The sequence below is a fragment of the Eschscholzia californica genome, unplaced genomic scaffold, assembly GCF_041429995.1.
Source record: "Eschscholzia californica isolate CP2 unplaced genomic scaffold, dmEscCali1.0.p SCAF_1, whole genome shotgun sequence".
NCBI classification, from domain to species: domain Eukaryota; kingdom Viridiplantae; phylum Streptophyta; class Magnoliopsida; order Ranunculales; family Papaveraceae; genus Eschscholzia; species Eschscholzia californica.
This window is the reverse complement of record NW_028238198.1, coordinates 44,738,158-44,860,053: the sequence shown is the minus strand read 5'-3', so window position 1 is coordinate 44,860,053 and position 121,896 is coordinate 44,738,158. Positions and strand designations below refer to the sequence as shown.

The following is a 121,896-nucleotide window of genomic DNA, read 5'->3' as shown; positions in this document are numbered from 1 at the left end:
ATTTTATTTTTGTACCGATACAAAATTTGAACGCTATATTATTCGAGTCTTTTATTGCTCATTGTGTTTCTATTCTTTCTAGCTATGGTGAGCAAAGAAGATCAATCAATTTTAAGAGAATCCTTCTTGCAAAATTTTGCAAGGATAAAATTAGTGTATAATTAGAAGAGTTTATCATCTTATAACAAGCTTAATAAATTAAGAATAATTAGGAGAATTTCTAAATTATTATTGTTACATTGGAGATGTTTTGACTCTTTTACATAAGGATTCATGTGGCTATTATTTGGTGCTAATTTGTTTGTACCTTGATGACATGCTTGGAACACTTAGTCTATTCTAGCTTAGTTGGTTAATGATTTTGGTAAGGAGACAACCAACCTAGGTTCAACCTCCACCTAATGCACCTTTTTATTTACATTATATCTTTTCTTACTTCATTTTAGTTGGTACAACTTAGGCGTTATTTGGCAACAAAAAATATATAAATCTTTTACTTATCTAAGTAACGCAAATACTATCGACTTCATTTAGATCAAAATTTTAACTTTCTTTTAAAGTTTTAATAGTTTTGAGGCTAAAGTTTTGTCCTTTTCTACACCACCATCAAACCTGCCTTACCACCATCACCCCCCCCCCCCCCCCCACCCCCCCCCCCCCCCCCCAAACCGCCCCCCCCCCCCCACCCCCCACCCCCCCCCCACCCACCGCCACCATCATCTTACCCCATGAAACATTATCACCATCAGATCACTAAAATGAAAGAAAAAAGAAGGTCGAAAACTTTTGCTCTCTCACTTCATCTTCTTTAAGAATCATCACTTTTTAGTTCTTTTATTTTATAACTTTTGATTTTTTTTTTTTAAGGAAAAATGAAACCAACCAAGTTATTAACGTCACCAAACTCACTGAGTTGCTCACTTGCTCGTGGAACCACTTAATCGAGAATTCAACTAAAGACCGACTAGTACTTTCTCCCAATCTGACTTAATTTTCGAGTCACTCGGTCAGATCGTCCGAACATAAATACATAGTTATGAACAAAAGTTTTATGCTTAACCCCCACATTGGGTGTAAGAAAAATGTAGAATGTTCTGATATAGGAAAAAAAAACTGTGAAACGTATATGGGCCACATTCTTATAAACTCGCTTCGGGCCTCCGAAATCTCAGGACCGGCCCTGTATACACAGACACGATGTATAACCCGTCCATATTGGACACCGACAGTTCTATCAAATGCGCAATTTCAACCTGTAGAAATAGTTTGGGAGGTGTAATCCTAGTCATTGAAGATAAGTTCAACAGGTATAATCTCAATGTTTAGAGATAAGTTTGGAAGGTGTAATGTTAGCCGTGAAGAAAATATAATCCAAAAAATATACCCTCGACCCCTCCCCTTATTAGATAGATAGAGATTGTTTAAGGTGTTTTGTGTTTAAACTTCTCCAGCTGCACATCTCATTTTCTTTAAAAATATTGTCTTCCAAATCGACTACTCCAAGTGAATTTGGCATCCCTGAGTTCGTCAAGGGACTACCAATCGATCCATTATACAATCAAGACTATCCAACACGATTAGTAGTCTCCGACCCGAGGTCGGTAGAGTGTATACTGATCCACAACTTGGCTTCCACTAATAAGCAACCCTAACTCAAAATTCATTGTCGACAAGCACCAAAGAAAATGAAGAGTTTCTTAAACTAAAGAACAAAATCAATTCAATGTGATAGGCCCACATTGCTTAGAGGATCGTGCAGAGCCCGACTAAAATTACTCAAACTTGGTAGGTATCGAAGTTTATTTGGTGGACTCATATAGCGCCATGAACAAGAGATTGTAGTTGTTGACAGGCTTGACCTTAGGAGGCGAAAGCGAAGACAATATCGATAACTGCCTGTGGTTGGGCCATGACAAGGTGTGAGTGTGTGACAAGTAACAAAACAATGCATGCAAAGAGGAAGATATTAAGATAATACAATGGCATTGTAAGTAAAACATTATGATATTTATTATTTAATGTTACGTGGTTCAGATTTAAGGTTGTAATTTTGAGTTTTACAAACATAAACCCCAATCAAATTTAAATCTATTTCTATCTGTTAACTTACAAACCCTTTTAATTAGATGGGTTCATTACAAATTATGGACAGACATGATCTTAACTTACTAAATATCTAATTACACACAACACACAGTAACTACCCAAAATCATGTACAAAAGAAATACCAAATCAACTCTTACATGAATCATTTATAATGCAGACATGAAAGCGTCGTCGTCCAACAGTGCATCAAGATCGATCATTTCATCGCCATAATCAACTACTTCTATTGAACCGTATAAACTTCTATCTTCCATGTCCTGCAAGAAAATTTGTTGAAAGTAGAACTTGTAGAATAGCCATAGCATATTAAACAGTCGAGATGGAACGGTAATACTCGTTCAGAAATACTTGCCAAAAACTGGAAATGTACAAACTATAGAACGAGATAAGGGAAAATTATGCAGTAATTATGTAGGCCTTCTAAATATCTCTGGCTTTTATTGGCCTGCAAGGGTTTAAGAACAAATGCTTTATAGGGAGGCTGGTTATTGGAGCCACTCCGATGGTTAGTCCGCCCAGATCAATTTGATATAGACCCGAAAAAGATGCCCTAATTAAGCCTCCTACAAAGAACCATAGTGGGCTAGTACGGACTACAAGAGCTCCAGCAACGTGTGGTGTTAGCGGTTTCCAATGTTCGGTGAACCAAACCTATTATTCATTGCAAGTATTCATGTTGTATCTATGTGTGGGTATTGTGTTTCTCGAATACTAGAATTTGCGAATTTTATGTACGAGAGTATTCTTGTTATTTCTGCGTGCTGTTAGATTTTCAGAAAATTTGTGAAAACATTTAAGTATACAACAACTTCAGGTGGTGTGTTTATCCTTTGTCCGGATCTGACTCGTTAGAATCTGAGTCCCCTGACTCAAATTAACCTAAAACAGTTCTTCACACCTCGAGTCAGATTTCATATCTGACTTAGAAAAAGAAAAACAATACTGTACTTATCTTATATATTTATGCTTTATTTTGTCGGCCCACTACAAATTAGAGTACTAGATACATTTGAAAAGATAAATTACCTTGGCTTCCCGAAGCTCTGACTCAACATTCCGCAGCCTACGATATTGATCTCTTGCTTCTGGATATTGAACCATAGATTTCACCCTTGCAAGTGCAATCTGGGACCTTTCCTCTGCTTGTTTTCTGCCTATTTTCAGGAAGTCATAATCATCCTGTTTTGAAAGCTGAGTTTGTGTTTCCAACCCCTGAATAAGTGCTGCATTACGAAATTTACGAAATCCACTCCCTTTCCGCCTCCAGCGCAAAATTGCTTTCTCCACAATCCCAACTGACCAAACGATCTTCTTGTATTGTTTCCTTACCTGGTGACCCCTTACATGGGCCTTTTCATTATTGAAGTTGTTGGAAATCATGAGTTTATCCGTGGAAGTGAGGAAAACAATAAGGTAGAAAGAAAACATTCGAATTCTAACAAATTATACGCTTTTGACAGTAGAACAATAACTCGTGATAGACTAATGGTAGTTAAAAATAAAACAACCATACTAGAACATTCGAACTCCAAAACCTTTTGTGAATAGAAAAGCACCTGAATTGTAACAATTCGCTGTCGGGTCAACAGAAATTCTTTTCTTCCCTTCCAACCACGAAACTTGTTCTGTATCCTTATAGCAGCAGTATGTACAGGCTCGTCGTGTTGTCCAAACTTAGACGTCTTGACAGATATTAGTGAAAGCGCACGTTCATTTGACATTCCAATTTTATCATTACCATATTCGATTAATTTCTTTCTCTGGAAAGACTGTACTCTATATACTTGGTGAATTCTGCCAGCAGCTTGAATAGCATTACGGACAGCTGTGAGTGAATAATTTAATGATGCATCAGGCACATCAGGTGTGATGAATCGTTCGGAAGCTGTTTGTATCGCTTTCGATGTGGAAGTTTCTGGAAGGTCACAATCATTTGCATCCTTTAAAGCAAGCGTCGAGAGCTGCGAAGTCAAGGAAGTTTCTGCTAGGTAACCAGCAATGCCTTTGTGTCCGTTGCTAGAAGCCAGATCAGCTGGTGTTCTTCCAGATGGAAATGTGGAAGATGGATCAGTTAATGCTCCAGTAGCTGCACCGAGAGAAACAAGGGCAGCAACCGTGCGCTCCCTGAAATGGACAAAATGCACCAGATACTGAAAACTATGAAATAAATCTGAAACTTTACATGGTAAAAGGCACCTGATTGTGAAAAGAAAGCTTTGTAAAATAGATACTTCTCTGTAGTAACTTTTTCCCCATGGTTGATACTTGGATACCAGTGACTGATACTCCCAACATCAGTTAGCAGTGAGACAATGTATTACATCTTTTGAGATTGCAGACAATTGTATTAGGACCATTAGGTTACGCCTTTTGTGCATAACGTGACAATGGTTGATAGAAGTAAGAAATAAATTGTATGAAAATAGAACACTAAAAGCTGACTCGCGTTAGATTCACATTATTTGTTTTTTATCCGACTCGAGTGTCTGACTTGTCTGAATGGCTTGCTCCACTTAGGGTCCATTTCAGTCAAATATAGAATAATTTTCGATTAAGAACCCATTATCTTAAATATTTCTCGCATGACTATTATGCTCCTGAGTTCAGACTAGGACAAGTCAGACTAGGACAAGTCAGACTAGAACAAGTCAGACTAGGACAAGTCAGACTAGGACAAGTCAGACTTACACGCGCCAGATTCAGGCAATAAGAAACAAAAACCACCTAAGACAAGAATTACGTCAACATTGGCATTTATCCACTCACATATCCAACGCTTCATATATGCATCAGTCAAATAATTTGAACCTACCTGCCACAAGATGCAGCCCAGTGAAGTGCAGTCCACCCATTCACATCACGGAAATTGATACTAACACCAGACGCTATTATTGGTGAAATGGCCCAATCATAACCAAGAGCAGCTGTTAAATGTAGCACACCTTGTCCCTCTTTGTCGAATACGCAAGGACCTTTACCATCTTCAGCTACTTTGACTAGAAGCCACTCATGTAACTTCTCTTTTAGCATTTTTTGGAGCAACTGATCCTTTACTTCACCGGGAGAAAACTCCTTTGTAAAGAGCTTTAGCATTTGGAGCCATTCATCAGCATCTTCTTTCATTAAAGAGCTGATTTTACTGCTCATATTAGAATTATCGCCGATAATATTTGAAAGAGACTTTGGATGTCCCCCGGTTCCTAGAGATAGTAACTCCCCAAGCCGTACATGAAGAAGGATATCATTTGTGCTGCTACTACTAAGATCTGTTATGTCAAAATCTCGAGTTTTTACCCTGAATTCAAATTCTCTCACTTCACTACAAGCCAACCTGTTGGAGCATGTTACGTAAAAAGGGACCCTACCACTTCTACATAGTGGAGCATGGCAGCTAAGAACACCATCACCTAAAACTTCTAGTGGAACCTCCACTTCCCCAAACATACATGACCATTTAAATTTCATTACATCTTGTTGACTCCTTAAGAATTTTCCCATGATCAGAACCTGAAATACATTTACAATGATTTATAAGTAATAACATCATATACTTCGTTATTAAATAATCGTTTTTCAGTGGTTATTAACACTGTACTATGAAAAGGGATATGTAGAACAGAGAAAATTCGCGTAAATCTAGAATAAGACATAACTATGATCAATTATGCAACTACCTTTGTTTCCGAATCGGTATATGCCCAGTTCGGGGAGAAATCAATAATACTGAAAAGCTGTTCTTTCGAGAGAGAGGCGTTCAACAAGTAGGAATCCAGTTGCACTTGAGGGGCCAAGCTGGAGCCGTCTACTGCATTTTCATTTTGAACAGTATCCCAGTAAAGTGCAGAACTGGACTGCGCGTTTGTTTCCTCTACTCCTCCAAGTTCATCACTCATCCAACGGGTGAAGCTGTCTACTTTCTTCAATTCATCTGTTTTTAAGTTATCAAGCAATGGATGCTTATCAGTAGAAGAGTACTTCAAATTTTCGCCTCTATTCAGATTGTCCTCTAGATCTGATTTCAAAATGCCTCCAAGTTCTTCATCTGAAAGATGTAACTGAGGGTCATTTTGTACAAGATGTCCATTTGGTTGTTCGGAGTATGTAAACATAGGATCAGACTTATTATGTAAATTCATATACTGATCCCTTTGCTTGTCAAACGTAGCAGTCAGATCATAGGTTGAATTTAAATGTGACATCTGGTCAATCGTCCATTTATATATTTCTGAAGAATCGTCCGAGATAACCTGCTCATATCATCAAGTTGTCAAGCAATATTATGCATCAGTTCACTTAAAAATTACAGTAGAGATATCAAAACTGAACGTGTTAAAGAACTAGAGTGGTAGATGTTCAATAAGGAACACTTCATATTTCTAGTATTAAGGTTCAGGGTTCAGGCATGTTAGTTGCACATTAAGATCAACAGATTGTAATCAATACCTGCCATTTTTCTTGGGGGTTGGATCCATCCCCAACCCCTGACTTGTTGTTGAGCTCATTCGCTAAGAGTTGCTCGAGCAAAATATTTTCTTGTTTTGAGGTAATCCCCATATTCGCAGGATGCATGATGGAAGAAAATGTGGGTATACAGGATTCACTCTGCCAACTCTCAAGAACATTTTCCCAGGAAATTGAGTCAAGCTGCTTCTGGGGTTCAAAATCTAAACCAAACCCAACACTATTTCTATCTCTACCTCCATTTTGTTGATCAAACGAGGCAATGTCCAATCCAGGTATTGCTGGTTGTTTTCCTTGAAACCCATCTGAAAGAAAATCAAACAGAATATGTTACAAATATTTAAAAAGAGATAGCAGATTTCTGAAAACGTTGCTCACGTTGGCCACTTGAACCGGACAAAAGTAATGAAGTCAGGAGGCCAGATTCCATCAAGCTCATCGAAGGCCTATCTTCATGTTGCTGTGACTCAAGAAAATAATGATATGCAGAGCTTGCTTGATGATTATCTGCACATTGAATGTTGTCATAGATTTATAAGTGAACGCGAAGTAGATCAATTGTGTAGGCCAATCAATGATGATTCCAAATTATTCATCATCCTCACAATAATTATCGAGATAAGAACGACTTTTCAATTAAAGAAGTGATACATTACAGTAGACATCCAAAGCAAAATTTACCAGATTCAGCATCTTCATAGTCTGATGCCTGTGCACTGTTGAGGCTTACAGTATCTGTGGTTTGTGAATGCAGTTGGCTGTAAGTTGCAAGAACGCTAGAGGACACAGGACTGCTATTTTGGGAACTGGTTGGAACTTCTTCAACATCTCTAGAGCGGCCAGAGCCTGCTCGGTTACTCTGAAGAACAAAAAGTTACCGTAGTATCAGTATAACCAGATTCTAAAAAGAAAGGACACTTTATCCATGGTACAGATACTAATTTTAGTGAAACAGTTAACAGGTCAATCACTCTTTGGCATTTGCATCTTTCAGATATAACATATCTTATTAACAACAGTAATTCTGAAAACCATTTTTGGATGAATATAGTAGCAATAACTAGGGTGCGAATCGGACCGTGTCGGGTGACCACAGGCTCACTCCATTTGGTCTGGCCAGGTGACCACTGGCTCACTCATTCATTGGTTCAGGCCGGTCGGGAACTAGATCTATGTGTCCATCAGGGTTATCGGGCGGACTTGGCGGGATGGGGACAATTCTGCAATCCTTAGTGCCCATTATCTACCCAAGTCCGCCAAGTCAGCTAGGTCTATTGGGTAGCGGGTGGCTCAGGGCTCGGGACACAATTTGACAAATGCTCCAAATGAGAATGTCTATAGACAAAACCCAAATTGGCGCGCCCTAAGGCACAGCTCATAACAAGCTCGCCTTAAGGTGCAGCCCAAATGGGCTAGCTCATTAACTTAACGCTGAATTAGCACAAGCCACAAGTTAAGACTGGGCTTGGGGCTTGTATAAACCACAGACACCCTACCCTTTCTTTCCTTTTCTAGCATTGTGGGATAAAAGCTTTGGCTTTGTCAAAGTTCTGACCCATAGAGCTTCCCTTTTCACCTTCGGCTCACATGAAGGTGAAAAGGGTTGGTCATGTGACGTGACCATCGTTACCAGTCCAATTGGGTTTATTTTTTTTCACTAGCTCTAACGCTCTCGGCTCACGTAGTCACGTGAACGCTAAAGATACAATAAACTCCCAAAATCGCGGAAGAAACTGAGGTGCTGTCAAAGAAGCAAGCACCCACAGGAAAAGAGAAGAGAGAAAGTGCCGGCAAAGAAATCAGAAGGCCTCCAGGCTGACACCACGGCACAAGTAAAAGAAAAAAAAAACGAAGTTCTCAACATTTCCTCCAAAACAATAGTAAAGTTATTCATCTTTAAGAATTTAGCCCATTTCTTTTGGGCTCAAACGAAGAAAAAAAAGAAGAAGAAGAAACCTGCACTTCAAGATAGTGGACAAGAACGATGTGCAAGTAGTCCCTGAGAAAACAAACAACTTGATAAGAACAAAATTGGACACCATGCAAAGACAAGTCCTTTATGGCTATATGAAACAAAAAAGAAACTCATAATATCTTGGCATTTTGAACATGAACCAAACTGCATAGTAGATTAGTAGCTACCAAAAAGATCTAAAATTTTGGAGCATTGGCCTATTCTGCTAAAATGCTATCTTAGCTGCTAAGAATGGAGAAAAACAACTTCCATCGAGCATGAGAAGTCTGGTTTGTCTTCCATGAACAGCCAAGGCAGAAATAGAAGAACATCGAACATGGTCATGATGGAAGAACTAAGTCTTAAGTAAGACTATAGTGCAGGTGCACAGCCATTGAAATGACCATTATTAATTTTCTTTTCCATCTAGAAATGGTGGATTAATGACTAACATTGGGCTCAACATGAGCATGAGTGCACGACATATGATCACACTTATGAGTTGTTTCTCAGGAGTGTAACAAAAGGAAAAACATCAGCATAAACATAATCAACGGCATTAGTTCATCATGAACACGATGGATGTTTGACCAAGGGAAAAAAACAAAATATAAAAGGTAAAATAACAAAGAGGAAAAAAGAAAACAAATAAAAAACATAGCAGAACTGAGTAATACCATTTTAATCATAATCATAATTGAGAAGTTACAAATGTCAGGAACAAATCATGTTTCAAGCTTTTTAAAAAAAATCTTCCTTGACACATACAGATTGATTTATCTAGGTGATGTAGGAATATCGAAGCCCAGAATAGCCATATGGCCTGGCTGTCTGACCTCGGTGGGTGGCTATATGGGTCAGTCTTGGGTGAATTTAGGGCAGTTGTTATATGATTATCTTATGAGGCGGATACGCAACCATAAAAATAGAGTTTGTCTTTTGTTATGTTATCTTTATTCTTAGTTTGGACAGGAAAGAACTTGATGTGCAACTTGGAGATAAAATGGACTCTTTATCATAAATATCAAGTTCAACTAGAAGATAATATTGGTCTGCCACCCTATAGAATTAATGAAAAAAGTTCTCCTGTAATGTTATCTCATGCGAAGCTATAAATACTGGTAAAGCCATTGTGAAATGTATACAATAAAATTTCGTCTTCTCAAATCAAGAGATACACAAAATGAATAGTGTTTATCTTTATTTTTCTTTCCTTCTCACACCACTGGTTTATCCTACGCTTCAAAGAAGCTTTTCTTCTCGATTTGATTAAGCAAATAGTGACCCCCCATCCAGCCGAGATTTCACTTGCCGAGACCTAGACCTCCAACCAGTTATTATTACATATACAATACTTTTTATATGATTTATTTCATGTTTTCGAGCAATAATTATTAGTTAATATCTTCCACTGTGAACAGCAACAGTTCATACATTAAAAATAGTACCTTCACCAGTTAGAATACGACTCGGAAGTCATGAATAAAGGTCAAAAAATTACAAATCACCTTTACCGATGTTATCAAAACCAAATTTTGTTATTTCTTTATATACCGATAAGAGAAGTAGTTATTTTCTATAGAGTGAACATATTCATGAGGTTGATTCACGGGTCTCACGACTGTTCAATCAATCATAGATCACGTTTACGTAATAGATAGTCGAAGGTCTTCTCCAGTTATACTATTGTAGTATATTAATAAAGAGACATTTAGAAACGGACTCCATTCATATAATCATATCATATTATCTTATCCTCTCATTACCTCACAAACCAGAAAGGAATGATTTTGAAGTCAAAAGTAACTATATTTAATTAATGAAATAAACCATCATAAAGAATAATAAAAAAAGGAAAGCTATGCATATGCAAAGACATTAATATGTAAGATTTGCATACTCACTCTTCGAGCATCCAGTAAGTGCGCCTCTGAAATTTTTGGTTCTCTTCTCCATGAGCATAGTAGCAATGTAACACGTCAACGCTTCCCGCCTAAAGAGAGTAAGCACATTACAATTTAGTACATGTAATTTGGAACAGAGTAAGTTCCACATAAATAAAGCTAGTATCCCATCATGTAAGGTTATTACAAGGAACCCAAGAATGCAAACAAATTACGAACTAGTGACTACTAACTCAACTCTATGCAGCAACCAACTCGAACAAGTGTGGCATTGCAAATATTTCAACACAAAACATTACATCAAACCAAGGAAATAAAATCAAAAGCATTAATCGTCAGCTAAATATAGACTTATAATCACCTTTTGAGTTTATGAACATTTGTGCGTAAGGAAAGATAAGCAATTAAAGTTATGTAAAATCGGAATAAAAAGAACCATCAGTATAGCTCTAACCTTTAACCTCTCATGAGCTTCCTTCACCGTTTTTCCATCTCTTTTCTTCCTCCAATTGTGCCCATCCTTTCTGAAGTATCTCAAAACCTTTCGATCATACAAGAAAATTGAACCACCTAAATCAAACAAATGTAAATTTTAAATGAACTATGAATTTCCTCGTGGTGGGAACATGGAGCTTCCAGGAAAATAACAAAAGTACAAAACCCAACAATTAATAAACTGTATCAACTATCCCCAGCCAAATAGAATGAGGAGGCATGCCATATATTCTATTGATGGAGAGGCTTTAAGCTTCTCCTAAATTTCTTTTTGATTTTCTTTACCCCTAAAAGTCTTAACCATTATTTCCAGACACTTTCTACAATGCGCTATTAAATTAAGAATTTAACCCTTTCCTAAGTTGAATATGCTTCTCCTTATTTATTGAAAACTATTGTAGATAAGTTTTTGTTTAAACTGAATGTATTTCTTCTACCAAATTATCGTTACTTGGAGCTTTGAAGTGCATGGTTACGTGCTTGATTGACAACTTAACTAATGTTCACGTATTTAAAAGGGTTTGCTACTAAAGAACGGGAAGTATGTCTTTATTCCTGCACATGTTCTGTTCATTTATATAGCTCAAAAGCTCCTTATTACTAAATGTACTTTTCTTGCCCCTAATTCTCAAGAATCAACTACCAATGAGGTCTGATGACCTATCCTTATTGTAAACTTGTTTAAAATATTTGGGAAGTTCACTAGCAACATAAAAATGAAAAATAGGTGCTAGTCCACAGGAGCACGAGTCATTATCTACTAGAATAGAACTAAATTAAAACAAACCACAACTAATTAAAGATCCTGGTGATAAGAGAATAAAGAACCTACTAGGTGGCTTATTATGAGGCTCTGAAGAAATGCGAAAGTTTTGATAATTTCGAAGAATTTCACAAATTTCAGCTGGACGCAACCATCGAGTTTGTGCTTCTAAGAGTATCTGCTTAATATCTGCACACCCAAACCAAGGTAAACTTTTTTTTATAGAATCTCAGAAGATATCCATCATATGAGCCTGCATCGAAAGCACATAAAACTATCTTTGCATGACAATTTATATAACCCATCATTAGCGGAAACCATCAACTTCTGCATTTTCAATTGCCTTGTTATTAAAGATATCATCGCTAATGTTACGGATCAATGAAAGAACACATACGATCCAGCTAGATCATGACTCATAGGCCAAATTAGGCCTAATTTGAAAACACAACACATGAGATTAGTTCAAGTTTGCTACAACAATATCAAAATCTAGGAGCTAGTGACTTTTTCTTTTGAAAAGTAATTAGTAGGGAAATCTGATTGATTCCTCTTGTAGTACAACAACTGTGCTCAAATAGCTGACTTTTCCACTAAGACCCACTTTCTCATTCCATTTCCTTTTTTTTGTGTTAATGCCTCTCACACTGCATCTAGATTTAATAGAGATAAATTTGATAACCTAAACAAAGTTATACCCATAATTCACTATAAGTTGAACTTCATTCAAACTTAAATAAATAAATAAAAATTCAACAATAAGATAAGAAATTGCATCCTTCAAATTGAAGAAAATTATCTCACCTAATTGATTCCCAAATAGGTAACGTCTACTCTCCGCCATAAACAGCTTGATTCTCCTAAATATTCTTACAGCTCGATTTCAAAAACCTAACCGGGAAATTCACATAATCAAATTTAAAAAGACAAGAAGGAAAATTCTACTATGTCCTTTGAATGAAACTGACAGGGAGATGAAAAAGGATCGATTCACAGAATCAAGTATCTGATAAGATCAAGAAATAGATAAAAGAGGAAAACTCATTGAAGTTTCGAATTCGGAAAAGAAAGAGTTGATACCTACCTGAAAAGGAGCAGCCGCGGTTGTGGAATTTTCCGGGAAATCTAGAGAGAGAGAGGTCATGGTCAGAATGAGGAATAGTCGTTTACTTATATTTTTTAATATGACTAAAATACCCTGCTCATTTACCAAAATTTACTTACTACCCACTTGGGAGTTGATACTACTGTTTTCTAGTTTATTTTATTTACACCCCAATCACGGCCACTTGCATATAAGACGAAACGAAAAGGGTAACTAAAAATTGCATTGTAAAAGGCCAGAGCTTTGGGGAAAGCTATATAGTTTCAGGGGTGTGAAGTTTTGGGTGGAAACAAAAAAGAATATTGATTTTTTTATTTTTCCCAAACAACCAAATTTTTTTCAGTTTCTTCTTCTTTTCTCCGGCGACTCCACCATCTCCGACGACTCCATCATCTCCGGCGACAATTTTTTTTTTTTTTTTATTCTCCTCTCCATCTCCGGCGAAGGGGAGGAACCCCTTCGCCGAAGGTCTGGTTTGAAGAACAAACCAGATCCCGTCTGGTTTGAAGAACAAACCAGATCTCGTCTGGTTTGTTCAAACCAGACGAGCTCCGGCGAAGGGGTTCCTCCCCTTCGCCAGAGACATTGAGAAGAAAGAGAGATAAAGAGAAGAAAAAGAAGAAAGAGAAAAGAAATAGAGAAGAGAGGGAGAAGAGTGAGAAAGAGCTGAGAGAGAGAAAGAGAAGAGAAGATGGTGAAGTCGCCGGCAACATCCGCCCGGCGACTTTTTCCGGCGACATTAAAGGGGTGTTTGGTTTAATTTTTTTTGTTTTCCACCATCTTCCCCGGAAACTTTAATGCTTTCCCCAAAACGGTGGCCTTGTGAAATAATGTCGGGTACAACAAGATGTCTAGGGGATGGCATTTTGTGCCGATTCCAAATCTAGAGGGCGAGCCGCCTTTGTAATTTCTATTGTGTGAAAAACGTTAATCGAATAATTTATAGAAAAATAACCTCTTTTAATCATATTTCATACTAAACCAAATATATCATTCGATAAACGAATGTTATCTTCTATTTTGCTTAGGGAAATTCTAAAGACGTCGTTTACTTTGCTCCAATTACACATACAAGATCTTGAATTTTGCCTGAAACAGAAGCAAAAGCAATAATTAAAGGTGACGACAGAACCCCCCCCCCCCCCCTTTTGCTTAATATAATCACAAAGTCAGTGATAGAGCCTCCATGTGCCTAATATATCCAATCAGTGCTATAACACCCAATGAATCTCCAATGTGATTTTCTTGATCATTGAGGTTATGGGTGGAAATAAAATTACATCATTAGGTATGTTGACTTGGTAAACTTGGGTAGTGGATTTTATCTTATTGTTTTAATGGAAAAATGATACAACCAAGCTGAACTACATTATTGTATTTGGTTAATATTGACCTGAACTTAGTAAGAAGAGATGGGTAGTATCATAGCTCTTTTATTAATCTCGTTTTGAGTAGTCGTGAGATGAAGTGCACGTGTAACGAACGTTCTAAATTATGAGTGAGGTGGATCCTTATTGGTTTCCTGTCTCACCTACAAGATCTCTGACCGTTTGATTCAGAGCACAGGCTCTACGTCTAAAGATGATGGATTGGATTTGCTGTTCGTGCAAACTACATCCCACGATGAAAAAGGGTCATAGATTGGAGGTTCCTTCAACAATCAATCTACTTATTATTATTGATTGGGTTGTGTGACCTCCCTTGAGAGTCAATCTCTATTGACTCACGATACGTATAGGAGTTCCGGAAGAGTCTAAAGTCCGGAGCATTACTTCGGACTGTGTCAGTCTGAAGGGAGTCAGATTATCCAATCTGATAGGTTTCGGGATTAACTCAGTTCGAAGCAATGTTTTGGGCCTGAGACTGGTCAGCTTGAGAAGAAACTTAAGGTCTCATCACATGGTAAATCAGAGTTTGATAGAGTAGTGCTAATTCATTTATGTGTACAACAAGTATATGTAGTTCTAAAGGTACTTGTAATGATTTTCTAAATTCTGATCTAGGGTCTTCGCAGAACTTGAGATTAGATGATGATCGTCTTTTGGAAAATTATGATTTTGAGATTAGGTTAGGCAGAAATTATCCAGATGGTAGAACTTTTATTCCTTTGGTAGCTAATGGGGTTTATATGGAAGAAGATAGCATATGATTGAAGAGATTCACCAGTGGATAAAGTGATTCACCACTGAAAGTGACCTTGCTTGAAGAGGAGTGAAGAGAGAGAAAAAAGATGAAACAGAGGAAAAAATAAGAGGAGGAAGAACGGGGTCACCTTTTGGGGTGTGCCTATAGACACACCCTTATTGGTTGATTCCCATTTGGCCCCACCATATGACTCAAACGTTTATTTTGCCATTTATATTGGAGGACTTCCAACCGAAAACAAATCCAAGAGGGAAGTTTCATATGCCCTCTTAACAAAAAAAAAAAGTTTCATATGCCCTTATTTTTGTTTAAAAGGCCTCGCGTAAATCCCTTAACCTGGTCTATTATTTTTTGCCAAGCTTGGTTATAAGAGCTTCATTTTTTTGCGGGTATAAAAATCCACTTTAAGGTTTCTTCACCCATGTTGACTTTTTCTCTCTCCAAAACTGAAAACCCTAAATCTCCTAAAATCTCAAATGCTTAAGCGTCTCTCTTTATCTCACCGGAATCACAAAAGTTGCCCATTACTGTGAGTTTTAGAAACGACCTCACAACACCGAATTGTTCATCATCCCCGAAGAAATCAATAAGACCTTACCGAATTAAATCCACTAACAAACTTATTTTTGAGAAGTTGAAATCGATGGTGCATGCTAAATTTCATGAGGGAATCCCTGTCGCTCCGATTTCAGCATCCCACGATTAACTATGTTTCTGGACTTGAAATTCGATAGGCCCTTACTAATTGTCTTCACAAAGGTTCGGGAGAAACTGACACATGCATGCATTTATAAATGACATCAGACACTGATAAGAACCTAATCCATTCTCTTTTTCCCTAAGAGGACTTAGTTGTTATTCTTTTTCCTCAATTTTCAACCTAAATGGCTTCTAACTCTTGAGTTTGAGGTCTCGATACCCAAGAAAGGTGGCGTGATGCAGCCGAAAGAATATAACCATCTTGAAATTTTGGAGGTCCTACAATTGGAGATTGTGTATATGGCGAAGCTGAGGTCAACTTTGAATGCCTCGTAATGAATTTCCCTATCACAATGAACAAGACTGCCAAGATATGTGATCAAATGAAGACATAATAAACATTGATGTTGGTGAATTTTTTTCAAACTGAAAGTATTTAAATCTCAAGAGACCGTTGAATGGGCAAAGAAAATTAAAAGAAATCACATGTCTTTGGTTATAATTAGTAAGTCCGCTTCGAGGAGAGGTGGTAAAACCAAAGATAGAGCTACGATATAAAAGAAGTGAATAGTACCATTTACGTCTCCAGGCAGGATTAATTTGCAAAACAAATATAACCACCCTCAAAAGAAGACGAAAACTAGTACTAAGAAATGCAACTGTCGCCCGAAATCCACATAGTAGGTGTGTTAACGGATTGATCTCGGTTCGGGTATCTCACTACCCAGAACCGGAACCTATTAAAAATTACAGTTCTGGATCCTAGCAGTTCCAGTCCCGGTTCTATAATTTAAGGATCCAGAACTGGAACCTATAAAAAGTGCGAGTGCCCATTGGGTATTTCTCGGTTCTCTTTTGGGGTGAAATTGGTCCGGATGGACAAGTTTTGTTTACATATTTGAACGGATACCTATTATAACGGTCTGATTTTTATATGTAAAAAAACTCGACCAAAAATCCGTACAGAATAACATAGACCACCCATTTAACCGGTCTTTCGGTCTGGTTTTTCAATTTAAACCTAATTTGAATTTTATTTAACCAAATATGAACAATCAAAAGATTATATTGAGGCTAACATCGTGTGCAACAGATCAAATGAATATAATCCAACAATAAGTACAATTTCGTTGATTTTTCTTTCATGCGATAGCGTATCAAAACAAGAATGGGAACAAAAACAATTACATGATAAGATATAAAACTTAATTATCCATTAAATATTTACCATTAACTGTATGGATAATATATATAGCATTTGATACGGTCTGGTTCGGGGTCCACGGGTTTGTCAGAAAAAAAAAAAAAAAAAAAAAACTGAACCGAACCTAAACTGTGACGCCCCGTGTTCTGAATTACGGTTTGCCAGACAGTTTATAAAAGAAACTTGGTCTAATAGTCACTCTAACCAGTTTCAAATATAAACTCAAGTCAAAACTCTCATCTCGGATTAAAAATCAAGAACAAACGCAGCGGAAAATCAAATATAGTTTAAACCTTTTAAAAATATGTTCCGAAAACGTGTAACCCAAAATAATTTTTATAAAGAGAAAAACAACTTAAGTTCATGATGTATATGAACGATTCAAAGAAGAGACTGAATTTGACAGAGTCTCCTCTATAAATTGGACCTATCAAACATAAAAAACCTGCATACATGTATTCATAAACTTCAACATATCAATAACAATAAATTCAAAGTGACAGTGTGCATACTATTTACATGTGTACAAGCACAACAAGTGAGAAAACGATCTTAACTATTCTAGATTAATGATACATATATAATATTAACGTGTGAAAAAATCGTAAGTTGAAAAATATAATAGAAATTATATCGAGCTTACATAATGTGAGTCAACGAAGTAAACTATGTCACTCCGGGTCACCAGCACCTGCAACTGAACAAAAACAAATAGAGATGAGATAACCCGAAGGTTAGCTCAGTAGGATACCTAGACAACCTACACGCACCGCACACATCAACAGTTTGATATATCAATAGTTATAAGTGATATGTATATACACAGAGATATCAATATGCACACAAAACAAAACAATATAGCAAGATAATTCTTCTAGCTTACCAAGATCACGACTTAATACGCCCTCAGTCGGAGTCACCTACTATTCGAACGTTTGACTACTACAGTGTACATATGGATCCACGTAATAATCGGTAAGAGTTTCCGTAACTCTCCCTTCGTCATCATCGCCCATCGGGCTAGCTTGTGATCTCAATACGCATCGAATAATAAATCTCACTCAAACAATGATATGCCCAGAATATGTCATGACTTACCCAGACGACTACAAGAATATCGCCGTGTAGCAGAGTCATATTCCCACGGCGATACAACTATCTCGCCTTGAGAAGCGTCCTACCTCCGACCAGATCAGACGCTACCTCGCAAGGTAGGTCATTAAGCAGATCTGACGCTACCTCGCAAAGTAACACATTAAACAAACAAACAACTATCTCATCCTACCTCCGACCATTCCAGTTTACCCCAACTTTCAATCTCTCTTGGACTCCATTCTGGGCAAACTGGAATGGTCGTTACCAAACGGTTGGCCACGCACCGAGTTTAACACTTAACATGAATATATGGCTCATCCACGTAACACGGTCCAGGCAATTTTGTCACCATGTTATACACGAAGCTCAAGCGATCCACCACCACGTGATTATTTTTCAGAAAAACTAAATTTTTTCGTAAAGATAAACACCCATAACATAGAGCACACCACGTACATCCATATCACAATTCAAACTAGAGAAAGATAAAAAGAAAAATAACTAAATATATATAATGGTAAAACGAGGAATACCCGTGCTCCAAGTAAGATTAATAGGATCCTACCTCTTCTTGCGCCTGTAATAGTGCTTCTGACTAAACTACACCTCTCCTCGAGCTCACTATTGCAGTATATTAGTCCTACTAAAATATAAAAAGACAAACTAGTCATTTGACAGCTACATAACTGTCAAGAGATCTCTTGCAACGCAAGAATGCATAAAATGAATGAAACTAGACTAAATATGTCCTATTGACACTATGCAGTTTATTGCAACATTCTACCGAATACCCGAAATGCATACAAACCAACCAACTTCTCATAAACTCTATTTTACATTTCAGAGTCTTCATAAGTTGGCAAATCATATAATAAACCCCATAACATGAATCTATAACTCAAACTATCCATTCATGTAAAATATGACAAAGTTCAGGTAATCCTCTATATTTCAATTTATTCTCAAAACTAGTCCAAATATGAAAATCGAGCAGTAAAATAACTCGGCAGCATCCAGTCTATAAATAGACACCCCGAAATAGTCCATAATATCCTAAACATGTTCCCGAACATAAATCATTCGAAGAAAGTAAAGAATAACCACTTCAAATTATAATCCAAAAGAACTTAGACCCAACTATACAGTATTCGATATAACTATCAAATAAACCACCAAATTTCGACGAAATAGAAAATTCTGAACCGCTAGAGATGTAAAATGAGTTGAATAGGAGTACCTAGAACAAGTTTCATTGAATTTTGATTATAAAAATCACCCACTCCACGTGTAACCCGTGCAACCAAACTTTAAACCTTTCTTTTTTTACTTTTGAAACCCAATATAATATCAATACCTATTTAATACAAATAATAGAATATTAATATTTATAACACCATAAATTGTTTACTTTCCATCACTAAAAAAATCTTCAAACTGGATCAAAGGTTGACGCTCAACGATAACGGTAAATGCTAGTAACTATCTATTGAAGTCCAAATGACGTCCAAATATCAGATATGACCAGTCAAAATCCATAATTTTTCGAGATCTATCTGACGAATGCTTAAGCTCAACCAATCAAATGTTCGAAACCCAATATTAAAACAAACCACTATCTCTGTTCGGCGCTATAACTCGTATGATTCCATGACTCGAAGATCTGGGTGTTACATAAAGACCAATTCATCTCGAAAAGGACCGACCATTATAGACTGGAGTTTTTTGGCCTGATTTTTTTATGGTTCGGGTTTCACCGATCTCTCGGTTTTCGCGGTCTATATGAGATACATGAACAAGTTATTAAAGCTTACAACAAATCTTATTATTATATACTTTATGTTATCGTAAAATTTATTATAAGTACATTTTGATATCAATTAAGAATGTTATGTATAAGTGAGAAATTTTATCGATTCCAATCGGGTACCCGTCGGTTATTACCCAATTAGTATTGAAATCTTATCGATTCCAATCGGGTAATACCCGTCGGGTATTAAATTTCTATCGAATATGAAACTGAGGATCCAGAACTAGCATATACCGTTCCGGTTCCGGTTCAGTTCCGGGTAATCGAGATATCCAGTGCCACCCGTACCACATAAAGTGCCTCTAGAGGGATAGGCTAAGAGGAAACGGACAAGGGCCTTTAGAGGCATCCATTCCACGTTACTTGGGGAACAAGTAGCACTAATTAGTAATATTAATTAAAACTAAGGGCTTAACAGCCAAAATATGTGCAAAATAACACGACTCAGTAAATTTTGTTGTATATCAATACAGAAAATTAACGATGTTGAGTACTATCAGCCGTACGATAACTCGTACCGTCCATACAATCTAAATCTAATGGTTTCATACATGAGAAGTCATAAAATAATAACAAATTGCGAAGTAGTAGATAAGACACAGAGTCCTATTGTAACCGGATTCCACGTGAATTTCCTTTCATTTGTTTCTCTCTCTAGAAATTCATCATCTTTCTCTCTCTCTCTCTCTAAATGATCAAAAGAAAGTCTGTAAACTGAATTTTTTTCACTAAAACAACAAATTCTTCCACTGACTTTTGAATTTTTGATCTTCAAAAATGAATTCATACTTAGCAAGATCTCTTATCAGAAAAACTCTTCTTAATCCACAATTATCAAGAACTTGTTTAATTTCTTCATCCACCATTACTAGATCTTCATCATCTTGTTTTTCCGATTCTGTAACAGAGAAAAAACCTAGTTTCTCTCCATTTTTAGGGTTTTCTCAAGTGAACAGATCTTTCAGTTCTTCTCCTCCTGATTCATCTTCTGCTGCTTCTGTTGAAAGTGCTTTAGCCGAGAAAGATCAAAAGAAGAATTCGAGTTCTGAAGAAGGAGAGAAGAAAGACGGAGTTATTGTGTCGAGTTATTGGGGAGTTTCAAGACCTAAAATTACTAGAGAAGATGGAACTGTTTGGCCGTGGAATTGCTTCATGGTAAGGAGAATTATTTGGTTTTAAATTCGAAATTGCATTTTGATCTCCTGACATTTTGGAATTCTTTTGAGAACTTGGATTAAGCGTGGATTAACTAGATCTAGAAAATCGTGTTAATTTAATTATTTAATTATGATCATTTTAGGAAAGTTTTCTTTATAACTGTTAGTTTATTTAGAAAAGTCAGATCTGGTCCTGGATGAAGTTTATTAATCCTAGTGATTAGCACTAATTAGATTTCTACTTATTTAATCATTTGTACTAATTAGATTGGTTTTTTTCTTCATTCTGGTGAGTTACTTGATCTGTATTCTGTGGCACTTGAATCGCTAGCTATATGTAATTGATTGATCCGAATTGTAGAAGTTCACTAGCTTAGTCGATATTGTCTTTATCTCTAAATGCAGAGCTTTAGGAGAACATAATTCTCATGTTGATCTAGCTCCTCCTACACATTTTTCATTGTCTGAATCTGACTAGTCTGTATCTGAATCTGAATAGTCTGACTCAAATGGACCCAAATCGGTCACTTGAACCGTCAGGCGAAAACAAACATACTGAAATTGGACTCGCTACAGTTCAGACCTATTGTTCAAAAAAAAAAAAAAATCAGACCTCGAGTTGGATTTTGGAGATGACTTGGAAAAAAAAAGCAAACGCTACTTAAATGAAATACTTCATATGTTGGAGTCGTTTCAGTGTAGCTACTAAAACCGAAGTATAGAGACGAGAATTTTAAATTAGATTATTGGGTTCTTATTTACTCATACTTGGGTTCTTCATGTCAGTCCTTCACGGTACTTCTTTGTAGTTATATGACTTTAATTTTCGGGTTACTATGCTTATGCTTTGGCTTATAAACTTTTGTTTTATTTATTTGTCAGCCATGGGAGACATATGAGGCTGATTTGTCGATAGATCTGGGTAAGCACCATGTACCTAAGACGTTCTCAGACAAATTCGCCTATAGGACTGTGAAACTTCTCCGAATTCCAACTGATGTCTTTTTCAAAGTAAGTTTTACTAATCTCATTCATTTCTCTTACCCTTTCTTTGATTCATGACTCTGATTGTTTGGTGCTTCCAAGTACTGGAACTTATGATCTTACCCATGAAAGCAAAGTACAAAGAAAAAAATGTATGGTAAAATGTTCCTTCGAGATATTATTAATTGAAAGAAGAGGTTCTTTAGTTACTTTGCTTGAAATGGATAATAGAACAGTGTCAAAGGTTTCATAATGATGTGATCAGACAATCATTCAATTATTAACCCGTGTACCTAAAGTTAATGTCCTATATTCTCATTTGCTAGTGACTATGAGTCTACGATTATTATATATGAACTTGAAACATCTTTCTGCTCATTCAGAAAAAAACTAACCAAGACTTGGGTTTATAGTTGTTTCACTATTTCTCGATGGCCACATATGACTAATTGTATCTAGATCACGATTTGTAATACTATATGATGCAGAAAAGGTATGGTTGTCGTGCAATGATGCTAGAAACAGTAGCAGCTGTTCCTGGAATGGTGGGTGGAATGTTGCTTCATTTAAGATCACTACGTAAATTCCAACACAGTGGTGGTTGGGTTAAAGCTTTACTTGAAGAAGCTGAGAATGAAAGGATGCATTTAATGACAATGGTTGAACTCGTCCAACCTAAATGGTATGAGAGGCTACTGGTTCTAACTGTACAAGGAGTCTTCTTCAATGCTTTCTTTGCACTTTATCTGATTACTCCTAAAGTAGCTCATAGGATTGTTGGTTATTTGGAAGAGGAAGCTATTCATTCTTATACAGAGTTCTTGAAAGAGATCGATAATGGTTCAATTAAAAACATACCAGCTCCTGCTATTGCTATAGACTATTGGCGATTACCCAAGACTGCAACTTTGAAGGATGTTGTCACTGTCATTCGAGCTGATGAAGCTCATCATCGTGATGTCAACCATTTTGCATCTGTAAGTTTTTTTTTTAAATTGGTTGGTTACTTCTTAACAAGTTAACTAGGCATAAGAAAAATGAGCCTTACGACTCGCATCATACTGGCATGATTCTTATGTATGGTTATGGTGTTGCAGGATATTCATTTCCAAGGAAAGGAATTGAGGGAGGCTGCAGCACCCCTTGGCTACCATTAATACGTATGTGCTTTCAGTCGTATCCTTTCCGTAATTGTATGGTCGTCTGGTTTTTTTTACAGCAGATGTTGTGTCTAAACGATTACTTGATATGATCCGGACGAATGTTTTAACAATCATGATAGAGAATAAATTTTTCTGGAAAATCTGTGAATGACTTTCTTTCTCTAATATGTAGTTAAGTTCTAAGGGTGCCTCGCAATATTGTTATTAGGGCCCTTGGTAAGCGTCCCCCATATGCCAAATATTGGTTACAGGCGCCTCCTTGTAAAACAAGCACTCTCCACCTTTTTTTTAATTGTCAGCGTGCCTCGAACCCTTCACCTTGAAGGAGGAAGACTAAACCTCTTACCACTCCCCACCTTTAGTTTGACCTGACGACAATTTTAACACCGCTAGGTCACCGTCATGTCTGTTGACTAAGAAGTGCCCCACCAACAGAGGAGCCATCTTGTTCTCTCCTTCACCCTCCTCCGAAGTTTCTCAAAGTTTTCGCTCCAATATCCTATCTAGAACTTAAGTTCCAGTCAAGAATTACAAGTGTTCTCACTTCATTTCTCTATAATTTGAAGACCAAGTAAAAGAAAGAAAACAAAAGTTTTTTTTCTCAAAACAGAACAATGTTAAGTCCTTGATTTTGGAAAACAAAAATTTTGTAAACAAATCTTTCCCGAAGCTCCAATCTCTTGCGTAGGGGCATTTAAGAGTTTATTTGAAGTCATTATCTTGGACAATTTCGTTCGATGAAGAGTAAATCAAGCGGAAGAAGAAGTATACACGATTATAGGTAAACCCTAAAATGTGATTTTTATGGTCTTGAATGTGGTGTCTTGAAGTTTTAATTTTTGTGTTAAGAATGTTCCAAGGACTCCAGGAGTAGATTACTTCACCAAATGACTGGAGATTGTGGCTCAAATATAAACCAAAACCTAGAATATCTTATCTTTCATCTGGAAAATATTTCCACCAGACTTGGAGTCTCAAATCTCACTGATGGACCATGAACCCAGTTTCATAGTGACGAAGTATCTTGGCAGAGTACCAAGAAAAAGTTGTGTATGCCAGTGTAACTCTCCAGCAACCAATGGACAAGTGGAGATAACCGGACCCTCACTCAATATTTGAAAACTATATGTGAAGAAAGGGTAAAAATTGGGTAGATGAACTTCCAAATGTCATATGGACATACCGAACTGCTTCTAGAAGAGCAATTGTGGAACCCCCTTTAAAAGGGTCTACATTGTGGAATCCAACATGCCCATCGAAAGAGGCTGGCCTATTTTCCTAGTCAAATACTTCGATCCAGAGAGGAATGGAGAAGTAGTCAAAGAACACTCGGACCTCATAGAGGAAGTCGTAGATCAGGTTGAGCTCTGAAACCTCGCCTACCAAAACAAGTCGTCAGACAACACATTACACACGTCTCATACAAATGAAAGAATGTTTGAAGTAGGAGCCGTAGTCACCTAAAGAAACTCTAGATTTGTGAAAAACACCTTTAGTAGGTAAACTCTTCCATAAATGGGAAGGGTGGTACAAGATTATGAAGGTGATGTTCTCTGACACATTCATTCCAGAAGACGCTAGAGGGTACATCTTACTCCGACCCTGAAATGCAGAGCATCTAAGGAAAGCTTTTATAAAGAGTCTGAAAAGAGCTCCTTTGAGGTTTGTTTACCTACTAACCAAAGCGATGGAACAACTGAAGTAATAACCAGACATCGAGAAATGCTAATTTAGAACGAAAGCATTTTCAACTACCAGGCACTAGAAGTTCTTATGAAAAGGGACCCTAACAAACTAATAACGAATTAACGGTAAATATTAAAACCCTGCTCAGTCAGGGGCGGGGCATTGCTCTGCCAGACCCAAAGTCTTGTTTTGCTAGACACGAAGCCCTACTCAATCAGACACCCAATGCCCTACCCAGCCAGGCACCTAATGCCCAACTCAGTCAGGCACCCAATTCAATGCTCAGCCAGACACCCAATGCCTTGCTTCGCAGGCTTGAACAATGTTATATATCATTCAGAGGTGTACCAACAACTTTTGGCGACAGGAGCTGGAGATTAAGGATTCCTCTGGAATAAATTTATAATTCTTTTTATGTTTATTTTACAAATTTTTAACATTGTACCTTAGAATGGTATTGTGCACGTTATTAGGCAAAGCCAAGCGTCCTGAACGGGGATCGAGTTAGAATTTTTGATCATATCATGGTCTATCAAGCAAAGCTATCATTAATGGGTTATTCAGTATTATCAAGTTTGAAATTCCTTCTAGGTCACAAAAAAAAAGCCTTCAAATAGTGTCCAAGGCACATGCCAAAGCTTGAGAGCTAGGAAAGTGTATAATATGGGTCAGAGTGAGACCTCAAAGTACAGGGCATGGTGTTGGCCTCAAGAAGTAAAAGACTGAGTTCAGACGTAACTAAAGAAAGCGATACGAGAAACAAAGCGACGACGTTTGATAAATAAAGCTTGTATTCATTGGAAATTTTGGCAAATGCTGATCAATAGCAGATTTAGCAAGCAAAAAAATGTAAAATTAAGGCGATGGCGGTGGCGCCACCGTGACCAACACGTCCAGCGGCAAAATAACATGACGAATAGAGCCTCTGCGTAAGTTTTAGCAGATATCCTTCAACAAGGAAGATGAGTTCCCACTAATCTAGTAGACGTTCCCGACTAGACTGATAAAAGTGAATTTTCTGTTGAGCCCGGGTCACCATGCTGACCTAATAGGGATCCTCAACGTCGTGAGGCCAAAAGGCTGAAACAACTCCCCACACCTCCACAAAAAAAAATTGGTAAACCTTAGAGAGCCAGGAACTCTCAGTGGAGAAGAAAAAGATGCAATAATAAAGTGAATGAGAAATATAATGATCTATTTAGACCCAAGAGATGACAAACATGTAATAAATCCGATCATGAAAAACGTACTCAATTAGTATCTATTACAAGATTCCAAGGAAGACCTTTGAACCTAGTTTAGGACAAATCTAAGGCCAAAAATGGGGCGACAAGTAAAGCGATCAAACCGGAGAGAGAAGATCAAGACAATGTCGATCGAAGTCAGAACTCTTAATTCAATTACCTAAAGTTGCAGCTCAGAGAAGACCAGATTAAGTTTTTCAATTCAATTATCGATCGAAGCATAGCTCTCTGTTAAGGGGTACTCACGATCCAAGCGGCATTACCAGTTTAGGGATTGAAACCACAAACAAATTTCAGACAATGTAATGAACATAATAGATAAATTAAGAGAACAGATAAAGCGATAAAGGCATATTTCGTTCATTAACCGAATGTTTATTATAGAAGAAATCACAAGTTAAGAAAGTATAGTCAAAGCAAGCAAAGCTTTGTTACATAAGGACTACAGTCAAGCTTTTGTTTCATATAAAAAGTAGTTACCTAAAGGGGTTCCTTGAGGGATGGTCTCAGCTTCTTCATACCAATTATCTTTGGTTTGAGGATATTGAAAATCTGAAGATGTTTCCATACCTACATCATACCGCTTCTCTTGGGTATTACAACCTCCAAAATCCAAATTGTCACAAGACATATGGATTGACATATAAAAACCAACATCCAAGTCCTACAGGAAAAAACAAAGTAAATAAATGAAATAATTAGATAATGACATAAATAACCGAAATTTTGCAGATATCTCGGGTCAAACTAACTAATTAATCGGGTAAGGCCGAAAAATAAATATACAAATTCGGTTCAAACCCACCGTATTAAACTTTAGAAACTTATAGACTTAGCTAGATTTTATTTCGTTGGAGCAGAGTCGAATTATGTATGAAATTGGGTCAATGATGAAAGGTTCACTTAATTAACTGGTTATTTTAGTATGAACCGAATTTGGGAAAGAATTTGGTACACGACCAGACCAAATTGGTGTTCGTCTACCAAAATTTTCCTCTTCCTCTATCTCATAAGTACAACGTTTGAATCAATAGGGAACCTTTTATTCTGTATGATATTACAATTCCTTTTTTTTTTTGTTGAGGTCTGTATGATATTACATTCCAGTTCCTTCCAGATACTTCTCAAGGGAAATTCAAAAATTACAGTTACGGGTTAGTGTGAGCTTACCCTATGATTATGCACTATTAGTATAGGAACCCATTTCTGAAAGATCTTGGCTTCCGTGCTTTGGTGATCATCGGAGATCCTTTTGATGACAAATGTTGTTTGAAGAAATATCCATATGATCAAACTGATGTTGAAATATCTTTCTATATATTAAGATATCACATATAATAGATATTAGGAAATATCAAATATTAGAAACTAGTAAGATTTAGGAACTAGTAAATATATTAGTATAAACTATTAAGAAACTAGTAAAATATTAGAAACTAGTAAAGTTAGAAACTAGTAGTATTGTAACTCTATAAATAGAGTCTTATATTTCTTTTGTAATCATCAAGGAATAAAACAATTTCTTTGATCAATTTCAACTTGGTACCAGAGCCAAAAGTCTTAAATTTATGTTTGGGAATTTATATTGATTGAAAGAGAAGAGCCTTTCATCTTCATCTTGTTTTTTGGTTTAGCTAAAGTGAAGGGCAACTGATGCTTCCGCAATAATGACTCTCAATAAGGCAAATTCAAATTTTGCTAAAGTTGTTGGTCAATCTGACAAAATTACTTATAAGTGTACACACTACAACAAAATTGGTCATACCAAAAGTCATTGTTATGAACTATTAGGCTATCCAGAATGGTGGGATCATAATCGAAAAAAAAACTCTAAGAAGACCCTTGTAGATCCAACTGTTAAGCAAGCTTCATCGACAATAGCCACTACAGGTAATGTAGGCAAGACTTTAAATATGTCTACACAATTTTCGAATAGTACTTGGATAATTGATTCTGGTGCTACAGATCATATGACTTTTGATTCTAGACAGGTCTCAACCATAAACGAATCTTCACATAAATATGTCTCTACTGCCAATGGCACCTCAGCCCCTGTTGTAGGGGAAGGACCTATAACTCTAACGAACACATTGAACTTAGACTCTGTTTTGGTTGTCCCATCTTTAGATCATAATTTATTATCAGTGTCTCAAATAACCACCACTCTATTTTGTGTTGTCATCTTTTGGCCTGAATTTTGTGTCTTTAAGGACATCCGGACAAGGCAAACAATTGGTTATGGTGTTAGGCGAGGAAAGTTGTATTACTTGGATTTAGTATCTGAAAGCTCTAATAAATTGCGTCAGGCATTAGTAGTGAACAATTCTGAAATAAAAAATAAAGATGAAATATGGTTATGGCATCGCCGTCTGGGGCATGCCTCCTTTGGTTACCTTAAGAAGTTATTTCCATCGCTATTTATTAAATGCGATGTTTCAAGTTTTCAATGTGATGTTTGTGCACTTGCAAAAAGTCATCGTGCATCGTTTCCGTTAAATTTAAATAAAAGTCCAACTCCTTTTATGATCTTACATTCCGATGTCTGGGGTCCATCTAAGGTTCCTACTTTGGGTGGGGCTCGGTGGTTTGTTACCTTTATTGATGATTGTACTAGGATGACTTGGGTGTGTTTGATGAAATCTAAAAGTGAGGTAAAGTTATTGTTTCAGAAGGTTCATAAACAGTTTAGTACTCAGTACAACACAAATGTTCAGATACTTCGTAGTGACAACGGAGGAGAGTATATGGATCATGAACTTCAAACTTATTTGGTTTCTCATGGTATTGTTCATCAAACTACTTGCCCAAATACCCCTCAACAAAATGGGGTCGCTGAAAGAAAGAATCGTCACTTGTTAGAAGTTATCAGGGCTATGTTGATCGAAGCACATATGCCATTATCTTATTGGGGAGAAGCACTTCTTGCTGCAACCTATTTAATTAATAGAGTACCATCTAGTACTATTGATTTTAAGACTCCTTTTCAAGCTCTATCGGATGCTACAACTTCTCCGACAGTTTCAAATTTACCTCCCCGTGTCTTTGGGTGTGTAGCATTTGTTCATCTTCATGAGCACCAACGTACAAAATTAACTCCAAGGGCATTAAGATGTGTATTTGTAGGGTACGGTGCAAATCAGAAAGGGTACAGATGTTATCATCCTCCAACTAAACGAATGTTTGTTACATCGGATGTTATCTTTCATGAAGATTCTAACTATTTTTCACCTGAGTCTGAACTTCAGGGGGAGAAAACTAAGCAGGAAGTTCTGACTCTTGATTATGAAGAAACGGATAATCATGTAGAAGATAACAAAATTGGGTCTAATATTGAAGTAAATTTGATTCCTGAAGAAATAAGTAGAGCTGAAATTGAAATTCCAGAATTACCAACACCTGAATCGGTAATGGAAGAAAGTGTTAATGAAATCGTTGAACAAATTGTGGATTCACCTCCAATTGAAGCCGTTGAACCAAGGGTTAGTAATACACCAAACCAATCAGTTGTCGAGGATGTTCCTGAAGCACCTTCCGAACCACCTAGGAAAATATTACCGTCGCGTGAAACCAGAGGTATTCCTAAACCGACATATGAACCTGAGCTGACTAGTAGAGTCAAATATCCTATGAGTCAGTATGTGTCAGATCATCGGTTGTCAGAATCAAATAAGTCGTTTGTAAATCAATTATCTACTGTATATATTCCTAACAATGTACAGGAAGCCTTATCTGATTCAAAATGGAAAGCAGTTATGAATGAGGAGATGAAATCCTTACAAAAGAATGACACTTGGGATCTAGTTGATCGTCCAGAAGATAAAAAACCAGTGGGATGTCGGTGGATTTATTCAGTGAAGTATAAAGCAGATGGTACAATTGAACGTTACAAAGCGAGACTAGTGGCAAAAGGCTACACTCAAACTTATGGAGTCGATTACACAGAGACATTCGCTCCAGTTGCAAAAATCAACACTGTTCGCGTCTTGTTATCGTTAGCAGCAAATTTAGATTGGCCACTACAACAATTTGATGTAAAGAATGCTTTTTTGCATGGGGAACTATTAAAAGAAGTCTATATGGACCTTCCACCGGGATGCAAGATACCACAAATACATAGCCAGAAGGTATGTAGATTGAAAAAGTCATTGTATGGATTAAAACAATCACCAAGAGCGTGGTTTGGAAGGTTTACAAAGGCTATGAAGGAATTCGGTTATCACCAAAGCAATTCTGACCATACCTTATTTACAAAAAGGCATAAAGGAAAACTCACAGCACTTATTGTATATGTTGATGACATGGTGGTTACTGGGGATGATCCTGAAGAACGAAAGGCTTTACAGAATTACTTATCTAAAGAGTTTGAGATGAAAGACCTTGGTCCATTGAAATACTTTCTTGGAATTGAAGTATCTCGATCTAGTAATGGAATTTTCTTATCCCAAAGAAAGTATACTTTAGATTTGTTACATGAGGTGGGTATGTCAGCGTGTGAGCCGATTGATACACCTGTCGAAGAAGGATTAAAGTTGTCAGTGGAGCCTAATCAGATACCGGTTGATAAAGGAAGATATCAACGACTGGTTGGAAGGTTGATGTACTTGGCGCACACGAGACCAGATCTTGCATATGCGTTAAGTATTGTTAGTCAATTTATGCACAATCCCGGTGAAAAACACATGAATGCTGTTTTACGCATTTTGAGATATTTGAAGGCGGCTCCTGGAAAAGGTATTTTGTTTACTAAAAATTCGAGTTGTCGAACTATTGATGTATATACTGATGCAGATTGGGCCGGTGAAGTAAATGGTAGGCGATCAACTGCAGGATATTTTACCTTTGTTGGTGGAAATCTTGTTACATGGAGAAGTAAAAAACAGAATGTTGTTGCACGTTCAAGTGCAGAGTCTGAATTTAGAGGAATGGCTGATGGCATATGTGAAGCGTTATGGTTAAGACTCCTGTTGGATGATTTAGGATATCCTTCTGAAAGACCAATTCAATTATATTGTGACAATAAAGCAGCATGTGATATTGCTCACAATCCAGTCCAGCACGACCGCACAAAGCATATTGAGGTGGATCGATGTTTTATTAAAGAAAAGTTGGAAGACAACATTGTAGAGTTACCAAAGGTCCGATCTGAAGATCAGTTGGCTGATGTTCTTACCAAAGCAGTTTCAAGTCGAATATTTTCGAAAATGGTAGTCAAGTTGGGCATGTGCGATATCTATGCACCAACTTGAGGGGGAGTGTTGAAATATCTTTCTATATATTAAGATATCACATATAATAGATATTAGGAAATATCAAATATTAGAAACTAGTAAGATTTAGGAACTAGTAAATATATTAGTATAAACTATTAAGAAACTAGTAAAATATTAGAAACTAGTAAAGTTAGAAACTAGTAGTATTGTAACTCTATAAATAGAGTCTTATATTTCTTTTGTAATCATCAAGGAATAAAACAATTTCTTTGATCAATTTCAACTACTGATATGATTGATGGCGTAGGGCCCGCTAAATTCTTTAAACATATAATAATGTGTTGAATTTTATATTCCACTTTGAAAACCAAATCATATATAGAAATTTGTTTGGTAGCCTCTTGAGATGTTTCGCCAATTTTTTAACTTTCTTTACCCAGCTCAACAATGGTGATTTGCTACAAAGAGGATATCTATTGTACTTGGAGTAGAGACACGACAAAACAATACGGTCGGTGCAAATTTTCGGTAGTACCAAACCTTATGCAAACTAGTTGACAAGGAGGGGTGTTGAGGTGATTGTGATGAGAAATTGTATGCTTGAAGATGTGAGTTTTTGGAAGATCTAGAGGTCGGATGGAAGAAAATAAAAGTTGGTGAAAAACCTTCCAGTTGAGGTTAGGGGTGAGCAAAAACCGAACCAATTGGCCGAACCAAACCAAGTCGAACCGCACCGATCGATTTTTAGACCGAACCGGTTACCGTTCGACTCGGTTCGGCCGAAAAACCGAACAACCCAAAATCGGTCTGTTTTGACTTCGACTTGAGTGTCTAGAAACGAAGACACCATTAATGAAGAAGGATGTCACCTACATCAAGAAAGAAGAGTCCTTTGACTTAAACGAAACTATCGACTTAAATGACGGCATCGACTTAAACGAAGATATCGACTTAAACAAAGACCTATATAATGAAGATAATATTTCTCATGTAAAGAAAAATCATTTTTTTGTCCTCCCCTATGGTTGAACAATGTTTTAGGGTTTTAGGCGTTTTTGTTTCATAAAAGATTTTCGGTTGGGTCGACTGAAAAAGACAACAAATTTCAATCGGGATGGTTGAAAAAGACAACAAATTTCGGTCGGGTCCATTGTAAAAAACAATAAATTTTGGCCGAGACGGCCGAAACTGTTATGTTTTTTCATCCGCTCTGAGCGAAATTTGTTTAAATTTTCAGTTGTTCTGGATGAAAATTTTCATTATTTTCCTTCATGAATTTTTGTTTATGGTAAGCGAAATATTTTTTATGAATCTTCAAAAGTTACTTTAATCAGTGTTAAAATCCTAAATCTATGGAGAAATCAAACAATAACAAAAATTTCAAACCCCTCTATAGAGATGAGTGTTGTGCTAGTCATCTAAGGTTTAGGTTTCCATCTTTCTCTTTAATCGAAACAAACAGATTTAGGATTTTTTTCCTCTCTTTTGGTTGAACAGGTTTTAAGGGTGTTTATCTCTCTTCTCTCCCTTTGATCGACGAACAGGTTTTTGCTCGAACATGATTTTTCTCTCTTCTCTATCTTTTGGTCGAAAATAGTTTGAGGAAAGGGACCAAAATTTAAAGTTAGGATATTTTAGAAAATAGTGTTTATCTCTCCCTATTCTAAAAAGATCCCTACTTAATGCACTGCCTTTGCTAAAAATTACTCTTCCTATACCAAAGGCCTATTTTATTTGTAAGCCACTATTTTGAACCATCTTCGTTTTCAAGTAAACGGTGTTACTCACTCTTTCATATTTGTAAGTCACTGTTTTGCTAAATATATTTTTATTAATTTCTATTCATTTCATTAAATCAAAACTAGTTCTATTGCTAGCGAAAAAAACTTCTATTTTTGATCGCCAAACGACAATATAACAAAATAAAAATCATTAAAAGTATATTTCACATGATCATTGTTGTGGCAAATGGTATTTGTGCCTGTGGCGACAAAAGTGGTAGTAGTGCTGCGACCTTACAAGTATTGCAATAAAAGGTGGTGGTTAATGTGGTGGATATTTATTGTGACCATGACTGTGATAGTAGAACTATAGGGCAAATTAAAAAAAAACTAAAGAGCTGCATCACCAAACCAATTTTCATTTAAATAAAACAAATCACCAGCTTTTGTATTGCCTTTCCACACCTAAATGATAAATATAGCTCTTTCAAAATTTAATCTACGTTGAACATTTTCTTATTTTTCTTTGTCTCCTTTCTTCAACAACTTTAGTATGTGGTGGCGAATGGCCGGTAAAAAGGAAACCACACTCAACCGTTTATTTTCTTTCAACTATCTGTTGATCTTATTGTACTACTAACGATTTCTTGAACTGAAAGGATTTGAACAGAAACCTTTCTCTGTACACATACTACAGGGCTTTAACCAAGTGATTGGATCTGTTCCGCTGAAATCGCTGTTGCAGAACAAACCAATTTAAAAACAGGATACCATGCCCGATAAGGCATGAATTCTAGTGTCATAAGTATTTCCCCGTAAGAACACCCACGAATCTGATCGACTACCCTTCATGCTTTGTGAATAGACGTACATATGTGTTGGCTTAAAGCGTATACTTCTACACCCTGATCCCTCTTTATCATAAGGTACAGGTAGATTAACGCCATGGTAAGGCGTAAATCATCGATTCAAATCCAATAAGGGGCTTTTTTCCAGAAAACTCCCTTGCTCTTCATTTCAACAACTAAAAGATAGATCAATTCTTCGGACTCTTTCCTTTTTTGGACTCCTTCCTTTTTTCAAACGGAAGGAACGAATTCAGTTCAAGGTACCTTTTAAACCACCAAGTAAATGATGTAACCAGTGGCTATTTAGAGTGCAATATCCAAAGCAAGTTGAAAGTGAGTTATTAGCGTATCAAGTACCACTACCAAGTGCCATTACATGGCTCATGGCTCAGTGCCTTCACACGGTAATCATAGAATCACGAGCAGGGTTTTCTTACCCATCAATAATGAAGTTCTATCGACAATTACTGAGTGATCTCTTGCCACTACCACGTCTCCACTTATGTATATATGTCGAACCAATAAGATAAGCATCACAGAGCACTGAGAAACTCGTCTCATTGAGAACATTAAATTAAATTCAAGTCATTTGTGTGCCCAAAGTGGACACACGAAAACACCACAAAACACTCCGGAGGAGGAACTTCTGCTGCCTATACAATTGTTCAAAGTGCTAACACCCAAGCAAAATGAGAAATAAGAACAGCTGGAATAAAGAGTAACAGAAGTTGATTATATCAGCCAAATACTACATATATGTATGCCCACATCGGAAAATGGCGTTAAATACTTACGAAACCAAGAGAACAATGTAACATTTATACACTAAGAACGGACATGCGAAAATTTATCTATATTCGGAAGGAACTGGTTAAATATTAGTATCTTTTGAAGAAAAAGAACACTAGAAATCAACAGGAAAAGCAAAACACCATGCTTGTGACAGTGAACTCACTCACTACCCTTAGTAAGGTTATTTCATATTTTACTATATATGATTTTACTATACGTGAAACATATACCAAAACACCAATTGTATTTCATTTTTGTACATGAAATGCATACCAAAAATACAACAGTATTTGCTCCTTGTATACATAAAACATAGTGTTTCTGATCGAAAACTAATTAGATAGTTTATAAGATAAAAGTTACCATAATGCATCTACAAGATGAGTTATCAAGGTTTTCTCATGATTTTATTAGGGCAACAATTTTGCCACGAGTGACGGCCGACGGTGATTATGTTAAAATATATCGGGTCATACCATCATAAGAGCTCCACAAATCTTCATGTTTAATCGATTCTGGCTTCCGTCTTAGTTGATTACTTCTATACATAATCATCTCTCTCCGACATTGCTTAATCTTGTTTCTTCCTTCCTCCCTTCTTCCCCCGCCATACTCTGCCTCCAGATCCCCTAAAAGTCCCGTTACTATAGAGGATCACTTCATTTACACACCAAGCATTTTCTATTAAAACAATGACATCTACCCTTTATATCCCAACTAAATATGAAATCTATACACTTAAAACAAATTAATATAGAACTTGCAAACTTCAAAGAAACAAAAACTATATTAACATTATCTACTTGGTAACTCTATTATAGGTGGTAGCTGTTTTTTCTTCTCACTATTTGAGTCTCTCTCATCTGAATCATTTGGACTTGACCCGTCTGGACTCCAACAGACCCAACATCAACCATAAACAGTTATTCAATAAGCTAGACATCGCGAGTCAGATAAAAACAAACTCAAGTCAGATTTCAGACCTGATCTAGATAAAAAAGACGAACAATACCTATGTCTAAAACGCTTACACAAGATTCCCAGGTAAAAAGAAAGCCTTCTGATGATTTTCGCAAGTGGAGTAACCCTGTTTTATTTATGTATCAAAGGTAAACCACTGATGAATATAGAGTAAATTCTGCAATTGAAACATCTCTACGAGAACCAGACAAGAACCTTATAGCAAAATATTACATCTAATAAAGTAACAAAGAGCCCACGCTCGATGTCCTAGGAATTTTGTGTTCATCATAACAACATACAACATCAAAATACACATCAAGCTAAGATCAATAACTTATTACTAACAAAGTATTTCTTAAGTTTTAAATCAGTACTCAAACAAAACAAAGAACATCTAAAGATTGTCAATCCACTGCAGTTGTAGGGAGAGAGATCCTTACCGATGATTCGACAGTCATGTACACCTTCGACCCCACTCCGATTTGCTAACATCAAATGGCATTTCCCAATAGACCCTTGAATCTGCAATCCTTATCCAAAAAAACTTCGGTTTAGAAGATTTTTGCAGCTTCCTTTAAACCCAAGGGAATAACATAATTTATGGAGGATCAAAGGTTTACCATGCTACAAGGCTCCTCATGGGAATAGGAACCGTTTACCCAGCCTCGTGACTCGGCCTTGTGACTTGGTCCGGTTGACTCTGGAAGAGTAAGTTTGCAACAGAGCGATCTATTGGATTTGTGTCAGCTTCCAAATCAATAAACCTCAAAGACCTACAAAAAGATGAACATATATTAGACAAAATAATAGGAAGGCAAGATTGAATGTAGAATAACCTAGAATTGTACGCCTCAAATCTATAGGACCAATTAACTCATGCTGCAGGGCCTCGCCAAGTCTAGAATGTCTGCAAGGTTGTGATGGGCGAACAAAAGAAATGGGCCGGAGGAATCTACAACTGGCCACATGAGGAGCCAATGTTGTACAATATAATACTCCCTCCGTCCCAAAATGAATGACCTATTTTGAAAACCCAACTTTTTAAGGGAACATCATTAGTTAGAGTTTCTTTAAAAAATAACATGATTTTTCCAATTGTACCCTCATTAATTTTTTCACAATACAATGAAAAGTTTAACTTACCTTTAAATAAAGTGGTCATTAAATTTAAAGTAGTGGGTATCATAGGAAAGAGTGAAAAGTTCTAAAATGGGACAACCCAAAAAGGAAAGTAGGTCATTCATTTTGGGACAGAGGGAGTATATATATATATATATATATACACAATATGATACATATGGTTATATGATATCACAGAGTATACTATTCGTATGACCAAACACGACCATTCACCACCCAAAAATGCGGCGAAGTAAGCGATGGGGTGGCCCAGAAAAATCGAGCCTTCTGGAGTTGTGGTCTGCCGCATTGGACGACATAGGTGTCACAAGCTTACTGGACAAGGTGAATCATTTCTTACAGTTCATATTAGTATTCTGGGAGTTAAAGTGAAATAGCATTGAGTAACACATTCTTCTACAATTTCCCATTTGTGAAAAATGACCCTAGAATAATCTCAAACAACATGTCACAACTCAATAAACAACACCAGGAAACAAAAACCTATACATTAGAGGATGACACTATGCATAGTGTTCGTTAAGTTGTTATCTATGACAACAAGAGTCGTGAATACATACACCTGTTCTCATACAGGATTTGAATTCTACAATCATTTTTTTTTTACTCTACAGAAATTACTGTTTTTATTACTGTTTCAAAGCACAAGTTAACGAAGTATTTGCATTAATGCATATACGACGAATGAATTATCTGAAATGTACTCAGATTGAAGAATTCCTACTCTAAATCGTATGGAGAAGTAGAGAAGAACAAACGACCACTATATGATATTTATGAATCCCAAAAGGGAAAGACCTCCATATAGAGTCAATCATCTACAGAAGAAATAGTATTTCAGAAATATATGTGAGTGATCATACTCATTCGCTTCTTCAGTTTTGAGTAGTCCCTTTTCATCTATACTGTCTTTGCTGCTACTGTTCAAGTATCCAAGATTATGTCTTTGTTCAGCACTTTTAGCCAAGCGGTACAAACTATCTCTTATACATAGCTTTGTTCTAATATCCAACTGAAAACAAGAAAGTTGAACCAAATAAGTTCGGTTCAATTCGTAGACTGAACCGACTTCGTAATGTGTAGTTCGGGTGCATGGGTATATTGACCCGTGTGCATTATGCAATCCCCTCTAATAACTACTACCACACTCGCCAACTACGGGCCAACTCTTCCTCCAACAAAAATTATCTCACCTATCTATAAATGCAATCTATACAAGAATGTTTAACATGTGCCGCACCCACGATCTTACTATATTGTTTTATCACTCCGCCCGCTACATGCTTAGTTACATTCTATCCCAACTCCAGCAAGTAATCTGCAGATCCAGGACAAAGACCTTTTGACTAAAATCAGCCAAGTTGCAGCTATGAACACAACTAAATTCAACTCGACGCCAATATACGATCTATTGACAAACATTGCAACTAACACCAGATACACAAAAGCAGTGTTTTATTCCTACAGAAAGTAATTTGACTTATGTACATATTAGTCTCTAATGGTATTCACTAAAAATTATATAATTCAATAGTGGGAAGGAGTTACTGAAGGCATGTACCTGTTTCATGGCACATTGAAGATGCCGAAGACTAGAAGCTTCCAAAGAAACATCATGCGACAGCGTAGACACACCTGCACTTTTCAGTACAGTTGAAGAACCTGGTTTTTCTTGAACTCTGCTGTCACCTCCAACTACTGGATGATTTCGGTGCAGTTTCTTATTAACTGGAAGCTGGTCAATAAACTTAGCTTGAGCTAGTTTGACTACCGAATCTTCATGATGAGATATGGTAGGTGAAAGAAACTCCTGTTTGGGTAAGGACATAAATGAGGGAAGCTTTCTGTCTTCAAGTTTTTCTGACGTTGCAGGACCATGTAAAGAGCGATCATTCAAGTACTCAGAAGATTGGTCCACTTTTTGCCCTTCCGACTGGCGTTGCATGTTCGATTGCAGATTGATCTGTCAAAAAAGACGATGACACACTTAAGCATCTATAATCCATGTACTGAATGGATTATAGGCCACTACCATATAGATGATTATCTGATAATAAATTAGAGGTAAAATTTGAAGTAGAGATTTTTGTAAGAGCTGACAAGAACACTCAACACTATACAGTACAGAGAATGATATCTTAGCAATTAGATCAAATTAACAAGACATAGTCTATATTCATGGTGTCCTATAACACACTGTAACCTATCTTATATGAATACAGATAAATTTGATGTTAAGATAACTGGTCCGTCAATGTTCTACTCCTACGATTAACTGCTATAAGAATCAGCAACTACAAATAGAGATCCCAAAGGACAAAGGTACATGAAAAATCAACTAATCTTAAATTTGAAGAGCTGGAAATTTCGAAGCTAAAATTTGCAAAAATCAACCAAGAATTAGAAACAAACCAGTACAAGGTTCACCCTATTCTATCGTGAAATCAATAACGAACGTCTCGAAAAACAATTAGAAACTAAATTTGAAACTTTTTACTCGTTTTCCCTTTTCAATTTCACTGGAGTGAACCAACCAATGATCATGCAAACAATGTAACTTTTATGTGACATACCATCCCACCATATTCACTGCTAGTTGAAGAACCGGGAATCATATTGAGCTCTTCACCACCACTAAGTCCTCGTGCCTGCAGCAGAGTCAGAAATGGACCTTTTAAACTCTAGTCATTGATCATTCACTGATCCTCTCGCCCAATAATTAGTCAAATGTCAACAAAAAAATAAATACTATTACTGTAATGAAATTTGTGGTTTCCTACTTACTTGTTTGTTTGAGACGGATGCCACCATTTCTTCAACATCTATATCCAAGAGATCATGATAACAGTGATCCCGAGAGTCGAAACCATCAGCGCTCCGCGTACTAGAATTCATCATAGAAGCATCAAGAAGATTCTGCTCGTTGGAATTGGTTGTAGCAAGATTATTGAACATAAATTCTGCACTTCTTTCGTAGTGCTTTAATGTACTCTCATAGTCAGGCATTAACGAACTGACACCAGTTCTATGATCTTCATAACCATCATTAGCTTGTGAAGATGATAAGAACCAAGAATGTCCAAACTCATTTGAGTACTTCTCTTGTCCAAGTGTAATAGGATCGCAGCTTCTGAAAAAACAAGATCACAACACTTAAGACAAGGTAAATATCTAGCTAATAACATTTCCATGGGAAACTTAGATGATTGAAAGAAAAGTTAATCCTAGTAATAACATTCATGGGCTCACGGCTCCTGAACAAATTTAGATAAACTAACCTAAATATTCTGTCAACTTCCTCAAGATTACCAATGTCAGCCCATCCATAGTCTGAAAAACTATTGCCATCCTTAGCTTCATCTTCTTCAGCAACAAAATTTAGATTATTGCCTACTGAAGATATATCACCTAACTGAAACCATTGTGAGTTGTTGTAAGCTGTAGCTCCAATTCCAAAAGTACCATCTTCGCAAAATTCGTTGGTACTTGAACCCGTCTTATTGCTTTTTAAGTAGGTATCAGACATCCTAGCATCATTACTAGGTAAACCAGAAATTTCTTTAACGAGACCTGAATCGCCTGAATATAAACAATCACCATTAGCCGAACTAGACCATGAATTATTTTCAACCATAGATGCCGTACCTTCTTTTACACTAGTATAACCACTACCCTCCCTTCCTTGAATACCATCATCATCAACAGATTTCCCATCAACATTCTTCTCACAGAAACGACTTTTATCTGAGAACACACTCCAGAGCTGAATACCAGTACGAGGAACTATATTATCATCATTCTCACGAACATCATCCCATAGACCACCACCAAGCTGTAAGACCAGTTCAGAAGTTAAAGGACAAACACCACATGGATATTAAAAGTCTTCTAAAATCAACTCACAGACAAAATCCTCGAAAGTAAATGGAATACTATAATGAAAACATCAATCAATATCTTACAAAACTTCATTAAAAGTCATCAAAAAAACATTAAAAAAAATATAGCCGACATTTAGATTCATTGACCCATTTCTCCGTATAATATTTCTCCTCTCTCCTATTTCATTTCTTGTTTGACCTAACCAACTTTAACACCATAAACCCATCAAGAGAACCCAACTATTTCATCAGTATCATGGAGTACTTCTCCTAAAATCACTTGGGTAACCTAAAAAACAAGTCTTTTTTCATAATTATTATTTCAATTGATACATCTCCATACAAATAAATCCTAATTGCAACAAGAAGTACCAAATCTATTTCCAGACAAACTTCTACTCTGATAAATCCTAATTGCAACAAGAGGTACAGAACAAATATGAAACTTAAAGAGAAAACCTAGATTGGAAGAAAACATACCTCGTTATACATAGACCAATCTGTCATCCTTTCCAAATCCTCTTATCCAGAAACAATAATAATAACTTATCTCTTCAATCTCGTGCTAATACGTCACAGTATTCCTATTCTCAGATTAAGCACAGATCATCCCACAAACCCTATTAAAAACCTTGAAATATCCACAATATCAGTGAACACCGACTCACTTCCAGATTCAAAAGAACTGGGAAAATCCCGTAAACCCTAATATTACCAAATTGTTGCTGACCACTAAAAACAGATATTAGTCAATGAATCCCAACCAAACCCTAACAAAAAGCTCAAAAACAAGCTTAGAGTTCAACAGATAAACATATCCAAAAGAAAATCGCTTCCTTCAAAACCAATAGCAGAAGATGCAGAAGCAAGTTTAACCAATTACAAACCAGAAGAAGAGTAAACCCTAATTTTCAGTAATCGCTCTCGCTTCAGATAAAACCCCAAAATTTGCCGACTCGAAATGAAAGTTTTGTTTTGGAGAGAGAGAGAGACGAAGGGGTATATGACACGTCGTTTTAGAGAGAGAAATTAATATCTAAATTAGTGGTTGAGGATGATAAGATAAGTTTATGAGTTTTAATTGGTCCACGTTTGAAAATGAACCCGTGTAAAAGTGACGTCTGTCAAAGGAGGTGAACAAATAACTTAATGGGTGAGCGGGAGTTAGAAAACTTGTGGCTTGGGAAGCATTTGACCTCACATGGCACATGGTGTTATTTTCTTGGCCGACTTCCTTTTATCTTACTATTGGCTACCTCCACTTTTACTACACTATATCCTCCACACTTTTTCCTTTGATAAAGATTGTTGAGTAAACAAAAGAATCCATTCTTCATCAAAAAAAAAAAAAAAACAAAAGAATCCATTCCAATGAATTCGTTCAAAATGGTATTTTTTTCCTTTTTAGATGAAGATGTTCAAAATGGTATGGGATAAGAAAATTCAATATCCTTGGAATATTCTAGAACATATGTGTTTTTTCCTAACTGGGTCATACTGGAACAAGAAGCCTACTTTTTAGGCTCGAATGTGATACGTACACAAAAATCAGTTGAAATATATACATAAAAAAATGTCATTAAGAATTCGACTCTTAAGGTGATTTGTTATCACGAATCTTGTAAGAGATTAGTGAAGTTATTCTGGTTAAATGTTCAAACAATTGCCATCATGTATACCTCAGTTATTAATTAAAAATGGCGAATATTTTAGTTTGGATTTCTCCTTCTTCATCACATCACATAACAAGGTAGTTTTTTTAAGACAATGTAAACATTGTCTGTAAACATTGTCTGTAAACATATATCAAAAGTTTACAAAAGGGAAACACAAAGTTACAACAAAGAAGATAAAAACTGAAACATACAACATGAAACAATTCTCTAAGTGTAACTTTCATGGTTGTATGATAAGTCATCGGACAAACTATCTTGTATCCAGCAGTTGTCCAGCCATCCAATAAAAGAAGAAGAGTAGCAACGAAATCCAACAAATAACTGTTCAACAAATTCAGATTCCATTGCAGGCCATCTGAAATCGAGCATGATATCTCAAAAAACCAACGTAACTCTATAAAACTTTCCAACAAATCAATCCATACTTGAATAACAACTCCCACGTATGGTGATAAATGAATTTAACATCTTCAAAGAAGATAATTAAGTTCCAAAGTTCGGAATCATCGGACTCCAGGGTTACCCTCCAGACTTATCTCGATAGAGAAATAATATCCAATTGTCTACCAAAAGAAGAAAAGTTTAAAGCGTGGTGGTTAGGATTGCTGACGCAGTTCAAGTTGAAAGACTCAACTGAATCAGGAAAAAGAGGTAGCAAGGCTACCAAGGGTGGAGAGAGCTTTAGTAAATTCATATTCCATGACAAGTACAGAACAAATCCATTTCGACGAGCAATTCGAGAGGTGTATCCAGCCCCATGAGAAAAACTATCAGCTTTAGTAGTAACTTAAGAGGTAAAGTTGAACAATTCACCAGGGCCGACTGGTCCACCCAACAAAAATAAGGCCCACGAGCCAGTAGACACTCTGGGATCAAATAGGGTGCCCCGACTACTAAGACACATAAGCCCAAAAATAGGAAACTAAGTTGGGCTCATAAAATGTATGAAAACGGATGTCACAAGAAGAACCCAAAATTGACTTTGAGATGACACATAATGTTGAGATGGAACAAGCACATTCACTTTGATATGGTCAATTAGAGGAGCAAGGGGAGGTTTTAAATGACACGTGTGGAAACCACCGGAAGCCTCACCCTTTCCTCTATTAGGTCGGAGAAACAGTGATCTAAACTTCGTAATCGTGGGTTGAAAGGATGGAGAGATGAATTATGATACATGGCATTAAGGTCAAATTAATTGAAGCATAAAATCCAAGAAATCGCCCACACTTCCTTACAAGGATATGTAAGTCATTTAAAGGTATGACTAGCAATTGCTCCGACTGAACGGAGAAGAAACGAGGATCAAATGCCTCTTAAAGTCAAGCTACGGATGACAGTTAAAGATCTCAAACCAATCCCAAAAAACGATAGGGATCAAACTAGATTTAACCCTTTACTTGTGATGTTGAAGCTCTATTTTTAGTAGAGAATACTAGATCTACTTTCTCTCTCAAAAAATTTCAGAGAGAAGTTCCAGAAACTCTTCCATTTTTAAGTATACTAGTAGGATCCGCCAAACCAAACTCCTCGTCGTAGTTTGAAGTAAAAAAGTGGATATGTATGCAAAACAATTCGCATATAATTGTATCACGTACCAAAGTTAACTATAGATTATGTGAAGCCCTACAAACACCAATATCGTCAAACAGGAGTGTAATTTCTAAAGTATTTACACCAACCCTAACATGATTTCCTGGTTCCACCTTTACACATACAATTTAAATCTTTATATGGTTCACTTTGTGATCAAAATGTATCGTTTAAATATAAAACCCTAACAACAATGTACGTGTGGGACTCTGTGGCCCAATGGATAAGGCGCTGGTCTACGAAACCAGAGATTCTGGGTTCGATCCCCAGCAGAGTCGCTGTTATTTTGTTTTTGATGATAGGGGTAATTAATTCTAAGATCTGGTGGCTCATATTGTTTTTGGGTAATTCTAAAAAATTTGTGTTCTTTTTGTCTCTTCCATGAAGAGCACTAGAGTTCAACAAAAAAAATGAAGAGCTCTAGAGGAAAATGAATTATAAAAAGACAATTTAGAAATTGAAGCCGACGGGTCATAGAAAATGAATCATTAAACCAGCCCATCTAGTATAAACATATATTAGTGAATTAGGGTGAAGACCAAATTTCATGTTGGCCTTGGTTATAAAGACGTACTAATACTTTTCTAGTGTATGAAAACCTAAAGAAGTGTTCTAATTTAGGTTTAGGAAGCCTAAAAAAGTTACTGGATCTTTTTTGTCATAACAAAATTTAACTAACTTTGTACGATTAAAATGAAAATTATCGGCATATTCCCATTTCATAAATTAATTCAGTTCTACACTGTACAACAATCTGATATATTGGCTACTTGTTTGGAAAAACAAAAAAAGAACTCTCTTTCTTCTCTACATACCACAGAGAGCCACAATTATATCTTAGCTTGAGCAGTGGAGAAGTTCCTTCCGACAACGAACCGACAACACTAGTTGGTACCCTCTGTCGAATTCACAACTTCTTATCTCGCTTCCTTGATGCGACCTTCGAGTAGATTTGTTTGCAATATGGGCTTGTTTTCAAGGCTGCAATATGGGGTTGGATTGCTCCAATCAATGCGTTCACAGAAGACCCCTGAATTTTATAATGAACAATTAGAACAAAGCATAAGGAGAAAGTTTGAATGCAGTTTTTTCTTAAAATTGGCGTGGATGATGACGATTTTCCATGTATAAAATGACAGTGGTGGTTGTGGGTGGTTATGAACTTTCAAAGTTATGGGATTGTATTTCTCCGACCACCGGTGGAGCCAATGTGGTGTGATAAAAAAGAGCTCATGCGCATCTCTACAAAAGGTTGAGAACGAATGGGCCGATAACGTAAACTTGTGTCAAGTGGTGCATTAACAAATTAGTATCAACCTAGCATTGTCCTAAAAGTTAATCGTAATCTTACAAGTTGTTTCACCTAACCACCTACTAATCCACTACTTATGCTGTTAAAAGTTTCAGAAAAGATTAGTTTGAGAGGATGATCTAGAGCCAAAAAGTCCTTAGCATCATTCTTTTGTGGGCTTCTGAGCAGACGTATTAATGACCGTAATAAGCGCGGAATAGAAAAACGATGCATTTAATATTTCCGATAAAAAAATTTACAAGAAAAAACTCTGAAGTAGGGAGGTAGACAAACCTTGCAGTATCTAAGACCAGATAGGATAACATAATTTGCGTACTCATCTTGCACCAATTGTTCGAATGGATAAAATGATAGTAACTCGTGGACTATCTGTGATTGCTCTTCTCCTTTGAAATATCTGAGGCATGTCTCAACAACATGGCTACTGAATTTCTGCAAGGAGAGGGTTATATACCTCCCCATAAATTGAGAGTGCAAGACTGCATTCGCCGATGGACTCTGTTGTTTCACAATATGCTGGATCACATAATTTCTGAAAGACAAGAAAAATGTTTTTAGAACATATACAGAGAGAAAGAGAGAGGTAAGTTTCCATCTTTTAAAAATTTTATTGTCTAAATCTGACTCGCCTGAGTCTGACTTGTCTGAATCTGAGTTTCTTTTTAGTCTGACTAGTCCTCGTCGGGTGTACATTAGCCATTTCAGGTTATTTGAGAGAATGGGCTCTTCATTTAGACCTATTTTATGTCTGACTCAAATGACCCCAACATTAACCCGATCCATCTATTATGATCAGCCAGATAAAAAACAAAAACTCTGAAATCTGATAAAAATCAGTTAAGATCTCAAGTCAAACTTTAGATCTGAATTTGAGAAAAAGCAGACGCCACTTGAGTTTTTCTTTTTCGAATATTCATAGTAGAAGTTATCCTTTAAGGTGCATTTATTAATGTAGTCTTCGACATGGTACCCTAAATTTTTTGCCAAAATTACGTGGACTAACGACAAAATTATGTGGACTAACCTAAATAGAAAACTCAACCAAAAGATGTTCTAAGACTTTCAGTGGACCCTCACATGTTAACTGCTAGGTAACTCAGACACAACTGACTCAAAAGCGTTTAGAGTAAAACATAAAAAAACAGAAACAGATAGATATTTTTATCTCAATATGTGAATCAATAACAAAGCAAGAAGTTACACAATAACGAATATTTATAGGTAAAGATGGAACAAGAATAAGCAGATATGAATGACATTAAGATTCTAGTTGGAGATTGGTTTTCAAAAATTACCCAAATGCATCCTGTGCAAGGTATAGCCCTCGAACAGAAATTTCAGCCAACAATTTTTCTCGGCGTCCACCTGTAGAATGATCGATGCACTTTTGCAAGACGCAACACCCATGTTTATGAGTTGCAATGTCGAAACAGAACCTTGAAGCGGCATTAAAAATGAACTGCCAAACAAAAATATAATGTATACAAAGTAAGATAAATATGTTTTCGATACTAAAAAGCAGTATTATTCTCAAGAGTTCATTGGACAGGCATCTTGGTGTGGCAACTGATATCTATATCGAGTTAGTTGATGAATCCAGACAGACGAGTAAACTGAAACTAGCATATGGAGCGGTTTTAGAAAATAAGAGTTCTCATGCATTGTGAAAACAAAACCGAGAACTTGGTGAGAAGTTGATTGATAATGTTAAGGTTGAGAAACGAAATAGAAGAGCTCAATAAGAATAAGGAGTAACTTGTATAACTACAAGTTCAAACTAAAGGAACGAAATCGTACAATATAAAGAACAATGTCAATTTATTGAGCTTATAAGTTAACATGATTATAAATGAACCGGAACATCGAGGATTTAGACAAGAACATAGCATACTGTTAAGAACGAGAATCAAACTAGGAAACCAGCATCTATTACCTTGTTATCTTCACTACTTAAGCATTTCAGACATTGTAGGAGAACATGATTCCCATTTGGATCCTTCATCAAATAAAGTAACCCAGGTTCAAGGGCAGATATGACGACTGAAATCTGCTCTCTGGTTTTGAGAGTACTTATTAACTTCTGAACTACTCGTGTGCTGGGAAAATAACAACACTATTTAGAAACATATATAATATAAAAAAAAGTATCGAAAAGCTAAGTAATACGTAAAAGCTTACCCATGAGTGTTTAAAGAGATTCTAACTAGCTGGTTCGTGTAACTTGTCACCATTATCACAATCTGCATTCTCTGTTCTTCGGTGCATACATCTAACAACTTTTGTACAAAGTAGTTCCCGAATGGGTTGATAGTTAGCTCAACCACATGATCAATGATCTCATAAAAAATCATTTGTATTTCTTGGAGGGTCGCTTCATTGAACTTTTTTTGTAAGAATCGACAACCATTTTGATCTTTTGCCATTGAGTAAAATTTCCCTTCAAATGCCCATAAGGATCGATATGTGGGTTGTGATGTTAAAAACCAAAACCTACTAGGACTAATACTATTGTTACTATTCATTTCCAATATGTTCTCATTGTAAGGCAGCTTCTGCTGTTCTGTTCGATGATATGATTTCTTATTGTTCAAAGTATTCAAACTACTTCCCTCTATTATCCAGCTACCCTCACCACTAAAAGCTTGAATCCCACTTGTGCTTTTCGACGAGGAAGAGTGAGGAATCCAATTGTTAGGGACATTAAGTGGGACTGAAATTCTTTCAATGGGATGAGAAATAGAATCACTAACAAAAGGAGCATCTTCTTGGACTCGAAAATTTCTCCTTAATGTCTCATTATACCCTAAATGCTCCATCTTCTGCTCCCATGGAGGACCCAATGAGCTATCTAAACAAGGACTCGTATAATCTGAACGATTGGGGAAGATGAACGACGATCGTGATAGAGTACTACCAGTTTGTTTTCTCTCTTGAAACCCCAACATTGTTGGTCTACTATCATCATCCCAGATCTTCATACTCTCGATAAACGGATCGTTAAAATTTTCATAATCAGAAGAATATATCCTTTGATCTTCAAAAACACCATTACTATCAACATAACCATTGTTACTCCTTACCAATGAAGAGTCATTAAAATGAAAATTCTCATTTGGGTACCCCCTAATGTTTGAAAATTTGTCTTGGTCATCTTTGATAGTCAAATTATGTAGATATTGAGACAAATCCATGTTATAACCAGAAGACATATCTAAGAAATTTCTATCCATTAATGAAACAGGCAATTTTGATTCAGACCTATAGTCATTGAAGTAATTGTGATTTCTCTGGTGGGTTTGGGGTTTAGTTTCCTCTAACCCAGAAAGGGAGCTTGAGGAAGAAGATCCTCCTACAGATGGTAAAGAAAGTCCACTAAAAGGGGAATCACAGTATAGATGAAAATCATGAAAATAACCATTGACATTGTTATTACCATTATGAAGATGGCCATAACCATGAACCCCATTTTGATTTTGATTTTGATTTCGATTTTGATGTTGATAGTGAAGATTTACAGAAGTTGCATGAGGGATCATCTCATTCAACAACATATCAAACTCTTCATTGTTCTTCATGTTTCCTTTTGGTCTGATACTTTAACAGAACCAAGATTCAGATTAATGAAAGAGAAATGAACAAAAAAACTAATCTAAGAACAAAAACAACAAAAACCCAAATCTAAATTCGATTCAGAAGGACTAAAAATCAAATACCCAAATAGAGATTACCGATTCTTTCTCTGATTTAGATGAGATGATGAAGATTTTTGTTGAAATGAAGATGGTAAACATGCAAGGATTACAAAAATGTTTGAAGAAAATGGGTTTTCATTTATTTTTATCAAAAAGTATTTCTATGATTTTGGAAGAAGAAGAAGGACTACTGTAGAGTGGAGAGAGAGAGAGACGTGCTCACGCCATTAAAAAAGCTTTGAGACCAAACGGTTTTAGACAGAGAGGTGGTAGAGTAGAGAGAGAGATGACAGTAAAAACACTACACTGATTCGGCTAGGTGGGTGAAGTTATGGTATTACCAGAAGCATTTTTATAACTTACACTTGCCTTTTGTGCCCTCCACGTAGAGTGAAATGAATTTGGAAATCACACAACTTTGTAATCTAAAGGTTTAGGAACAAAGTTCTAATTGTTGTAGATTTTTATGATGCTTCTGCAATACAGGAATTAAATTACTTTAAGGTTTCTAGTGAAAAGAATAATGGTATTATTTTTAATTTAATATATTAATTGACCATTTATAAAAATATTCCATTTGTTTGACCATTTATAATGGTTTGTTATTACTCAATATTATCTTTGACCTTTTCTTTGTGTATTTCTCACGTTTTGTGGGGAGATATTCCTGAGGGTTCATTCCTAAAGCGTACCCCCTGTATCATTCAAGTTTAGGTTTCATTAAAAAAAAAGTTAGGTTGAGGTGTCATTTGGCGAGAGTAAAAGTATTCTATTAATTTTAAAATTGTTGTAAAGCAATCCCACATTAGTAGTGAGATGGAGTGATGTTCCTCTTAAGAGGTTGAGCACTCTTTCCTAGCGAGACATTTTAAAATCGTGAGGCCCAGGTGTGCCAAAGCGGACAGTATCACTAGCAGCCCAGAAGGATGGTCCTTACCATCTTATAATACGTTCGCTCTGCTATGATGTGGGTTTGGGAGGGTGTGTTGTAAAGCAATCCCACATTGGTGGTGAGATGGAGTGTGATGCTCCTCTTAATAAGTTAAGCACCATTCCCTAAAGAGGTCTTTTAAAACCATGAGGCCCAGTTCTGCCAAAGCGGACATTATCACTAACAGCCCGGAAGGCTGTTCCGCACCATCCTATAACAAGTTATCAGCACGATTCGCTCTACTATGATGTGGGATTGGGAGGGTGTATTGTGGTAACAATCCACATTGCTGGTGAGATGGACTGTGGTGCTCCTCTTAAGAGGTTAAGCACCCTTCCCTAGTGAGGCCTTTTAAAACCGTGAGACCAAGGTATGTCAAAGCGGACAGTATCACTAGCAGTCCGGAAGGCTGGTCCGCACCATCTTATAACACGTTCGCTCTGCTATGATGTGGGTTTGGGAGGGTGTGTTGTAAACAATCCCACATTGGTGGTGAGATGGAGTGTGATGCTCCTCTTAAGAGGTTAAGCACCCTTCCCTATTGAGGTCTTTTAAAACTGTAAGGTCCAGGTGTGCCAAAGCGAACAATATCATTAGCAACCCGGAAGGCTGGTCCTTCACCATCCTATATAACAAGATTTCTTTTTTTACTTTTACACAGTAAAAAGTTGTTATAACTATACTTGATAAGATAAGTATTTGTAAATCAAAAAATTATTAATGACATGTTTCGATGCAAGATTTTTAAGTACAGATAACAGTGAGACGGGGAGAAAGAAAGAGAGTGCGAGAGAGAAAAATATAGAGATCGGAAGAGCGAGAGGGACATAACGGGAGAGTGAAAGAGATAATGAGTAGGAGAAAGAGAGAATGAGCAGGAGAGAGGGAGAGGAAGATAGAGACAGCATCAACACAAAATAGAGATATAAAAAGATAGAACGAGGAAAAGAGTATAAGAGAGAAAGAAAGAAGGAGCTAAAGATTAGGGAGCAAAAACCTAAAAAATCGCTTATATATAGTCTCAAAATGAAGTTCTTATTTGTCAAATCTAATTGACCAATGTCTTTATTCTGCAGTTACTTCTTTGATGCTCAAAGTCGTGTCTTTTAGCAAAAGATAAAAGTCAACATGAAGTTTATCTTAAAATGAGGAATACAAAATCACTATTATTCTAACATCTTCTTTAGACATTAAGTTCTCCAAAACACAGTTCAACAACAAAAAAAAAGTTCTCCAAAACACAATATAAATAATATAAATATTATAATACATGTTTTATTTTTTGGAAAATTTTCAATCACCCACACTCCAATATCATCATCTCATCAATATAGTTGCTTAATAAAATGTCAAGTGGTTAAGAAAAAAGAATCAATAAGTCTGTATAAATAAGGTTGAGAAACGAAATGTTGATATAAGAACGACATACATATTAACAACTGCATCTAAGTGTTATATCAATTATATATATGATACCTTACGCACCGATACACCATGTCACCATACAAACTTATATGTGATATGTTTTTCAAAAGAATTATGCATAAAATGTATGATGAACAATGAGTGGTATCCCTTTAGGGATAAACAATCTTTTCTATTAGTGTGTTTTAAAAGGCTGATTTATTTTTTGTTAAACTGAGGCATATATAGATTACGAAAAGCGTTGATTACAATATATAAGGTATCGAATGAAGAATCTAAGTGCATATCCGGTTATCCCTGTTCTTTTGAGACCATTTAGCTAGTTCTTTTGAGACCATTTAGCTAGTAAATCTATCGGTATATTCAAGTCCTAGGGGTAAAATGAAATTAAACAGACGCGAACATGCTCGCATAATCTAGATGTTGTGGATTATTGCTTTGGTTTACCATTGAAGGATAACTTTGGCTCTTTCTAAAGTTCTCGCGATTGCCTTGGTTATCTCCTTCAATGAGCAGGTAGTAATTAACATCTTGAGATTGAGCGCATTTCATTCCATATAGTATAAGGCTTGCTTTGTCTTTTTTCATTTTTTTTTGTTGTTGTTTAGAGTTGTCTTTTTTCGTTGGTACGTGCTTTGAGAGTGACCAATTTAGATATACACACTTTTACTTCATGATCATGGAGAATGAAATCAATTTTATGTTGCTGACGAATTGAGTGAAAGAGACGTCAACGTCCATTTGCCAGACGATTGAGATGGACCATTGGTGTGATGCACAACCAGATGAATTATCTATCTTGTTGTGTGAAATGATAATAGTGTGTATTGCTTTTGGAATATTTGTGAATGCCAAAACGAACAATACCACTACCAATACAACCAAACAACCCCTAATACAAAAGAAAAGAACAACCATACATAAATTCATATGAATATTATCTCCAAAGTAATACCAAACAACCCCTAATACAAAAGAACAGAACAACCATACATAAATTCATTTTTATTATATATTACCTTCTTTTTTATTGAAAGAATTTATTTTTTTTGCAAATATATATATGTGTATATATATATATATTTACTTGCTACTCAAGTAACACATTTTTGTCATTAAATGGTGCGTACCTTAAGCTAGTATGTAGGCTAGCACCTACAAGAATTTGTGTGCCAAATATAGTTGTTCTTTACGGGCCACTTCTGATTCATTCCACATTTGTACACCCAATAGAGAAGCTACAAGTGGCTGACCGTTTAAGAATACCATTTTAAGTGCAGCAACTTCCTCTTCATCAAAAAAAAAAAAAAAAAAAGTGAAGCAACTTCATCTAGTCAATGACATTGCTAGAGACGAAAAACACATGTTTTGAAGGGGCACCCACTGCAAAAAGAAAATATTGGTACAAGTTTTCGTCAATGAAAGTTTTATAGGCGCCCGTGTTAGTGGCTCCGCTTCTTTTACACATGAACCTCTACAAAAATTGGGCTATTTAAGGGCACCTACAAGTGTAGTGTGAGGCGCCCTTTCATCAAACTACCAAATAATTCTTAAGGTGGTGTTTGTTTTTATCATGTGACTTTGTTTTGAATTAATCTAAATTTACCAGCCCTTAAACCTAACAATTTTTACAAATAAGCATCAAAAGTCGAACAAAATATATCATATTCTGATATCTGACTCGAGTCAATTTAAATCAGATTTTATACTTTGAAAAAAACAAATAATACGCCGACATTCACTCCTAAATCAAGACCACCTCAATTGTCGATCAATGTCAACCTTGCTAGCCCAAAAGAGGATCAACAAAATGGGACAGGAAGAAATTCTTATCAAGTGAATTTCTATGCCTAAATAAAGAGGTGAATCGAATGGTTTCTCCTTAGGGCAACTCCAATGCAGGGGCTTGAGCTTCCAATTTTGAGAGCCCATAAATTTTTCTAACTCTAATATCGGGCTCCCAAATCCAAATTATGTATGTATGTGATGTATCTGTGCAGGCTTTTGGTTTCAGTTTTCAACTATAAATTATTAAAATTTGATATTATTCTAGAGAAAGATAGAGAATTTAAAAAAGATTTAAAAAAAAAGGTTGAGAAAGAATTGAAAAAAAAGATTTAAAACAATTAATATTTAAAAAATAAATTAGACCATTTTTTTTAAAATAAAAATAAAAGATGATTGGGTGGATCCGTTTTTTAGGGGATCCGCGCAAATGTGACCGTTTGGAAACTCCCCAACGGTCACATTTGGGTTGGGAGATCAAGAGGGTGGAGCTCCCTGATTGAAGCTCTATAGGGCTGGGATGGGGCTCCCAAATTTGAATTTGGGAGCCCCAACCAACCTACGTTGGAGTTGCCCTTATGATAGTTTGAAGCTTATAGTGGGTCAACTTGACATATTCATTAAGTTGATGACCTCTTCCTATCAATAAATAGGGGTAGCTCCACTGAGAAAGAATCCTTTTTGAACAACAAAAATCTCACTATTAAGTCTTACCCATCTTGGTTTTAACGACAATCCTTTCACCTGGTCTAATCGCCAATTCAAAGGTAAACTTATTCAAGAAAGATTAGATCGTGCGTTGGCTAATATGCAATGGCTTTCGGATTTTCCTGCTTCTGTGGTTCACCATCTTCCGGGGGTGGGATCAGACCACTTACCCATCCTTTTTTCGAACCAGATTAACAAACTGTCTGGTCGTAAACCGTTCAGATTCATGAGGACTTGGATGACGCACCCGGATTGTAGTAAATTTATCAAGGATAATTGGCCTCTCCCTGTGAACCTCATTCAAAACAAATTAAACTCTCTTGCTATCAAGTTGGCGGGCTGGAATAAAGAGGTATTCGGGCACATTGAGTCTAAGATCAAAAAACTGGTTGAGGCTATCCAAACGACACACAATTCAGATCGGCTTATGGAGCTAAACTATCATCTCGAGGAAGCGTACAACCTTCAAGAAAGCATATGGAAAGAGAAGTCAAGAGTGGCGAATATTCAGCTGGGAGATAGAAATACTAAATTCTTTCATGCCAAAGCTATCACGAGGAATCGGAAAAATACCATCAACTACATCCAGAAGACTGATAACTCGTGGAGTAATGATCCGACAGAGATTGCTAGCATTTTCACGGAGCATATAATCAACATCTCTTCTACCACCAATCCGCCTAGATCTAGCAATATCCTTAACCTTTTCAATCCACAGATCTCTGCTTCGCAAAATCATAAGCTGATTGCTATTCCTCATGAAGATGAAATCCGCGGTGCGACTTTCTCGCTGAAGCCCGAAGCAGCGCCAGGTCCGGATGGATACCCCCCTTTCTTTTATCAATCGAATTGGGACACGGTGAAGTACGATATTATCGATATGGTTACTAAGTTTTTCACTTCTTCCACTCTTCCGCTGGCGACCAATAATACTCATATCTGTCTCATTCCGAAAACCAAAACTCCTCACACTACTGCGGATTATAGACCGATCAGCCTGCTAAATACTACATACAAAATTATGACCAAAATTCTGGCTAACCGGCTGAAAGCTATCCTTCCTAATATCATTTCGCCTTTCCAAGCAGCATATGTTCCGGGCAGACAGATTACGGATAACATCATCATCAGTCAAGAGTTATCTCATACTTACCGTACAAAAAAAGGGTCGAAAAGCTATTTTGGGTTGAAACTCGATATGTCTAAAGCCTTCGACCGGGTGGAATGGTCTTTTATTGAATCGATTATGGACAAACTGGGTTTTGATGAGCATTGGATCAGGCTTATTCATACCTGTATTGCTTCCTCATCAATGGCGGTCCTGATTAACGGGCGTCCAAGTCCATCCTTTAACGTTTCCAGAGGGATCAGGCAAGGGGACCCGCTATCCCCTTTCCTGTTCACTCTGGCGATGGAAGGTCTTAGTCGCCTATTGGATTCGACTAACAGCCCTATAAATTCATGGGGATTACTATACCTCGGTCCAAGGTTACCATCAATCATCTACTCTTTGCGGACGACTGCCTCATCTTCGGCCAGAACTCTCTTGATAATATCAGCAATCTGCTTCTCATCCTCAAAACTTTCAGTGAGGCGTCAGGTCAGGTGATAAACTACAACAAATCCACGATATTCTTCACCAAAAATACACACCATAGATTCAAGCGAATGATTATCAAATCTCTGAAAGTCCAACAAGCTTCTTCTTTTGATAAATATTTAGGCACCAAACTTTTCATCGGTGCAAAGAAAAAACAGGCTTTCTCTTCTCTGCTCGAGCAAATTCAGCATAAACTTTCCAAATGGCAGACTAACCTCCTCTCGCAAGCTGGTCGCTCCATAGTCATTTCGACTATCACAGCGGCCGTTCCCCGATACCAGATGCAATGCTTTGCCATTCCGAAAGGCATCAACAACCGCATGGAGACCACTCAACGGTCATTCTGGTGGGGAAAATCCAAAACCATCCACACTATCAACTGGGCGGCGATTTGCCGGCCACGGAAATTCGGCGGCCTTGGGTTTCGACACCCGTTAAAGGATAATGAAGCGTTCCTCTGCAAACTCATTTGGAGGCTCCTCAAATTCCCTGAAGCTCCTTGGGCTCAACTCCTTAAAGCCAAATACTTCCCTAAAAGCCCAAAACCTTTATCTGCTAAACCGGCTCACTCGTGGACCTGGAAATCTTTGATGGCTATAATGCCGAAGATGAATAATCTCATTTTTTGGGATGTTAATAAAGGTAACAATATCAATATTTGGGAGGACTTTTGGATCCCGAATCATAAACCTCCTCTTCAGAACCAGTACAATTGCCCCTTTGATAAGGTGGCGGATCTTATTATAGGAAATCAATGGAATATGGAATTATTAAATCCTTACTTTGATTCTGAGGTGGGTAGAGCTATCCTTAGTATCAATATTCAACCGGATGCTGAGGACTCGATGATCTGGACCCTTACTAATACAGGTAAATTTACCATTAAGTCTATGTATACGTATTTAAGTTTTAACAATAATGATAACGAGCCGACGGAATGGAATTTCATATGGACTATTCCTACCATCCCTAGAATTAAACTATTCCTGTGGAAATGTTGTACTAATAGCTTACCTGTTAGAAATAAAATTGGCAAGTATACAGGAAATGTGTACAATTGTCTTTTCTGTGATAGCCAGGAAACTACTACTCATTTGCTCCTACATTGCCACTTTGCTAGAACTATTTGGCTATATTTTGGAATCCGACCAGATAATTTTAACAATATCATAGAGTGGATCCTATACTGGAAAACGATGGAGGTGGATAACATGACGATGATGGCAAAAATAATGTGGTTCATATGGAAGGTGAGATGTGAAAAATGTTTCTCTTCTATAGATACTAATCCTATGCAGGTTATACAAAAGATCAAACAATATTCCACGACGGTCTTACTAAAGCAACAAAAGAAGAAAGAACAAACTCAAGAAGTGTGGTTACCACCAGTAGCACCATTCCTAAAATTCAATGTGGATGCATCTTTCAAATCATGCACGGAGCCAGCAGGCATTGGGTGGATTCTTCAGGATGAAAATGGTGATTTTATAATGGCAAAAGCAGATATGGTGAGAGGACAGACAGCAGAGGAATGTGAGGGTCGAGCAATGCTGAATGCGATCCGATGGGCAGTTGAGGCTAAGATTGATTATATTCACTTCGAAAGTGACAACATCAATATCATTAATCATTTAAACAACAAAGGGCGGGCGCTCGACTGGCAAACGGAGAAATTATTGGCAAACTTTGAAGCAACTATATCTTCATTCAAGAAAACTAAATTCTCATATGTGTCGAGAAAGCTGAATGTGATAGCAGATAAATTGGCGAAATGGGGACGTCTTCATCGGTCGCAACATCTTTGGCACTCGAGAAATGATATGGAGCTGGATATTAATGGTAGCTAGTTGTCTGTTGACAGTCTCTTCAACAAAAAAAAAAAAAGTCTTACCCATCCTACAACCAACCCCAATTCTCACTAAGAAAAGTCTTTGTGTAATCCACAACTAGGTTTTACTACCTTATTACACAAAAGTCAAAATTAGGTTCTAGCCTGCAAGACCCGCTATTGGGCTTGGATCTGGGTGTTTAAGCGAAGATAACACTGATAACTATTATGATCTGGGGCGTCACAGATGGTACCAGAGTCGACGACACTCATCACTAAGGGTAGGAGATAGTGATAATCCCACATTTCTAGGAGGTAGTCCAGAGCTTAGGTGTACGCTCAAACTTATCGTCAAGGTTGTTGGAGTGGGCATGTGGAGCCTTCAGAAAGAACAAAATTCATACCTTTTGAGTTTGGGCCAGGATGCATAAAGCAGGGACAATATCAATTACTAATATTAACTCTTAAGTTGTCACATTTCGGGTGCACCACAAACTAACTTTAAGATATGCGCCTAGTTTTTGGTTTGTCAGATGGATACATGCCTATTTTTCATCTGTGAAGACCAAATAGAGATTAGGGGGTATGTTTGGATGTAAACATATATATAATTTTTAGTGATAATTAACATTATATATACATGTTGAGCTAAATACTGAAGAGCTTTGACCAAGTTAAGAAGTCAACAGATTGATTGAGAATGAGATAGGCATACCCTCGTTGAAGCTATCGGAGAGGTGGATTAGAAAAAGCTTTGTCACCTCAACCCTGACATGGGAGGTCGGTACGAGCGTCGTAGGCACCAGACCGCTACGCGCCCGAGGGCAAGCGAAGAGGTGAATCGAAGCCCCCCCCCAGTAAGAGCTCCGCCTTGGTTTCAGAATAGTGGAGGGAGGTCTGCATAAGTTCTCAACACCTTGAGCCTTGCTTTGCCTTGAGGCAAGAGAACAGGTGGATCCGGGTCAACTTCGCAACTTGAGCTCTACTCTGGTCGGAGGCACAAAGTAGGGAGATCAACCAAAGTAAGCTCAATCTCCTCTAGCTTCGATCTTCTTCAAGAGAACAACACTGACGTGGAAGGTCGGATGGAGTCTAATATCCACTTTTGAAACACGAATGATTATTTGTGAGAGGATCTGCCAGTGTCTTAAGTTACACACTTATTAGATATTATCCTCCAAGTGACTATACACATGTGACTATTATCAAGATCGATGTCTTGCCATCTCAGATGTGCTCTACCACAATCATCTGAACCTACATAAGTATACCAGTTCTGCCCTAAAAGGGATTGATGTAGATGCAACGGAAGAAATAAACTACCATTAAAGTAAGATTAACCTAAGATAAACTAAGCTAAGTTATGCTAATTAAGGAGAATACTACAATCAACATAGATTTTCATGATATTATTCGAAGATGTAAATAAAAGGACATACTGGACTCCTTTTGTAGAGTGTTAGACACTTTTAGATAGACACAAACTAGGAATAATTGCTAAACTCTATTTTTCTTGGTTCATACTAATCCTAAACCTGGAAACTTTTGAATAAATAAAATACCTAAACTGGAAATAACTAAACACCTATCCTAAACCTATTCCTTGGCCATGAGGCCCACTAGGCTTGGCCAAGAGGCCTAATATCTGCATTTGGGTCGAAGGTCATCTTCTGCACTCAGACTTTTGAATTATTTTCTTAAACTCCAAAAGCATCCAACTGACTTGGGTGTCAGAGTGACTTCTTTGATTTTTTTGCAGGCTTTGCCCCACCTGAATTCGGTCTGAAACACAGAGTAGAGTTTATCATTTGATCGGAGGTCTTGATCATCGGGAAGGTATCCTGGAAAACCACTTTCTAACATCATCAATACCATATAGATTCTTTAATAATTTTTAATTTATTTTTTTATAAAGAAAAGTTTGATTCTCACTCGACGACTTTACCAACTTAGACTAATGAGAAATTTGATTAGAACACTTTGACCCAAACTTTCTTTGGTAAAAAATGTGTTGGGTTTTCCACCTAGTAGGGAAACCTAGTTGGGTTTGGTTTAGTAAACCGAATCCGGGCCCAAGTCGAGTTTCTTAGGGTCGGTGACTTAGGTCGGTAGAGTTAGGGTTAAGGGTAAGTCTATAAATACTACCTTAATCTTAATTAGAAGTAGAGAGAACAATTAGAAACACGTAAGGGAAGAGAGGAGAGAGATAAAGGTAACGAGAATAAGGGGCTGAACTTTTTCAGCACGCGCAGTCTTCGTTGTTCGGAAAATCTGACGATGAGATCTTCTCTGATTAAGCTGGAATTTTGCAGAGGTATTCTTGACTTGTTCATCTAGTATTTTACGGTGTGATTGTTGATTGGTGGTCGGAATCCTAGTGAATTTAGAGTCGTTTTGGACTGCATATTCCTGGGTTGTTTTTGTTCTTTCTTGTAAGGGTTTCGTCGTGTTTGAGATTGATTCCTTTTGGAGTCTGAATCCCTGGTGTTGTTATTTTGAACAAGGATGGCGTAGTCTGTAACTCAATTGCTGATTATAGTTGATTTGGTTGGACTACTAGTCCTGTGGTTTTTACTTCTCATATTGAGGAGATTTTCCACGTTAAAATCGTTTTCTTATTTACTTTCAGTTCTTTGTTTATTGCTCTACCTATTCTTCATATTATCCTCGTAACTAATACAAAGGGGGAAAACTTATATTTCAGCTGCGCCGATTCACTCGTAACAAAATGATCCATCAATTATGTTCTCTTCATTTGTTGAGTTTGCAAGGGTTGAACTAGGATTAGATTATGATTGCAGTGGTGTTACCATAGGTTTGCATTGGGTTGCAATGGATCTCCATTGAGTTGCATTGGTTTTACATTTAGTAGCATTTTTGCTAAGAAACATTTTGAAAAACTAAGAGGAGCTAAACCCAAATAAAATTTTAGATTTTCTCTCACAAATCATGTACCTGATACTTCCATTATATCTCAATAAAATAAAAATTTAATTTGTTGGAGTGGACATACCTACCCAAGACCCATAGTGTGATTCATGATTTTAGTAACAGAGAAGGTACAAAGAAGTCAAAATCCCTATGATGGGTTCTTATTAATTTTGATTCTAGTATACATATTCTTCTACTCATATAATAGCCAAATCGTGTAAAACAACCAGGAAACAAACAAAACTAAGTTTAGCCATCAATTTCATCATTCCTATTAATATATGATTAAAACTAAAGATAACTTGTACACGACAAGGATTAGTAATCAAATTATTTTTGTCAAATAACCTAAAATGACTTAATCTAATTACTAATTTAGCATGTGTTATAGATGAAAGTTTAGTAATCTAAAGGAAATAATAATACAACCCTAATAAAAAAGATCTAGGCTAATGACCACACTTCTATGGCAAATGTAGTCGATCCAGATTCTCCAAGTATCTTCTCTCGCTGACATGCTTGAAAAATCTAGAAAAAACTCATCAATCTCTTAGTTATACTTGGTCCAAATTTACGGATCATGTATCATATTGATAATAATATTAGTAAAAGCATTTTTATATCTGGTCAATCGAGGATGAGTTAAACGTCATAGTCAATAGTAATAAATAGATACGTGTTAGTCTCAATAAACCTCACACGTAAAGGGCACGCCAGAATAATCTCACGTTTAAAAACCAAAGATGAACCTCATGACCAAGGTTATAATGTCTAGACTTACATCTACATTCAATGCTAGTTAGTTTCGATTAAAACTGAAAATTACAAATTAACCATATAGATATTATTCACATAAAATACAATAATTGTAAATCGGTCTGGAGTAGACTTTGACTTGTAAAATTTCAAGCATAGGTCTAATTTCCCATTTTTTTCTCGAAGAAATAGAATAGTTTCACAGATAAAAAAAAGTTTAGAGAAGTTAGATGAGAAGACTAACATAGCTCTAATGGAAGAACATATTCATGAATCAGACGTACCTTCATCCCTTGTGAAGATCTTCCAAAACCAGGAGCTACATATCAGTGGCAGCTATCCATGTAAATGATTCTGATGATGATCTTGATTTTCGTAGTTTCTTGATGACATTTCATTAGAAGTAGTAGTAGTGACAATATTTGAGAGACTTCCATGATTATTAATCATACTAAATTCTTCTAACTCATGACCATTTTTAAGCTTTGAATTGTTTGATGAAATTGTCAACTCGGGTTCTTTAGATTTATCAACAAATATGGGTAGATTTCTTGCTGACTGATGATGATCATTTTGCAAGAGAGAATCAGAGTGGAATGTCCTTAAGTGGTATGGTGGTGGTGATTGTGTCTCCAAATGCCCTGACTTCATGGTTGTGGAAGTGTTGAAGAGATCAAATCGCCTCCGAGGGAATAAGGTCGACGAAGAAGGGGCGGAGAACGGCAAGGCCGGGATACCCGTGAATTCTTGCACCATAGCTCGAAAATTCGACGTATCGGTTCTAAGAACGGTGGTGGGTGCGCGACGAGAAGCTCTTGATCGTTTCTTAGGGTTAGGGCGGGTAGGACTAGATGTAGTTATTGGTTGATGATCTGATGATGTTGTTCCCTTATTTGTTGCACTACTTTCATGATCACCTGCCAATTTTAGTGATATTGATGATGGTGGTGGGTCTGAGAAATGGATCTGATGAGCTGATCCATATGATAGTTGTGTTGATGATGATAAAGTACTCATTAGGTTTTTAGGCCAAACCATGTCAAGATTTTGTAGAGAATTTGTAGTAGTAGTAGTAGTTGGTGTTGGTGGAGAGAGAGAAAATGTGGAGTCAAAATAAAAGTTAGAGAGATGAAGATGATGATCAAAAGTGGAGGATGTTTGGTGGTTATGGGGATTAAGAGGAGGAAGTAGTGGTTGTTGGTTGGAAGAAGTGAAGAAAGTTGGGAGTGATTCAGTTCTTGAATCATATTCATCATCACCACCACTCGTTGAATTCAAACTACCACTGTTACCAGCAGAATCCATGGCACTGATTGTGTGTGTGTGTGAGAGAGAGAGAGAGAGAGAACTCTAGGTAATTAAGATATCTATATCTAGGTTCCAAAATATGCCCATGCTGGTGTTTTAAACTGTTGGACAGTGATAAAGAAAATCTTGTACTCTTACTTTCTATTTTTATGTTTAACCATTAGGTATGTGAGAAAGAGCAAGTAGGATGTACTAGAAGATTAAGAGCCTTGATGATGATGAAAGAGAAAGAGAAAGAGAGGGGGGGGGAGGATGTTGGTTGTTTTCTTTTGAAGAAAAAAGCCTTCAATTTCTTAAATGGATTGAGTTTGAATTAGGGTTCATTTTAGGAAGACAAGAAAGGGTAGGAGAGAGACATCTTTTACTTTTCTAATAGAAAAAGAGAGAGAGAGAGTGTGTAGAGACTAGAGACTAGACTCTAGAGAGGCTGCTTAGTTTATGCTCACCTTTCTCAACTACCTAGAGATATTGCAAGTCTCACTCCCCTTCCCTACGGCATTTGAATTAGGCAGGAGTCAATTTGAAGTGATTAGAGATGATATTGACTTTGTACTAGACTTTGTAATCCTGTTTGATTTAATGGAATGATTTATCTCAAAAAAAAATCACTTCAAAGTGATTCACACATTTGGGTAATTTCATCTTTTCACATCTAGGTCTTACATCGGGTGGGAGAGGATTAAGATGAAAGTAGGTAAGAGAGGGTGAAAGATGGCAGGCACATTAAACATTTTTGAATGGTAGGTAACAAGAAAAACCAGACAGACTTAACATATAAATCTTTAATATGACTTGTTGTAATTTGTGATTCTGATGATTCTGATCAACTGAATCGGGTATTATGACAAGTCACATAAGATTTATGTTCAAAGTCGGTATGGCTTTCTTTGTTCCCAACATTACCTTTCCGAGTATTGTCCCCATTTGGAAGACAAAAGAGAAAGAAATTGTAACCGCTCAGCCCCTTAGACCATGTGAGTATGTGACCAATCTGCCCACTTGTATTTCTAAACTTTGACCATGTTTCATTTTCGCTTTGGTTTCTCAAGCAATGAAAATTTTAGGCAACCTAAATAGAAAGAGAAAAACAAGTATTTTATAATTATTATTGAGGTCAAAATTTGTTTTATGTAGACAAGAAAGATTTTCGAGGTACAAAATTTCGAGTGAACTTTGTTTTGGCACTCTTTTGTTTCCCCCAACTCCCGCCACCATTCATTTTCCACTCCGACAATATCAAACACTTCGAATTTGATAAATGCATTGCTTGTAAAATATGTGTTTGTGTCTGCTCTATAGATCTATCCTTTGTTGATTGAGAATTAGAAAACGACATTTGAGAAAAAAATCTGCTTAACTATAGTATTGATGGGAACTCAATACAAATTGCAAAGAATACATGATTTAGATTGTCTAATACCTTTACAAAACCCCAAAAGAATACATGATTTAGATTGTCTAATACCTCTAAAGAACCCAAAAGAACAATAACAAGACAATGATTCAAAAAAAAGGAAGAACAAACTATTCATCCTTAAACCAATATCTTCATATATTATTTTTATATAAATATCTCTACCAGTCAAGAAATTAGTAGAAATTGAACTTCTCTAACCCATGAAGTATCATCTTCGAAATAAGTAAACTACTTTGATATATAGTCATAGTTCCAAATCAAGCTCTCTAGCAAATCAAAATCAAAGCATTTCCATAATCAGTTTGAGAAATAAATATGTTGAGTCGAATATTGGTCAGCTTTGACTAAGTCAAGAAGTCAACTAGTGAACCAAAACGCGCACACGGCAACCCTCCTTAAAGTTACCAGGGAGGTGCATCTAAGTGAGCTCTGCCACTTGAGCCTGACACGGGCACACGAGAGGTCGGCATGAATATTCTAGACGCCTTGAGCCTGCTCTGACTTAGAGACAAGCTTGGAGAAAAAATTTATTCAACTCTGGTAAGAGCTCTGTTTTAGGTCTTAAAAGAGTAAGGGAGGTCTGAGAAAATCATCTACACCTTGAGCCACGTACTGCCTCGAGGGTAGATGGAAGGTGGATGCGAGATGAAATTTACCCAACCTGAGCCCTGACCTGGTTAGAAACTCTGAGTGGAGAGATCAACTGGAAAGAGCTCGGTCGCTTCGAGCTCTAAACAACCTGAACAAACCTTTTTCTTCCCCTTCTCTGGCTACGACCTCCGACCACAACCACAACCAATCATTTATGTTCCCCCTCTATCTCTATTTCTTTTTATCCTTCCTTTCTTCTTCCCCATCTCCTCACACCACCACCACCACCATTTTTTTTCATTTATCTTTCCCCTCTCCCTCTCTCATACTCCCCTCTCTAATTTTGTTTCAGCGAAGGAGAGGGCTATATAATCTTGAGAAGGGGGCCGCCTATTCGCCAGAACAAATAGAGAGAGAGGGAGAACAAGGAAGAGAGGGGGGAAGAAGAGGAGAAAGAGGAAGGAGTGACAAATGGCGGTGGTGGGAGGTGATGGTGGCAGTCAGAGGTTGGGGTGGAAATCGTTCCGGATGGACGGGAAATAAACACTAATTCAACCGGTTCGGGCATAACGAGCACAAGTCCTAAGTGTCCAGTCGGACATCCGCACAAAACGAGCGGACATTTCGAATTTTTCTCCAACAAAGTGCCCGTCCGAGGCCGTTTTGATAGTCGGGCAAATCGGGTATCAGTCGGTCGGACACCGGTCATTAATGAACAAATGAAGAAATTTTTATTCGAAATTAAAACTGTTTAATAGCTAAATACAACTTTCTAAACTCCCACTTTACAATTTCAAAAAGTAAATGAATACAAAATTAAAAGATAATCATTGATTCTCATGGATTACGATCGGTGTATTGTGGATTCTTGGGTTACTGATTAGATATTGAGATTTTGGAGGAGAAGGAGACTAGAGTAGTAGAGAGGCGAAGACAAGATTAAGGAAAGTGATTTCTAGAGTTATATATTTTTACTCTTGAAATCTAACGGTTGTAGCTAACCCAACAAATTTAAAGGCTTAAAATCAATCATATAGGCTGGGCGGGTATAAGGGCTAAGATAAACAAACAGGTATGGAATGGTTCGGTCAGGCGGACTATATAAGCGGGCGGACTCGGTCGGATCACCGGGTAAAAACCTATGCCTACGTTCGTCCTTTTAAGCTCTTCCAGTCGGGCGGGTACGTACCGATGCGGGCATCGGATGGTCACGGACCCTTCAAACTCCGATGGTCGTGGGCGGATTCCGAGCCAAAATCCCACCCCTAGTAAGAGGTAGTGGTCGGAGGAGAAGATGAAATTTTTCGAAAAAGAATTAAAGGTCGTCGGTAATGGTCGTTTGTCAGAAACCATGGATCATTAATGATGCGATCACTTTTCAATAAAGACATTGAATAGTTGCGAGTAAACGATTCGTGTGGGATAAGGGAATCATAAATCTTTGACCGGTATACCTTGCAACTCTTACTATTTGTTGACCATCATTCATAAATTAATTTACCATCTATATAAAAGAGAGGTTATGACTGAGACAAAATAAATGCTCATTTCTACTGACTATGATCCTAATAGATGTCACATATACATTTACGTCAAAACCTCAAACCATCAATAATACACTCTGCGAAACACCCGTTTGGCCTTCGCTTGACTATTACATTTCTTCATCTTTTGTCTTCATCAGTGGAATTTCTCACTCAATTTTCTCTCGATTACTACGAATTGGTCATTGCAGAACCTTCTCTTCGTCCACTCATCATTTCATCTTTCTTCTCTATTAACCACTCAATTTCTTCATTGCTTCTACATTTAGTAGAGTATATCCCGTGCCCTTGGGCACACACAGTTGTATCGATTAAATTTGACGAAATTTTAACCCAATACTTCTATAGGCGCCCATAGTGTTGCTCTAGGCGCTCTTCCAAAACATGGCACCCGACTTTCCATATTTATTATTGCTATATATGTGAAATGAGGTAACCTTGACTTGTATCGAAATCAATTCCCTTCCTTTACCCTATGTGAGTATGAAATCGCGGGTCAAGAAGTCAAGAGGACCGAGTCGTTGACCGAAAGTTAGACCTTCACCTGTTAATATTTTTACGGGCACCGACACGTATTTGGGCTTAACCTGTGAGAAGAGACAAAACACACCTGATCGTAAGATCCCTGGGACACCGGGATGGTATCGGCCTAAGGGGGGCTCCGACGGCCAAGTCAATAAACTTGGCAAATATTGAATATGAATAATAAACCGGAGATTGAGCTATCGAGTTAAATATGTTATCTGAGCAAGACGATTGTTGGGAGAAAAGGTGATACAACCGGGTGAATGCTTGCCTAATTTTCTGGTCGTCGAGTGAAATAAAGTGCTTGCACCCCTTAGTCGTGAGGAGAGAGAAAGATCAGTCATCTTCCTTGATCAGGTGGTCGCTTAGAGAGAGAAAGATCAGTCGTCTTCCTTAATCAGGTGGTCGTCAGGGGAGAGAAAGATCACTCGTCTTCCTCAATCAGGTGGTCGTCAGGAGAGAGAAAGATCTCTCGTCTTCCTCAATCAAGTGGTCGTCAGGAGAGAGAAAGATCACCCGTCTTCCTTGATCAGGTGATCGTCAAGAGAGAAAAAGATCACTCGTCTTCCTTAATCAGGTGGTCGTCAGGAGAAATGATGATAGTAGCAATCGTTGGTTGCCTAACAGAGGTTTGGATGATCGATATGAGAGAGAAAATAAGTGGTTAGTTGAATGCGAGTGAATTGGATGTGTCTAGTGATGTTATCCGTCATTGATGCCTTAGTCGATGACCAGATGATCCTTATATAGTGTTTCGTGGTCAACTGTCTGTCTTGGTCAACTATCACCTTGTGGTGGGTTGTCGTCTTGAATATGGTAACGCCTGGACATGAATGCGAATACCGTAACTCCCATCCGAAGGATATGTTGATGATATTCTTGCCCAACTGTGATCTTGAATAACAGTAACGCCTCAACGGGTATATGCTTAGGCAATAACGACTAACCTTTTCGTGCAGGGCTGACTTCTCATCCAAGCCTGATTCTTTTGTTTAACGCGTATATATTTTCTTGCCACCCCGGATGCTTTGAGACAAATGGGTCGGGCTCATTTATCGTTTAGTTCATGGGCTTGGCTATTCTATGGGCTCATCAATCATGGATTTCTAGGGCACTTCTGGTGATGGATTTTGGCCCATACACCCTATGGCACGAACAGTTGTATTAATTAAATTTGACGAAATTGTAGACCAATGCTTCCATAGGCACCTCATAGAATTGTTCTAGGCGCTCTCCCCAAATATGCCACCCGCCTCTCCATATTTATTGTTTAATTTTTATATTCTGGATACCCTAATTTTTTGGTATTCTATATATTGTTTATTTTCTTTTTTCTTAAATTAGTTATTTTATTGAGAGGAAAATAATTCAAATTTCTTTTTTAACCCTTGCAATTTTTTTTTTAAATTAGTTATTTTATTTCTAGGAAGGACACAGTTATTTTTTTCTTTAAAGAGATTATAAGAAGGACTATATTTTAAATTTTGGGAAGAACTTTTAGACAATATCTTTTACTAAAAAAAGATGTTTGTTTTAGTCAGCATTTTTACATTTTGTTTTATTATATAGATGTCTATATATATATAGATATATATATATATATATTTCTTAATGGCACAACAAGTAATGAGTCCTTATATATTTAAATGATGTACATCAATTTAGTTTTCCTTAAGAATGAGTTTTATTCTCCTCCGCTGTTCAAGTTTTTTGTTGAAAGAGACAATGTATTTTCTGAGTCTCCAAATTTAAGCACGCCAGGGAGAATTCTCCTTTTGCCTTATTGTACAACCAAGGTCACAGTCCTATAGTGATCTATTTAAGCGAGGCGTTCTCTGCATTTTTTTCTTTTGATATATGGAAGTCATATTTCAGGTCACACTCGTATAACGATCCATTGAAACGAGGCGTGTCAGCAGCACATGTTATACCTAGTTTAATAGAAAAAAAGTATGAGGAAGATTGAGGTTGGCGAACAACCAAATTTGAGAGATGGTAGTTGGTGATAAGACAGGTGGTAAGACATTCCACACCACCAGGGCACCACCAGTGGCCAGTGCTACTACTCTCGTCACTTCATTAGGAAAAGTCTTTTTTAACAGTGATTGGAAATTGACTATAACAATTGTTCTTTTTTAAATTAAGACAAACTGAGAAAAATCAATGTCCAGTATATTTACTGAGAACTTTTCTTTGAGTTGTCGCACCCTTTCATTCATCTGACTCCGAATTTTGACTCGAAATTTTGAATAACTTCCGACCCCAAAATTCTGTTTGTAAAATAAAAAAAATTAACAAGAAATGTCTATCAAAATTAAGAAAAATATCATGTTTAAAAAGAGAAAACTTGTTTCCCAAACACGACATAGTGGCAATTGACAAGAGACATTCTGGTACATAAGGTTATCATCGTCAGATACTGAATACAAAGATATAACTATGTTCGGACGGAGATATATAAGAATAAAAAAAATGTTACACTTCTCTTTAAGGCTCTTCTACATTTGTAAGTTGTAACTACAACTAGGTGCTCTTCTAGCTTTACATCAATGATAGTCTTGATTGGTAAATTGGAAGTCCAAACTTAATGGATGGTTCATATGAAATTTACTAAAATGATGGATGGCTAAAGAACTCTCTCAAATTGTATGGTTAATAAGCTCTTTAAAATTCCTTGATTTATGGGAGAAATGTTGGTTTAGATTGTTAATTCCCATAAATGCCCTATGTGAATATAGTTAGCAAGAAAAAGTTACTTTCATCCCTCAAAATATTAATAAAATAAAGTTGAAGGGTAAACAAGTAAACAAAACAACCTCATTGAGAAGCTCTCTTGCCTCTTTTGTTCTCCTTTTTCCAAAATTTTTTTTTCCCTTGGAAGTCCAACAAAAATCAAAATTGAAGAAGAAAAAAGAAAAAAAAGGAAAAGAAGGTTGGATTTTAAACAGCCACTCCAGGAGGTTGTGAGACAACACAAACCTTTCTGGAGTTAGGGCTGTTAAACCAAAAACTTCTCATTTCTTTCTTAATTTAATGGTTTTTGATCTTCAATCACATTCTCCTATTCTTTTTCTTCTATTTCTTGTTCAAATTTCTAGTAAAACTTGAATTTTTGATCATTTTTTCTCCTCAGTTTTGGGTTTCTTTTGATAATCTTTCTTGTATGTTATACAATATTTCATGTCTTTGAAAATGGCAGAGTATTCGCCGGAGAAAAAATCCGGCTGTGTTTCGATGTTGTATAGCGGGTTATTCCGACGGCGATATTTTTGGTCTAGAAGATCCACATCTACAAACTCAAGTCCCAAAACTCATGGTACCAATGTTCTTAAGGTAAGCATGAGTTCTAAAAGAAGGCGTGGCTCTGACGAAATGGCATTTCTTGACGAGACAAATTTACCAGCTTATGAACCAAAATTACACGATAAAACAAACTCAAGTCATCGTTCCCCATATCAAAAACAAGGTGGAAGATTAGCGAATGAAAACATTGTAAATTCAAACGTAACCGTCACAAATCCAAAAGGAACCGTCACAAACTCAAAAGTTTCGACGATTCAAGGATTAGGCCACGGAAGGAGAGTACCAAAGGAGGCAAATGGGATATCGGGCGAGCTCAATAGTATGATTAACGATTATCAACAATCAAAAGGAAGTAATAATCTCGTCAGAGCGTCCTCTGGTAATGTAATGCTTTTCAGTAACTTGGGTAATTTAAGACAATCTCATAATCAAAATGCGAGTTCTCACAAATCAAACACAAATATTCTTGATTACCTCCCAATGACAGCAAACGAGATGACTTCAAATTCAAATGGGAAATACGAAAACGCTTATGGCAACGGTAATGGCAATCACAATAGTAACAGTGATAGTTCCCATTACAATAAAAGTAACGGAAAGGTTGGTAAGTGGGGAAAAGTGTGCGACGAACCGAAAGAACAACCTGGTTCTTTATGTAGAGCTTTATCCACAAGAATGGACCCTGAGCAATTGAAGATAATGGGAAATGAAGAATATAAACAGGGACAGTTTGCGGAGGCGTTGGCTTTTTATGACCGGGCAATCAGGTTAGACCCGGATAAGGCCTCTTACCGTAGCAATAAAAGTGCAGCATTAACGGCCTTGGGTCGTCTTCTCGAAGCCATTTTTGAATGTAGAGAAGCCATTAGAATTGATCCCTCTTATCATCGAGCTCATCATCGTTTGGCAACATTATGTCTCAGGTACGTACTATGAACTTATAAACGAGTATTGTAGGAACAAGAAAAATTAGGCAGATTCTGAACATAAATCTTATGTGGCTTGTCGTAATTCGTAGTTAAGCATATCACAATCATCGCGAAGAACGAATCACAACAAACCACATAAGATTTCTGTCTTGAGTGTGCCTATTTTTTCTTGTTCTCCCTAACATTTTCCTTACAAAATCAATATGGAGATTTTATTGGACATATTAAAATTAGATACGTAAAATGTTCAAAAGAATGGCCAACGGAAATAACCTACCTATCTTTTACATTAACATTTGATAGGCGAACCTGTTTCGGTTACTAATTAATCTAGGGTAGTTCGATTTAAACCAAAAAATTATAATTCTAGTTCGTTTCCTTTTTTTTTTTTTATATTTTGGCAGATTGGGAGAATGTGAGAAAGCCTTATACCATTATAAACAATCAGGATCTGAAGCTGATCCTAGTGAGATAGTTCAAGCTAAGGCTCTTCAACTCTGTCTTAACAAAAGCACCGAAGCGAAGAAGCTAAGAGACTGGCACACCATTATTAAGGAAACCGGTTCGGCGATATCATCTGGTGCCGATTCAGCTCCACAGGTCTAAACCTAGAACCAATTAGTCCCATTTAATCATATATTTTAGGTAAATCAACTGGTTCTGCTGTGGTGCCGATTCACCTCCACAGGTCTTAGGTCTAAACTTAGAACCTAATTTGATCACATTAAATAATATATTTTAGGTAAATCAGTTGGTTCTCTAAGTATTCTGGTCATTTCAGCTTTGGGCTTGGAAAGGACCCTGGGAACCTCTAGTACCGTGTATGCCGACTAAAATCGAAATAAAAATAGGTATAGGCAAGTAGTGATCGAGCTTATGTTCGGGTCATTTCGGCCTTGGGCTCAGACTGGACCCCGAGCAACCTCTAATACCTACCATGTATGCCTACTGAATCTGCCCACGGGTAAACACGTCTGATATCGGATTTTCGAGTTTATCCCCCAGCCCTACATCGCACTGAGGCTTGCATCCTTGGTTTGAACTTTTTGGGCCTTAAGAATTAGTCACAGCCCAACACAGCCCATCCAAATTACTAAGATAACGAAAAAAAATAGTTATCCAATATCTTACGTTTTTATTTTTTTGCATATAAAGTCTCTTATTTCTTCTCTCTTTATTCTTTTGATTATAGATATTTGCCTTGCAAGCGGAAGCTTTACTTAAGTTGCAGAGACATGAAGATGCAGACACAATAATTTCGAAGGCCCCAAAGTTCGATGTTGATGAATGTACCAAGTTCTTCGGCCCGGTCGTCAATGCAAATCTTTTACTAATACAAGCACAGGTTGATACGGCAGTTGGGAGGTTTGTAAATTTGATTTTAGGTTAACTCAACAATTTAAGGTTGCAATAGACTTGGGCTTTGGCTAGGCCTGGGTCGATCCGAAGATTGCCCTATGGTTGGGCTATTTGGATCTTTATGTACTGATTTAAGTATTTAAATAGGTTTGAAGATGCTGTGGTGGCCGCTCAACGTGCGGCTCAGCTTGACTCAACTAACAAAGATGTGAATTTGATGGTCAAGAGGACTCGAGGGGTAGCTTCGGCTCGATCCAAAGGTAATGAGCTCTTCAAAGCATCAAAATTGATAGATGCATGTGTAGCATATAGCGAAGGACTCGAGCATGACCCGCTCAACTCAGTGTTGCTATGTAATCGAGCTGCTTGCCGATCCAAACTCGGTCAGTTTGAGAAAGCCGTCGAAGATTGTAACAAAGCTCTCAACGTGCGGCCTTGCTATAGCAAAGCTAGACTAAGAAGAGCGGATTGTAACGCTAAGGTGAGCTCCAACTAAGTATTTGTTCATTTTTAATGCAACACTTAATTATAGAAATTTTAAGTATCACATAGAATTTTTAGTTTTCTTTACAAAATCTCTCTGATGCAAAATTCAATTTGAATCTAAGATGATGATTACCAATTAAATAAACATAAACATATTGTTAAAGGGCACTCTACAAAAATAGAATCTCCTCTTGAGATATCTCTAAATAACTAGTCATCAACATTTGAATTAAAACCAATGGCAGTCATTTTCTTTTATAAAAACCCAAAATAGCTAGTAATTTTTATAAAAATAATCATGTCAAATAAGTAAATAATTCCACATTAGATATTTGCACCGGAGACGAGGAACTTGGATGATCTCCATTTTGACACGTAGAAAGAAAAATTCAGTTGAGACTTGACACATAAAGACTGATAGAGGATCTTTTCGAGTTTTTACGTTGGAGATACTCTCACATCTAAAACTTTGGACTATTTTTACCTTGAAAGAATCAAGATTAGCCAGTCATACAAAAAAAACATAACTGAGTTTACAACTGTTTTATTCGAATTAGTTGGAAAGATGGGAAGCTTCAGCCCAAGATTATGAGATGCTATTGAAAGAGAAACCAGATGATGAAGAAGTAGGTCGGGCCTTGTTAGATGTCCAGGCCCAACTCAAGAAGTTACAACGACATGAACACGGTCGAAACTCAAAGGAGGTGAAATCAGGCTCCGGTGTTGTTGTTATCTCAAGCTACGACACTTTAAGGCACTTCGTGACATCGCCAGGTACGCAGAACCCGACATTTGTACAACTAGAAAAACAACAGTGCTATCTGTACAGATTCTCGATATGTTGTAGATTACAAACGTCTCGAACCAAGGCTAAGCCGGTTTTGGTGGGACTTAACCGATCTGCTTTATTCATATTCTGAGACGTCTGTCCGAGCTATGTCCCTACACAACATTTATGTAGACGGAAATTCTATAGGCACCAAGATTTAGCTATAAGCACCTCCAAACACCTACCATTTGAAGGGTACCGCAAGTTTCTTTGCCTCTCGGTCAATGGCACAACCAAGTGTTGTTGACTTGGAGTCGTGCGGGTGCCCGATGAGGTTGGCGCCTACATCATAGACAGAGCCCATAATCCTTCAAAATTAAGAAATTACAGAGTCTAGACTTCAAAGTGAAAGGCGCTAAGGGTCCCCATAAGGTTTACATTATTAGGGACCCATATACAAGCTAGAATACAGAAGAAGACCCAAACTTGGAATTCAAGACCAATTTCGGCATGGGGCTCTAGATTAGGCATGATGAAGAACTACTAAGAAAATCTTGATGTTTTCATAAATTGACAGGGATATCCGTGGTGCATTTCTGCAACAAATCCTGTGATCAACGAGCATCGGTGGTTATGGAGAATCTCTGCAAGAAATACCCAACCTTACACTTTCTTAAGGTTCGATTTTGTTTCATTTTACATACTGAAATATTATGCACTTGTTTGTGAGAGTAGATCCACATAAATAATGCGAGTATTTAGTGTGGAAAATCCACTTACTATATGTTTGTTCTATATTTAATCCAATTAATATTAATCATCACTTACTTTAATACTTGTGTTATTTAATTTTAGGTGGTAGTTGAAGATCACCCTCAAGTAGCAAAATCAGAGGGAGTGAATTCTTTACCAGTGTTCAAGATGTACAAGAACGGATCAAGAATGAAGGATATTCCAGGAACTAGCCTGGAATTGTTAGAAAGCACTGTCAAATTTCATACTACAACTTGAAAAATATGACTTCCGAAAAAGGTCCACAAAATTTAAGTCTGACTGCACACCCTTTCCCTCTCAAGTCTAATCTAATCCTAAGTTTACTAGCAACAAAAGAGAAACATAATGCGATCAACTAGAATGCGAGATGGATGACTAGATTTTCTTCACAAAAAATCTAAATGACGATATTCAACTTAATCAAGTGAGAGATAAATATGACTTTTAGAAATTTGGGGGAGATGGGTTTCTTGTAAATCGCTTGATTTTGGTATAATGTTTTACGAAATTAATGTTTAGTTCAGTTATGTACTTGTTATATTAATGTATTTGTATAAATTTTTAGGTCTTATTTGTGTTGTGTAAGAATACAATTTTGAGAAAAGGAAGTCTCAAAATATAATTCTTTTTTTTCTTAAGGTTGAGGTGAGTCGTGATGTTTTCTATTTATAAATAAAACTAGGTCAGAGCCCTAGCTTCTCAGAACATTTCATGTTAAAAAGAGCCCTTCAAGCGCCACTTCTCAAAACCGACTCTCCCACTTCTTGTTTCACTCAAAGTCAACATACTCACGCCAATGTCCAAAATGGGCTCGAATCTACTAATTTCAAAGGCTTGCGCTATTTTTCCTTTTTGTTTCGGTTTTCTACCTCCAAATGCCTAAAATTAGAAACTTTACCTCCCTCTCTAAGGTGTTGTTTGTTTTTTTTATTTATGTCTGAATCTGAACTGTCTGAATCTAAATTGGCTGAACTGAATTGGTTGCATCTGAATTGACTTAATTAATTACAAAAAAAATGTTTGTTTTTTAATCTAAATTATTAGGTATGAATGAAAATTTTGTCAGATATTCCCCTATTTGATATTTTTACCAAAAAGAAAAACTTATTTTGCAAAACCCTAAATACTCTTAAACCCAAAACTCCTACCGCCCCCTTCCCTTTCTCTCTCTAACACCATTACCTAAAACCCCAATCTCAGTTTTCTGCTATTTCCCCTCTTCCCTTTCTCTCTTTAAGCCCATTACCCAAAACCCCAAATTGAGTTTTCTCCCATTTTCTCTCTCGCTCTAAACCTAACGACGGCGAATGCTAGTAGCTTCAAGAACAGTTGTATTGATTTACTTGAACAGTTTTATGAACAGTTTTTTCTGATGGATCTTTTTCCTACAGATCGGCAAAGGTAAACGCTCGCCAGATCGACGAGGGTTCAGTCTCTCTCCCCCCCTCTCTCTCTAACAGACCGGCAACGTTAAACCCTCGCCAGATCCGGCGAGGGTTCGTCTCTCCCTCTTTTCCTCAGTCTCTCCAACCCAAGATCGGTTTTGTGGCGGTGCGATTTGGTGTGGTCTGTCGTGTGGTGGTGGTGCGGTCTGTCGTTTGGTGGTGTGGTCTGTCGTGTGGTGGTGCTGGTGTGGTGGCGGTGGAGTACAAGGAAGAAGATGGATATAGTTATGTATTTTAGATTTAAACATGGTTATATATGTCTTTCGTAACTTCTCAGATGTTGGGCTTCATTTTCAGACTTGTTTTGAAATCTGAAAAGAATGGACCATTATTCAGCCCATTCAGACGAAATTTCAGATTTACTTAAATGTAAAAAGCAAACATCTGAAATCTGAATTGGATTTCGTTTCAGATTTCAGATCTGAAAAAAAAATCACCTAAGTTCGATGCTCTGTGCAATAATTTGAAGTCTCAAAATTGACATGATCTCTCAAGTCTCTCTTTCTCTCTCTAAATCTATCACTAAATGAATCGAAATTAGGTAATCTCGATGGTTTTTATTTGGATTTTTGGCTAAAATGAATTGAGGATTCGTTTATGGGCTAAAATATGGTGTTCTCTTATGGGTTTTGTTTGCCTGTTTGGTTGAAATCAATTATGCTTGTATATGGTGAACTTTAATAATTTGGTTGATTTTGAGAAAGTATTTGTAAAATGATCGATTAGGGTTAAAAAGTAGGTTCAAACCATTGAACCCTACCACCACTACTGATACAGCTAAAATTGTTGAACTTAGAGCATCTCCAATGCAAGACTCAAGAAAAACTCTAAAAATCCTATGTGTCAAGTGTGAAAAATGAATCTCTAAATGACCTCTTTCCGATTTGGCCATTTAGAGACACTCTATTGCAAAACTTTCTCCAATGCAACACTCAAGAGAAACTCTAAGAACCAATATTTCGGTTTAAAACGTATAGATTTGTTTATGTGGCACTTAGAGAATCTCAAGAGAACACTCTAAATTTAAAGTGTCCCCTTAAGGATCTTTAAAATAAATCTTGACACATCACTTTAGAGATTCATGTTGAGTTTTGCATTGGAGATGGATTTTAAAGAAAAATTCTAAAAAATTCTATGTGATACTCTAAGATTTAGAGTCTGAGTGTTGCATTGGAGATGCTCTTAGGGCGAACTCAGTTTCTATAAAATAGTTCAACTCCACGGATTTCAACTTGAGTGCGAAAACAAATTTACAGGGGCGGCCCTGACTTTTCGGTGGCCTGAAGCGAGGTCTGAAAATGTGGCCCTTTCTACCAAATTGTAAAACGTCTAAATGTATTTACATGAAAACGATAAGTATCGTAAAATATTTTCATCATATTTATATAACAAAATAATTTTTTTGATAATTACAATCACTGAAATTTGGTTCTTAAATTTTTCGATGCAAAGTCACTAATAATCGTCGAATAATCAAGACTGTCAGCTATATCCTTCTAAATAGATACAATAGCTAACCAGTTTAACCTTTCTTCTGACATAGTAGATCGAATATAAGACTTAATCAACTTCAACTTAGAAAAACTTCTTTCTGCAGAGGCACAATAACTGGTATCGTTTACATAATTCTATAAGAAACTCATGTGTTCGGTTAACAACCTTTCATATCTTTCAAAAATCTAGTACTTCAGTCGGTCTTTTGATCTCATTTGGTAAAAGACGCTTCAACATTTTCAGTTCAGAAACTAAGTCTAGTCCGTCTATGTTATATGACTCATTATGCTTGAAAAAGGTTTCAAAGCGAACACATGAATATCTCAAATTACCATCATCTTGGGAGTTTAACTTTTTTAACTCAAACAGAAAACTAAATATTTCTTTGTATTTCTAGTTTGCTTGAATATGCTCTTAAATGAAGAAAAAGTCTGATCTAATATGTATATGTAATAATTAACTCTAAATGCTTCTTCAAGTGACATTGATGGATCTTCACACGCATTCTCGTCAAACTGTGTATTTCTTTGAATAATACGTTTTTCCCAAAATGTTGTTTCAACTCTCATTTTAATGACAATCTCTTTAGCTTCAACCATGCCTTCTTCAAATCTCACTTCTCTATAATCTTCAAAAGAACGAATGAGTACATTCAATTTCTCTAATGCAACATCAATATCCATATCTTCAGCTTGAAGTGTTTTGCTAATAGAGTTTACCGCAAACAATATATTATGCCAAATAATTATGCTCAAAAGGAATTCAAAATTTTCGAAGTCTTGTTTTAATATATTTTTGGCATCATGAACTGTTTTTGAATCATCACTTGTCTCCACCAATTCTTCTAAAGTTTCTCGTAATTGTGGAGCTTGAAACCTAATGTCTTGGTGACCCTTTTTACTTAACATTTTTTAAATTGGATAAGCTTCTCGTAATCATAACTTGTCTCTACTAGTTTTTGAATCAACACTTTCTACTCTACTTTAACATAAATCAACAAACTGTTGGGCCCACCATCTATTTAAAAATCATCAAATTTGGTGGCCCTTTTTACTTAACGTTTTTCAAATGGGGCCTTTATAATTTTGTTAGAGAGTTGGACTTCTTATACGTTTCTTACAGAAATTAATGTCTCGGTGGCCCCTAAAAGCTGGTGGCCCGAAGCGACGCTTTGTTCGCTTTGGCCCAGGGCCACCCCTGCAAATTTACCATAGTAGTGAAAGGGGAGGGGACGCCAATAACACAAATGGGAGGCCGCTCTAAAACTTCCCTCTCCACCCTAGCATGGTCGGAGTGATGCTCGCTTTGTTCTTGTTCACAACAGAAGGCAAACCCTAAAATCTACAATCTGCACTGAGAAATGACGCTTCAGAATCAAAAGAGAAAGCTTGATCTGTTACCCAGTCTCAGAGGCAAGTTTTAATATCTCTCTCTCTCTCTAGTTTCTTCTTTTCTGTATAATATGATGAACCATTAAACCCACGATACAACACAATGAACATCAAACTCTTTAGAAATCTTATTTCAAATTCAAATCAACAGAAGTTCCAACTCTTCTTCTTCTCCTCCTCTTCCAAACCCAAGAAATCAAAATCTATTCCCATCTCAGAGTACCTAATTAATCGTCATGGATTTTCTCCAGAAACAACATCAAAGATCTCAGCTAGAATAAATACTGTACGTAATCCTGAAAAATCTGATTCAGTCCTTGATTTCCTTCATAATAATGGATTTTCAAATACCCATCTTGAGAAATTACTTAAAATCTTACCTAGGATACTTAACTCCAATCTTGAGAAAACCATCAAACCCAAACTCAATGTGTTTATGGATTTAGGGTTTACAAAAGAAGGCATTGCTGATATAATTTCATCAAATCCATGGCTTCTGAAAAGAAGTGCTAATAATAGACTTGTTCCTTCAATTGTTAGTCTAAAAGAGATTGTGGGTTCAACTTCAGGAATTTCTAAAGTTCTTAAAGGTTCTACATTTTTTCTCCATCATGATTTAGAGAAAACATGTATTCCAAATATTGAACTTCTCAAAAGTTGTGGAATTTGCATATCTCAAATCATTAAAGTCCTTTATAACTATCCTAGATTCTTGCTTATAAAACCAGAGACTATGAAAGAATTGATTCAGAGGGCTGATGAATTGGGTGGTGATCGGGAATCGAAAATGTACATTCATGGAATTAGGGCATTGGGTTCAATGACTAAAGAAAGTTGGGAACTCAAATTGGAGCTGTTTAAAAGTTTGGGTTGGTCAGAAGATGATATTTTGTTCATGTTTAAGAGAATGCCCTCAGTGTTTACGGCGTCAAATAGAAAACTGAAAGAGGGAGTAGAGTTTCTCTTCAAAGCTGCAAAATGTAATGCTTCTTTCTTGGTTCTTCATCCTGAAATGCTTATGTACAGCTTAGAACGCCGAGTTAAACCTAGGGTGGAAGTGTTGGAGACTTTGAAGAGCAAGAATCTTATTGCAGAAACTGGTTGCTGGGCTTCAATCTGCAAGATGACAGACGATCGGTTTGCTAAGAAATATATACTTCCACATGAGAATGAAGTTGGGAGCATTAGTATTCGTAAACATTAATTGAACTAATTCAATCAAAACTATTGAGGCATTAAAGTTAAATTACATCATGGTACTCAGCTTTCGTATTGAGGAATCTTGCTGGTTAATTGGCTGATGAAAAGTTTTCATTTCGGTTAGTTGTGATTTCATTTCATGAAGGCTGTGTAAGAGTAGCAATTGAGTTCGCAGATGGCGTCGGACACCATTTTGAATACCCGTTTGGCTCGCGAGGATATCGATCATCATGTTGGTAAAGAATGAATTTCATTCCTTGAATCAACAAAAGTGCAGCAATGGAATTCACTCATTGTTGCTTGACATTGAATCTTTACTGAACTCGATTCAATCATATTAAATGAATTTGAAGATCATAGAGCTTTTGATAACAAGATCTTGTGTCGATTTCTTTTTTGTTGGATCATTAGGTGATACCAAATTACGAAGGGAGGAATAAATTAGTAAGAAGAATGATACTGTGATATGTTTGGTTTCAAGTTTTCGTATCTCTTTAGTGTGTACTTCTTGTACTTTGTACTGACATTTCATTTTATTATTCTATTGGATCATGAGTTTCTATTTTATCGTGAATCTTGTAGTTCCCTTGTTGTTTCTCTCATGTTTTCTCGGTTAGTAGTTTCATGTTTACAGAGCAATTATGTCTAATGCCGTAATGTTATCCTTTTCCCCACTTGGATCTGTCTAGAGTTCACATTTCTCCAGATTACACCATTCTGTGAGCACTTCTATGGAATTGTTCGGATTAAATTTACTCCTTGAACAGAAGAGATAGACACTATGGGTTTGAATGGATTTCTTGAGCTTCACGGTTTATAATTTATAAACCGTATCATTAGGATATTCTAATATAGTAATATCTTTTTTTTTGTTTCCTGATTATTTGTACAAGCTTTCATTCATTGCAGAGGCTGAAGCGACACTTGTAACATCAAGCAACCTAAGAAGTTTAACCAGTTGGTGCTGTAGTTGCTAATCGTGCATGGGCGTAGTAGCAATTTATCTAAAGCTTATAGTAAGTTTGGAAAGTTTTCGTACATTCAGGTAAACCTCTGTATTCTTCAATATTTGTTTACCCAGATTTATAAACTGGATACTAAAGGATCGTATTATTATTGAGTTCTGATATCTTTACGAAAAACTTCATTAGAAGATGAAATTTGTGTTTTTTTATTGTTCTTGTTTTTTACTTTTCAGAGTTCATGAATTATTGAATAAGTTAGGAAACATAGATTGAAAGGACCTCATAATCTTGATTGTCCTCCATTTGTATGTTGACCAAGTCAATGGTCTAACTATAGAACCTGATTGAGTGATTCTGATTATCACCTTTTTTTTCTCCATTCTACTTCTCCTCCCCCATTCAATTCTCAAAAGAGAAATTCATTTTCCCTCCTATCCTTGGTAATTCCTTTCAATCTGCATTTTTCTCCTCACTACCCTCTCCCCCTCTTTCAATGGAGGAGAGGGTCCCTCCTCCCGGCAAACCACCACCGAAATCGGAACCAGGGCCCACTTTACTTTCAGGGACTTATCTCGTACAGGTACCTAAAGACAAAATTTATCGAATTCCACCACCTGAAAACGCCCTAATAGTCGAACGTCACCTCAACTCATCTAACCAGAAGACATCTTCTTCATCTTCTTCGTTTTTTTCGGGGTTTCTCATCTTCATCATCATACTCATCTTCTTTCTAGCGATTGTCGGTGTAGTTACGTTCTTCTTTGTTTTGAAGCCGAATAGTCCAAACTTTTCCATAAAGCATCTCATTGTAAAGAATATGAATGATCATCCAAACCATAAATCCTTTGTGGGGTACGATTTGATTTTGAAATCTGAAAATCCAAATAGGATGGTTAGTTTTTCTTATCACAGAGGAGGTAATATTTCACTATCATTTAATAAACTAACAATGGCGACGGGAGACTCTCCGGCTCTTGAGCAGGGTACCATGGAAACGAAAGATTTTCATGTAATTCTTGCAGGTGCAGACGAGGTTTTGTCTCGTAACGTAGAGAAGAGATTTAAAGATCGAAAATCCGGGAAAAGTTTGGTTCTTTCTATGAATGTACCTGTGGAGATGAAGATGGGAGGGATTAGAGCATGGGATACCAATATGGATATCTTGTGCAATTTAAAAGTTAATACCTTAGGGAAAGATATTCAAATTCTCTCTCAAGAATGTCTTGTTAAGACCTAAAAGTTTGTGGTGGTGAAAGGTGGTGGTGGGTGGTTGTGATGATGGACTGGTAAGCCAGTTGTATTTTGGTGGGGGGTGGTGGTGGTGGTGACGATTTTGATGTTTTCGATAAAAGTTTTCCACTTTTTGTTGTTACCAATAATGTGGAAAAATAGATGTTTCATTTTATGAAGTTTTGGTTCGTGTTAAGTAACTGGTAGGAGAAAGTAAAATTATCGGGGCGCTATGTGTACAGACTACAGACTTTGTAGGGAACTACTACAAGCCTCTCATATGAGATGGCATTAGGCTGTTTCGGTGGTGAATGGGAATGATATGCTATTACAAGGAAGATAAACTTGTGTTTAGCACACAAGAATAAACCACAAGCGACATTCCAAATGGAAAACGACTTTCCTGAGGGATAATCTTTAGATTTACACAAAAATTATAAGCGAAAACCTAGTTTCGGCCTTCTTTCATAAACAAAACCACTCCGTCCTACTTGGGTCCTTTCCTTTAATGTTCTTCAATTTCCTCTTTCTTGATTGTATCTTCCTTTTTTTGACTTTACTTGAACATTTTTACATGTAAGTTTTACTGAAAGGCTAACAAAATTGATTGTTGCACCAAAATCGATTTTGAATTTTACGTATTTCAATCGTGGCAAAATGAAAATAACACTTAAACTTTGACCCGTGTTCCTTGGTGTACCCACCACCACCAAATGAAAATAACACTTAAGTTTTGGAGACATGTGAGGACATTTTAGTGTAAATTTGGAGAGCTTTTGGAGAGAAAATGTCTCTCAAAATATGGAAGACACTTGTGGACATTTCATTAAGAAATATAAAAATAATAATTATTATCAAATTAGATTAAATAATTTATAATAAATAATATATAAAAATATTAATTATTATAATACTTTATTATAGTAATAATGATATTATTGCCATTACTATATTATACTATTATTATATTATTATAATATTATCTTATTATTATATTATTATACTATATTATTATTATCTTATTATATGTTACTATATTATTGTATTATTATATTATATTATTACTATATTATATTATTATTATTATTATATTATAGTAATAATGATATTATTATCATATTACTATATTATATTATTATTATCCTATTATTATTACATTATTTTCTTATATTACTATATTATTGTATTATTATTATTATATTTTATAATATTATCTTATTATATTACTATGTTATATTATTATTATCTTATTATATGTTACTATATTATTGTATTATTATATTATTATATTACTATATTATATTATAATAATAATGATATTATTATCATATTACTATATTATATTATTATTATTATTATATTATATATATATATATATATATATATATATATATATTAGTATACTATATAAAATAATACATATTTACCAATTGTCCATCAATGTTCACAGATATCTACGGATGGCTACCAAAGTCGAAAAATATATTTTCGAAATAATGGTACAATTATTTTTATTTCATATGATTAAACGATAATGATAAAATTAAATAAATAAATGTCCACCAATTGTCCATAAATGTCCTCAGATATCCACAGACGTCCACAAAACTCGAAAAATATATTTTTAAAATATGAGTACAAATATATTATTTTGTTTGGTTAGACAATAATGATAATACTAAAATAATAAATGCCTACCAATTGTCATCCATGATGAGATAATAATAATAATAATAATAGTTTGTAATTAAAGCTAGAAGATTAATAAAGCCGAAGTATTTTGAAGATTAAGTCTGGTTTCTGCTCTCCCATCTTTGTAAGTTTTATATTTTGAAGAATAAGTCTGGTTTCTGCTCTCCCATCTTTGTAAGTTTTCTCTTTATCTCTTATGTTAAACGATCCTTAATTTGGTATCAGAGCCATGTTAGCTTAAATCCGAATTAGAGGAGAATATGTAGATATAGACTAAATCCGAATTATGATAGTTAGAAATTTCCTTTTAGAAATTTGTACTTAAAAATAATTTATTATAATCCTTGAATTATGGTACGTCACCCAAGTCGCGTATGGGTTTAGATCCGTTGTTGCCGGGTAGGCGTTGAGGATCGTTTGATACCCTTTAAACCGTTGACAGACGTGTAATTTAATGATTATATATAAATATTTTTAAGAATATAATTTTAAAGGAAATTACTAAAAATCATAATCTGCTATTTATGCTATGTCTATATGATTTCCTCTAATTTAATTCAATGAATCAATTGGATTCTCGAGACTTAACTGAAAGTTCTATAAAGAACTCCGTAATTGAAGAGTTTGACCAAACTAAACAATTAAATCAATGGACCATACCCGCAATAAAATCAAATAAAATCTATAAAAAAGGATTTTTTGATTTCATTAGTCAAAATAATATCAAGACTCTTGAACAGTCAATCGGACTTGACCAAGAAGTCAAAACCCTTAGACTTTTGAGTCTTAAAGATATTGAAAAGTATTTAAAATCTAAATACAACTACCTGCACGTTGGATGCATTCAAATAGCATTCAAACCTTTGACTTTGGCCGGATTAAATGCCAGTATCTTATCCTATTTGCGAGATGCTAGGTGTTTGGATTTCTTACCATCTTTAATGGGAATAATCCAAACTAGTTTATGCCATGGACCGGTTTATTTTAATGTTTACCCGAATTTGACCTTATCTTTGACAGATAGAAATCTGTTTGAGGCAGTGTCCCTGCATATTCAAACACAGGGATATAATTATCTCCCTGGATCTGAGACAATATCAGTAATATATAGGATTCATTATAAGGTAATGAATACCTTGACTCCTAACGCAATACTGCGTAGTGAACCAGGCAAGACTATAGTAATAGATAGTAATTGCTTGACTACTAATATTGCAATTCCGAAGTTAATTAAATGGGAAGAAATTGACTTTCCACATGAATGGGTTGTACAGGATGCTGTACCACCTGTCAATATTATGAACAGGAATTTAAATCAAATAACCCAAACACCTGAGGGAGATGTTGAAATAACATTTGCCCCTAATAAAATCAGTAAACTAAGCTTAACTAGAAGCTCTTCAGCCAAAAGGATAGAAGACTATAAAGTCTCATATCCTAGTAGTTTATCTAGATACTCTGTATCAAATGATGAACTTAAAGAGCAGATCATCCGAGGATTAAAGATTTCTGATCAACAAATTCCACATGGAGTATATGTTGAACAGACAACTGAACAGGAGAAAGAACAAAGGACTTCTCCGACTCAATCTGAAATGAGTTTCCATTTATAAAATTTTATGGATTATAGTCCAGGATCAATACCTAGACAGTGGCTTAATCAGGAGCTCATGATGACAAAACATGAAGCTTTCCGAAATTGGTTTTTTGCAGCCTTTAATAGTAGGACTCTTGAAGATATTAAAAATATTTATTATCAAGAGTTAGAAAGGGATCAAAAAATGACAACCTTTACTATTTGGTTTCATAATTGGTACCCTAATCAGAAAACTATCCATGTTATAGAAGATTATACAAAAATGTGGACTAAGAGTGATGGAACTAAGATTAATTCTATTCATCCTCCACCTGAAGCCTTGACTCTTAAAAATGACAATGAAAGTAAAGCACTAGAAGCAGTTCCATATGCTATACCTAGTGAATCAGTAACTACCGTCATAAAACAGCACAATCATACCAATCTAAGTCTTCAGACTATTGGTAGTCAATTAATCAGAATTGAAAATACTATTCATAATCAATTGAGTAGTATTGAAGAAAAACTTAAGAATACACCTAAAGTTTTATCTACCAAGGTTGAATCCACTTCAAAAAATAAAGACAAAGAAATTGTTGAAGTAGATGTTAAACCTAGTCCAGAAATCAAAGACTTTAAACTGTCTGATAAACAGGATATAGACTTTGCTAATTTAATCATTGAAAGAATGAAAAATTTAAAGATTAATACTATTAGCCAAGATTCTAGTACTGAAAACTCTGATCTTGAGTCTGGACCAGATATCAGTAAAGTTCAAACCATGTTATATAAACTTGGTAATGAACCTAATACAGGTTTTAAGACCTATTATAAGAGACCTACTCCTCAAGATCTCCTCTTTGAGGAAGACTTTTATCAAAATCAGAATTCTTATAATGGTCGTTCCATTTATGAATGGAATATTGATGGTCTTTCAGAATATCAAATTTATGAAGTTGTTCATAAAATGTTAATGTATGCCAGCATTTGCAAAGCTAGTGGTAATGATGATTCGGCTGTGGCTAAATTCATTGTTACTGGTTTTGTTGGTGCCTTAAAAGGATGGTGGGATAATGTTCTCACTGTTGCCCAGCAGACTGAAATTTTCACAGCTACAAAACCTGAACCAAATACTGCACAAGTTAAACCTGATGCAGTTTATACTTTACTTCAGACTATTCTTTTGCATTTTGTGGGGAGTCATCCTCAAAGGCAAGAGAAAAGTCGAGAACTTTTACAGAACCTTAGATGTCCATCTTTAACCCATTTTAGATGGTATAAAGATGTCTTTATCTGTAAAGTTATGCAACGCAATGATGCTAATTCTGAATATTGGAAGGCTAAGTTCATTGATGGACTTCCTCCTCTTTTTGCTGAAAAAGTTAGACAAAGACTAAGAGATCAAAATAATGAAAACATCATCTCTTATAGTTATCTAACTTATGGACATATAATTACTACTTGTGTTCAAACTGGATTAGAAATTTGTAATGATATGAAATTACAATACCAATTGAAAAAACAGAATTTGCATGGGAAAAAAGAAATTGGTGAATTCTGTAGTCAATTTGCATATGATATGAAAATTGATTATCCAAAATCTCATAAAAGGAATTCTAGAGATTCGAAAGAGTATTCTCGAAAATCTTATTATAAGAAAAGAAGAAAATACAAACAGAATAAAGAAATTTATTATCAGAAGCCTCGACATAAGAAAAGATTTAAAGGAAATTATATTCCTAATAAATCTGAAACAAAATCAGGACAAAAAACAAGTAATAAAACTTGTTTTAAATGCGGAAAAATAGGGCATTATGCTAATAAATGTTCTACAAAAAGAAAACTGAATGAATTAAAAATTGATGACAATCTAAAAGCTGAATTAAGCAAAGTTTTCCTGACCTCTAATACTGAAGAAGAATCTTCATCTTCTAGTGACTCTGAGGATGTCAATGAAATTGACTTTCTATCTTCTAGCCAATCAGAAGATATATCTGAAAAGGAACCTTGTTCAGGACAATGTTCTAAAAACCAAGACTATTGGAAAGCCATTGTAGAAATGAATGGCTTGAGTATTAATGTTTTAACGGATACTCAATCAGAAATAATATCTATGATAGATAAAGTAACAGACCCTCTGCTAAAAAGTAAAATATTACAATTTTGCTTAGAACAGACAAAAAACTCTCCTAGTTCCTTTGAGAAACCGAATATTACTAAACATTACAGTATGAAAGAAGTACTTCAAAGACTTGAAGGAAAACCAGAAACTTCTTTAAAACCTTCTACTTCTCAAGATTTAAGAAGTGAGGTAAATATAGTTAAATCTGAAATAAAACTTATCAGAGAAGAGTTACATAACCAGAATATCAGACTTATTCAATTAGAAAGTCTAGCTGAAAAACATCAATCAAAAGATAAATCGATTGATATTCTAAACACAGAACCATCTAGTATTTTAGATAATAATCTTATCTTTTTAAATACTATGCAGAAAATTACCTATCAGAAATGGTATATAAGTATTAATATTGTTATCAACAAAGAATATACCATTACTAATGCAGTAGCATTGGTGGATAGCGGAGCTGACATGAACTGTATTAGAGAAGGTTTAGTTCCGACTAAATACTTCGAAAAAACCGTACAATCTCTACATTCTGCAAGTGGAGATAGAATGCCAATTAATTATAAGCTACCTGAAGCTTATATTTGTAATAAAGGAATCTGTATTCCACAAACCTTTATTTTAATCCGAAATTTATCTCAAGAAGTTATTCTGGGAACTCCATTTATTAATTTATTTTTCCCTTATGACAAGATAGATGAAACCGGATTATATGCTAGTTTTCAGAATCATAAAATACATTTTGAATTTATTACTAGCCCTGAAACCAGGACTTTAAATGGGTTAGAATATTTAATTAATTCTAAAACTGCTCATTTAAACTTCTTACAAGAAGAAATACATAATTTGAATATTTCCGAGAAATTGAACTCCCCAGAAATAAAACTAAAAATCAAAGAAATTGAGAATCAATTTCTAACCGAAGTTTGTAGCAATATTCCCAATGCTTTTTGGGAAAGGAAAAAATATATTGTATCTTTACCTTATAAACCTGAATTTGATGAAAAAACTCAGATTCCGACTAAGGCTCGTCCTAGTCAAATGAATGCTGAATATCTTGAACTGTGTAAGAGAGAAATTCAAGATTTATTAGAAAAGAAGCTTATCAGAAAAAGTTATTCACCATGGAGTTGTACCGCTTTCTATGTGAATAAAGCAGCTGAAAAGGAAAGAGGTGTTCCAAGGCTTGTAGTAAATTACAAACCTTTGAATGATGCTCTGAAATGGATTAGATATCCTATTCCAAACAAAAAAGATCTTTTAGATAGATTGCATTCTGCAAAAATATTTTCTAAATTTGATCTTAAATCTGGATACTATCAGATTCAACTAACTGAAGAAGATAGATATAAAACTGCATTTACTGTACCCTTTGGGCATTATGAATGGAATGTTATGCCATTCGGTTTAAAAAATGCCCCTTCAGAATTTCAAAATATTATGAACGATATTTTTATTCCGTATTCAAATTTTACTATTGTTTATATAGATGATATATTAGTATTTTCATCTAATATAGATCAACATTTTAGACATCTTAGAATTACAAAAGATGTTATCAGAAAAAATGGTTTAGTCATATCTGCACCTAAAATGAAACTCTTTCAAACTGAAGTTAGATTTCTAGGACAGAATATTAGTCAAGGGACAATAATCCCTATTGACAGAAGCATTGAATTTGCCTCTAAATTTCCTGATGAAATTAGAGACAAAAATCAATTGCAAAGATTTTTAGGAAGTCTTAATTATATAGCAGACTACTACCAGAATATAGCAATGGATAGTGCTATTTTATATGATAGGCTTAAAAAGAATCCATTACCTTGGGATGATCAGCATACCCAAGCAGTCCGAAAAATCAAACTTAGAGTAAAACAATTACCATGTCTAGGGTTAGCAAACCCTCAATGGTTCAAAATTGTTGAAACGGATGCCTCTGATATTGGTTATGGAGGTATTCTAAAACAGAAAAACCCTTCTACTAATAAAGAAGAATTACTTAGATTCGCATCTGGAATGTGGAAGAATGCTCAGAAAAACTATTCCACCATCAAAAAAGAAATGTTATCAATAGTCAAATGCATTTCTAAATTTCAAGATGATTTATTAAATCAATCTTTTCTACTCCGTATTGACTGTAGTGCTGCAAAAGATATTTTGCAAAAGGATGTTAAAAATTTAGTTTCTAAACAAATTTTTGCAAGATGGCAATCTGAATTATCTGCATTCGATTTTAAAATTGAATATATTAAAGGAAATCAGAACTCTCTTCCTGATTTTTTAACCCGTGAATTTTTGCAGGATAAAGATGGAACCACCTGATAAAGGAGCAGGAGGATCTAGATATCCGAAAAAAGTAAATCAGAAAAAAGGGAAGTTTTCTTCTCTATCAGAATTCCCTGTAGTAGGATCATCCTCTCAGGATAAACCCAATCCGAAACTAACTGCTAAAGATATCCTAAAAAAGGAAATCATTTATGCTAAAAAGTTAATAACTGAAAAAATTCTATCTGTATCCTTAGAAGATGTCCAGTGGAGACATGATCCATGGCACATCAAAGAACGGTACTTAGGAGTACAAAACTATCCTATCCAAGATGGCAAGCATAGATATATCTATGAAGCCATTCTGAATGAAACAGAATCTGTACAAATGGTACACCACCATTATAATCTGAAAGACAGTAAGTCTCCTATAACACATTCTAAGTGTTATATAGTAAAAGTCTTACATATAACAGAATGGGCTCTTGACCCCTCAAGACCCAGAAGCCTGAAATTGAATGGTCAAAACTATAATTATTGGGATTATGTTTTGGCATGGTCATTCATGTTCTATTATCAGAATCCGATCAAGAAACACTCCTGGTTTATCAGTATTAACCCTGAAATTGTTAAAGGAAAAGGTTTCCCTCTCTGGTTTCTGCATTGGTGGGAGAAATTCGGTCCAGAACTGAGTTTCTTACCAGATACACTGAAAGACCCTTGGCTAAAATGGTATGAGTATCATCCAAAGCTCAAGGGAAAAACTGCAGAAAAAACCCCAAAAGGGTTATCAGCACTCTGTTATATGGCAGAGTTCAAAATACCATGGATATGGAGATGGGATCTAGAATTTCACTTTGATGATCTATTAATTCCATGTATTAGCAGAACTTTTCATTACAAATGGTGGGATGGGTTTCCTATTACAGATACCCATAAACTCATTTGTCAAACTGTAATTGAGTATGAAAATGCCTATAAGGCTACTCAAAAATCCGTATCTATTTCACCTTCTGATAATATTTTCCAATTTTTATTGGATGATATTCAGAAAAAATATCCGAACCTTTCATCGGTAGATCAACAGATTAAAGTTATGGAAATAATTAAAAATCAATTCCTAGCTCATCATCAGAAGCAAGATATAGAGACTGAAATTCTAGATGACTCGTCATCTCAAGAAAATCAGTATGCTGTATTGGCTGGAGAAAGCCAAGATCCAAATGAGGATTTCGATGACTCAAAATCAGCAAAATCGGATACCTCAATGGCAGATTACTGGGATGCTATCATCGAAGTGCATTCTCAGAAGTTACTAAAATCTGCAAAAGGCAAACAAAAAGATCAGTAGTTTGCTACAGTTACTGTACAATTGTACAGTAAATCCGTATTTCAGTATTATTCGACAGTATCAGCATCTAGAAGACACTATTCAAAATATTGATTGTCAGCTTAAATAGTAAAGGTCAAGACTGTTTCGACAGGAAGAGTCAAGAACTATTTTGACAGGAAGAGTCAAGAACTATTTCGACAGGAAGAGTCAAGAACTATTCTCAACAATAGAAGGCGGCTTACTGTGCCAACAGTAGATGGCGGCTTACTGTGACAAATAGTAAAAGGCAAATAGTAAAAAGTCAATTTTACTATTCACTATTCATCAGAAGACGACGAAGTAAACCTGGAAACCGGAACTGTTCCGGTCATCTAAAAATTTTTATAAATTCCGAATGTTGGTTCATTCTGAACCTAAGTTATTTTCTTCTAAGTTTTTCCTTTTCAAGTTTTTAGTTCCTTCTCTGTCAAGCTCTGTAATAGTAGTTTGTAATTAAAGCTAGAAGATTAATAAAGCCGAAGTATTTTGAAGATTAAGTCTGGTTTCTGCTCTCCCATCTTTGTAAGTTTTATATTTTGAAGAATAAGTCTGGTTTCTGCTCTCCCATCTTTGTAAGTTTTCTCTTTATCTCTTATGTTAAACGATCCTTAATTTGCCGAATTAGAGGAGAATATGTAGATATAGACTAAATCCGAATTATGATAGTTAGAAATTTCCTTTTAGAAATTTGTACTTAAAAATAATTTATTATAATCCTTGAATTATGGTACGTCACCCAAGTCGCGTATGGGTTTAGATCCGTTGTTGCCGGGTAGGCGTTGAGGATCGTTTGATACCCTTTAAACCGTTGACAGACGTGTAATTTAATGATTATATATAAATATTTTTAAGAATATAATTTTAAAGGAAATTACTAAAAATCATAATCTGCTATTTATGCTATGTCTATATGATTTCCTCTAATTTAATTCAATGAATCAATTGGATTCTCGAGACTTAACTGAAAGTTCTATAAAGAACTCCGTAATTGAAGAGTTTGACCAAACTAAACAATTAAATCAATGGACCATACCCGCAATAAAATCAAATAAAATCTATAAAAAAGGATTTTTTGATTTCATTAGTCAAAATAATATCAAGACTCTTGAACAGTCAATCGGACTTGACCAAGAAGTCAAAACCCTTAGACTTTTGAGTCTTAAAGATATTGAAAAGTATTTAAAATCTAAATACAACTACCTGCACGTTGGATGCATTCAAATAGCATTCAAACCTTTGACTTTGGCCGGATTAAATGCCAGTATCTTATCCTATTTGCGAGATGCTAGGTGTTTGGATTTCTTACCATCTTTAATGGGAATAATCCAAACTAGTTTATGCCATGGACCGGTTTATTTTAATGTTTACCCGAATTTGACCTTATCTTTGACAGATAGAAATCTGTTTGAGGCCGTGTCCCTGCATATTCAAACACAGGGATATAATTATCTCCCTGGATCTGAGACAATATCAGTAATATATAGGATTCATTATAAGGTAATGAATACCTTGACTCCTAACGCAATACTGCGTAGTGAACCAGGCAAGACTATAGTAATAGATAGTAATTGCTTGACTACTAATATTGCAATTCCGAAGTTAATTAAATGGGAAGAAATTGACTTTCCACATGAATGGGTTGTACAGGATGCTGTACCACCTGTCAATATTATGAACAGGAATTTAAATCAAATAACCCAAACACCTGAGGGAGATGTTGAAATAACATTTGCCCCTAATAAAATCAGTAAACTAAGCTTAACTAGAAGCTCTTCAGCCAAAAGGATAGAAGACTATAAAGTCTCATATCCTAGTAGTTTATCTAGATACTCTGTATCAAATGATGAACTTAAAGAGCAGATCATCCGAGGATTAAAGATTTCTGATCAACAAATTCCACATGGAGTATATGTTGAACAGACAACTGAACAGGAGAAAGAACAAAGGACTTCTCCGACTCAATCTGAAATGAGTTTCCATTTATAAAATTTTATGGATTATAGTCCAGGATCAATACCTAGACAGTGGCTTAATCAGGAGCTCATGATGACAAAACATGAAGCTTTCCGAAATTGGTTTTTTGCAGCCTTTAATAGTAGGACTCTTGAAAATATTAAAAATATTTATTATCAAGAGTTAGAAAGGGATCAAAAAATGACAACCTTTACTATTTGGTTTCATAATTGGTACCCTAATCAGAAAACTATCCATGTTATAGAAGATTATACAAAAATGTGGACTAAGAGTGATGGAACTAAGATTAATTCTATTCATCCTCCACCTGAAGCCTTGACTCTTAAAAATGACAATGAAAGTAAAGCACTAGAAGCAGTTCCATATGCTATACCTAGTGAATCAGTAACTACCGTCATAAAACAGCACAATCATACCAATCTAAGTCTTCAGACTATTGGTAGTCAATTAATCAGAATTGAAAATACTATTCATAATCAATTGAGTAGTATTGAAGAAAAACTTAAGGATACACCTAAAGTTTTATCTACCAAGGTTGAATCCACTTCAAAAAATAAAAACAAAGAAATTGTTGAAGTAGATGTTAAACCTAGTCCAGAAATCAAAGACTTTAAACTGTCTGATAAACAGGATATAGACTTTGCTAATTTAATCATTGAAAGAATGAAAAATTTAAAGATTAATACTATTAGCCAAGATTCTAGTACTGAAAACTCTGATCTTGAGTCTGGACCAGATATCAGTAAAGTTCAAACCATGTTATATAAACTTGGTAATGAACCTAATACAGGTTTTAAGACCTATTATAAAAGACCTACTCCTCAAGATCTCCTCTTTGAGGAAGACTTTTATCAAAATCAGAATTCTTATAATGGTCGTTCCATTTATGAATGGAATATTGATGGTCTTTCAGAATATCAAATTTATGAAGTTGTTCATAAAATGTTAATGTATGCCAGCATTTGCAAAGCTAGTGGTAATGATGATTCGGCTGTGGCTAAATTCATTGTTACTGGTTTTGTTGGTGCCTTAAAAGGATGGTGGGATAATGTTCTCACTGTTGCCCAGCAGACTGAAATTTTCACAGCTACAAAACCTGAACCAAATACTGCACAAGTTAAACCTGATGCAGTTTATACTTTACTTCAGACTATTCTTTTGCATTTTGTGGGGAGTCATCCTCAAAGGCAAGAGAAAAGTCGAGAACTTTTACAGAACCTTAGATGTCCATCTTTAACCCATTTTAGATGGTATAAAGATGTCTTTATCTGTAAAGTTATGCAACGCAATGATGCTAATTCTGAATATTGGAAGGCTAAGTTCATTGATGGACTTCCTCCTCTTTTTGCTGAAAAAGTTAGACAAAGACTAAGAGATCAAAATAATGAAAACATCATCTCTTATAGTTATCTAACTTATGGACATATAATTACTACTTGTGTTCAAACTGGATTAGAAATTTGTAATGATATGAAATTACAATACCAATTGAAAAAACAGAATTTGCATGGGAAAAAAGAAATTGGTGAATTCTGTAGTCAATTTGCATATGATATGAAAATTGATTATCCAAAATCTCATAAAAGGAATTCTAGAGATTCGAAAGAGTATTCTCGAAAATCTTATTATAAGAAAAGAAGAAAATACAAACAGAATAAAGAAATTTATTATCAGAAGCCTCGACATAAGAAAAGATTTAAAGGAAATTATATTCCTAATAAATCTGAAACAAAATCAGGACAAAAAACAAGTAATAAAACTTGTTTTAAATGCGGAAAAATAGGGCATTATGCTAATAAATGTTCTACAAAAAGAAAACTGAATGAATTAAAAATTGATGACAATCTAAAAGCTGAATTAAGCAAAGTTTTCCTGACCTCTAATACTGAAGAAGAATCTTCATCTTCTAGTGACTCTGAGGATGTCAATGAAATTGACTTTCTATCTTCTAGCCAATCAGAAGATATATCTGAAAAGGAACCTTGTTCAGGACAATGTTCTAAAAACCAAGACTATTGGAAAGCCATTGTAGAAATGAATGGCTTGAGTATTAATGTTTTAACGGATACTCAATCAGAAATAATATCTATGATAGATAAAGTAACAGACCCTCTGCTAAAAAGTAAAATATTACAATTTTGCTTAGAACAGACAAAAAACTCTCCAAGTTCCTTTGAGAAACCGAATATTACTAAACATTACAGTATGAAAGAAGTACTTCAAAGACTTGAAGGAAAACCAGAAACTTCTTTAAAACCTTCTACTTCTCAAGATTTAAGAAGTGAGGTAAATATAGTTAAATCTGAAATAAAACTCATCAGAGAAGAGTTAGACAACCAGAATATCAGACTTATTCAATTAGAAAGTCTAGCTGAAAAACATCAATCAAAAGATAAATCGATTGCTATTCTAAACACAGAACCATCTAGTATTTTAGATAATAATCTTATCTTTTTAAATACTATGCAGAAAATTACCTATCAGAAATGGTATATAAGTATTAATATTGTTATCAACAAAGAATATACCATTACTAATGCAGTAGCATTGGTGGATAGCGGAGCTGACATGAACTGTATTAGAGAAGGTTTAGTTCCGACTAAATACTTCGAAAAAACCGTACAATCTCTACATTCTGCAAGTGGAGATAGAATGCCAATTAATTATAAGCTACCTGAAGCTTATATTTGTAATAAAGGAATCTGTATTCCACAAACCTTTATTTTAATCCGAAATTTATCTCAAGAAGTTATTCTGGGAACTCCATTTATTAATTTATTTTTCCCTTATGACAAGATAGATGAAACCGGATTATATGCTAGTTTTCAGAATCATAAAATACATTTTGAATTTATTACTAGCCCTGAAACCAGGACTTTAAATGAGTTAGAATATTTAATTAATTCTAAAACTGCTCATTTAAACTTCTTACAAGAAGAAATACATAATTTGAATATTTCCGAGAAATTGAACTCCCCAGAAATAAAACTAAAAATCAAAAAAATTGAAAATCAATTTCTAACCGAAGTTTGTAGCAATATTCCCAATGCTTTTTGGGAAAGGAAAAAATATATTGTATCTTTACCTTATAAACCTGAATTTGATGAAAAAACTCAGATTCCGACTAAGGCTCGTCCTAGTCAAATGAATGCTGAATATCTTGAACTTTGCAAGAAAGAAATTCAAGATTTATTAGAAAAGAAGCTTATCAGAAAAAGTTATTCACCATGGAGTTGTACCGCTTTCTATGTGAATAAAGCAGCTGAAAAGGAAAGAGGTGTTCCAAGGCTTGTAGTAAATTACAATACCAAATTCAGATGGATCGTTTAACATAAGAGATAAAGAGAAAACTTACAAAGATGGGAGAGCAGAAACCAGACTTATTCTTCAAAATACTAGACACCAGACTTAATCTTCAAAATAGAAAACTTACAAAGATGGGAGAGCAGAAACCAGACTTAATCTTCAAAATACTTCGGCTTTATTAATCTTCTAGCTTTAATTACAAACTACTATTACAGAGCTTGACAGAGAAGAAACTAAAAACTTGAAAAGGAAAACCTTAGAAGAAAATAACTTGCGTTCAGAATGAACCAACATTCGGAATTTATAAAAATTTTTAGATGACCGGAACAATAATAATAATAATAATAATAATATCCACTACACATTTTGTCCATGGATTCAATATGTTGAAATGTCTCCAAAACATTTTGTCTATAAACCAAATGTCTTGAAATGTCCATAAAGACTTTTTGTCCATGAATCAAATGTCTTAAAATGTCTATAAAGACATTTTGTCTACAGATAAATGTCTCGAAATATCTTAAAATGTCTTGAAATGTCTACGAGACATTTTGTCCACGAATGTCTTCCTAAATCCCTATCCACTACCCCCCGTAAAGGAAAGGAAAAGCAATCACACCAAATCACATCAAGGATTTGATGTTCATAGCAATTGCATTTTACCCCCTAGCATAACCTAATTATTTCAACATTTGTGCAGACATTCTTTTCTTTTTGTTGAAAATTTGTGCAGACATTCTTGAAACCTTGAGAATGTATTTGTGCAGACAATCTCATCATTCTCATGTCAACTCTTCGTGTTATTGTTTATTTTAGTAATACACGTTTTAGGTTTCATGTCCAAAAAATGAGGCCCAAATAGCTTATTAGACTTCGCTCAGAATCACAAATGAGTTCCAAGTCCAAAGGGTGTTTTTTTTTTTTTTTTTTGCTGAAACAAAGTTGTTAGACCAAATCAGATCCAAAAGCAAGGCTCAAATAACTTGCTATTGGAACTTCAGGAGGCTTATGATGTGAAAGAGAAATACAGATACAAAATCCCGAGAAGACTCAGTAACATTGAGAGATTCGAATACTAAATATTTTCATGTTTTGGCATACTTAAGCAAGAACAAACGCGTAACAATATCACGCGTAACAATATCACCCGACTTAAAAAGGAAATGGGCAATTGGATAGATGATTAGATGACCAACAACAAATAGGGAATTAGTAGCATCACACCTCCAGAGCATACCCATGAATTTGTAAATGCACCTTTCGTTGGGTAGAGTTAGTTCAAGATTCATTAGCTTTTGGTTGTGAAATTAACTCTATTTAAAAATTAAATATGAAAACTTAGGAGAATGTCCAAAACACTTTAAATGAAATGTCCTAAACTTGGGTCGTAGTTTGAAAGATTTAATTTATATGATTATTGTCTTCTACATTTTATGAATGCATTTTACATTGTAAAGTGGCTTATGCATTTGAGACTTTTTCTTAATCGTAATTTTCATTTGAATATATCTACACTTGAAAAGTACACGATATAAAAACAAATTGAAAAAAATAGAGTATGTGGATCACATTGGTAAGTGTCCTATACATTCATATATCCTAGCATTTGAGAGATATTTTTTAATTTTCTTTACATTTGATAATGTCAAAAATATTCGAAAATACCCTAGACAATATAAGATATGCACACTACTAAAAGAAATTGAATTTTTTAAATGGAATTACAGTACATTCAGCGATGTCCTATATATTTTATATATGTTTGTACATTTCGAGGAGAGGAAAATGTTTAAAGAGAAAAGATAAATTGAGAGATGAAAAGAAAAAAAAAGATAATTTCATTTTGGCCCCCTGCAGATGGTCAACTCACTAAAGTGGCCCTCTACAGATGACCAACTTCCAAAATAACTGTATTTTGAACTTTTTAGTTTGTCAATTTTAGCCGACTTCAACAACTGACTTTCTCTTTACTTTCATATATCCTAGCATTTGAGAGATATTTTTTTAATTTTCTTCACATTTGATAATGTCAAATATATTCGAAAATATCCTAGACAATATAAGATATGCGCAGTACTAAAAGAAATTGAATTTTTTTTATGGAATTACAGTACATTCGTAAATGTCTTACACATTTCGAGGAGAAGAAAATGTTTAAAGAGAAAATATAAATTGGAAAGAAGAAAAAAAAAGGATAATTTCATTTTGGCCCCTTTCAAATGACCAACTCACGAAAATGGCCCTCCAAATATGACCAACTTCCAAAGTAACTCTATTTTGAACTTTTTAGTTTGTCAACTTCAACGGCCGACGTTCTCTTTACCATTTTACACTTCTTGTTGGTCGCCCGACTACCTGCTAGCGATCCTTCATCAGATTTTTGTTTCGATTTTTTTCTTATCTTCACCCTCTCTCTCTCTCTCTCTCTCTCTCTCTCTCTCTCTCTAATATAATGGGGTTTTAGGGAGAAAATAATCTTGGAGAGAAATCTTAGAAATTGGAAAAAGAAAATATAAAGTGCAAAAAAAAAAAGTATACATTGAAAAGAGAAAGTAGAAATTGGGAATATAAGGTAGAAACCGGAGAAAGAAAAATATCATAAATGTGATTTTGGAGACATAAGAGAGAGAGAGAGAGAGAGTTTGTGTTGATTTTAGTTGGGGGAAAGAAAAAAATGAAAGAGAAAAAAAAATTAAGTATCATTATTCTTGTGGATGACACATGAAGAATTTGTCTGAAAACGATCTATAATATCGTGTAAAGTATACTCCGTTATGTTATTTTCATTTTCTTACTTCTAGGATTCTGACTTGTGGACCTGCATCTTATTTATTTTCTACAGAGACTCTGACTTTATTTCCAAAATTCAGTTGGGCTTTGGGCTCAATTCACTGAAAAAAATATGATTACTCGAACAAAAATTCTTTATTGTGATTCCAACATGTTAGTTTTTTATTATTTGGTTTTGTTTGGAATAGGATTAATGGGGATTGATTTTGTCTATAGATTACTTAATCTTTGAATTTACTTTCATAGGTCAAACATCAGGGCCGACCTTAGCATTTAGAAGGCCCACAGCAAATTACAAATTATCGGTCCTCTTTCCATTTTTTTTGTAATAATTATGGATATTCCAACATAAACCAAATGTGAAAAAAAATGTTGTTTCTCTGGTTATCAATCGAGAAGTCGATTTCTCTCTGTCTTGGCTTGATTTAGACAGAGTTTCCTTTCTCTAACTTATAGAGAGATAAACTATTAAAGAATAATGATTTATCAATATTCCTTCTTTCGGACTAACCGAGATAGGTGTTTAATATAGTCGAGGCAAGACTAAATTCTCTTTCCTTAAGACATTTTACACCCCCGTAACAGTACCAAGCGTTAGGGTGTATGCCTTCGGGATACAACGACTTTCCTTTCAGAGTTTTAAGATGGTACTTCTTTATTCTGAAAGCGGACAAACCTTTGTAAGTATTATGAGCTCTTGGACTAATGCGGATGATCTTCTAGATGCTTCGGAAATTCAAATTTCACTCGAAACTTCTTTCTTCCTTTCTCTAGATATTCTAGTCTAACCAGAACTTCTAGAAATACTTCCTAATTAGATATTCTAGGCAAACCAGAACTTCTAATTGTTAGAAGGGAAGAGAAGAAGAGAATGAATTGAATTGATCAAAAAATGAAGTGGGTTTGGTGGGTTTATATAGGAATTGAATAGGTGCATTTGCCTTTTGGGTCCAAAAGGCATAACTGTTCGGAACTAGGGACTCAACTGAATATTTAGAGTCGGTTCATCTTGGGCCATTAGATTAAGCTAGAAATCGCGGACAGAACGCTGGCCGTTAGATGGAGAGTTACTGTCCCGAATTTGTGCCCAACAGCGGAAGAAGATGACCGTTGGATGGGGATCTAAGGAGATCCCGCCTCCTGCCCGACGCGGGGTAAGCGCAGGTCGTTGGATCTCGCTGATCCAACACGCCTAGCGCTATCCCGACACGGTCCCGCTTCTCATAAAGCGTGGCCGCTAGATCTTCGCGGATTCCCGCGGACAGAACGCCAGCCGTCCAGATGTGGACGTGCGTGCGTTGCTCAAACGGTCCCCAATCTGACTTGTCATCTTCGACGATTTAATCCCTATTTCGACCGATCTTCGTCCAAACTTTAACCTTGAATTTCTCATTCATCCGGAATCGGATTTGAGTGATTCTTGGCTCTAAATTGAAGAGCTCGACGAGACGAACACAATGGTGCATTCCGTTTGTAAGTTTGACGAGTCGGGTCGAGCCAAAATCGGCTCCGATTCCAACAAAAAAAACATGATAATCTAGCTAGGTAACATAAACAAAAAGTAAACAAATGGTTCTCTATCTAAATTTTGAGTTAGAAAATTTACCACCTTTCAGATAATACTTGTTTATTTGATTTTTGCTCAGCCTAATTAGAAATTTACAAAGAAACAAATTAATGAATTATACTAATTTATTATTGGTGTTGAAACGACATTTTATTATTATTACTAGGGTATATCCCGTGCCCCAGGGCACGGTCACTTACATCAATCAAATGTTACAAAATTTATTTTATAATAATACTGAGAGAGGGTTTTTTTGTTAGTTATTATTTTTTGTTTCTTTTCTCTTAAATTAGTTATTATTTTATTGAGAGAGAGAGATTTTAATTTCTTTCTTTAACCCTTAAAATTTATTTTGTTTCTTTTCTTCTTGAATTAGAAATTTTATTTCTAAGAAGGAAAGGATTATTGTTTTTTAAATAGGTAACTTTATTTCTACGAAGGACTATATTTTAAATTTGGAGAAGGGCTTCTAAATAATATGCATAATTAAATAATGATGTTTGTCCCAGTCATCGTTTTCCCATCTGTTTTATATAATAGATTATTTTATTAATGATTTTTTAAAAGGAATCATACCATCTTAACTTACAACTATTTAGATTATATTTCGTTTTTGTAGGAAAATTTGTTAACAAAAGTAAATTTAGAAATGCTCTCCTTTGTAAATGTTTATCAGTAATGGAAAGTTGGAAACAACGGTTTTCAAAATAACATATGAAAGAAATAAACCTGAGAATTTTTTGAATCAGTACCTGATATTAGTTCATTCTAACGAGATATTAAACAAAAAAATAAAGCCAAAATACAAACCATGAAAATAAATTAAACAATATAAAATAGTAAAAAGGTGAGGAGAAAGGGGGATTGGACCTGGGTGGCATTGGATATTTCCCATTACCTTAACCAATAGGTTACTTCTTCACTAACATAATAATTGGACGATTATTTCTTGTTTATTTTCCACCCATTGGGCCCTTTTAAAGTATGGGTCCAACCATTTTTGTCAATTTTGGGCCATGTCGGCCCTGGTCAAACATGACCTTAGTGTTTTTGACAAAAAATAGTAAAATTTAAGGGGTAAACTCAAGTACCAAATACTATTGAGGGGTTTAGGTCACAAACCATTTTGAAATGTATCAACACTCTTTTGTCATAAGATTTTCTTTAGTCTATTTGGGAGTACACTCAAACGTCCCCTCTTCGATCTATGATATTTTTCGAGTCTAACACATTTTTCTTTTTGTTGGGTGGTGTGAAGTATAATTGAAAATATGGTAGAGCCTATCATGTGGGTACCAACATTGAGACTACGTTAAATTCATAGACATCCAAATTAGAACTAATGGACAATGCCAAAGAAAACTTCTACATATTGTTGGTCTTATGATAATGCAGGTGGTGAGGTGGAACTATTCTCACACAGTCACTCTAGCTAGCTATATATATTGTTTCAGGGTCTAGATGTGCCTTCTTTGTATTAAAGGCTAGTGCATACTAAAGAGGAAGACCTTTAATAGGACTTTAAATGCCTTCTTTGTGAGTAGAACAAAGACATATCTTCCCATAATAGAAACATAAATAGGCTCCTACCTTCTTTAAGCTTCAAAGCTTACAACTTTAAGCCTCTCAAACTGTTTTGATAATAATACCACTCTTGTGTAGATTCTAGGTCATGCTTTTAGGTTTTAAATTGCTTCACCTATGGGTCTCAATAATTTATCCATATGATAAAAACTAAGTTAATAAATTATCCACATTTCCATGTTATAATCTTTGCCCCTAATGATTTTGTTTTCAAAAAAAAAAGTATATGGAGTGTACCTGTACACCTGGCGTATAATTAATTTTGAGCTAACAGAAAAGATGGATAGCGGCTATTATATGTCCGACTTACATTATTCAGTTGTTCCCCATAACTGATGCAACACTGGTTCACATGGAACTACATGTGAACAAAGTTACAGAAACCTAATTTCTCAGTTTATAATGAAAAATAAATAAAACTAAAAATATTACTACCATGCTGTCATTAAGTTAGATCCATTAAAAGTGGGGACCAATCGCGTAGATTTACACATGTCAAAAAAATAGTATCAGATTTTATTCGATATTGACACGTATTCCAGGACCACACCTAAAAAATTATATAAGCTGCCATGCAACACATAAAGCTCCTAATATAAAACATTTCTATATATGTTAGTTCAAGGCAGGCTTGTATTGAAGTGTTCATCACATGATGGGTTATACATTCGAATGATAAATCCAAACTTAGATTACTTCTTTCCATTATTTTAGGGTTTTGATTATTTGGGTCCGGTTTGGTGGGAACAAGAGGGAATCAAGTGAGACCATATAACTAGATTTTCTTGGAAAACTCCCAATTTCATTATTTTTTTTTTTCTTTAATTTGATGGAATCCTAAAAAAATTCAGATCCCTGTAAAGTTAGGGTTTAAAGAAAAAGGAATAACTGCTACAATATTAGATAGTAGTGGGAATATGACCTACAAATGCTAGTACAATAGAAGGCAGATAACAGGTGTAAATAAGAGAAGAGAATAAAAATAGTGCCATAAGTGTTAGAAGCCGGCACATCTACCATATATACTTAGGTTTTGTTTATTCATTTCTATCAAATGATGAGTATTTTAGTGCTTTTTAGTGAAGGTGATGAGTTGGTTGGCTTTGAGGGGAGGACCCCTTTTTCAACCAATTATTGTAGCTTATAGAGGGACATAGTTTATTTTCATTTGGGGGGCCAATCATGAGATGAACCTAGTGGATTTCATCTTTCCATGCTTGAAAGCCCAAAGCTAGGGCTGTCAAAAAAGAAAGAAAAAAAATGGATTCATGCTAGTGTCTCATTTCAAGATCCATTTGTGCTCTTCAAAGAAAACCCCTAAGTGGAATCCAACTCCTCAACCATATATAGATTCTCTTTTTATATAGTGGATGTTTTCCTTTTCTTGCATTACCTAACTAATAAAGGCATGCCCTTAGAAGTTCTAATATTGCACCAAATAAAGTGTAACTCTAAACCTTAAAAAACTACACATGTTTTAGTTTTCAATATGGGCAACCAAACCATCTTAGAAAGTACTTGTTCTTCATAACTTTATTAGTATCTAGAACTTAACTTATAATGTACTTAGAAGTGATATAACTTAGTTAATGTAATAGCATATATTTTTCGTAATTTACCATTAAGTGCTAGTGATTTATTTGATTTTTATCATTAATAAGGAACATAGAAACTAAACAATAATGGTCTATTTCACTTTAGAGTATGATAAGGCATACGCATTAAATAGCAAACAGTAGTTTGAACTACGAAAGTAGAAAGTTCGGTCTAACTAACTCAAATAAAAATATACTTAGAAAGAGTGAGTACTAACTTACCAAGATTTTAGGACGGAAGATTTAAATCTATGTGGTGGAAAATGGTTTTCCTGTTATCAACAGAAAACTAATTTTGTAACTCTTGATTGATTTTCTTTTTTTCCTTTTTGTTGTAAAAGAGACTAGAGTATGAATTTGCCTCGAATTTAGGACAGAAAAAGTTTAACTTATTACAATTATAGAATTGTATGGGTAAAATGTCAAGGGTGAGGGTTTAATAATTGCCCACTACATATATTAAATGCAGAAATAAGAACACCTTGATAAACCTTCTCAAGTATTTTGAGGCCATGAGCACATTAAGAACTTCTTATCATATTTTATTGAGGATTGGAGGCTACTTGTGTTGGGATTCTGGCTAAGATTGAAAAGTATTGGTCCAAATAATTATGGAGATTACCTCCATAATTTAGCAAGGAATCTCACATTTTTCTAAGAAATGGGTATCTCTCAAGAACCTTTAAATTAAAGTTGAAGATATTATATTGTTGTGTCTTGAGATTAGGGTGAAGATCTAGGTTTTTGTGTGGGAAGTAAGAAGCACAGTGAGATCAGAGTAGAATAAAACTACTAATTAGGTTTTCTAATAAGGAGGTGATATTACAAAAATAATGTTAGTCCAACCATCTAGTTGACATCATTCATGACACTGCAAGACGATGTTGCCGTTATTCTGGAAATTTTTACGTGAAGGTGCTCACTTATTAATGCAGTAAACAATACTTTATCTTAACGACATACTCAGTATATTGATCAAGCATCACTTAACTACATAATTAGTTAGATGTTCTTGAAAGTATCAATGATTTATAATGTTGATCAACATTTTCTCTGGATTTGACCTAGCTTTATTGATACTAATATAAAGTGCATGAATAAATGTGTTCTTTCCTCAAATTATGGAAACTTCAGCCTTCAATGTCATTTAATTTGTCACACATTTAACATTCCAACTAACTTGCAAAATCATATGGAGTACTTTTTAAGTAATTAACTAAATCTAACAATAGCACTAACTGTTATATAATTATTTCCCTAGTCTTTGATCCAATTATTGATCCAAGATTCCAAGGGGAGAGGTGACTAGCTCCCTTAATGTAGGTAAAATGGACAAATGAAAAGAAGAACATATGATCCACATGATGGTTACATATTTACATGTGGTCACCAACAAATAACAACAAGTCGAACTCTAACAGAAAGAGAATAAAATAACGTAAGCAACTACTGCCTTTAAAGATTCCTATTTGCAGAAAATGTTGTCAATATAATATCAACTATGAGCTAAATAATTATCTATTACTATCATGAATACAGGAAACGTTGTTGCATGAAATTCAATATGACGAATTTTAATGAGAATAAATACAAATATATTGGCTATTATAGTCTTATTAACGTAATTAATACGAGCAAACTTAGCCAGTTCATCGATCTAATGGTTGCCTAACCAAGTTATACACAAACGTGAGACTATGCCAAAATACCTGTTATTTTCCAAAAACTATTCTTAAACCTCTCAATGTGTTGATATCTTCTGTCCTTCTAACAAACTTACGAATTTCACCCAAGTAAAATAGTTATATTTAATGGTTATAATTGAGGGTATTTTTCTTGTCGGAAAACTCATCTGAGAAGCAAAATAGCATATATATTTCAGGAATTGTTTTCTTTGTCGGCTTCGGGCAACTTACTTTCAAAATTTCAACTTCTCAATTCGATATCGTCTCAAGAATTGATCCAATAGCTTAAATGTGTTAATAATGATTCGATCTTTTGTTAGCAGCATAGCTTTCGGACTCGAATTTAGGCAAATAATTCAGGAAAAATTGAATTCTTGATGGTTTTATTCCATTAAGTTGTATCTTTGGCTATCATTAATATTGATGGTTTTTTGCTATGAGATCATAATGTAGATTCCCAACACTGAAGTACAAAAAATCCACTTTCATAACCACTGGTTTAACTTAATTCACAAGTCAATTCAATGAACATTTTGATGAGGAGAATAAACAAATACAAGAGAGAGAAACAAAAATTTACAAAATATTTTTTTTTTTCAGTTTTTTCATTTACATACAACTAATAGCAAAAGAGGGCTTTTCAAGCCAAGGGCAAAAAAAAGACAAAGGAGAAAAGCCTCTTCTTTTTCTCTTCTTCTATCCTACTTGTTTTCATTCCAAAATAAAGAAAATACAGATAATTTAATTGTTCCACCCCAAGATATTATTCTTGGTGTATAAATTCTCTTCTTTGATCCTTAGTTACGCCCTCGATTTCTTTTGTTGTGAAACTTGTTTCCATTCCACTAACTGATTCAAAAACTCCATTACCTCAGACGGCTCTTGCAAAGAATAAGATGCATTTGTATCTTTTGGATATTTCGATACAAGAATGCCGAATCCTTGCCCTCTTTTAAGTAAGACCTAAATAATAATAGATATTCATTAAGTAAAGATCCAACTTCATAAATAACAATTACTCAAAAGTTGTAAGGAACGAAATGGTTATAATAATCGAGAACATGCTATTTATATATACCTTGAAGGCATCCTCGTCCGTTCGATCATCTCCAATGTATACCGGGAATACGTCATTACAATTAGCGAACCCTAAAACAAGAAAAAATGTTAGATTAGCAAAGTAATTATAATGTAAAGATAGACTAATTAAAGAGGGGTTTTGTTCAAATTAACAAAAGCTTATCAAACTTTTGAGCAAGGAAATTACCAAGTGATTCCAACAAGTATTCAAGGGCTTTGCCCTTGTCCCATTTGATGCTAGGGCGGATTTCTAATACCTGATATCATATTGAACAACTAAATTAATAAAATCCACAACAATAAAAAAAAAACTAAAGTGTTAGCCAATAAGTTGATGCCATATCATACCTTTCTCCCTTGACAGAGTTTAAGTTGTGGATATTCCTTGAGGACTGATCTAACTTGTTCAGCCAATGCCTTCCATCTCTGAAATCCATCCACCAAATTTTTAGTAATCAAATCCTATCTCTCTCTTTCTCTCTCTATCTCTATAAAAGTTGAGGGTTTGTTTTTTTTTACCTTCTCATCAACACATCTAAAGTGAACAGAAACACAATATTTGTTGTTTTCAACCATTGCTCCAGGGGTTGATTTCACTTTTTCAGACAAAGTCTTAAAAACCTGAAAAAAATCATAAAAAATAAAATCAATGGAAATTATAAAAGGACCACATTTTCTAGAAAGAAACAAGATTAGAGAGAGAGAGAGAGAACAAACCTCATCTATGATGGGTAAGAACTCAGTGGCTGGTTGAAACAGGACAGGCTGGTTATTCTGCAAGATTAAAACCTAATAAGTTAAAAACTTGTTGTTCTAATATATGGGTTTTCAGATTTTCACAGTTTAGAAAAAAGGGTAGTTTGATTTTTCCACTTTTGAATACAACTCACTTTGTTATATTTGGGATCTTTGGCTGGTCCTTTAATGTCCATTCCATGACTACCTGCATAGTAAAGCTCTGATAACTGTACAAAGCTATAAACCTACAAAATTGAAATACCCACAAAAAAAAACAAGTTAGTTTCTAATGGATTTTAATGACTACTTTTTTTTCCAGAGAAGAAAAAAGAAAATGGAGAATGGAAAATGTACCTTCTCTGTACATCTTCCGCTCACAATTGCAGTTGGGAATTGCTTGGCTACATCTCTTACAGCTGTTCTCATCTGTATTTTAAATGAAAGTTAGAGAGAGAAAGAGAGAGGGGTTTGGGTAGAAGGTTAGAGAGAGAAAGTTGTATGAATATATAGATAGATAGAGAGAGAGAGAGACTAACCGATTCAGACATGAAAGCACGATCTGGATCATTAACAATAGGTGAAAGGGTTCCATCATAATCTAAGAACATCACAATTTGTTTACCCTTTGAAGCTTTAATGATTTGATCAAACATATCTAAAGCTGATGGATGATGCATCTGTTCAAAGAAAACAAAGGGTAATCAAAAACCCATCCCAGAGAGAGAGAGAGAGAGAGAGAGAGAGATTAAAGAGAGAGAGAGATTAAAGTACTTACACCCCAAGAGCTTTGATCTTCCATTAAACTAATTCTAGGAGGAGATGAAGCTCTCATAGAATCAACAAGAGCATTAACTTTTCCTCCTTCTGTTTCAAATTTCTTTAATAAATTCTTTCTAGGAAAAATGTACCCATTATTTGGGTGATTCTTCTCTGTTGATGAAAACAGAGATGATCTCGGCACAGATACCATCACATTTTGTTTTGTCATTTCTTCTATCCCTAAATCTCAAATTAGGATGATATGAAAGATTTCAAACAAAACCCTTTTTCAAGATTTTCACTAAACCTTAAGAACTAAGGCGAATTCAAAGAAGAGTATTGGAGAGTTAGAGAGAGAAAGCTCAAGGGAAGACGAAGAATACAAAGAAGGGTTGATAGATAGAGAGAGAGAGAGAGAGGTGAGTTGGGAGTGAGAAACATAGGGAGAAGTTTAGACAAATTTATAGGACATTAGGGAAGTGTTTGGGCTCCACATTTGGAAATCTTTTGGGGCCCACAAGAAGAGAGTTATAGTGGGCCAACATTTGTAAAGGCCCCTTGTATTTTCAGCCGTCTTCGTTTGGAAAACAACTGCGTTGCCAGTCCCGGTAATCTTTCTGCGTTTAGGTTTTTCTTTCTATGGATGGGTACACTAATTTTCTTTTCTTTTTCTATATAACTTGTATGTTGGTCAAATTAAAACTTTAGTCCTTTTGAAAGAGCTTAGTCTAATAAACAAAATATTGAAGATATTTAACTATGAAAAATAGTGGACTAAATTGATAATGAATCAAAGTTTAACGTTTGACGTTGCTATATAATTAGCCAAACATTTTTATAAGTAAAACTTCTTTGATCTCTAGAAATTCTTGTTTTTCTAAAGTATAATTTTGAGATTTAGAAAAATAAATCCTAGGGTAAAGATTCAAAATTTAGGTCTCGTATTTATGACATTTAGTTCCATAGGGGTCGGATTTATTACATTTACTTTTGGCATAATCCATCAAATCCCAAAGAATCTGTATGTACTCCTATATTTATTACATTTATCTTTTTGCAAATCTATGTGATTCTCATAAGTTATATGTACATGAGATTTTATGTATGAACAGATGCTGGGGATCAATGTTTAGAAATGATCTTATATGGAGAAGAACATAATCTAATTTACATGGTAGTCCTCGTTACCTACATCAATGCACTTATCTAACGTCGTAATTAATTGTCACCTTTTTATCAAAGTTAATATAATCACTAATATCAGAAAGAGATATTAATCTGACTTTGATAGGTCCCTAAACCGAATAGCATTATCATCGAAGATTTTCTTAGAAAATAATGTGAAAACTAATAGGGCTTTTCTCTAGAAATTTTATCAAATATCACGAATTCGCAACCGTTGACAGCATGAAATATAATATAGCCCACTCAATTTCAATACTTTGTTTTCTAACTTTAGACAAGTTTTGAAGTATGCAACCATACCAACTCCGCCCATTAGATCTCACTTTTCTTGTTCAATTTCTACAAATTGCATTGCTTATATCATTAGATGAATGTTTTTCTCGTCAGATTTAGATCATCTTTAACATAAATTTGGCGAGATTCTGACAGAAACTTAAGATATATGGAAATCCATAAAAAGTATGACTAAATTATGTAGATAAGTTGTGGTAATTGGTTATATAAACCTGTCATTAGTATTTCGACTGATGAGAATACCAATTACTAGTTTGTCCGATTTCTCTTTTTTCCTTAGAGTTTGTCTCCCAATCAAGTACTTTTCATCACTTCTTCAACAAAAAAAAAGTACTTTTCATCACTATCTTATATTCCGCTGTTGCATTTGTAGGTCTACGCAGCGTGTACATTTGTATAAGTAGAATTTTTCAATTGTATTTGATAAAAGTTATCAAAATGTGCGGAAAAGCAAAGAAAACGTGTTCAGAAACAAGGGAAGAAAGCACAATCAAGTATCAAAGAAGGTAAAAAGAATAGTCAATTTGAATTTCAAACCAAATCCATAAAAGAACCAAATATTTTTGATTCTTTGAGAAAGTTATAGATTCTTAGAAATTTTCACATGGGTTGTGATGAAATTTAGGGGTAATACATTGTAGTCTAACACACAAACCGCTTTAGAGATGCTTTAAAATGGCTATTTTTGTTCTTAATTCTTATTCTATCTATATTTAGAGAATCTTGAAGAATGGAAGGTGAGAGGTAGAGATGAAAAATAGAAAAAGAAAGAGAGTGTGTTTCTTAATTTGAAAGTAATTATAATTCCATTATGTTAACGAACTCATTAGTCTTTACTTAAGAAGTTTATTAAATTGACCTAATAGTCTCCCTTTGATGACTTTATTTGTTGTTTTGTATTTCTTTAAACTTTAGGCTTCAACTTTGAATATTCTCTTTGATTAAGAAATAGTATTAGGTAAGTTAATTTGTGATTAAGAAAGTTGGCAAACTTAGCCACGTCCTTAATAATCTTTGGAATCCCACTCATAATTGATATTTGGTATTTAGTTGGTAGCTGGTACATGCATATATACAATAAGGTGGCATTTGACAACTAGGAAAAATAGCCCTTTTATTTGTAAAAGTACTTTAATAAGCTAAAATTAGGAAAACGTTGTAGACTTGCAGGAGGATGTATTATAACTGATAATATTAAGGGGTTTTAACTATATGAGTCAAAATATAATAAGTAAAGATTATTTCATGATTATTATTGTTATTCAGGTGAAAATATTTATAAATACTAAACTGTCTTTTTGTACAATAAATTCTTTGAAACTTTATCAGTAATTCTTTCTTTCAGATTAACCGAGATGGACAATGAATAATGAAGTTGAGGCGAGAATAAATTCTCTTTCCTTAAGACATTTTACACCCCCGTAACAGTACCAAACGTTAGCGTGTATGCCTTCGGAATACAACGACTATCCTTTTCAGAATTTTAAGATGGTACTTCTATATTCTGAAAGCGGACGAACCTTCGTAAATAATATGAGCTCTTGGACTGATACGATTGGATCTTCCAGATGTTTTAAGATTATAAGTTCACTTAAAACTTCTTTCTTCCTTTTTCTAGTGATACTAGTATTCCAGACACACAAAATACTAATTGTTAGAAGAGAAGAGAAGAAAAGAATGGACTTGAATCTTCTAGACGCTTTAGATTATAACTTCACTCAAAACTTCTTTCTTCCTTTTTCTAGATATACTAGAATTACTTCCCAATCAGTATTCCAGACACACAAAATACTAATTGTTAGAAGAGAAGAGAAGAAGAGAATGAATGGAACGAGAATTGGAATGGTTTTGGGTTGTTTATATAGGAATTGAATAGGTTCATGTGTCTGTTGGGTTGAGGAGACATATCTCTTCATTTTGAGGACTTGAAACGAAATCTGAATCAGGTATATAGTCGGTTGGGTTATAGACCGTCAGATCTTGGTCAAATTCTTGAAAAGAACGCGCACCCTTAGATCCATCTCGACACGTGCCTAATAGATCAAGAGAATGAGCCGTTGGATGAAGATCTCGGAAGATCCCGAAACCTGCCCGATGCGGGTGGAACGCCAGCAGTTGGATCTTTCTGATCCAACGCGTCTGGCTTCGTCCCAACGCTGTCCCGCGACATGTAACACGAGACCGTTAGATCTCGCGCAATCCCGCGGACTGAACGCCAGCCGTCCAGATTTGGACGCGCGTGCTTCGCTCAATCGACCCCCAAAGTGACTTGTCCCTTTTGACATTTTAGTCCCTATTTCAACCGATCTTCGTCCAAACTTTAAACTTGAATTTCTGATTCATTTGGAATCGGATTCGAGTGATTCTTGGCTCTAAGTTTGAGAGCTCGATGAGACGAACGCAATGGCGTATTTCATTTCTGAGTTTGATGAGTCGGGTCGAGCCAAAATGGGCTCTGATGCCAACAATCCCCCACATGAATGAAAATTCGAGGTTTACTATGATATACAAACTATAGTGACAGTAGAAGAGCTCATATGCGGAACTTCACTGCATCGGAAGAAGGTAGTCTTTCGACTTTGAACCTTTCCTAGTGAATAACTACAAGGTTTACAAGGACGGCAGTGAACTTTTCGTCTTGAACTGAGTCTTGGGAATTGTAAACCTAAATAGCGATCACACAACTAATCCCTTACTTAGGTTCTCGGTTGTGTTCATTTTGGCCCTGAGCAATCCCGATTTCATGTGTGCTTTAGAGAAGTCGGCCTAGACGACCTTCTCACGGAACCGGCATCAATTCACACACATATAGGTTATCCGTAATAAGGTATCATGCTATACCTCACGTTAGAATCAAGTTCTAAGTTTTCAAATTCATTAAAAGCTTAATGCTAGCCTCTTACTGCATGCAACATTGTTTTCATCCTAGGAATGGGTAAGAGATAGAATTCTCTTACAATGTTATTGTCGAGTCAGGATATAGCTTCAGTTTTCCTTTGAACCTAGATCGTGGGATCTCTAGTCATCTAGGTAAGGTTTCACCATCCCTTTACTCATTTACTTTAGGCGTTTTTGCCATATTCCCCTTGATGATGCAATTTCAACTCTCTTGTTCTCTACGGATCCACCTGGTAACTTAAGATTTAACATAATTTCAATGTATGCATTCCTTGAGAGCAATTGCTTTAAGGTCCTAGTCTATTTATTCTTTAGACTTACCGTATTAGTGCATACGCAACAACTACTTAGGTTTATTGCGTGCATTGGCTTCAATCACAAACAAATATCCTCCAGAATTTTCACCTACTTCTTTTGCTTTCTCCAGAGCAATGTATTCATCAAGGCCTTTAGGACTACATTGTCGATCCAGCTATGCACGTCTGCTCTTTGAGGAATTTTGTGATATCGTAGCCCTTAGTGATTTTTCCAAATCCACTGTTAGACTTTGAGATTCAAGTGTTGTCAACATATCTCCATTTTCATTTGTTTATGATATGTACAACCAAAATATACGAGACTACTCAGATATCTAACAAGTATTTGTTACTCAGATAACTCTTTCTTGAATTTGTTCAAATTCAAGTATTTATGCTTATCGTGGTTCTTGAGTGGTAATTCTACCATTCTCTATCTAACCATGTACTTTAGATTATCAATCATGAGTAACGATTCAATCTGGAAAAGCATCGAATCATATCTTCTCAGATACTTTCTTATTTATAACTAGGATTAGAAAGAGAAGTTCTTTTCATTTGTGTTTTTTGATCCAGATTTGTTGAGTGAATTAGACATTCACGTCATCACTTTTATTCACACACTTGATTTCTCAATCTTGTCACAACTTAGTGAATATAACTACAGTTCTTAGCTCAATGAAACCTTATCGACCAAAGATTCTTTTTGGCTAAATCTGGTTCCCGAGGTACTCCATAATTTCCCTCTTCTCACGTCCCTACGACGTTATATCTTAAGGAGAATGTAGAGACTTTTATGCCATTAATTTCTTTGTAATTGGCATTTCGATTCCTTTCGGTTCTCTCCACATTTCAAGAGTATTTTCTCTTATCCATCGACTTAGATGGAATCTTATAATATTTCATATAGGGTACCGTTCAGATATTTAACAATATTTTCCCCCACAGTTTTAGGGTAACCAATGAATTCTCCCTTTTTTAACAAAACTATTTTCGTGCACAATTTCTTTAGTGTAGCGTTTTTAGTTTTGTTTCATAACATGATAATTTATGATCATTAGAACCTTGAAATATAACATAAGGTGAGTTTCTCTCTTGACTCTTTCTTAAGTTATATGTCTTAACATATATACTCCCTTGATAGATTTAAAACTATCACATGATCATCAAAGTTATCATTCCCTATTTTGTCCTTCATCGTCTCTAGATTTCGTTCACATTCTTGAATCGAAAATCTTACCAAGACCCTTGAGTTTACTATTTGAGTCACGTCTAGATCGAATGATGTAATATTCAACTTTATGTCTTATCAACCTTAGTTCCCTTATCTTTCCAATAAGATTAAGTTGCTCATGAGGATTTATGAAGGACCATTATGTAATTATACAGAACTAAGGACCTACTTACAAAGACTTGAGGAGTTATTTATAATAACTCATAATCTCGAGATCTTTCAGCAACGGTCCTTCCTTTTAACATATTTGAGGATCCTCTTGTAATTCTTAGACAGATTTAAGGACATTCTAGAGAATTATACTAATTTACCGTCTGAGTATGTTATGCATCATAACTTACTTTCTCGAAGACAAGTTTAATTTCAGAATTTTGCATTCTCCGTCAACTTTGTATTCGAGATTGTTTCACGAAATTTTCATTGTCTCAAACCGATGAGTTATTTTGAACAGTTCATTGTCTTGTAACTCTTTATACAACGACAACATTTTGTCGTCGGCATTGCCTAACCGTTTAGGTTTTGACATTTGACTTGATACACTTCTCCGCTCACTTATGCGGTTGTCTTCTTCAATTTGTCATCGAATTGAACCTTTAGGATTAAGTATTCAAGACTTGTGTCTTTTTGTCCACTGCTAGGGATAGCCTTTAGTGAAATACTTCACAAGACCCAGCGAGATTAGATTGATCATCGTTTTTAATCTTCACTAATCGAATTTTATCCCTTTTAACGTTCTGTACTTTCACTCTACTATACCAAAAGGGTCGTCGTTTGATGAACTATGCCATTCTTGACGTATATCTCGGCGAAAGGAGATTCACACTCTCCATTTCAATCGTTTCTCAAAGCCTCAATCTTTTTATGAAGTTGAGTTTCTACTTTGATTTTATAAAGCTCGAACTTTTTGATTGCTTCATCCTTACTCATTAGTAAGTAATATAACAGAACCAAGTGGAGTCATTGATAAAGGTGATGAATTACCTTTTGCCACTTCATGTTTGAACCGTCTTTAAGCTCCAGAGTTCATTGTGACTTAAGTCTAAAGACTTGAACTATGTCTTAGTCATCTTTGACTTTACACGTGTTTGACATGTTCGTCTTGAGTCAATTTCGAGTTTCGGAATTTAACTCCAAATTCATTAATTTCTTTAATGACTTATTATTCACATGCCCTAATCTTTCGTGACAAATATTGGAGGACTCGACAATACACGCACAATTATTAATTTCATTAATAATAGGTGCCTTCGGGCTTAAATGGGTAACATTTAATTTAAATAACCCCCCACATAAATAGCTCTTTCCAATATACATCTTTTTCTTAAATAGGATAACGATATCTAACAGAAAGGTTAGTCGGAACCCGTTCTCACTTAGAAGGGAACCAAAAATCAAGTTATTTTGAATTTTTGGAGCATGGAGTACCTCGGTCAAAGTCACTTCCATCTCTGAAGTGAGTTTTAACACGATCTCCCCCTTTCCTTTGACTTGGGTGGTCGAGCCGTTTTCTTTGAATAAGGTCTCTCCTTCGGCTACCTCCGTATAGGAAGAGAATAGGCTTTTGTCACTGGAAATCTGACGACTTTCCCTAGTGTTGACCCACCATCTCTAATTGTTAACCAGGTTATCTTCATGTGCCACTGCACAGAGGTTCATCTTATGAAGTATCTCAAACACCTTTTCGAATTCAGTAGTCATAAGACAGTGATTTTGATTTTCGGGTGTCTTTTACTAATGAAGCTTGGTTATCAACCTTTTCCCCTTGATTGCCATATGTGGAGCGACATTCTTTGGCTAGGTGGCCCCGCTTTCTACAGTTGTCGCATTCGTCAAACTTTTTCTTCGACTCCCCTCTGTTTTAAAACGGATGCTTCCGCTTCAGGGTGAAGTCAGTTCCCTTGAACTTCTCTGGTTTTTCCACGTATGTGGTGTTAGGTTGAAGAACCCGTAGTGTTGTTCTTATTCTTGCCATTTTTCTGAAACACACAGAAAATCAAACCAAATCTTATAACCAGAGAAATAATCGTTATGTAAAATATCTTAAGATTGTCATTCCTCTGGTTAAAATTTAAGTTCAGTCTATCTCAGTCTTGTCTTGATTAAGACAGAGTCTGCGTTGAAGTAGGGAACTTCCTTTCTCTAAGTTTTAGAGAGATAAACGATAAGCGAATACCGACTTTTTCAGTTTTCGGATTAATCGAGATAGACAATGAATAATGGAGTCGAGGCGAGAATAAATTCTCTTTCCTTAAGACATTTTATACCCCCGTAACAGTAGCAAACGTTAGGGTGTATGCCTTAGGGATACAACGATTATCCTTTCAGAATTTTAAGATGGTATTCTGAAAGCGGGCGAACCTTCGTAAATAATATGAACTCTTGGACTGATGTGGTTGGATCTTTTAGACGATTTAAGATTATAAGTTCACTCAAAACTTCTTTCTTCCTTTTTCAGTGATACTAGTATTCCAGGCACACAGAATACTAATTGTTAGAAGAGAAGAGAAGAAAAGAATGGACTTGAATCTTCTAGACGTTTTAGATTATAACTTCACTCAAAACGGGCGAACCTTCGTAAATAATATGAACTCTTGGACTGATGTGATTGGATCTTTTAGACGTCTTAAGATTATAAGTTCACTCAAAACTTCTTTCTCCCTTTTTTCAGTGATACTAGTATTCCAGGCACACAGAATACTAATTGTTAGAAGAGAAGAGAAGAAAAGAATGGACTTACGCTTTAGATTATAACTTCACTCAAAACTTCTATATTTTGAAAGTGGGCGAACCTTCTTAAATAATATGAACTCTTGTACTGATGTGATTGGATCTTTTAGACGTTTTAAGATTATAAGTTCACTTAAAACTTCTTTCTTCCTTTTTCAGTGATCCTAGTATTCCAGGCACACATAATACTAATTGTTAGAAGAGAAGAGAAGAAAAGAATGGACTTGAATCTTCTAGACGTTTTAGATTATAACTTCACTCAAAACTTCTTTCTTCTTTTTTCTAGATATACTAGAATTACTTCCAAATCAGTATTCTAGACACACAGAATACTAATTGTTAGAAGAGAAGAGAAGAAGAGAATGAATGGAATGAGAATTTGAATGGTTTTTGGTTGTTTATATAGGAATTGAATAGGTTCATGTTTCTGTTGGGTTGAAGAGACACATCTCTTCATTTTGAGGACTTGAAACGAAATCTGAATCAGTTATATAGTCAGTTGAGTTATAGACCGTCGGATCTTGGTCAAATTCTCGAAAAGAACGCGCACCCTTAGATCCATCCCGACGCGTGCCTAACAAGTCAAGAGAATGAGCCGTTGGATGAAGATCTCGAAAGATCCCGAATCCTGCCCGATACAGGTGGAACGCCAACCGTTGGATCTTTCTGATCCAACGCGGTTGGCTTCGTCCCAACGCTGTCCCGCGACATCCAACACGAGATCGTTAGATCTCGCGCAGTCCCGCGGACTGAACGCCAGCCGTCCAGATTTGGACGCGCGTGCTTCGCTCAAACGACCCCCAAAGTGACTTGTCCCTTTTGACATTTTAGTCCCTATTTCAACCGATCTTCGTTCAAAATTTAAACTTGAATTTGTCATTCATCTGGAATCGAATTCGAGTGATTCTCGGATCTAAGTTTAAGAGCTCGATGAGACGAACGCAATGGCGCATTCCATTTCTGAGTTTGACGAGTCGGGTCGAGCCAAAATCGACTCTGATTCCAACATAAATTTGATTTGCATGATTTGCAAACTCAACTTGTAGAATGCGATCTCGGTTGTAGATCTTGCAAACTCAATTTAAAGAATGCAATCTAGGTTTGCAAACTCCATTTGCAGAATTGAACGTGGTTTGCAAAATTGAGTAAACTTAGTTTGAAATGCTTCCTCTCTGGACACACAACAAGAGAAAATCAAATCCACAACTTCAGATAATACTGGCGGGATAATTTAGAATCAATTATTGGTTCCGCTCTCTGGACATCCTCGCTTCCCTTAGAAATTTGGGTGTTCATTTAGTCCATCGACAATGTTACAGGATGAGAGATAACTCTGCCCGCTTCTATGATCAAATTCCATTTCATTTTCAAGGCCAGCTGTCAGAATTACAAGCCACAACATGAAGAATATTTGCTGAATTGACGTTATATAGTTAACGCAATTCTTCAGATCCGTAATTTTGTTTTATTTATTTTGTACGGTTGCTACATTTGAACTTAATGCAATTATCTTTCAGCAACAAAAAAAGAAGTGAAAGTGCACTGAGCTTTAGTGTTTTGGTGGAGAATGTTTCTAAATATAATTATTTCGTTAACCGTTTTAACCATAAATCATTCCTCCACCCTAATCTGAGCCTAAATCTTCATTTTAATTTGTTAACCTAACATGTGGGACTGCCTGCAACTATTGGGGATTAAAGAATGAGATCCTTGGAAGTATCCAACAACTAAATATTTGAATTTTCCGCCAAGGCATTATATTGTTTTCCATTAAAAAGAATTATTTAATACGAATTGCTTTCTTAATTGAATAATTTCCTCTATTTGAAAAGGTAAAACATCATTTTATTAATTAATTACCTTTTTAAGTTTTTATTGCTTAAGTGGAGAGGCCATTAATCTACTAATAATCCCATCTCTAGGCACTACAACTATAAATTAATGAAAACTATAAATGGCATACCATTATATTCCCTATTATTTTAAGATAATTAATTTTCAATATCTTCCCTCCAATTAATTTAGGCCCATGAAAACTTAAGGACATTAGTTTCTCCTTTAGAAGCAAGGATTTTGATAGGTTTAATTACTCTCCTCGTCTTATTCTACTTGATCCCCCTACTCTAGTGTGGCTCATGATTATATTTCGAACCCACAATCTTATATACTAAATTATAAATATATTTGCAGTGAGCAATAGAGATGGTTTATTTAGGTCTTTTTGCCAATCATATATGCTCTCCTTTTTATCACTTTTCTTTATCTCCTTATCATGTATTTATTGAATCTCACCCAATTGCACTTAAAAATATAGAATTAAGAAAGAAAGCACTTTTAGATTAGAGACAAATCTTGAGAGAGAAATAACACCACCCTTTGAAGCTTGGAAGGTCCATATAGCTCCTCCAAACAAACTAATTAAGCTTGATATTAGACTTAATTGGTAGGTTAAATCATTTAAAAAATCAATCTCAAATACCCAATCTTTGTTTCTCTTTTGATTTTGATTCATATTAAATGTGGGTTTAATGTTGATATGGTATAAAAGAGAAAAGTTAGAGATGGGGTTTGGCATGGGACCTCACTTTTCTTTCTTTCAAATGCTCTCAAATCCCTTATTCATTGAACATTTGACACTTCCACGTGACAAACCATAAGTTGCAAGAAGAAAGGAAATCACATCAAAACCAACCAACTTGGTTTCTATGTATTATTTAATTAGATGAAAAGTAAATCCATTAAGATCATAAAGTGAACCCTGATTTGATTTGATCCCAATTAGCATATTTTCCGCATAAATTGCAATTCTCACAAGAACCCTTCCTAAAATATTTTCTCCATCTTAACTATGGAGGTCGGCCTACTTTTCGTTCTAACACCTCACTTACATTCTTTTGTGGATCCCCCCTAGTGGCCCCTACTATAATGATAAATGTTTGCTTAGACGAAAAAACATTAGATAACATTTCTCAGCCATTGTACTTGGAACATAGTATTGTTATTTTTTTTTCGTTGAACCACATAGTATTGTTATTGAACAAAATATCCTTTTGTAACAAGATTGATGCTACGCAGAAATACATCCAGCCCTAAATCCACAACACAACTAGATAGTACTTGTTGCATGTCTTGTCGAATTTGTGGAGTGTAATAGTTCGACCCTTATCACCCATTTAGTATTATTTATGTATCATATATGTATTGTATTGTATTATATATGTAGGATGTAGGAGTATATATATATATTATATATATATACATATTTTTCTTGGCATTAGACTTTTATGTACTAACTTTTCATAACATTAGGAGGAAATTGTTAATTATGTGTGAAAAGTTTTGGTCATACCTGTCGTACCATAGGCATAATGTCTTTCTTCCCGCTTTCTAAGTTATAGTTTGTATTCTCAATTTCTTTATATTTCATGGTACTATTTATTTTTCTTCTCGCTTTTTTAGTTAGTTTGTATTTTCGGTTCCTTATATTTCGTTGTACATTAGGCTTTGGAGTTTTTTAAATTTGTCTTTTGAACTAATGTAAGATTTCTTACTTTAATTATTTTCATTGGGATATCAGGTTAATTTTTGCCATAAAGTTGGTTTTGTATGTCAATTGATGAAATTGGATTTTTCGTTTTCATTTTTTTTTGCATTTGATATTTGATATCCCAAGTATACCTTCAAAGGTACAATGTCTACTTCATCTTGAGGGTATTTTAATAAAAACAAAAGAAACTTCGCGGCTGGTTGGAATTTCAATTTTTTAAGTACAAATTTATCAACCAGAAAATTCGTATAAAAATAAAACTTATCATATTCAACTCGTCGTACAAAAAAGGAATAACCAATTATCACCATTCAAAGGAAGAGCTATCAAACCATAATAGAGGACGAGAAAGAAAAAGACACAAGAAACAATATTTTATATCATTCTATACACATAACAACATTAGTTAATTTCGTTATATGACTAAATAGGGCGACTGTAGCAATAGATTTGGGCCTTTTTAAAATCTTCCTTCGGTTTTGGAAATTCACTATGATAGTCATTACAACGACATCGTTACATCAATAAGAGGTGATAAACACGATAACCACCAAATATAAACCCTTACAGAAACGGGCTTAAAACCCAACTAAACTACGAGCCTAAAGCCCGACCAAATTACTTTATTTATACTTTAATAACTTAAATTCGATAAACCATGGATTTTACATCAGCAAACAACTCAAACATTCGGAAATGGGTAGACCTGGAGCTAAACTATTGGTTAATATCCCAATTCCTTGTGAAACCCATGCTTGCTTAATATGGTTGACTAGATCTACAAAATGCAAGTCAAAAAGAACAAATAGTTTTAATGGGTCGGTTAGTCTAAACCCACTTGAACCTTTCCATGTAATTTGTTCCTTTTCCATGTCACAAGATCTAAAGATCCAAATCTTGGATAACAAATGAGTTTATCCTCCCTTTCCTTCAAGTAGGATAAAATGGGAAGGAATATTTATTCCATCTTCATTATCTTAATGTTATGTTATATTTAGAGTTACCCATATCTAGAGAATAAAGTCAAATCAACTATATGTATTTCACTTACTACTTGATTCTTCAAAGTCATTCTACATTTGATCCTTGCATCTTCAAAACAATGTTGATATAGAGAGGTGAAATATCCCATGGGCATGAGGCCCTTGTGGTTTGTACATTCCCGTGTGAAAAAGAAAGTGAATGGAGCATAAATGTAGACCCTTCGATTTTATGCTCTTTAGATAGTGGAAGTATGTTGCGGAACTAAATGGTTAGTTCTTTAGATATAGTATCATATATATTACATACACCCATCTTTTCGAAGAAAAGAGAAATATATGCGCCCTATTATGAAGCAGTCATTGTCAGATTGAATTGTCATATTTTGAAAATTCTTAAAATTGAAAGAGAGAATTTGAAACCAGAGAAACATTGAAACGAAAAAATGTAAATGATAGACAGAATGTTGATGTAAAAAATTCAAAAAATTAAAATTCTTAGCACAAAATTGATGTAGCGAATAAAGTAGACCCCTTGATTTTAGTAGATGTTTTCTCTATACAAAATAAAATCAACCGATCAATAATCTATTGTACGCTACAGTGCCATTTGAATTCTTTTTTTATTTAAGTAATATGATTACACCGCTCTCGTGACTTTGATACATCATGTGATGTAATATGCTCATAACTTCCATTATTATTTTAATATTATTATTTTAATATAACTCTTAAAGGCTATACAACTTTCCTTTAGGCCTTTCTTTACACCCTTAATAATTGAAGTTTAATAACCATAGATTCCACTTCCGATAGAAATCAAACCTACAACCCCAAAGATTTTGGAGTACATGCATTCCCAAGTGAGCGACGCCATTTCACATTTTGCTCCTGTAGGGCTAGTGTGTAGCATTTTCTAATGTATGGGCCATTTGAGGTATGTATGTATATAGACCAACTAATCCCCGGTCCCTCAAATACCAAATCAAAAGGTCTAATAGAGCACATTCATCCAACACATGGGTGGAAATAAAACAGACCAGAAAAAGGGGTGCTTCTAGACTTTGGTAGTCAAAATCGTTTGATTAGGGTCAGTGGGAGTGGGTGGAAGGGAGCTGGTTTTAGCAGA

General features: G+C 35.5%; 9 protein-coding genes and 1 non-coding gene across 43 annotated transcripts; 5 read left to right on the top strand and 5 right to left on the bottom strand.

The window, feature by feature from the left end:
* Nucleotides 1–1,988: 1,988 nt before the first annotated feature.
* On the bottom strand, nt 1,989–12,848 carry LOC147567089 (calmodulin-binding transcription activator 3-like). The gene is made up of 14 exons (XM_086653715.1): nt 12,769–12,848; nt 12,489–12,575; nt 11,754–11,873; nt 10,881–10,996; nt 10,427–10,515; nt 8,525–8,567; nt 7,250–7,427; nt 6,947–7,075; nt 6,551–6,873; nt 5,782–6,354; nt 4,920–5,614; nt 3,664–4,231; nt 3,134–3,457; nt 1,989–2,364 (listed from the first exon to the last, which is right to left on the bottom strand). Exons 2-14 carry the CDS (start codon nt 12,526–12,528, stop codon nt 2,254–2,256), a joined length of 3,309 nt encoding a protein of 1,102 aa, XP_086509841.1. The 5' UTR covers nt 12,529–12,575; nt 12,769–12,848; the 3' UTR covers nt 1,989–2,253.
* Nucleotides 12,849–20,332: 7,484 nt separating this feature from the next.
* Nucleotides 20,333–23,183, top strand: LOC147567088 (ubiquinol oxidase, mitochondrial-like). The gene is made up of 4 exons (XM_086653714.1): nt 20,333–20,894; nt 21,779–21,907; nt 22,369–22,857; nt 22,978–23,183. The coding sequence occupies exons 1-4, from the start codon at nt 20,517–20,519 to the stop codon at nt 23,035–23,037; spliced, it is 1,056 nt and encodes a 351-aa protein (XP_086509840.1). The 5' UTR covers nt 20,333–20,516; the 3' UTR covers nt 23,038–23,183.
* Nucleotides 23,184–34,771: 11,588 nt separating this feature from the next.
* On the bottom strand, nt 34,772–41,886 carry LOC147567087 (protein LNK1-like). Of its 33 annotated transcripts, none has more exons than XR_015230680.1 (10): nt 41,009–41,507; nt 40,293–40,479; nt 39,926–40,226; nt 39,432–39,777; nt 39,221–39,295; nt 38,209–38,610; nt 37,511–37,659; nt 36,128–36,280; nt 35,948–36,037; nt 34,772–35,201 (listed from the first exon to the last, which is right to left on the bottom strand). XR_015230680.1 is itself a non-coding variant. In XM_086653713.1 (9 exons), the coding sequence occupies exons 1-8, from the start codon at nt 41,033–41,035 to the stop codon at nt 36,163–36,165; spliced, it is 1,605 nt and encodes a 534-aa protein (XP_086509839.1). In that variant the 5' UTR covers nt 41,036–41,507; the 3' UTR covers nt 35,701–36,029; nt 36,128–36,162. The 33 variants fall into 33 exon arrangements, 4 of the variants coding, with proteins under 4 accessions (XP_086509839.1, XP_086509836.1, XP_086509837.1 ...); XR_015230679.1 differs by having other exon boundaries at nt 34,772–35,225; nt 35,948–36,029; XR_015230678.1 differs by having other exon boundaries at nt 35,948–36,029.
* Nucleotides 41,887–44,002: 2,116 nt separating this feature from the next.
* Nucleotides 44,003–44,075, top strand: TRNAR-ACG (transfer RNA arginine (anticodon ACG)). The gene has a single exon. It is a non-coding gene; the product is annotated as a tRNA-Arg (tRNA).
* A 410-nt stretch (nt 44,076–44,485) lies between these two features.
* Nucleotides 44,486–49,540, bottom strand: LOC147567085 (uncharacterized). Of its 2 annotated transcripts, XM_086653709.1 has the most exons (6): nt 48,838–49,073; nt 47,288–48,703; nt 47,043–47,205; nt 46,405–46,568; nt 45,383–45,641; nt 44,486–44,827 (listed from the first exon to the last, which is right to left on the bottom strand). In XM_086653709.1, the coding sequence occupies exons 2-6, from the start codon at nt 48,682–48,684 to the stop codon at nt 44,705–44,707; spliced, it is 2,106 nt and encodes a 701-aa protein (XP_086509835.1). In that variant the 5' UTR covers nt 48,685–48,703; nt 48,838–49,073; the 3' UTR covers nt 44,486–44,704. The 2 variants fall into 2 exon arrangements, with proteins under 2 accessions (XP_086509835.1, XP_086509833.1); XM_086653707.1 differs by having other exon boundaries at nt 47,288–49,540.
* An 8,919-nt stretch (nt 49,541–58,459) lies between these two features.
* LOC147567084 (uncharacterized) lies at nt 58,460–62,301 on the bottom strand. Its single transcript, XM_086653706.1, has 2 exons — nt 61,050–62,301; nt 58,460–58,860 (listed from the first exon to the last, which is right to left on the bottom strand). The coding sequence occupies exon 1, from the start codon at nt 62,068–62,070 to the stop codon at nt 61,102–61,104; it is 969 nt and encodes a 322-aa protein (XP_086509832.1). The 5' UTR covers nt 62,071–62,301; the 3' UTR covers nt 58,460–58,860; nt 61,050–61,101.
* A 6,544-nt stretch (nt 62,302–68,845) lies between these two features.
* Nucleotides 68,846–74,374, top strand: LOC147567083 (inactive TPR repeat-containing thioredoxin TTL3-like). Its single transcript, XM_086653705.1, has 7 exons — nt 68,846–70,376; nt 70,787–70,982; nt 71,575–71,747; nt 71,889–72,222; nt 72,785–73,001; nt 73,574–73,674; nt 73,852–74,374. The coding sequence occupies exons 1-7, from the start codon at nt 69,331–69,333 to the stop codon at nt 74,005–74,007; spliced, it is 2,223 nt and encodes a 740-aa protein (XP_086509831.1). The 5' UTR covers nt 68,846–69,330; the 3' UTR covers nt 74,008–74,374.
* A 3,617-nt stretch (nt 74,375–77,991) lies between these two features.
* On the top strand, nt 77,992–79,865 carry LOC147567082 (uncharacterized). The gene has a single exon (XM_086653703.1). It carries the CDS (start codon nt 78,204–78,206, stop codon nt 79,302–79,304), a length of 1,101 nt encoding a protein of 366 aa, XP_086509829.1. The 5' UTR covers nt 77,992–78,203; the 3' UTR covers nt 79,305–79,865.
* An 802-nt stretch (nt 79,866–80,667) lies between these two features.
* On the top strand, nt 80,668–81,691 carry LOC147567081 (NDR1/HIN1-like protein 13). Its single transcript, XM_086653704.1, has one exon. The coding sequence runs from the start codon at nt 80,759–80,761 to the stop codon at nt 81,500–81,502; it is 744 nt and encodes a 247-aa protein (XP_086509830.1). The 5' UTR covers nt 80,668–80,758; the 3' UTR covers nt 81,503–81,691.
* Nucleotides 81,692–105,604: 23,913 nt separating this feature from the next.
* LOC147567080 (putative trehalose-phosphate phosphatase J) lies at nt 105,605–108,045 on the bottom strand. Its single transcript, XM_086653702.1, has 10 exons — nt 107,623–108,045; nt 107,384–107,524; nt 107,202–107,273; nt 107,000–107,092; nt 106,827–106,883; nt 106,629–106,730; nt 106,458–106,535; nt 106,297–106,366; nt 106,108–106,178; nt 105,605–105,992 (listed from the first exon to the last, which is right to left on the bottom strand). Exons 1-10 carry the CDS (start codon nt 107,833–107,835, stop codon nt 105,831–105,833), a joined length of 1,059 nt encoding a protein of 352 aa, XP_086509828.1. The 5' UTR covers nt 107,836–108,045; the 3' UTR covers nt 105,605–105,830.
* Between the last annotated feature and the right edge of the window lie 13,851 nt (nt 108,046–121,896).

Excerpts from the sequence above, each read along its gene's own strand:
- LOC147567089 (XM_086653715.1), bottom strand. The coding sequence starts at position 12,528 with ATGGCGGAGAGTAGACGTTACCTATTTGGGAATCAATTAG. Across the intron at positions 3,458-3,663 it reads AGCGAATTGTTACAATTCAG|GCCCATGTAAGGGGTCACCA; the intron begins GTGCTTTTCTAT and ends AATAATGAAAAG. Across the intron at positions 2,365-3,133 it reads CAGAGCTTCGGGAAGCCAAG|GACATGGAAGATAGAAGTTT; the intron begins GTAATTTATCTT and ends ATTTTCTTGCAG.
- LOC147567088 (XM_086653714.1), top strand. The coding sequence starts at position 20,517 with ATGAATTCATACTTAGCAAGATCTCTTATCAGAAAAACTCTTCTTAAT. Across the intron at positions 21,908-22,368 it reads CAACTGATGTCTTTTTCAAA|AAAAGGTATGGTTGTCGTGC; the intron begins GTAAGTTTTACT and ends TATATGATGCAG. Across the intron at positions 22,858-22,977 it reads ATGTCAACCATTTTGCATCT|GATATTCATTTCCAAGGAAA; the intron begins GTAAGTTTTTTT and ends ATGGTGTTGCAG.
- LOC147567087 (XM_086653710.1), bottom strand. The coding sequence starts at position 41,035 with ATGACAGATTGGTCTATGTATAACGAG. Across the intron at positions 40,480-41,008 it reads ATTGGTCTATGTATAACGAG|CTTGGTGGTGGTCTATGGGA; the intron begins GTATGTTTTCTT and ends CTGGTCTTACAG. Across the intron at positions 39,778-39,925 it reads GAAGTTGACAGAATATTTAG|AAGCTGCGATCCTATTACAC; the intron begins GTTAGTTTATCT and ends TTGTTTTTTCAG.
- LOC147567085 (XM_086653707.1), bottom strand. The coding sequence starts at position 48,684 with ATGAAGAACAATGAAGAGTTTGATATGTTGTTGAATGAGATGATCCCT. Across the intron at positions 46,569-47,042 it reads TAAGTAGTGAAGATAACAAG|TTCATTTTTAATGCCGCTTC; the intron begins GTAATAGATGCT and ends TTTGTTTGGCAG. Across the intron at positions 45,642-46,404 it reads CTTGCACAGGATGCATTTGG|AAATTATGTGATCCAGCATA; the intron begins GTAATTTTTGAA and ends CTTGTCTTTCAG.
- LOC147567084 (XM_086653706.1), bottom strand. The coding sequence starts at position 62,070 with ATGGATTCTGCTGGTAACAGTGGTAGTTTGAATTCAACGAGTGGTGGT.
- LOC147567083 (XM_086653705.1), top strand. The coding sequence starts at position 69,331 with ATGTCTTTGAAAATGGCAGAGTATTCGCCGGAGAAAAAATCCGGCTGT. Across the intron at positions 71,748-71,888 it reads GTTGATACGGCAGTTGGGAG|GTTTGAAGATGCTGTGGTGG; the intron begins GTTTGTAAATTT and ends GTATTTAAATAG. Across the intron at positions 73,002-73,573 it reads GCACTTCGTGACATCGCCAG|GGATATCCGTGGTGCATTTC; the intron begins GTACGCAGAACC and ends ATAAATTGACAG.
- LOC147567082 (XM_086653703.1), top strand. The coding sequence starts at position 78,204 with ATGAACATCAAACTCTTTAGAAATCTTATTTCAAATTCAAATCAACAG.
- LOC147567081 (XM_086653704.1), top strand. The coding sequence starts at position 80,759 with ATGGAGGAGAGGGTCCCTCCTCCCGGCAAACCACCACCGAAATCGGAA.
- LOC147567080 (XM_086653702.1), bottom strand. The coding sequence starts at position 107,835 with ATGACAAAACAAAATGTGATGGTATCTGTGCCGAGATCATCTCTGTTT. Across the intron at positions 107,525-107,622 it reads AAGATCAAAGCTCTTGGGGT|ATGCATCATCCATCAGCTTT; the intron begins GTAAGTACTTTA and ends TTCTTTGAACAG. Across the intron at positions 106,179-106,296 it reads ATACTTGTTGGAATCACTTG|GGTTCGCTAATTGTAATGAC; the intron begins GTAATTTCCTTG and ends TTCTTGTTTTAG.